Here is a 144,179-nt window from a genome sequence, read left to right as displayed (position 1 = left end):
TATTTGCTCACATATCTGAAAACTCCATGGACTTACTGATACCAGACATGGCTGGATTCAGGTGCTTAACATCCTCAGGCACTATCTCTCTCTCCATCCCTGGTGTCCTTGGTGTTGGCTTTATTTTCAAACAGGATGCTCCCAACTGGTGGCAAGGATGATTACCAGCAGTCCCAGGGTTACCAGCTTGGCTAACTGATTTTACATATATAATCTTCCATTCCGGTGCAAGCTTGCTAGGGACATGTTATTATCCCCATTCTACAGATGAAGAAACCAAGGCTCGGGGAAGTCGAGTGAAGGTTGTCCAACAAGGAAGGACAGAGCCTGTTGTGGGTTGAATTGTGTCTCCCCACCCCCAAATTCATATGGTGGAGTCCTAACCACGGGTACCTCAAGAGTGTGACCTTATTTGGAGATAGTCTTTTTTTGATTTTTTAAAGATTTTATTTATTTATTTGAGTGAGAGAGAGAAAGAGCACATGAGCAGGGGGAGGGGCAGAGGGAGAGGGAGAAGCAGACTCTCTGCTGAGCAGGGAGCCCAACATGGGGCTTGATCCCAGGACCCCGAGATCGTGACCTGAGCCGAAGGCAGACTCTTAACCGACTGAGCCACCCAGGTGCCCCATGGAGATACGGTCTTTACAGAGGTATTCAAATTAAAATGAAGTCAGTAGGATGGTCTCTAATCCAAACCTTATAAAGAGGGAACTTTTGGGTACAGACATGTACACAGAGGAAAGACAGTGTAAAGGGATAAGGTGAAGTTGGTTATCTTTGTGCCCAGGACAGAGACCCGGGACAAACAGATCCTTCCCTCACAGCCCTCAGAAGGATCCAACCCTGCTGATACCTTGATTTTGGACTTCTATCCTCTAGAACTATGAGACCGTAAATTTCTGTTAAATCACCCAATTTATAGTACTTTGCTACAGAGTCCTAGGAAACTAATACAGGGCCCAAATTTGAATTTGGCTCTGTCTGACCCTAAAGCCAGTGTTCTTCTTCCTTTATTTGCTCCACATCAGATGTAGCGATGTGTGAGGTATCTGTGAGTTTTATGAGATGAATTCATTTCCTGAACTAAAAAAATAAAATATTTTTCTGGATAGGATTTTGCAAGTCCTTTCTCCTTTCACAGACCTCTATAGGAAAGGGGAGCATTTTCTACAGGCAGCTGTGCTTGAAAAACTCCAAACAACTCAGCCCAAGAAGCAAGCACATCCTCTTCGTGCTGGGTAATTGCTGATTATAATTGAGAGAACATTTTAATTTGTTAAATTAAAGTTACACATGTGTACCCATGATGACAGCCATCGGTGGCCCTGACAAGGAGGGGAGTTATTTTCTGCTTTCATGCTTTCAACCTAAAGAGGCCATTTAAACAGGCTAACTCTTTTTTTTTTTTTGAAAGATTTTATTTATTTATTTGACAGAGACAGCGAGAGAGGGAACACAAGCAGGGGGAGTGGGAGAGGGAGAAGCAGGCTTCCCGTGGAGCAGGGAGCCCAGTGCAGGGCTCCATCCCAGGACCCTGGGATTATGACCTGAGCCGAAGGCAGACGCTTAACGACTGAGCCACCCAGGTGCCCCTAAATAGGCTAACTCTTCTCCTCCATGTTCTTGTCATATATTATGAGATTTTCACAGGATATTCATTCACTCATTCCCTTAACAAACATGCATGAAGCCTCTCCAATGTATGCATCCAAAACTTCATGCCCTAGAGCAGCATCATTATCTGATAGAAATAATAGTGTGAGACCCAAATGCAAGCCACGTGGGCAATTTTAAGTTTTCTAGTAGGAGTATTAAAAAAAAAAGAAAAAGAAACAGGTGGAATTCATTTAAATAATGTATCTTATTCCATACAACCTATCAAAAATATTTTTACTTCGGGTGCCTGGGTGGCTCAGTCGGTTAAGCGACTGCCTTCGGCTCAGGTCATGATCCCGGAGTCCCGGGATCGAGTCCCGCGTCGGGCTCCCTGCTCGGCGGGAAGCCTGCTTCTCCCTCTGACCCTATCCCCTCTCATGCTGTTTCTCTCTCTCTCTCTCTCAAATAAATAAATAAAATCTTTAAAAAAAAATATTTTTACTTCAACATGTAATCAATATAAAAATTCTTAATGTGATATTTTACAGTCTTTTCTTCTAAGTCTTTGAAGTCTGGTGTGGATTTCACCCTGACAGCACATCTCCATTTGGATCAGCCTCATTTCAGATGCTTAATAGCTGCATGTGTCCCGTGGCTCCTATGTTGGATAGTGCAGATCTAGAGGATAATGCTAGAATCATGATGATAGTAGTAATAAGAACCATAATCACTTCTGTTGTTTTTGTACCGTGTGCCATGAATGTTCTCACTACACACATTGTCTTTTTCAACGCTTATGTTTTGAATACATTCATACAATTCAAAATAAAAACATATGAAATTATACACAAAATGTCTTGACCTTTGTCACTATGTCCCTAGTTCCCACTTCTTCAAAAAAAAAATCCTCCCCCAAAACAAGAACCCATTTTAACACCTGATTGCATGTCCTTACATTTTCTTTAAATAAATATGAATATATATTCCTACTTTCCCTTCTTTCTTTTAACCCATAGGTAGAAAATTATATACATGTCCTGTATTCTATGTTTCTCACTGAACAATTTTTAAAAAACTTTTTATTTAAATTCAATTTAATTAACATATATTATTAGTTGCAGAGGTAGAATTTAAAGATTCATCAGTCTTTTTTTTTTTTTTAAGATTTTATTTATTTATTTGAGAGAGAGAGAATGAGAGACAGAGAGCACAAGAGGGAAGAGGGCAGAGGGAGAAGCAGACCCCCTGCTGAGCAGGGAGCCCGATGTGGGACTCGATCCTGGGACTCCAGGATCATGACCTGAGCTGAAGGCAGTTGCTTAACCAACTGAGCCACCCAGGTGCCCTAAAGATTCATCAGTCTTATGTAACACCCAGTGCTCATTACACGTGCCCTCTAATGCCCATCACCCAGTTACCCCATCCCCCCCATTCCCCTCCCCTCCCCTCCAGAAACCCTCAGTTTGTTTCCTAGAGTTCAGTGTCTCTTATGGTTTGTCTCCCTCTCTGTTTCTGTCTTATTTTTTTTCCTTCCCTTCCCCTATGTTCATCTGTTTTGTTTCTTAAATTCCACATATGAGTGAAATCATGATATTTTTCTTTCTCTGACTGACTTATTTCGCTTAGCATAATACCCTTAAGTTCCAACCATGTCATTGCGAATGGCAAGATTTCATTCTTTTTGATGGCTGAGTAATATTCTATTGTATATATACACCACATCTTCTTTACCCATTCATCTGTTGATGGACATCTGGCTCTTTCCATAGTTTGGCTATTGTGGACATTGCTGCTATAAACATTGGGGTGCACGTGCCCCTTTGAATCATTATGTTTGTATCCTTTGGCTAAATACCTAGTAGTGCAATTTCTGGGTCCTAGGGTAGCTCTATTTTTAACTTTTTGAGGAACCTCTGTACTGTTTCCCAGAGTGGCTGCACCAGTTTGCATTCCCACCAACAGTGTGGGAGGGTTCCCCTTTCTCTGCATCCTCACCAACATCTGTTTTTCCCGAATTGTTAATTTTAGCCATTCTGACTGGTGTGAGGTGATAGCTCATTGTCTCACTGAACAATATATATTGAATGTCTTTTCATACATAACTTCCTAGTTCTTTCTCACAGCTGCATTGTGTGAAGGTACCAACCTTTAATTAATCTCCTATTGATGAACCTTGGGTTGTCTCCAGGGTTCGTAATTAAAAGCAGTATCACAATGACTATTGTGTACATGGCTCATTTCATATGTATGCAAGGGTTGTTGTAGGATAAATTCCCGGAAGTAGGATTGCTAGGCCATAAGGTAAGGGCATGTAAAATTTGAGAAGATATTGCAAAATTGTCCTCTACCAGGGTTGTGCCAATTCATGTTTTTACTACCACTGTGTAAGCAGCACACATTGAAGTACATGTTATTATACCTGTTTTTCAGGTAGAAAAACTGAAGTCTCAGTCAGGCTATGTGACATACATAGTAATGTGCATGTACTATGGGCAAAACCCCAGATGTAACTCTAGTTCTCTTACACACACACACATACACACGCACACACACACATACACCATAGACTTGCAAGAAATTGGGAAATACAATTCAAAAAAGTCATTTGCAAGTAAGCTGTCACCCCGACCTCATTCCCACATAGGCGGTGCCTGGACAGCTTGGGATGAATTTCACTGATGGACAGCGAAACAGCAATAAGAAAAATAAGCACAGTATAGTGAGTTTTTCATAAGACTAAATTTATTTATTTATTTTTAGGGAGATTTTATTTATTTGTTTATTTAGAGATCGAGTGGGGGAGGGGCAGAAGGATAGGGAGAGAGAGAATCTCAAGCAGATTCCGCACTGAGCTCGGAGCCCGATGTGGGGCTCGATCCCATGACGCTGAGGTCACGACCTGAGCTGAAATCAAGAGTCTGATGCCTAACCGACTGAACCACTCAGATTAAGTTTATTAAATGTACAGGATGGTATTTTATGGCATCCCAACTTCTGGAGTGCTCATAAGTCCTTTCTCTTATGGAATTATGAGTAACTTAGAGCTGGCTAATTTTTACGCCTTTTTAATGAAAATTACTAGCATTTACAAATTTAGACTAGTGTGATGAACTCCCATGTACCCAGCACCCAACTTCAACAAATACCATCTAATGACCAATCTTGTTTTATCTAACCCCACTCACTCCCCCATACCCTGTTGTATAAGTTTAAAGCAAAGTACACATGTTATATAATTTGATCCATGAAGACTTAAGTAGGTTTCTGTGTAAGAAGATTTTTTTTTTTTAAAGCATAATCACAATAGATATGGCTGTTTTAAATGCTTCTTTATATGGCTTTTTATTTTTAAAGTTGGGAATCAAATATTGGTCCCCTAAAATGTCTTAGAAATATTATTGGTCCATGAATCCCCAAATCTGGGAATCACTACTGAACTTTCTGGAATGAGCTTTGTAAACCTCAGTTGGGATTCTGCTGCACCGTGACTCAGAAGCTTTCCACATACAACCAAGCTGGGTTTTCTGATGCAATTTCAGGGCTCTCTTTGAGATAAAGAATACAAAATAGCATATGAAAGTGAATATATTTTTAGGGTGAGAAAAGAACTCACCACAAACTACAAGTCAAAAAGCTGACACAGGGATGCCTTGGTGGCGGAGTCAGTTGAGCATCCGACTCTTGATTTTGGCTCAGGTCATGATCTCAGGGTCGAGCCCTGTGTCAGGCTTCATGCTCAGCAGGGAGTCTGCTTGAGACTCTTTCTCTCTCTGCCCCCCCTCCTGCTTGAGCTCTAAATAAATAAATAAATAAATAAATAAATAAATAAATAAATAAATAAAATCTAAAAAAAAAAAGCTGACACATACCCCAAACATCACAAAATCTAGCAAAATTACAGAATATTTGTATTAATGAATGGATTGAACCACCTCTGTCCTATTTTTTTCCCCTAAATTCTTTGTCTGCATACACTTTGATTGCCTCTCCATTCAACAAAGATACTATAATATCATGTTTGACAGAAAGAATAGAAAGATAATTCAGTTTTTCCTCTAGGATGATTGTTTGAAATTTGCTTTATATAATTGATGGTGGGTGACTTTACACAGAGATAGACTTGCTGTTTATTGTACTGCTTTGGATTTGTGCCCTTGTCTGATAAACTCTGCTTCTCAAGATTCCGTCAACAAAGGTGCATTAATCACTGTAATTTCTGCACTTTTGAATAGATTCCTTAAGGGGGAGCACTTCCACTGTGATTAGGTATCAGTGAGGACTGAAACTTCTGCTTATGAGTTTACACATTGTGAGAATTTTCCAAAGACTAGCTTCCTGTTCTGTATATTTATACCTCATTGCTTCTCACTACTCACAGAGTTCCAGACCTGGGCTTCGTATGACATATCCGTATGCCCACTGGACCTCTGGCTCTGCATCTTTGGGTGAGGAGTATTCCTCGAAGCCACTCCTGCTCAGGGATAGCTAGTCATGGAAGTGACTATGATCCACATAAATATATCTTACTAACCCCAGACTAGATGTATCTCTAAGATAATTTCCTCTTAGCCAGCTCCCTGAAATATCTGAAGCCTCTCTAAAGACCCAGGCTGGAGGGAACTGTGACTGAGAAGTCAGAGTGGAAAGAGATAGCAGTCCTAACTGATTGTGCCTGAAATACCTTACTTTTCCAGATTATACCAAAATCTATGACTTTCTGAGCACATTGCCAGAGCTTTAGTAAATTCATAGTAAATCTGGCTCTGCTCCTGACTACCTCTCAGTTCTCACCTTCCACAGCTTTCCCATCATTCATTCTGTTTCAGGCACACGGACCTGTTTCTTATTCTTCAAGTATGCCAGGCCTTTGCACTTGCTGTTCTTTCTGCTTCTAATACTTCTAATACTTTTTCAAGATATCCACACAGAGCTCACTCCCTAGCTTCCTTCAGCTTTCTTCTCAAATGTCATCCTCTCACCATTCTATATAAACCAGCACCTTGAAACTCCAGTACTCCTACCCTCTGTACTTTATTTTTCTTGGTAACAGCACTTCTGACAGAGAATATATTTAGTCACTTGTTTATTGTTCTCCCTTTAATTAGAATGTAAGGTCATTAGAGAGTAGGGACCTTATTTTGCTCACTGCTGTGTCCCATCACCTAGAATGGTGCTGGCCCAGAGTAATTGCTCAATAAATATTTGTTGAATAAATGAAGTGCACCTGGAAACCACTGAAGAATTTTAAGCGGGAGAGACATGAGGCTTTCCTGGGCCTGCCAGAAGAAATTAATCTCTCATTTACCTTTCCACCAAAGCAACTTTTCACAATATTCCTTGAATTATAATCACCTATCAGTCTAATATTCTCTACTGGATTGTAGAAGACAGGGAGTATGTCTAATTCATCAACAGACCTCTACTACTTGTATTTCAGAATTAATGCTGGCAGAATTAAATGGAATTTACTGTTTCTTTGCACAAGAATTCTTGAGCTGGCTCTGTTTGGTTTTCTCAACGAACTAGATTATAAGCTGTCTCTGAGTAGGGGAAATTTCCTTGGTCATTTATATCCTCTCAGCATCTCTTAGCCACCAATATGTTGTGCTTCTTAAATAGGGTTCAACCTCTGTGTTTTCTGTCTGTATAATTTCTGTACTTAGTGTCTCCCAGTTCTCCATTATAATGGGTTCCCAAGCAAAACTCCTGTATCTGTTAGGATACTTCCAGTTTCTACTTATTAAAAGCAGCTTAGGGCGCCTGGGTGGCTCAGTTGGTTAAGCGACTGCCTTCGGCTCAGGTCATGATCCTGGAGTCCCAGGATCGAGTCCCACATCGGGCTCCCTGCTCGGCAGGGGGTCTGCTTCTCCCTCTGCCCTCTTCCCTCTCGTGCTCTCTGTCTTTCATTCTCTCTCTCTCAAATAAATAAAAATAAAATCTTTAAAAAAAAATAAATAAAAGCAGCTTAAAAAACTAGGGGCTTATTATCTCAAGTGGCAAAGGGCTACAGCGAGGGTGGCTTTAGGAGTGTTTGATTCTGTGCCTAAGTGACAGCATTCAACTTTGCTATTCCAGTTTTGTTTCCCTATGGTCACAAGATGGCTGCAGTGGTTCCAGCTATCACGTTCTTACACACTGACAACCAGAGGCAGGAGAAGGAACTTACTCTTCTCAGACATCTCTTCAAAGAGTCTTTTCCCTGGAGCTTTGCAGTATATTTCCTTCATTTCTCATTGGCTAGAATAACAACACATGCCCTTGCCTAAACCAGTTTGATCAGGAAAATGGAATTGTTTTGATTGGATTAGATCAATAGAGATTCATCTCCTGGCACAGCGGAGGGGTCCTGTCCTCAATGCAGAGCCACACGGAAGGTTGGCACTCTAACGGCCGGGATGAAGGGGGGTAGGAATGAATTTGGGTTAGCACCAATAATGCCTGCCGCATTTTTTTACATGCTCGCCCCCCAACATGGCCTGGTGGAAAGGCTTGAACCATTGGAGGTCCACAGATACTTCTTTTCATCCAAAATCTAGGGCCATACTATTTTTTGGAATTGATCTCCTAAAAAGAAAAAAACCTAAATACTAAGCATACGACTTATTTCATTATTTATTTATTTATTTTTAAAGATTTTATTTATTTATTTGACAGAGAGAGAGAGAGAGCATGCACAAGCAGGGGGAAGGGGCAGAGGGAGACGGAGAAGCAGACTCCCAGCTGAACAGGGACCCTGATGTTGGCTCAATCCCAGGACCCTGGGATCATGACCTGAGCCGAAGGCAAACGCTTAACCGACTGAGCCACCCAGGGGTCCTCTGACTTATTTCATTTTAAAAAGAAAACCAAGTCAAGTAATTTGAATTGAAATTGAACAATGAGCAGGTTGCTTCTTATCCCTGTGCCTCAGTTTCCTAATCTATTATGTGAAGATGATAATAGTACCTAACTTACGGGGTTGATGTAGAGATTAAATAAACTATGACACAGTGGATTCTCACCTATTCAGTGCCACGTTTTTAACAAGCTTGTTCTTTTTGCTGGTGATTTCATTGCTTAACATGGCCCTCAAGCATAGTGCTGAAGTGTTGTCTTGTGTTCCTAAGTATAAAAGGGCTGCAGTGGGCCTTATGGAGAAAATACATGTGTTAGATAAGCTTCATTCAGGCACGCATTATAGTGTTGTGGGCTATGAGTTCGATGTGAATGAGTCAACCATATACGTTAAATAAGGTGTCTTTAAACACAAACACACAGAAAACAGGGTTCTCTATACCAGTCTGTTGACAAAAGTGTGTCCAGAGGCTCATAGGAACCTAACCCCGTATTTCTCCTAGGAGCAGCAGCTCTGTATGCACTGACTCAGTGTTCGTGATGACATTACAGAACATGACTACCATGAATAACCAGAATCAGAAGTATCTGACATGTTTAGGATAACTTCCATCATGGAATAAGAACTCTACAATTGTTAGTTTTAAAGTCAACTAATGTGGGGTGCCTGGGTGGCTCAGTCAGTGAAGCGTCTGCCTTTGGCTCAGGTCATGATTCTGGGGTCCTGGGATCGAGTCCTGCATCAGGCTTCTTGCTCAGCGCGGAGCCTGCTTCTCCCTCTCCCTCTCCCTCTGCAGCTCCACCCATCTGCTTGCGCGCTCTCTCTCTCTCAAATAAATAAATAAAATCTTAAAAAAAGAAATTAAAAAAGGTCAACTAATGTAATAATAATAGTCTCTAAAGTAGAATATTAGAACCTTGAGGTAAATATGGATTGAGTCTATATTTCACTAGATTTAGCTTATGTCCCTGGTCAGAGTAAATGAGTAAACACAAACCAACCACACACAAAGCTATTCTCGTATCCAGAAAGCTGGGAGCCAAGGATTCAAGTCCACACAAAGCCCACAAAGGTGGTCACTGCAAAGCCACAAGGCACGAGAGACAAAAGATGCTAAAGGTCAGAAGAAGCAGAATTCCAATTCCATAGCATGACCACCTGTGAAGGGGCGAGAATTCTGACCCCTTGGCTCAGGTCTGGCTTTCTTTCTTTCTTTCTTTCTTTTTTTTTTTTAAGATTTTATTTATTTGAGAGCGAGAGAGAGCGCAAGCGGGGGGAGGGAGAGGAACAAACAGATTGCACCGAGTGAAGAACCTGATGTGGGGCTTGATTCCCAAGACTCCAAGATCATGACCTGAGCTGAAATCATGAGTCAGACGCTTGACCAACTGAGCCATCCAGGCGCCCCTCAGGTCTGGTTTCTATATCTCAGGTCAACATGTCCCAGCCTCAGCTGAGAGCAGAGGAACGCTCAGGCCCTGCGTTTGTCAAAGGAGAGTGGCTGAGTTGGCTCTAGCCTCATCTGAGAGCAGTATTTCTAGGTACTCACCAGCATCCTCTCAGTCTCTTGCCTTTTGCCTGCAAGACTGGGTAGAGGGAGTTACAACTGAAGCTCTGTTTGAACTTGACCTTTATGGGAAATGAAAAGAGAGAAGAAATTCCAAGTTGGGCTTTGGGGGAAAGGAGTGGATGATTCCATTGTCCATGCTCTTAGCTTATAATAGCCCTATGACACAACAGTTTCAAATCTATGTATAGAGCAGCCTGTTCAAAGCCATTTAGAATATAGGATAACAATGCCAAAATAATTTCAGTGTAAGTCTTTGATCTCCTCATTATAATGCCATTACCATACCATTATTAGCTAAGATTACAATGACAAATCAATTTTAATTGAAGTCTTTGGAGATGCCATTTATAATGCTATTATCATGTGAATTTGCAATAGAAAAGTTACTTGAGCAAGCTTGTTGAAACAGAGCTATAATGCCAGTATAATGGAAAATTTTGATGGTGAAATTATTCCAAGTCCCTAGGGACTGGTGATTATCATATAAAACCACTAACCATGAAAATATCCCTCCTCCCCCCAATCATAAATCATGCTATGGATAGTATCTACTGATCAAAGACTATCTTTCTCATAGAATGAGTTCCCCCAAATCATACAATCTTAAAGCAGATAAAAGGCTTTCACTTTACAAACGAGAAAACCAGGCATAGAGGGAGGAGACATGAGGTGCCCAAGGTCAAGCAGTGAGTGTCAGAGCCTGGACTCCACTGCAGGCCTTTGCCTTCTAGTCTTCAAGCCTTTGACTCCTGGACTAGATTGCCCAGTTGTTGGCCACAGAGATTTTATTCTGGTTTCCTATGAGAGAATACTTCTTTCCTGGAAGAGAAATTTGTTTTTTCCCCCCAGAAGAGAAATTTAAACTCTTCTGGCTTTGAGTAGAAAAAGACAGAAAAGAAAAGTGATCATATTGCACCAAGGAGTTGCAAAATTCAGCCAACTAGGGACTTGGTAAACAGAAAAAATCAGTTACACTAGTTGTTTGACTGAAGGGAGTGTTTAATTTAATCACCCCGGGAAGATACTGCCTCAAACTAGTTCCTTGTTAGAGTATCTTTCTTCCTGAGAGCATGTCTTGTGTGGGCTCCCTTCTTTATCTTAATTTGTCCAAAGCACAGCCAGCCTCCTCTCACTTGAAAAAGCTTCCCCTGTTCCCTGGTCATGGCATCCCTCTGCTCTCATTTTTCTCCTTCTGTCTTGCTCACTCTTTTTTTTAGGATTTTATTTATTTATTTGACAGAGAGAGACACAGCAAGAGAGGGAACAGAAGCAGGGGGAGTGGGAGAGGGACAAACAGGCTTCCTCGGAGCAGGGAGCCTGATATGGGGCTCGATCCCAGGACCCTGGGATCATGACCTGAGCCGAAGGCAGACATTTAATGACTGAGCCACCCAGGCGCCTCTGTCTTGCTCACTCTTTAGTGGAGGGGGCTGGACCGTGTATAGGGAATGGATTCTTTTCCCCACATGCCTTGGTCTACTCTAATGTGGGCCAGAACTCTTGACCCCTTTGGTCTGAACTTGTTCCTTCCATAGAATGAGCAGCTAACATATTTGGAGGGCTCTCTATGTGCCAGGCATGGTGCCAAAGACTTCATTTAGCAAAATCTAGCAGTAATTATTACAACATATCAACCTGGAGCCTAGTGGAGTAATCTATCCAAGATTGCATAGGTAGCAGGAATACAAACCTTGGTCTGTTGGATTCCAGAGCTTTAAACTCTTAGCAACTTTGTGTCACAGAGACAGTTTAGCATAGTAGGGGAGAAAACATCTCTGGACTCAAGCAACCATATTCACATCTTGGCTCTGTTACTTCCTAGCTGTGTTACATGGGGCAAACTACTTAACCTCAGCATGTCTCTGTTTTTTCATTGTAGACATAAGGCTAATAATAATAATAGCTTAGTTCAGTGGGTTATTATAAAGCTATTATGTGCAAAACATTTCAAGTAGCTCCTGATGCAGGGACACAGTCTGTAAATGACAGCTTTTTTCTGCTTTTCCTTTCAACGACATGACTAGATTTGTCAGAATCTGTCAATTTTGGGTTAAGGATGAGAGGGGAAATGCAATAAACTGGTGACTTTACATGAATGCAGGTGTAGATGTAGACATTTGACTTGGGTGCATAATTTAAGGAGGAAAGCTTCACCTTAGGGGAGGTGACTAGCTGCTTTTGGTGGGCAGATGCCAGTTTTCCAGGGGGCAGTATTCGAAAGGATGAAATCAGTGACCATTCTGATGGATAAGAAACTGATAAAGGTCATTTTCATAAAATCAAGGCCAAAATGTTAGTGTGCATTACCAGCTGTGGGAAAAGCTGTGTAACTAATTATCCTTGGAGGAGTGGCAGTCAGTTAAGCTTTAGGTAATCTTGGTATAAAATTCCTTAGGCCCACGTCCAGCAGGCCACAGGCTGAACAATGGCTCAGGAATGTCAGAATTCTGGGTTCTCATCCTCACTCCGCTACTGATCTGTTCTGCCATCACCGTCCCTTAATCCCCCCCCCATGCCTCCACTTCCCTTCTGCCAAATGCCAGCAGTCTCCCTGGGAGATTTTGAGGGATAACCAATGAAAAGGATTAGGGGCAAGAACCACAGCCCAAATTGTTAATAAAAGTGGCATTTTGTACTCAATTATTTGCATCAAAACCCTTTATATTCTTTCTCTGGCATCCCCCACCCTCCATCTTTCTTATTCGTGACTTTCCTCCCCACCCCCATAGAGAAGCAAAAACATGATATATATCGTACAGTATCTTGCAGTAAAATGGCAATCTGGATGAAGGAGAGAATTAGCCATGCTGTGACATTTCGAGCAGTTGCAGTCCAAGGGAGAAATTCACCTAAGGGATGCCCCCAGCCCAGCAAACAAAGACATAATAGAAAAAATGCTACAGGAGCTCTGGGTCTCACGATGGGACTTGGATGTTGCTGTCTGTGTAGCTTGGCCAGTGCCTGAGCAAAGGTAATGTGAAGATTCTGAATGCTGAGAAAAATAATAAAATTGCCAGTGTGTTGGAAATTAAAGTAATTCCACGAGCATAAATAATGAACACAACATTGATTGGAATAAATGATGTACTTTGCTTTAGAAATGTTATTTGAATAACTGATATTGTACTTTGTCGGGCTATGGTTTCAAATGCATTTGATTATACATTTTAATGTTTCCCCCCAAACAGTCTTTCAAATCAGTATAAATTGCTGTATGTAGCGGGCATGTCTTGATCTTTAGCTGCCATGACAACGGGATACAGAGAAATGCATTTTCATAACAATTGCTAGCAATGTTTAGTATCACTGTTACTTTGTGTCAGGGAAAGGCAGGCTTTGGGAAGAAAGCGGTATTGTTTTCTTTAACTTGAAAGCTTTTGTTGTAATAATTGAAAAAATAGGTAGAAAAATTGCTGTTTACGGGGAGAAGTAGGTAGATGGAAATAAAGCCTGGGGTGGGAGGTGGGGAGAAGGGGAGAGACAGAAAGAGAGAGAGAGAGAGAGAGAGAGAGAAAGATCCCTGCCTGGAGAGACGGCTACATCCGTGGGTGCATAGTGTAAAGCTACCTAGCAAGTAATTGGGTAATCAGATCAGCAAATGGAGTCAAATGATGTGATTTTCTGTGGTTTCACCAACTTGGAGAAATATACATGCATTTCCTTCCCCTGCACGTGTGTTTTAACCCAAATCTTCTCAAATAGCTCAGAGAGAGTGAATCTGAGGAATTGCAGAAAATAATACAGTTGTTTGGACAATAGACATTAAAAAAAATTCCAGGCGCACATGTGTTTTCCACAAAAAAGGCGGTGGAGGCGTTCTTTCTCCTAGTCGTCTGAAATCCATGCGGTCTCCTGCCTAGTGACACCTTCTCACTTCCAGCGGAAGGGAGGCTGCGTAGCCCAATGGGGGAGGTTATTTAACCCCTCCCTATCTCTTTATTTATTTTAAAATTACAGTTATTAAACTCCTTGGGTTTGGGGAGGGTAAAGAAGATGAGGCAGGAAGAGGGCTTAGCAAAGCACCTGTCACAGAATGAACCTTCAAAACGTTATTGCTACAAGATAGTTTGACAGATAAAGAAAGTCTGGATCATTCTATCGTTTTCTACATCAAGTTCTTAATGTTCCTTAAAGTCGCTTTTAGGGGTATTAGAGGAATTAGATAATTCTCAGGTGACTGGTGTCTTATAGCTCTTGGATCAGTCATGGCTCTGGCAGGAAACAGAATTTCCTCCAAAGGATTTAACGGGAGAGAGTTCAGTGAAGGGACTATTTACAGAGGCATGAGCAGAGGTAAGGGGCCAGTAAAGGACACTGAGACCTCTAGAGACCAGCAGCAGCTGGGAGCCGGAAGTGGCAAAGGGAAAGCAAGTGGCCAGAGGCAGGGGGCTCCAGAGTCATAGAGGGGAGGCAGCTACTTCTGGAAGCAGGTGCAGCAGGGCAGGTGGGGAAGTCCCCTGGCTTTTCTCTCCTCTCACTTGCTGACCTCCTGCTGGTGCGTCCTCTTGGCTGCCTCTCACTAGAAGCCAGAGAGCAAGGGCTTGGGGTGAGGCCAACCCCAGTGATCAGCTCCTTGAGGGCACAGAGCATGGACAGAGAGGGGCAAAGAATGGATTCTCGGAGGTAAACGGAAATGAGAGCACCCAGCCAGGGTTTATCTGCACTTAGTGTGATTTTTAGTTACTAGGGTAAGCTTTTTAAAAATTGCTATAGAACTGTTTCTTTTTATTGTTTTATGTGCTAGTCACCCACCTCTCTGGTGAAATTATAAGTGCATTGAAGGCAAAGACTATGGCTTATTCCTCTTCTAGTCCCCACAAAGCTTAGCAAAAGGCAAAACAACACAAACAAACAAACAAAAAACAACCAATGCTGGCAATAAATAACCATAAACCTAACTGACAGGAATGTAATAGTAACAACTATTCTTATTATAGCAGATACTTACATAATACCTATTATGTCCCAGCTGTTAATCTAAATATGTACTTTATATATTTTAACTGAGTTAATCCCCACAACAACCCTGTGGAAGGCACTATTATTACTGTCATTTTGTAGATGAAGAGACTGAGGTCCAGAGTGGTTAAGTAGGCAGTGAATAACTCTTCTCAGCAATGTCTGTGTCTACAGAGTTCAAAGACACCCAAGATGGAGGATACAACAGAAACTCAAGGGAGGTGAGGTGGGTAGATTTTTGGAGCCTGCTTTTTGCCAGGGGCAGGGATTCCTAGTCTTCCGTGTGAGTATTTTTTAAACAAGATTTATTTATTTATTTATTTTGTGGGGGGAAGGGGCAGAGGAAGAGAGAGAATCTCAAGACTCCCCGCTGAGCATGGAGTCCAACATGGGGCTCGATCCCAGGACCCTGAGATCATGACCTGAGCTGAGACCAAGATTAGGACGCTTAACTGACTGAGCCACTCAGTCGTCCCCCACCCCCCACCCAAATTTTAAAAGTGCTGTGTGAATGCTAGAGTTTGGGAAACATTTGCTTTAGGGAAGAGACTGAATGGATGAACTGTATCATAAGCTCTGGGCCCCTCCAGCCTGATGAACACTGCTTGGGGATAATATGCAAGTTTCTTTCTTTTCACCATATTGTGTTGTCGTTCTTCCTTTCTTCCTAGATGGTTTAAAGGAGGTAGGAATGAATAAATTCCTTCTGTCTTGAATACTGAGGGCCACATCAGATCAATTCACAGACATCTCAAAAACTTTTGTCAAAGGCTGTTGTAGGCTGGATAATGGCCCCAAAGCTATCGGGTACCTGGAACCTGTAAACGTTACCCTATATGGCAAAGACTTCGAAGATATGATTAAATTGGAGACTTTGAGATGGGTAGATGATCCTGGATTATCTGTGTGGGCCCTAAATACAGGCACAGTGTTCTTTTTTTTAAAAAAATTAATACATTTATTTTAGAGAGAGAGAGAGTGAGAACACATGAGCAGGAGTGGCAGAGGGAGAGGGAGAGAGAATCTCAAGCAGATTCCGTGTTGAGCACAGAACCTGATGTGGGGCTCAATCTCACAACCCTGGGATCATGACCTGAGGTGAAACCAAGAGTCAGACACTTAACGGACTGCCCTACCCAGGCACCCTTAGGTGCAGTGTTCTTATGAGAGAGAGGCAGAGGGAGATTTGCTACACACAGGGGAGAATGTGAGGTGGCAATGTGACAGAGAGAGAGTTGAAGATGCTGGCCTTGAAGACTAGAATGAGGCTGGCCTCAAGCCAAGGACTGCCGGTCATCACCAGGAGCTGGAAGAAGCAAGAAACAGATTCTCCCCCGCAGCCCCTGGAGCGAGCACAGCTCTGCGGACACCTTGATTTTGGCCCAGCGATACAAATTTCAGTGCTTCTGGCCTCCAGAACTGTGAAGGAATAAACTTCTGTTGTTTTAAGCCCCCCAGTTTGTGTAATCTGTTATCCTAGGAAACTACACCTGTTGCCCTAGGAAACGAATACAAATCTTGCTGCAGGAGCAGAATGATCAAGATACCTTGGGTATGGTGGTAAATGACCCTTCTCCCACCTTTCCATCCTTCCTGATGCTCGTAAGACTCTAAGTCCCAGGTGTGAGTGATGGGCAGGGCTGAACTTAGGTCATATGCCCGCCCTACTCCCTCATCCCCACTGTCCTGGGATGAGGGAGGAAGGAACTGGACATTTTTGTTTAAGCAATCACCCAGAATTACACTCTCATGAAGACTGTATCCAACAGCGGAGAGGTCTATCCCCCAAGGAAATTACAAAGCTTTGAAAAAGAGGAAAAGGACATTGAGCCGCCTGCAAATGACAAATATCTATTACAGGGATTATTACTATTATTATAAAACAATTCTTACATAAACTATAAATTCTGTAGAGAAACAGAAGATGGTGGGGAGTGGGAGGGACAACGTCAGGATTAGAACAGGTAAGAAAAGCTTCACAAAGATGCTATTTGAGGTCCGGGTCCTGACCATGAGCTGGGTTTATAGGGCAGAGACAGGAGATGAAATTACGTCAGTCAAAAAAAGGTGATCAAGAACTTGGAAGACAGGTGCTTGTGTGTCTTAAGAATTTCAGCCAGAATACACATCCATGGGTCTCTATATTTTCCCCAGAGGTGGTAAAAATAACACTGAATGTTTAAAGTGTATTTTTTCCCTCTCTTCTTTTGCATATCTCCCTCATGGCATTCAGAAGGGGACCGAAAAATGAAAAGATATAAGGATTAAGGGAGAAACTTCTTTGCTGTTAGGGTTTTCAAAAATCAAGATGATAAAAGGAAGAGAAAATTTGAAAGATTGATATGTCAGTCCTGATATTTTGGTTTCTAGTTCCTCTGCAAAAGAGATGATTTAAGATTGCATGATGTCCAGTGTTAAGTGACAAACAGAATTAGGAGTCAAACAGACACATACTTGCTAATCTGGAGGGCTTTTACAAAAGAAATGGAGCATTGTTGTGTTTTGGGACCATCTGCACCATTAAGGGGAAAATTCTAGAAAGGCAGTGTTATATTAGGCTCAAGTTTGCCTAACTTTAGTTATTTAGGGACGGCCACCAAGAGTTTTACAATATCCCCATACCACTAATGCAATTCTTTTCTTAAAATATTAAAAAATAATCAACTTTTCTTCTTTGGCATTGAAACCCATCATGGTTTTGATATTACTGCATATTTTCTGTGCCTTAAAAGAAATCTTTCACATTTATTTTATTTATTGATAAATACATTTTATTGAAATATAACATGGATATTTAAAAATGTATACAAATCTTCTATGTAGAGCTTGATGACTTTTTACCAAGTAAATGCATCCATGTAACCAGCGCCGGACACCAGGTAATAGAACAGGACTAGCACCCCGGAAGCCTTCTCCCCCATCCGTCTCCGGTCAATATGCTCCTCTAAAAGAAAATGCTTTTCTTCTTTTTTTTTTTTTTAAGATTTTTAAAATTTATTTTGACAGAGAGAGAGACAGCAAGAGAGGGAACACAAGCAGGGGGAGTGGGAGAGGGAGAAGCAGGCTTCCCGCTGGGCAGAGAGCCCGACATGGGGCTCGATCCCAGGACCCTGGGATCATGACCCGAGCCGAAGGCAGACGCTTAACGACTGAGCCACCCATGTGCCCCAAGAAAATGCTTTTCTAATTCTATCCTATCAATCCGTTTTGACTATATTCTGAACTTTATATAAATGAGATCCTACAGCATGTACTCATTTGGGTTTGGCTTCTTCCATTCGGTATTATGTTGAACTTCATTACAATCTTTCTTTGCTGCCTGATGTTTGTGATGCATATGGAGGTACACCAGTCACATCTCTCTTGAAGGAAGAACTTTTCTCTAGGAATGCTGTCTGTGAACAGCTTTCCATCCTCAGATTCTTCAGGATTTGCCTCAGCTGCAGAAAACTTCTTCATCCAGTGGCATGCTATTCCCAAGGGGGCCAACATTCCATGACTGGTCATGGCAGGATATAAAGGTCAAGTCACTTTGGCCCACCATGGGACAATTCTGACACATGTGCTATATATTGGCTGGGCTTCAGTGAGCCTGTATTGTGGTTCAACCTCTCCCTCTACTTCCTCACCCTTCCTTCCACACGGCTCCTTCCTAGTGAACACTCCGCATGTCAAACTCCATTTCTGTGTCTGCTTCCAGAGAACCCAACCTGCGCCAGCTGGTCCTGGGAGTAGTCTGAGAAAGCAGGCAATATGATGGGGTCTGGGAGTTGGGTCACTTGCCATTTGGCTGGCAGTGAGGACTTTGTCACTGGTGGTCCTGGAGCCCAGGTAGCCTGTGGCACAAGGTGGTAGATCCTACTGTTAAAACTCTTATCAGTGATGAATTAGGAAGGATGGCAAAAGAATGTACTACCTCGTGCCATGCATCAGGTGTTTGGAAAGTATGGGGGAAATCAAAACTATAAAAACAGTGCAGTTAGATGACTATTTCCTAGTGCCAAGTGGATACAATTGTCATAGTGAGTAGCAGGTTTGGAGTGCTGGCAGAGAATGGAGTATGGGAGTTAGGGAGATGGTTAGTAAAACATGGCATTCCTAGAGACAGAATAGATATGCAGCCAGCACAAGTACCACTCAGCTTGTACCTGCCACCAGAAGAAATCATAGATGGATGACCAGAAGAAGGTGAAGGGTAGACTTCAATAAAAAAAATAATGATTTCTTGCCTTGTTTCCAGATCTGAGCCAGTTTTTTGACTCCGAATTCACTGATGAAGAATATGTCAGGTCTCCAAGAAGAAGGACCCTGAAACACTAGGACAAATATATATAGTAATGGTTCTTCTAGTCTTCCTCCAAATGGATCTACAGCCACTAACTAGGGTGACTGCACATTGGGGCAAAGGGAACACCCAAACATTTTGATTAATGCTGGACATAGGATCTAAGTTGACCTTGTTATCCAGAGACCTATAGCATCATCTTGGTCCTCCTTTTAGAGTGAGGGCATGTGAGGACCTGGTAAATGAAATCCACTGCATCTGCAGACCCACCTAGTGGTTATTTTTCTGGTCCCTGGGTATATAACTGAGACTGACATAGTTGGTAGTTGGGTCCTTAATCTGTGGGGTATGTGGGGAAGGCCAAGTGGAAACTGCTCCCCTTTCCATCCTCAGCCAAGATGGCAAATAAACAATATGATATCTCAGGATGGGGAGATGGTGGAAATTAGTGTCACCCTTCAAGATCGAAAGATTGGTGATTCTATAATATTTCCATTCAATTCATCAGTCTGGCCCCTGTAGAAACAAGATGCATCGCAGGGGTTAACAGTAGACTTCCACAAAAATAACCAAGTACTAGTCCCAGTTGCAGTCACCATGTCAGAGGTTTATCTTTGCTAAAGCCAAATATTATGGTTTCAGATATACATTTTGCGGCCATTAATTTGGGTGAATGTGTTCTGTTTCTGATTAGAAATACATTGCATTCATAGACAACAGGCAATGATACACATTTAGAGTTTTGCCCCAGGGCTATTTAAACTCTCATGTCCTCTGTCATAATATAGTCTGAAAAGATCTGACCATTTGGACATCCTTTAGAATATTACATTGATCCACTCTATTGATGATACTATGCTAATCAGGCTGGATGCACAAGAATGGGCTAGAATGCTGGAGGATGTGTTCCACAGCATCAGAGACAAAACTTATGAAGATTCAATAGGGCCCGGCCTGTAAAGTTTCTAGGGACTCACGAATAAGGGGAATGCCAGGAAGTCCCACCAAAATAAAAAGACAAATTTTTGCATCCTATCATGAAGGAGGAAGCCCAGTGCCTGGTAAACCCGTTTAAATCTGGAGGAAGCTTATTCCACACCTGGGAATCCTGTGGTGGCCCATATGACAGGTGTCACAAAAGGCTGCCGGCTCTGAGGGGTGCCCAGAGCAGGCAAGGGCTCTGTAGCCAAGTCCAGGCAGTGGTGCGATCAGCCATGTGACCATACAACCTGGCAGCCCCTATCAGTGATGGTAGAAAAAAATGACACAGCAAGAGTCCCATTGAACTGTAAGCTATAGCCCCTGCCTGAGCACTTTAAGGCTCCTTGTGTTCAGAGAATATTGAGGCAAGGAAAAGAGTCACCGTTTTGGGGAGGAGCAATTGACCTCAATTTCAGGCGGAGGTAGGGCTGCTTTTTCCACACCTGTCAGGAAGGAGTAAGGGTGGCATCCAGGCGATCCACTTGGATGTCTCTTGCTACTCCCTTGCTCAGCTGTGACATTAAATGGTCAAGTCCAACAGTCCTGGCCTGAGAAGGGCATGGTGACCAGGAGCTCAGACCCCTTGGCATTGAGGATCTGCGTCCTGCCACCAGGTGGGTCACAGAGACCGGCACAGGTGCTAGTTGAGGGTGAGGGCGATCTAGAATGGATAGTGGAGGAAGGAGAGGATGAGTATCAGTGTGGCTCTGAGACCAGCTGCCATGGAGGGTCTGTATTCCATCCCACTGATCTTCATCTCTGAGTTTCCCCCAGGGAGGCCCATTGGAATCCTGGAGGAGCAGCATCTTGAACAAAATTGAAGGAATGGAATGGAGCAGTGCCACATGCTGAGGGACCATATACTCTCCAGGTTTCCCTATGCCCTTGGCCCAGACTTTGATGGGCCTGCCTTGCTGTGTGACTCTCCCTCTCTCCTCAGTCCTTAAGGATGTTGATCCCTGAGGCTCTTTGCAAGACATGGAAAGTTTCCAGGGGAGCCCTCTTGATTTCTCCTCAGTGACCGAACCTCATTTCAGACAAAATGTGGGGGACAAGGTCCGCTGGTCAGGATTGGCGTCCCAGCTGGGATTTGTTCTCAGCAAGATGATGATATAGGAGACATTTATCTTTAGTGCTCAGTAGCCAATTTGACTGCATTTAACATTCTGTGAACACATAGCCAGTGCAGAGGAAAGACAATGGAGCCGGGCTCCGGTTCAAATCTTGACTCCTGGGCCGGTGACTGGAATTTTCTACTTCATTTCCTCATTTGTAAAATGAGAAAATAAAACTTTCTTCAGACAGTTGTAGGAATTAGAGGATGCATAAAGCTCCTAGTGTATCTGGTAAGGAATTAGCTGTCAAAAAATGATCATTTTCAAAATTTTATTTATTTTTAACCCCTTCCTTCCATTTTTATGTGTCCAGACTATCATTTCAGGCAAGAAAGCAGTTTTTTCTCTGTTTCTGTTTTTGTGTGTGTATGTTTAAATTTTTGTTTAAATTCAATCAGGTAACATAGTGTAGTATTAATTTCAGGGGTAGAATTTGGTGATTCATTAGTTGCATCTAACACCTAGTGCTCATTACATCACGTGCCCTCCTTAATGCCCATCACCCAGTTACCCCATCCCCCCACCAGCATCCCTCAGTTTGATTAATGCTTGTTCATTAAGATTTTAGGGATTTAATGCATCCTGTCTTCCCTGGGAAATTGCACTTCTCCTGGGAAATTGCACTATATAAAGGAATGACATGCCGATGGGTCGGGCATTTGTGGGGACAGGGGCCCTTCATTCAGTCCTGCAAAGGAGAACGCTCTTCATGTCTGCGCAAGGTGGACTCTCCCCACTTGCAATGAAGAAGAAAGAGAAAACTTTCCACTTCGGGAGGACCGCCCCCTCCCCTGCCACGATCCATGTGGAGAAGGGTTTGCCTACATCTTGCTTTTTCAAGTGGGACAACTAAAATATCTTCTAGCTATTTGTTCCAGTAGTTCAATATATATTCTTGGTTATATCAAATATTTGATATTTTAGGAAATCAGCCTTGTTAAATTAAAGTGGATAAGATGGCATTTTAAGGTCACCTTGCTATGATCAAACATGATGCTGACATTTACAATCCATTTCCATTCCTCCTCTCATGTTTCCTTGTCAGTTAAATCCAGACTCTTCAAACTTAGAGTTTCAAATCTAATAATGCAATTATAAATACTGTACCAGAGTCGCTAACTGCCCACCGATTTCCAGGCAAGTTAGAAAATCTTCATATGTCCTTTCTCTTCATTTAAAAAATTGTCAAACTGAAAGTGGTTTTACTATGTTACCTGCCCAAATATAAACGAGTATAAATATGAAATGTTTATAGACTCCTTCAGTGAATGACTTTTGTTCATACAAAAATCAAAATAAATTTGCATGTTAATTAGAAAGAAAACCGCAAATTAAACGACATGTCATTGACCACATGAATTTAAGGTGGAAGAGAACACAGTTTTACAGAAAACACATTGCCACACATAGAATGAATTTGGGCCACACTGCTGTGGGCAGGTTTTTTTTTTTTTTCACCATTTGCCCTCATGCTGACAGTGTCTTTTAGGAATGAAGTCTGCCTCTACCCTTTCTTTGATAGATCACCGTTATCATAGTGCCCAAATGTCAACTTAGGCACATAAATAGTGTGGGAATAGGTAGGTCAAATGTGGTTATCCTGGTGATCGAGACAGAACATGCTTACAAAACATAACTTAAAACATCGTAGAGATATTTAAGGGCTGAGAATATATCCACAGTCCTCTTCAGGAATCCATACACCCTGTTTAAGAAATACTCATGTATAATGCAGAGGAAACAAAATATAATAATATGACTCTCAATGGGATATGCAGTGAGAAAAATATGGGAATAGCCACTGTGATTAGGAAAGTAATCTTCTGTGTGAACTGCTGGAAATGTTTTCAGAATTTAATCACTAAATATTCTTTTTACTGTGGTAAAATATATAATGTAGAATTTATAATTTTAACCATGTTAAGTGTTCACTCTATGGCACTAAGTAGGTTGACACGGTTGTGGAACGATTATAGCATCGTCGCCATCCATCTCCAGAACATTTTCATTTTTCCCAAATGGAATTCTGTCCCCGTGAAACACTAACTCCTCCTTCCCCCTTTCTCCCAGCCCCTGGCAGCCATCATGCCACTTCCTGTCTCTATGAAGTTGACTACTCTAAGAAAATCAGAGAGGAGGAATGAAAGTATTTGTCCTTTTGTGACTAACTTACTTTATAATGTCTTCAAGGTTTACCCATGTTGTATCTTAGATCAGAATTTCCTTCCTTTTTAAGGCTGAATAATATTCCATGGGATGTATATACCACATTTTGTTGGTTCATTCATTCACTGATGGACATTTGGGTGGCTTCCACATTTTGGCTCTTGTGAATGATGCTGCTATAAACATGGGTGTTCAGAGATCTGTTCCAGTCCCTGCTTTTACTTCTCTTGGATGTATATCCAGAAGCAGAACTACCAGATCCTATGGTAATTCTCTGTTTAATTTTTTTGAGGAATCACCATACTCTTTTCCACAGCAACTGTATCATTTTGCATTCCCACCCACAATGTGCAGGGTTTCCAATTTCCTACATCCTTGCCAACACTTGTTATTTTCTTATTTTTAATTTTCTTACTTTTTAATAACAGCCTCTTAATGGGTGTGAGGTGGTATCCCATGATTTTGATGTGCATTTCAAATGATATTGACCATCTTTTCATATGTTTATTGGCCGTTCATATATGTTCTTGGAGAAACATCTATTTAGTCCAGATTCATTTTTGAATTGAGTCTTTATTGTTGCATTGTGGGAGTTCTTATATGTTCTGGATATCAATCCCTTATCAAATATATGATTTGCAATTATTTTCTCTCATCCCGTGGGTTTCTTTTTTCCTTTGTTGATACTGCACACAGAAGTGTTTATTTGGATGAAGTCCAACTTATCTATTCTATCTTTTGTGGTTTGTACTTTTGGTGTCAGATCCAAGAAATCTGTGCCAAAGCCAATGTTATGAAGCTTTTCTCCTGTTTTCTTCTAAGAGGTTTATTGTTTTAGTTCCTACGTTTGGGTGTTCATACATTTTGAATCACTTTTTTGTGTCGTGTAAGGTAAGGATCTGGCTTTAACTTCTGCATGTGGATGTCCAGTGTTCTCAACACAATTTGTTGAAAAGACTGTCCATTCCCCATTGAATGGTCTTGGCACTCTCGTCAAAAGTTATCTGACTGTATATGTGAGAGCTTATTTCTGGGCTTTCTATTCTCTCTTATTAGTGTATAAGTCTGTATTAATGTCAGTACCATACTCTTTCAATTACCACGGCTTTGTAGTAAGTTTTAAAATCAAGAAGTGTGATTTCTGACTTTGCTTTTTTTGTCCCAAGATCGTTTGGGCTATTCAAGGTCCCTTTAGATTCCATATGAATTTTAGGATGAGATTTTCTACTTCTGCAAAAAAAAAAGAATGTTGTTGGGATTTTGATAGAGATTGTATTGAATCTGTAGATTGTATTAGGTAGTATTGACATCTTAATGATATTAAGTCTTCTGATCCATGAACATGGGGTGTCTTGATGTCTTTCAATTTCTCTGTGTGTTCTTTAATTTCTTTGAGCAAAATTTTGTTGTTTTCAGTGTACAACCCGTTTGCCTCTTTGGTTAAGTTCGTTCCTAAGTATTTTATTTTTGTTGCTATTGTAAATGAAATTTTAAAAATTAATTTTTCTTTTTTTTTTTTAAAGATTTTATTTATTTATTTATTAGAGAGAGAGAGAGAGCATGAGCCGGGGGGAGGGGCAGAAGGAGAAGGAGAAGCAGACTCCCCACTGAGCAGGGAGCCTGATACAGGGCTTGATCCCAGGATCCTAGGATCATGACCTGAGCCAAAGGCAGACACTTAACCGACTGAGCCACCCAGGTGCCCCAATTTTATTTTCCAATTGCTCATTTTTAGTGTATAGAAATGCACCTGATTTTTGTGGTTGATTTTATAGCCTGGAACTCTGCTGGATTAGTTTTTTAGTTCTAATAAATTTTTGTTGTTTTAGCTATTGTTGTGGAATCTTCAGAGTTTTCCACATAAAAGATCATGTTGTCTGTGAACAATTGTTCTTCTGTTCCAATTTGGATGCCTTTTGTTTTTCTTTTTTTTTTTTTTTAAAGATTTTATTTATTTATTTGAGAGAGAGAATGAGAGAGAGAGAGCATGAGAGGGGGGAGGGTCAGAGGGAGAAGCAGACTCCCTGCCGAGCAGGGAGCTCGATGCGGGACTCGATCCTGGGACTCCAGGATCATGACCTGAGCTGAAGGCAGTCGCTTAACCAACTGAGCCACCCAGGCGCCCCTTTATTTGTTTTTCTTGCCTAGTTGCTCTGGTTGGGACTTTTAGTACTATGTTAAATAGACGTGGTAGGGGCGCCTGGGTGGCTCAGTCGGTTAAGCATCTGCCTTCAGCTCAGGTCATGATCCCAGGGTCTTGGGATTGAGCCCCGCATTGGGCTCCTTGCTCAGTGGGGAGCCTGCTTCGCCCTCTCCCTCTACCTGTCAGTTTGTGCTCTCTCTGTTAAGTAAATAAATAAAATCTTTAAAAAAATAAATAGAAGTGGTAAAGGTGGATATAATTGTCCTATCACTATCTTAGAAGTAAAATTTCAGTCTTTCATTATTTAGAATGATGTTGGCTGTGGTTTTTATATATGGTCTTTATTATGTGAGGTAATTTCCTTATAATTCCAGTCTGCTGAATGTTTGATCATGAAAATGTATTGAATTTTTTCAAATGCTTTTTCTGCATCAATTGAGATGATCATTTTTTTCTCCTTCATTCTGTTAAGGTGATGTATTATATTGATTGATTTTTGAATATTGAAACATCCTTGCCTTCCAGGAATATATTCACTTGGTCATGGTGTATAATCCTTTTTAAGTGCTGCTGAATTTTGTTTGCTAGTATTTAGTGAGCATTTTTGCATTATTATTCATAAGGGATATTGTTTTTCAGTTTTCTTTTCTTATAGTGTCTTTGGCTTAGTATCAGGGTAATTCTGGCCTCACAGAACGAGTTAGGAAGTGTTCTCTCCTCTTAAACTTTTGGAAGAGTTTGAGCAGGATTACTGTTAATTGTCCTTTACATGTTTGGTCGAGTTTACCAGTGAAGCCTATGATTTTATTTGTTGGAAAGTTTTTGATTACTGATTCAATTTCTCTCCTAGTTAGAGATCTATTCAGATTTTCTATTACCTCATGATTCAGTCTTGGTACACAGCATGTTTCTAGAAATTTGTCCATTTCATATGAATTATCCAGTCTGTTTGCAATATAATTATTCATAAGACTCTCTTATAATACTTTTTATAAAATTTTTTATTGTTATGTTAATCACCATACATTACATCATTAGTTTTTGATGTAGTGTTCCATGATTCATTGTTTGTGCATAACACCCAGGGCTCCATGCAGAACGTGCCCTCTTTGATACCCATCACCAGGCTAACCCATCCTCCCACCCCCCTCCCCTCTAGAACCCTCAGTTTGTTTTTCAGAGTCCATCGTCTCTCATGGTTCGTCTCCCCCTCCGATTCCCCCCTTCATCCTTCCCCTCCTGCTATCTTCTTCTTTTTTTTTCTTAACATATATTGCATTATTTGTTTCAGAGGTACAGATCTGAGATTCAACAGTCTTGCACAATTCACAGAACTCACCATAGCACATGCCCTCCCCAGTGTCTATCACCCAGTGACCCCATCCCTCCCACCCCACCCCCCACTCCAGCAATCCTCAGTTTGTTTCCTGAGATTAAGAATTCCTCATATCAGTGAGGTCATATGATACATGTCTTTCTCTGTTTGACTTATTTCGCTCAGCATAACACCCTCCAGTTCCATCCACGTCGTTGCAAATGGCAAGATCTCATTCCTTTTGATGGCTGCATAATATTCCATTGTATATATATACCACCTCTTCTTTATCCATTCATCTGTCAATGGACATCTTGGCTCTTTCCACAGTTTGGCTATTGTGGACATTGCTGATATAAACATTGGGGTGCACGTACCCCTTCGGATCCCTACATTTGTATCTTTGGGGTAAATACCCAGTAGTGCAATTGCTGGATCATATGGTAGCTCTATTTTCAACTTTTTGAGGAACCTCCATACTGTTTTCCAGAGTGGCTGCACCAGCTTGCATTCCCACCAACAGTGTAGGAGGGTTCCCCTTTCTCCGCATCCCCGCCAACATCTGTCGTTTCCTGACTTGTTAATTTTACTCATTCTGACTGGTGTGAGGTGATATCTCATTGAGGTTTTGATTTGGATTTCCTTGATGCTGAGCGATGTTGAGCACTTTTTCATGTGTCTGTTGGCCATTTGGATGTCTTCTTTGGAAAAATGTCTGTTCATGTCTTCTGCCCATTTCTTGATTGGATTCTTTGTTCTTTGGGTGTTGAGTTTGATGAGTTCTTTATAGATTTTGGATACTAGCCCTTTATCTGATATGTCATTTGCAAATATCTTCTCCCATTCTGTCGGTTGTCTTGGTTTTGTTGACTGTTTCTTTTGCTGTGCAAAAGCTTTTTATCTTGATGAAGTCCCAATAGTTCATTTTTGCCCTTGCTTCCCTTGCCTTTGGCGATGTTTCTAGGAAGAAGTTGCTGTGGCTGAGGTCGAAGAGGTTGCTGCCTGTGTTCTCCTCTAGGATTTTGATGGACTCTTGTCTCACATTGAGGTCTTTCAACCATTTGGAGTCTCTTTTTGTGTGTGGTGTAAGGAAATGGTCCAGTTTCATTCTTCTGCATGTGGCTGTCCCATTTTCCCAACACCATTTGTTGAAGAGACTGTCTTTTTCCATTGGACATTCTTTCCTGCTTTGTCAAAGATGAGTTGACCATAGAGTTGAGGGTCCATTTCTGGGCTCTCCATTCTGTTCCATTGATCTATGTGTCTGTTTTTGTGCCAGTACCACACTGTCTTGATGATGACAGCTTTGTAATAGAGCTGGAAGTCCGGAATTGTGATGCCGCCAGCTTTGCTTTTCTTTTTCAACATTCCTCTGGCTATTTGGGATCTTTTCTGGTTCCATATAAATTTTAGGATTATTTGTTCCATTTCTTTGAAAAAAGTGGATGGTATTTTGATGGGGATTGCTTTGAATGTGTAGATTGCTCTAGGTAGCATTGACATCTTCACAATATTTGTTCTTCCAATTCATGAGCATGGAATGTTTTTCCATTTCTTTGTGTCTTCCTCAATTTCTTTCATGAGTATTCTATAGTTTTCTGAGTACAGATCCTTTGCCTCTTTGGTTAGATATATTCCTGGTATCTTATGGTTTTGGGTGCAACTGTAAATGGGATTGACTCCTTAATTTCTCTTTCTTCTGTCTTGTTGTGGGTGTATAGGAATGCCACTGACTTCTGTGCATTGATTTTATATCCTGCCACTTGACTGAATTCCTGTATGAGTTCTAGCAGTTTTGGGGTGGAGTCTTTTGGGTTTTCCACATAAAGTATCATATCATCTGCAAAGAGTGAGACTTTGACTTCTTCTTTGCCGATTTGGATGCCTTTGATTTCCTTTTGTTGTCTGATTGCTGTGGCTAGGACTTCTAATACTATGTTGAATAGCAGTGGTGATAGTGGACATCCCTGCCGCGTTCCTGACCTTAGGGGGAAAGCTCTCAGTTTTTCCCCATTGAGAATGATATTCGCTGTGGGTTTTTCATAGATGGCTTTTATGATATTGAGGTATGTACCCCCATCCCTATATTCTGAAGAGTTTTGATCAAGAAAGGATGCTGTACTTTGTCAAATGCTTTTTCTGCATCTATTGAGAGGATCATATGATTCTTGTTCTTTCTTTTGTTAATGTATTGTATCACATTGATTGATTTGCAGATGTTCAACCAACCTTGCAGCCCAGGGATAAATCCCACTTGGTCGTGGTGAATAATCCTTTTAATGTACTGTTGGATCCTATTGGCTAGTATTTTGGTGAGAATTTTTGCATCTGTGTTCATCAGGGATATTGGTCTGTAATTCTCCTTTTTGATGGGGTCTTTGGCTTTGGGATCAAGGTAATGGTGGCCTCATAAAATGAGTTTGGAAGTTTTCCTTCCATTTCTATTTTTTGGAACAGTTTCAGAAGAATAGGTATTAATTCTTCTTTCAATGTTTGGTAGAATTCCCCTGGGAAGCCATCTGGCCCTGCGCTTTTGTTTGTTGAGAGATTTTTGATGACTGCTTCAATTTCCTTAGTGGTTATAGGTCTGTTCAGGTTTTCTATTTCTTCCTGGTTCAGTTTTGGTAGTTGATACATCTCTAGGAATGCCTCCATTTCTTCCAGGTTATCTCATTTGCTGGCATAGAGTTGCTCATAATATGTTCTTAGAATTGTTTGTATTTCTTTGGTGTTGGTTGTGATCTCTCCTCTTTCATTCATGATTTTATTGATTTGGGTCCTTTCTCTTTTCTTTTTGATAAGTCTGGCTAGGGGTTTATCAATCTTGTTAATTCTTTCAAAGAACCAGCTCCTAGTTTTGTTGATCTGTTCTACTGTTCTTTTGGTTTCTATTTCATTGATTTCTGCTCTGATCTTTATTATTTCTCTTCTCCTGCTGGGTTTAGGCTTTATTTGCTGTTTTTTCTCTAGCTCCTTTAGGTGTAGGGTTAGGTTGTATATTTGAGACCTTTCTTGTTTCTTGAGAAAGCCTTGTATTGCTATATATTTTCCTCTTAGGACCACCTTTGCTGTATCCCAAAGATTTTGAACAGTTGTGTTTTCATTTTCATTTGTTTCCATGAATTTTTAAAAATTCTTCTTTAATTTCCTGGTTGACCCATTCATTCTTTAGTACCGATGCTCTTTAGCCTCCATGTATTTGAGTTCTTTCCAACTTTCCTCTTGTGATTGAGTTCTAGTTTCCAAGCATTGTGGTCTGAAAATATGCAGGGAATGATCCCAATCTTTTGGTACCATATGAGACCTGATTTGTGACCTAGGACGTGATCTATTCTGGAGAGGGTCCATGGGCACTAGAGAAGAATTTGTATTCCATTGCTTTGGGATGGAATGTTCTGAATATGTCTGTGAAGTCCATTTGGTGCAGTGTGTCATTTAGTCTTTATTTCCTTGTTGATCTTTTGCTTAGATGATCTGTCCATTTCAGTGAGGGGGTGTTAAAGTCCCCCACTATTATTGTATTGTTGTCAATGTGTTTCTTTGCTTTTGTTATTAATTGCCTTATATAATTGGCTGCTCCCATGTTAGGGGCATAGATATTTACAATTGTTAGAGCTTCTTGTTGGATAGACCCTTTAAGTAGGGTATAGTGTCCTTCCTCATCTATAATTACAGTCTTTGGTTTAAAATCTAAGTTGTCTGATATAAGGATTGCCACCCCAGCTTTCTTTTGGTGTCCATTAGCATGGTAAATGGTTTTCTACCCCCTCACTTTCAATTTGGGAGTGTCTTTGGGTCTAAAATGAGTCTCTTGCAGACAGCATATCGATGGGTCTTGTTTTTTAATCCAATCTGATAGCCTGTGTCTTTTGATTGGGGCATTTAGCCCATTCACATTCAGGATAACTATTGAAAGATAGGAATTTAGTACCATTGTATTGCCTGTAAGGTGACTGTTACCATATATTGTCTGTGTTCCTTTCTGGTCTATGTTGCTTTTGGCCTCTCTCTTTGCCTAGAGGACCCCTTTCAATATTTCTTGTAAGGCTGGTTTCGTGTTTGCAAATTCCTTTAGTTTTTGTTTGTCCTGGAAGCTTTTTAGCTCTCCTTCTATTTTCAGTGACAGACTAGCTGGATATAATATTCTTGGCTGCATATTTTTCTCATTTAGTGCTCTGAATATATCCTGCCAGTCCTTTCTGACCTGCCAGGTCTCTGGATAGGTCTGTTGCCAATCTAATGTTTCTACCATTGTAGGTTATGTATCTCTTCTCCCAAGCTGCTTTCAGGATTTTCTCTTTGTCTCTGAGATTCGTAAGTTTTACTATTAGATGTCAGGGTGTTGACCTATTTTTATTGATTTTGAGAGGGGTTCTCTGTTCCTCCTGGATTTTGATGCCTGTTTCCTTCCCCAAATTAGGGAAGTTCTCTGCCATAATTTGCTCCAATATACCTTCTGCCCCTCTCTCTTTCTTCTTCTTCTTCTGGGATCCCAATTATTCTAATGTTGTTTCATCTTATGGTATTGCTTATCTCTCGAATTCTGCCCTCATGACCCAGTAGTTGTTTATCTCTCTTTTTCTCAGCTTCTTTATTTTCCATCATTTGGTCTTCTATATAACTGATTCTCTCTTCTGCCTCATTTATCCTAGCAGTTAGAGCCTTCATTTTTGATTGCACCTCATTAATAGCCTTTTTGATTTTGACTTGGTTAGATTTTAGTTCTTTTACTTCTCCAGAAATGATTTCTCTAATAACTTCCATTCTTTTTTCAAGCCCAGCTAGTATCTTTAAAATCATCATTCTGAACTCTAGGTCCGACATCATACTAATGTCCATATTGAGTAGGTCCCAGCCAGTCAGTACTGCCTCTTGTTCTTTTTGTTGTGGTGATTTTTTCCGTTTTGCCATTTTGTCCAGAGGAGAATAGATGAATGAGAGAACAAAATGCTAACAGGGTAACAACATCCCCAGAAAATATACTCTAAACAAATCAGAAGAGATCCATAATGGGGGGAAAAGAAAGGGAAAGAAAGAAAAAAGAAAAAGAAAAAAAAAAAAAGATAAAAAGAAACAAAAACAGAACAAAACAACAAAAAAAACAGAATATGATCAAATATGATCAGGCTGGTGCATAGGTCAGTGCCACACACTAGATTTTGGGTGTATTTTGGTCTGTTAGAAGAAAGTGCCTCCCAAAATTTTAAAGAAAGAAAAACTTATATATGTACAAAAATAAGGGTTAATACGATGAAGGGATGGAATATGACTGTAGAGATGAAAATTATAAAAAATTTTATAAAAGGAATTGATAAGAAGTTGTTTGAAAAAAGAAAGGATTTAAAAAAAAAAGAAAAAAAAAGGGAGAGAATGTGATCAGGCAGGAGACTAAAACAAAGCCATACACTAGAGATTTAGGGTATATTTTGGTCTGTTAGAAGAAATTGTATCTCAAAATTTTAAAGAGAGTACAACTTTTATATATATATGCCAAAAATAAGGGTAACTACTATGAAGGGATAGAATATGACTCTAAAAATGAAAAATAAAAATGTTTTTTTTTAAAAGGGATTGATAAGATGTTGGTTGAAAAAGGGAAAAAGAAAAATTCAAAGAAAAAAAACAGTTAAAAAAATTTAACTTTGAAAGACTAAAGAATCATGGTAAAAAAGCCATGGATTCTATGTGCAGTATTCCCCTAGTGCTGGAGTTCTGCCGTTCTCATTGATCAGTAAACTTGGTCTTGGCTGGCTGTTCTGGCTGATCTTCTGGGGGAGGGTCCTGTTGCTGTGGTTCCCAGATGTCTTTGCCAGAGGCGGAATTGCCCTGCCCTTGCTGGTCCAGCTAAGTAATCTGCTTGGGTTTGCTCTCGGGAGCTTTTGTTCCCTGCGAGCTTTCCGTACAGCTTTGGAGGAGGAGGGTGAAAATGGGGGCCTCCCAATCTCCGCCCCGGAGGAGCCGAGAACTTGGGGCCCCGCTTCTCAGTGAGCCCCCAGAGAAAAGCCGTCAGTCACTCACGTCTCCCCGGTCTCCGGCCACACTCCGTGCTCAACCGGCCTGTGACCGCGCATTTCTATCTCTGGCACCTGACCCCGTGCGGAGTCTCCAAACCCAGCAGATCCCTGCGGTGCACTCCCGCGCGGCTCCTCCTGGGGGAGGAAGGTGAGTCTCCCTGGATCTGCTGCTTGTTGGGTCCCTGCTGGAGGAGCAGGGGCCCGACTGTGCCGCGGATCACGGTTTATGGCAACCCTGAGCTGGGAGCCCACGCCTCGGCTCCGTCTCTGCAGCTGGCTTCCCCAATCCGATACCTGGAAGCTCTTCCGCACTCAGGCACCCCCGGTCTTTCTGTGACCCCGAGGGTCCTGAGACCACACTGTCCCGCGAGGGTTCCACCCCCTGCTTAGCCACTGGAGTGACGTCCCTGAGCGGAGCCAACTTCTTTTTTTTTTTTTTAAAGTTTTATTTATTTATTTGAGACAGAGAGAATGAGATACAGAGAGCATGAGATGGGGGAGGGTCAGAGGGAGAAGCAGACTCCCTGCCGAGCAGGGAGCCCGATGCGGGACTCGATCCCAGGACTCCAGGATCATGACCTGAGCCGAAGGCAGTCGCTTAACCAACTGAGCCACCCAGGCGCCCCGAGCGGAGCCGACTTCTAAAAGTTCTGATTTTGTGCTCCGCGGCTCTATCACTTGCCAGAAGCGGCCGATGGAGGCCCCTCCCCCGCTGTCTATCCTCCCGAATATCACCTCGGATTCACTTCTCTGCACGTCCTACCTTCCAGAAAGTGGTCGCTTTTCTGATGAGAGAGTTGTTGCTCTTCTTTTCTTCGATCTCCTGTTGAGTTTGTAGGTGTTCTGAATGGTTTGATCCCTATCCAGTTGAATTCCTGGGAGCAGACGAAATCCAGGTGTCCTACTCTTCTGCCATCTTGCTCCGTCCCCCTTGACATCTCTATATTTTCTTTGGTGAGGTTGTGTTCCTATCTTTTGCCCAATTTTTTCTAATTAATTTTTAAAATTCTAGTATAACTAATGTACAGTGTTATATGAGCTTCAGGTGTGCAATATAGTGATTCAACAATTCTATACATTCCTCAGGGCTCACCACAAGTGTACTCTTAATCCACTCTTTCCCAATTTTTAATCAGGTTGTTTGTTTTCTTAATGTTGAGTTTTAAGGCTTCTTTATAAATCTTGGATAAATCCTTTACCAGATGTCTTTACAAATATTTTCTCCCAGCTTGTGGCTTGTCTTCTCATTCTCCTTCTATATATAGGTTATATATGTATACGTGTGATTTCTTGAAAGAGTTGCCCAAAGCAGGAAAAAAAATAAAAGTTGGCATATGACCTTAGCCTGTGTTTCCTTACCTGTAAAGTTCAGACAACGATATAGATAATTTGCATATGGTATTTAGCTTTTCCCCTTCCTACATCCCTATCCTCATACTGGAATTTCACATAGGCATAGTAAGACCTAACTTTTTTCGACAGCTATTACAGTGCTAGGTTTAGGTAAAAAAGATTCTTTGGCCCCAAGAATAATCTGAATATATATGGAAAGGGACATGTTAATACACATTTCAATGAGATAAATGGGCCCAAAGGAGAAACTAGGCTAAGATCTGGGAGAAATAATTTCAAGGTCAACCTGACATTTCGCTTTTTGTGTTGATCTGTTAAAAAAAGAGCAAAATATCTACTTTCCTGGGCACTTAGCTAACATACTGATGACTCAAGTACATTTGTAAGGTGCTTTGAACTCTTTGGAGGTTAGATAGGTCCCAAGTAATAGATCTGGAGTAAGGCTTCCTGAAGATGAGCACTTGGAACAGTTGTGGTTTCTGCTAGTTTTAACATCAGTTGTTCTTTTGCTTTTCTGTAATTCTTCCCCTTACAGCAGGGCCTTTTGTATCTCAAACATGTAATGTGCTGTTTATTGCATTTTCTGTATGTATTTAACATAGTTGACCCTCGAACAATATTGGTTTGAACTGTGAGGTCTGCCTATATGTGAATTTTTTTTTATAATACATGACTATAAATGTATTTTCTCTTCCTTGTGATTTTTTAAAAAAGATTTATTTGAGAGAGAGAGAGGATGGGGGGGGGTGGTCAGAGGGAGAAGCAGACTCCCTGCTGAGCAGGGAGCCCGATGCAGGACTGCATCCTGGGACTCCAGAATCATGACCTGAGCTGAAGGCAGTTGCTTAACCAACTGAGCCAGCCGGGCACCCCCTTGTGATTTTCTTAATAATGTTTTCTTTTCTCTAGCTTACTTTATTGTAAGAATACAGTACATAATACCTATAACATACAAAATATGTGTTAATCAACTGTTTATGTTATCAGTAAGACTTCTAGCCAACAGTAGGCTATTAATAGTTAAGTTTTGGTGGGGCGCCTGGGTGGCTCAGTTGTTAAGCATCTGCCTTCGGCTCAGGTCATGACCCAGGGGTCCTGGGATCGAGCCCCACATTGGGCTCCCTGCTCCGTGGGGAGCCTGCTTCTCCTTCTCCCACCCCCCCGCTTGTGTTCCCTCTCTTGCTGTGTCTCTGTCAAATAAATAAATAAAATCTTTAAAAAAAAATAGTTAAGTTTTGGGGAGTCAAAAGTTGTATGTGAATTTTCAACTGTGTAGGGGGGCAGTGTCCCTAACACACATGTTGTTCAAGACCTATCTATTTATCTCTCTATATATATATATTTAAATTTCTTTCATATTATACCTATGAATAAATATACCAGTTAGGACCTTCATTATAATGTTAAGTATAAGGAAGTAACAGGCATCTTTGTTTTTTCCTTTAAAGAGACCACATGTGTATAATGCTTTACTTTAGATACGATGTTTACTATAGGTTTTTGACAGATACCTTTTGCAACTTAAGGAAGTTCTCTTTCTATTCCAAATTTGCTAAGAAGTTTTTTCCCCTGCATATATTGAGATTATCATACATTTTTGTCTGTAAATATGATGAATTATGTTAGTAGATTTTCTAATGTTAAACCAACCTTGCATTCCTGGAAAAAGCCTTACTTCGTTATCATATTAAGTATTTTATGCATTTTTGATTTGGTTTGTTGATCTCATTTAAGATATTTGTATCTTTATAAGTGAACTTGATGTATAATTTTCTTTTCTTGCACTGCTCTTGTCTGGTTTTCATATCAAAGTTGTATTAATCTCATGAAATGTGAGTCTCATGAAAGGAGAATGCTTACTCCTTTCGAAAGGATTATTCTTGGGGACAAAGAATCTTTTTTACCTAAATCTAGCACTGTAATAGCTGTCGAAAAAAGTTAGGTCTTACTATGCATGTGAAATTCCAGTATGAGGATAGGGATGTAGGAAGGGGAAAAGCTAAATACCATATACTTTTTTTATTCTAGTGGCTTCATAATTTGGGAAATGGAAATACTGAGATCATAGGGATATTTTGAGAGTTAAAACAGTTAAAATAAACAAAGCACTTAGAACAGTGCTTTTAGTTTTAGCTATTATTGTTATTGTCTTACTCCCTAAAAGTTTATATGAGAGGGATGATGTGCTCCTAAAGGCTGTGTAACACTCACCTACAAATCATCTAACAGTTTTCTTTTTTGTGGGTATATTTTAACTTATTCATTTGCAGCTTTATTTTTTCTTCTTCTTGAATTGTTTTTGGCAAACTATATTTTTCTAGCAGTTTGTCCATTTCATCTAAATTTTCAAGTGCATTGGCTTAATGTCTATAGCATACTGTTATTAATGTTTAGTTATTGCTACATCTATATTTCTGGCTCCTTTTCCATAACTTCACTTTTTGGGGGTTGCTGAATGCTTAACTCATTACATTTTAGATTTCTTTTCCCATATATATATATATTTGCTTTTTATTACACTCCACAGGTCCTGGTTGGTAATGTTTTTCATTGTTACTAAGTTTTAAATGCTTTCCAATTTCCACTGTAATTTCTTACTTTGACCCATGAATTCATTATATTTATAAACATTTCCAAAACAAGGTTTCTATGGTTTCCTTTCTATTATTGAATTTTACTTGTATTGTCATCAGAGACTGTACTATGTATAAAATAACTCTGTTTCAATATCCCCAATACATTTATTTATTCCTTATAGTCCCCCTCTGGAATGTGATCCCCTGTGAAGAAAGGAATTTACTCTGTTTAATTAGCTATCATGTCCCCAATGTATAGGATGGTGTTTGGCATATAGCTGTAACTCAGAATTTGTTGAATGAAAGATTGGTGCTGATAGTAATGCTTGCTGATCAGGTTCTATTTCCTCCAGGTGGTCTTTCTTGGCCACTTAGAAGAAGATGCAAATTTCCATCGGTTCCAGTCTACAGTCATAGACTTGGCTCCATGACTCATATCCATATGTGTCTGAAAAACATCAAAATTTCCTGAGTGACAAAATTCTGGAGACCTAATGCAAAGCATGGTGATTATAGTTAATGATACTGTATTATACACTTGGAATTTGAGATCTTAAGTGTTCTGACCACACACACACAAAATGATGACTGATATGTTAATTAGCTTGATTGTGGTAATCATTTCAAAACGTATATATATATCAAAACCACATTGTATAACTTAAATATATACAACTTTTAGTTGTTAAAAAAAAAAAGTAGAACTTAGAGGACTATGTCTACTTCCAAATTAATGTAATTCTGATCTGCCCATTCTCAGCACCCAGGCATTGATGTGACCTCTGCTGCCCACAGATGGGAAAGGTTGACTGTAGCAGAACTGGGAATCCTCATAAAAAAATTTGTATTTTCTGTATTTAATGTTCTCCACAAAACAATATTCATACATTCTGTTATGCAGTTATAGAGTGGAGACAGCTGGCCATTACTCAGCTTGGTGTATCAAATAGATATTTTTGAAAATATACAAGCTCTGAAAATTTTTATTCTTCAGACAATTTTGGCTTTGAAAACTCTGTATATCTTAAAAGTAGTTTCATAATGTCAGTAGTTTTCTGTGATTGATAGTCACAGCACACTGAGCTCATGGAGACATTAAAAATGTGGCACAGGAAAAGGGAAACAAGTACTTTCCAATATTGGATTCTGTAGCAGTAAGTAATCTGCTCTTGGCTTTCCTTCCCTTAACTGAAAGGTTTTTTTCCCCTCCTCTTCTGAAAGGTCTGTGCTTTATTACATTCTAGTTTTGGACATCCTAATAAAAATATATATTTTTTTGATGCTTGCCAGAATCCTATTTCTCAATATAGAGGGAATTATTGCCTAAGTGCTGTAATTCTGTTTCTCCTTGGAATGCTGAGACCCTAAATTAAAAAACAAAACCAAAAAATTGCCAATAAGCAGGGATGCCAGGTAGAACAGTGACATTGGTGGGTCTCTCTTGGGGGTGATGGGGATGCTTGTGTACTACATTCTCACAAAGGGCGAGGTGCTTCCATAATTGAGTGTGGTGGCTGAATGCAAGGGTTAAGTGATATGGAGAAACAGTGAGACAATGTGTGGATAATTCTGAGAAGCCCAGGGAGGTTGTTCTTTCTGAATGTGGAAGGATGTTATTATTTTCCCTAACTAGAGTGTCCTATGAATAAATTATAGTGGGATAGCTGCTATAACAAATAGGTCTGCAAATGTAATGGCTCATCACAGAAGCTTATTTCTTGCTCAGTAATTAGTTGTCTGGAATTGGTGTTCATGTTGGCAGGGTGGCCTCCTTTGACCAACTCACTTAGGAACACAGACTCCTTCCATCTTGTGGCTCTGCCATTCCTTAGAACAGGGGTTAGCAATTTTTTTAAACTTTTATTTTATTTATTTATTTTTTTTGCCAAGAACCAGATAGTAAATATTTTAGGCTCTGCATACTCTACAGTCTCTGTCACAGTTATTCAATGCTGCCATTGTACCATGAAAGCAGCCATAGTCAATAAATAAGTAAATGGGGTGGCTGGTTCCAATAAAACATCATTATTTAGAAAAAAAGGTGGTAAATTGGATTTGGCTCTGGGGCATAGTTTGCTGACTCCTGCAACAGAATCTGGTCACTCTCTTCTGTATCTAGTAGACAAAGGGTGGGAGCATAGAGAAGCAAATATGGGAGGTTTCCACAGGGCACGCCTGGAAGTAAAACACATCATTTCCCCTCATGTTCATTGGCTAGAAATCAGACTTTTGATAACACTCAATTACCAGCGAGGTTGGAAAATAACATCTAGTCATGTGCCCAGAAAGAAGAAACACATCGGTGAACAGGTGGCAATCTTTCCTACATCTAGCATAAGAGAAAATCTGACAATGGAATCCACGGTCCATCCTCAAAGTATTCTACCATGTTCTCAAACATGGGGATCACAGAGCATGGTTTTGCAATCAGACAGACCTGGGCTTGAATCCTAGCTAGGCTGGTTTCTTGCTGTGTACACTTGGGTAATTTGCTTAACCAATCTGTGTCTCAGTCCTCACGTGGAAAACAGTAGTAAGGATGACTCCAGGGGTCATTGTGAATGTTAAATAAAAATGATGACTATCACCTCATATGTGTTCAATAAATAGTAGCTATTATCATTATTATTTGAACAAGGACCCTTATTCCTGGTAAAGTGTAATTCAATTCTTTGCTGCTGGGCTTACACAAGATTATACTGCTTATTAGCTGTGTAATCTTGGACAAATTATTCAACCTCTCTGTGCCTCAGTTTCTTCATTTATAAAATTATGATAATAATTGCACCCATCTCCTAGGATTGGTGTGATGCTTAAGTGATTGAACACATATGAAATCATAGATGCCTAGACTTAATAATGCTATATTACCTTGATACACTGATCCCTGACATCCAAAGGGGATACTAATGATAAAAATCATCACCATCACATCCATATACTAATTTATTCAGCAAATATTGAACACCTAAGGGCCAAATTTTGTGCTAATCCCTGAGGATCTAGATGGTGACTGAGCCTGACATGGTTCTGGTCTTCATGGAGCTTACAATGAATTTGCTAATAGGTATTTCCCTTTTTTTGAGCAGTCCCTGCAGTGATCCCTTTTAGCATGTTATTTAATTTTATCCTTTGCCATCAATCTGTGAAATTAGATATTATTGTCTTTATTTTACAGATAAGGTAGTAGGTTTAGAGAACTTAAATAATTTGAGCAAGTTCGCAAAGCTGGTAAATGGAGGAGATGGTATTTGAAACTATGTCCCTCAAATTCAAATGCCAGTGGTCCTAACAATCATGCTGGGCAGTCAGGTCTGGCTACATAAAAAGATTTGCTTGGCAAAGTATATACTGTTTAATGGGAAAGGGGGTAGGAGGTGGGGGGGGTGTTTGGTGAGGGTGGCCTCTTGGCCTGTCTGGGAATTCAGTTCCATCTCCAGACCATTTATGACAGCAAATGCTCTCTCTCCTTGGATGACTTCAAACATCCCCCAGGATTAGAAACATGTAATCTTATCAACCAGGTTTGGTTCCCATCTGCAGGAGAGCTGGGCTTTTCAATTTAACCACTGGCTTAAAAAATGGAAAAAAAAATAACACAAAGAAATCTACTGTCTCTACCCTTCTTTAAAATGATGAATGCTTTTTTAAGGCAAATCCATCATTGGTCACTTGAGGGAGGAAATGTCAAGAAAAGTTATGGTTTGTTAGCTTTTACTTCTTGACATTATACAAGAAAGTAATTGAAGTACAACAAATGCCATGTTGTTTTACCTCATCTATTTATACAGCAACCTGACAAGATGAATATATATGTTACTGTGGATTTGGAAAAAAAAAGTGACAGAGGCTCTATGATTCGTTCTATTGTCTTATCAGTGCTGATCAAATGTGCTTTCCCTCAAGAAACCACATGGCAGAGGATTTGGTATTCTTTCATGTAGATTCCTGGATATTAAACCATTGAACTCATTTTACACTCTCAGCCCCATTAGGCTCTTATCTCAAGTTCTGAGAGCTTTAACACAGATGTATAATAAAACGTGCACAAATTCAATTCAATACAACAAATATTTATTTAGCACTCACGGTGCATGAGATACGATGCCAAACAGAGATGCCATTAATTCACAGTCTGTGATAATTCCAATGCAGCCTGGGCTAAATGTTACCATTATACCATTTATGAGGCAAAAAAAAAAAAAAAAGAAGGAGGTCTGCTAAGCAAATCAACAAGGTAGATCTCACTATATATTACGCAATGCTCCTGAAAACTGTATGTAAATCAGATTTTGAATGCACAAGGAGTGCTTGCTGTTCAAGGAATTTTATAATAATGTTTCTGGAGAATATATAATCACTGACAAATAAGGATTTTTAAGTTAGATATTTAAAAGGTGAGTGACCACTTTATTGAGGGATATTATGTGACTCGTATTATGAAAAATCCCAGGGCTTGTTTCTATGACAGCCCAATCTCTTTGTGGTTGGGTAGTCTGGTTGTCAAGGAACTTAAGTAGAAGAGACATGTTAAATTATTTTTTTTCTTCTGAAAGGTGTCAGCCACAAAACAAAGGTACAGAGCTGCTTATTCTGGGGTAAAGATCTCTTTAGTTTTCCACATAGATTGCCGGGGAAGAAAAGAGATACTAAAACTATACCTAATAGGAAGAGGCAGGGTGAGCTTTCAGTGTGTCTTAACCTTTTTATTTTGCTGAAATTGCCTTCGAAAACCAGCTGGGATCTCAAGTGAGTTACTCAGGGATATAACATTAAGAATCATGAAACAAAGCTCCTATGGAAAGAATATAGTAAGATGATATTACTTTGTATTTTGGTTACTCTGTTTTTTTATCGCCCCTTTATCAAAACTGGCCCCTTTTCCATTTGTTCCTGTCCATATATAAATGGGTTGATAGGTTGGACTCCAAGACTTTGAATTAAGAACCATCATTTATATGTCTGTACTGTGTAGTAAAGAATGTGGCCTTGCCCAAAGAGCTATTTGGCTTTGCCCTCAGCTTTGTCATACATGATTGGAGTGTCTTTGTTTAGGGTGGGGGCTGGCCACACTGGGTCTTAGCGTGGGACTAGCCACACCTGATAGTCTTAGGCTGGTCATGCTAGAAAGATTTATTTTGGGAATCCCTCAAACTTGTAATAGGTGTCAGAAGTGAAAGGAGTCTTGGGGACGATTTTCTCTTACCATTACAGTTTGGATAACTACAGTTAAGTACCAACTGATAGGGGTCTATGGACATGCAAATGTGTCCCATTATACATAGCAATGATATCTGGCCTCACAAGTCCCTCAAAAGAAGAAAATTCACTTGGAGGTACTTGTAAAATAGTCTAAATTTGGTAAATTGAGGAAAATCAGCATTAGGCAAACCTCTTTTTATGCATGCATTTGAAATTAGAACGATCTTAATGGGTTTGAATGATTTTTCAGGGGTTGCAAAAAAAAAAAAAAAAAAAAAGTACCTTATGGGCCCAGGCAGATAACCTAAGTAAAGCACTAGATAAGATCTGTGGTGAACTGAAGAACATATGCCTAGTCTAACGGCATTCAGGGTTAACAAAAAATGTAAAACACTATAAGGACTATAGAAAGCATCTGTAACAGAAGCTGGCCCAGAGATTACCAGTTTGACTTTTCTCTATAATCTGGGCGGAAAGCTCCAGTTGCAGATTGGTTATTTTTTATAAATGAATATTTTAAGATCATTCAACTTTTCTATTTCCCTCTCTTAAATTTTTGTTTTTAGAATCTGTTCATTCAACTCAATTTATTTCAAAGTTATTGGCATAAAGTTGTTTGTCATACCTTCTATGACTTTTTTAATGTTTATAGAATCTGTGGTAATGCTTCATTTTAAATTTCTGACTTTGGTTATTTGTGCCTTCTATCTACTTTTCTTGGTGTCTTATCATGGGTTTATTAATTTTGGTAGTTTCTCCAAAAATAAACTTTGTTGGTTTTCTTTATTGATGTTGACTATTTTGTTAATTTCTCTTCCTGTATTTCTTTTTTTTTTTTTTAAGCCCAGTGGGAAGACTAGACTTTTTTTTAAAGATTTTTTTTTTAAGATTTTATTTATTTATTTGAGAGAGAGAATGAGATAGAGAGAGAGAGCATGAGATGGGGGAGGGTCAGAGGGAGAAGCAGACTCCCTGCCAAGCAGGGAGCCTGATGCGGGACTCGACCCTGGGACTCCAGGATCATGACCTGAGCCGAAGGCAGTCGCTTAACCAACTGAGCCACCCAGGTGCCCTTTTTTAAAGATTTTATTTATTTCTTTGACAGAGAGAAAGAGAGAGGACCTGCACAGGCAGGGGGAGTGGGAGGGGGAGAAGCAGGCTCCCCACTGAGCAAGGAGTCCTATGCAGGACTCGATCCCAGGACCCTGGGATCATGACCTGAGCTGAAGGCAGACGCTTAACAGACTGAGCCACTCAGGAGGCCCATCTTCCTGTATTTCTTTATATGTCCTTTGTTTTTCTTTTTCTAGCTTATTGACATATATGTTTAGCTCTTTGTCCATCTTTTTCTAAAAAAGCTATGAATTTTTCTTAAAGTATGGGTTTATCTGCTGCTCGTAAGTATTTGTGTCCACACATAAGTAGTTTATCATCTTTTAGTTTTATTATCATTTGGTTAAAATACATGTGAATTGCCATAGTTTTTTGATCTATGGATTATTTAGAAGTGTATTTTAAATGTTCAAACTAATGAATTTTTTTAGCTTTTGTTTTGTAATTGATTCCTTGCTTCATTGTATTAGGGCCAGAAAAAAATTCTGATGGTTTAAATCATTAGAAATTTTTTGAGACTTGTTTTATGGGCCAGAAATATTTGTAAATATTACATATGTTCTTGGAAAGAATATGTGTTTTATGTAGTCGCTAGTTATGGTATTCTATAGCCGTCCATTAAGACAATATTGTAATTGTATTATTCAAATATTCTAGATCATTACTGATTTTTGTTTGTTTGTTCTGTAAGCTATCACCGAAATCTCCCACTGTGATTGTGCTTTTGTCTCTTTTGTATCTTATCAATTTTTGCTCTACATATTTTGAGGCTATGTTATTAGGTACACATATCTCTTGATACTCTACCTCCAGGATGAGCTGAAAATTTCATCATTGGTATAAGGTTTTTGCTTTGTTTGATATTAATACAGTTATACCAACTTTTAAAAACTTAATGCTTATCGGGCGCCTGGGTGGCTCTGTCATTAGGGTCTGCCTTCAGCTCAGGTCATGATCCCAGGGTCCTGGGATCGAGCCCCACATCAGGCTCCCTGCTCCAGGGGAAGTCTTCTCCCTCTCCCACTCCCCCCGCTTGTATTCCCTCTCTTGCTGGGTCCCTCTTTGTCAAATAAATAAATAAAATCTTTCAAAAACAATTTAATGCTTATGTGGTATTTTTTCTGCCCTTTTATTTATAACTTTTGTATTCTTATGTTTTAGATATCTTCTTGTAAACAACTTGTAATTTAAAAATATCTGGTTGAAATTATTTGTCTTTTAATTGGAATGATTGGTCCATCTACATTACTGATATATTTGAGTTTAAATCTAAAATCTTACTATGTGACTTCTATTTGTTCTACATGTTTTATGTTTATTTATATCTTTCTCCTTTCTTATATTCTTTTGGATTGATAGTTTATTATTTTCTCTCCTATTAGTTTGGAAGTTACACATTATTATGTTATAGGATATAGAGCTAATATTTGCAATGTCAATATCTAGAATATACAAGGAGTCTTTTTAATGAACAAGAAAATGATGGGGAACACAAAAGAAGAATAGGCAAAGATTATGAACAGGCAATTTCCAGATGGGAAAGTATGTGAGCTGATACACAGCTTCATTTGAAATCAGAGAAACTCAGATCAAGACAACAAGGAGATATCACTTTACACTCCTAAAATTTGTAGACATTAAAACATGTATTTGGATAATAGCAAATGTTGGCAAGGCTGTGGAGAATTGGCAAATTATATGTTCTACTTGTGAATAATTAAACATATTCAGCTGTTCTTAAGCACGAACTAGCAGTATTTAGTAAAATTAAGCATTGTACAATCCAGCAATCCCACTATTGGGTAAAAGCCTTAGAAATACTGGTATATGAGTGTACCAGGAGACAGGCATCAGGAACCTCAACATAGTGTTGTTCAGAGGTGAGAAGGAAATGGAAGCACCATAGATGTCCATCAACATGGGACTAGGTTAAAAAAAAACATGGTCGATGCATACTGCAGAATATCATGCAGCAGTTAGAGGACATGAAAGTAAATAAATCATAAGAGCAGCATTGAGTGAAGAAAGTAAAAACCAGAATTGAATCTAGCAAAACAAATTTGCTATACAAAACCATGCTATTTATTTTTCAGAGACACAAACAAATCTGAGCATATTTAACAAAAACATCATAAAGTGGTTGTCCTCATGGGGTGGAAGGAAACAAGAGAGGGATTTGCATTAAGAGGCAAGATATCCAGAGGGTGCCTGGGGTGCCTCAGTAGTTTGAGCATCCAGCTCTTGGTTTTGGCTCAGGTCATGATCTCAGGGTTGAGCCCGCATTGGCCCTGCATCGGGCCCCAAGCTCAGCACAGAATCTGCTGAAGATTCTTTCTCTCTCCCTCCCCCTCTGTTCTTCCCACTGCTCACTTGCACACATGCACATGCTCTCTCTCTCTCATTTTCAAATAAATAAATGAAATCTTAAAAAAAAAAAAAAAAGAGGCAAGATATCCAGAAGTAAAATTTAACAAGATGAGGATCTGTATGGGCTTATGATGACAGAGTGATAACAAAGAGCAGGATTAACTCAATTCAAAGGGAGAGTTGCTTTACATCAGTGATTCCAAAGCCCAAATTATGTATATTAGAATCTTTGCCCTATTTGGAGAACATTTAGACAGTGCACTTACTATCTTTTTTAAATAGCCTCATTTAAAACACAAAGGAAGCTTTATATCATGACCATAAATGGAAAACTAGTATATTTTCCTGGTAAATACAAGGGAGGTGTAAAAGTGATTACATGAAAACATGCTGCACGATATTCTGAAGTTCCAGCTGGATACTGTGACCAGCTGAAGGCTGAGTCTGGGGTTGGGGCTCTGTGGAAAAGTCTAGAAAGTCACTAAAAAAAACAACAACAAAAGAAAGCCACTAAAGATAGTAACACCAGCCTACAACATTCCTTTTCTTTAAAATCAGAAGAGAGAAAGAAAATTAAGAAAGAAATATAACTTTAAACAATGTGCTTTAGAAATATTTAATGCCATTAGCTGGCATTTAGTACAACCCCTGAAATTAATTTGAGACCCATCAGTGTTATGTGTCCCACACTTTGGGAAACCCAGGAGTGAACGGCTGCTAATGTATTTTCCAGCCCTTTAACTTTCTGAAATTGCACGAGATTAAGAAAGGCAAAATCTCGTGAATGAGGAAAGATTCCTGGTATGAATAACACGAAATAACAGGATGAATTTCCAGTTGAGGAATTAGGGCTAAAAGGCTGCTTGGAGGGTTGAATCAAATCTCCACGATTGTTTCAGAGCACTCTGCAAATGTTACTTAAGCTCTGGGGATGATCCAGGTGAAGCTCATTGGAACTGGGGGTTGGTTGATGAGTTTTTTTTTTAAGATTTATTTAGAGAACGTGAGTGGGGGGGAGGGGCAGAGGGAGAGAGAGAATCTCAAGCAGACTCCCTGCTGAGTGGGGAGCCGGACAAGGGCCTGGATCCCAGGACCCTGAGATCATGACCTGAGCCGAAATCAAGAGCCAGCTGCTTAACCCACCGAGCCACGCAGGTGCCCCTGCTTGATGAGTTCTAATGGGTTGTAACAATGCAGCTTCTGAGCCATCAGCAAGCTTTGGAGCTGTGCTGGGGATGGTGTACAAAGGTAAATATAAAGAAAAGAGCCCCCAGAACTTGTAGTTCCATTGGTCTATGACTTCTTTAGCAGTTTACAGGATTACAAATAATTTGATTGATGGAGGGAATAGATATTATTTACCATGATTTCTTCCAGACATTGTGAAGACTATTTAGGTTGCAAGTGACATAAACCTAATAAGCGAAAAGGTGACACAAACTTACCAGGACTGGTTTGCTTTCCTTCTTCAGATTGGTTATTTCCATATCACCAACCCCAGTGGCTTCAGGCTTCCTCCCTTCCAGCTTCCACTCCTGAGGGGAGGAGAGCAAGAGAGCTTCTTTCTCCCAACGGATTCCAAGAGTCTGTGAGCCTGTTATTGGCCAGAATGGAGCCCTGTACCCATTCCTGAACCATTACCACAGGTAAGGAGGATTTCTTTTTATTTTTTATTTTTAGACTTATTATTTAAATTTTTAAATCAGTAATACAAAATAAAGTGACATTAAAAGAGATTCAGAAGAAAATACAACTCTCATCTGTGAGTCTCTCCTCTCCATTTCTCAACCTTCAGATAAGCACTGTTTTTTTTTATTCTTATGTTAATCCCCATACATTACATCATTAGTTTTAGATGAAGTGTTCCATGATTCATTGTTTGTGCATAACACCCAGTGCTCCATGCAGAATGTGCCCTCCTCAATACCCACCGCCAGGCTAACCCATCCCCCCACGCCCCTCCCCTCTAGAACCCTCAGTTTGTTTTTCAGAGTCCATCGTCTCTCATGGTTTGTCTACCCCTCCAATTTCCCCCCCTTCATTCTTCCCCTCCCGCTACCTTCTTCTTCTTCTTCTTTTTTTTTCTTAACATATATTGCATTATTTGTTTCAGAGGTACAGATCTGAGATTCAACAGTCTTGCACAATTCACAGCGCTTACCAGAGCACATACCCTCCCCAGTGTCTATCACCCAGTCACCCCATCCCTCCCACCCCACCCCCCACTCCAGCAACCCTCAGTTTGTTTCCTGCAATTAAGAATTCCTCATATCAGTGAGATCATATGATACATGTCTTTCTCTGTTTGACTTATTTCACTCAACATAATACCCTCCAGTTCCATCCACGTTGTTGCAAATGGCAAGATCTCATTCCTTTTGATGGCTGCATAATATTGGTAAGGAGGATTTCTTAAAGTATAGATTCATCCTCTACACTGGAGATGGGAGTGGGGCCAGTCCCATCCAGAAGACACGTCTGAGAATGGGGAATGGAAATATATGCTGGGAAGGCAAAGTCAACAAATACTCATTGCTTCTTTGAAGTTAGAACCAGGGGTCAGCAAGCTTTTTCTTTAAAGGTTAAGAGAGTAAATATTTTATCCTTTTTGGGCCACTTAGGGTCTGTATCACACCTCTCTCTCTCTCTTTCTATTCCAACCCTTGATTTTTATTTATTTATTTATTTATTTATTTGAGAGGTGGGGGGAGAGGGAGAGAGAGAATCTTAAGCAGGCTTTATACCCTGCATGGAGCCCATGTGGGTCTCGATCTCATGACCCTGAGATCATGACCTGAGCCGAAACCAAGAGTCAGATGCTCAACTGAGCCACCCAGGTGCCCCTCTGTTACAACTCTTTAAAAAGGTCAAAACCTTCTTAGCTTGTGAGCTATACAAAATTGGCTGCAAGCTGGATTTGGTCCATAGGCACAGTTTGCTGATCCTTGAATTAGATTGACCCTTCTTTTCTGTGTTTCAGATTGACTTTTTATAAGGTTTATTTTCTGAAATGCTTCTATAGACAAAAAACCGCTAATCCAGAAGCTTCATTAGAGCTTGGGTCATATCTTTTCTTCTCCTTATTCTTTTCTTCTTTTCCCCCTCCTCCCCTCCCCCTCCTCTTCTCCTTGCTCCTCTTCCTTCTTTCTCTTCCTTCCCCTCCTCCTCCTCCTTCTTCTCTCTACTATTATCACTATTTGCCATGCCCTGTTTTTACCACCTTCTATCCAGTGTCCACAGCACAATGTCTGGTAATTGAAGTCACCCAATGAGTGTATATTGAGTAGATAAGAGCCCTTTCTTAAAGCCCCACCAACAAAGACCGGTCTGGAAAGAGGCTTGGAAGAAAAGCAAATCGTTCTCTTTGGTGTTTCACTGAGCTGCAATGCTGGATGATTTCAGGAAGGTGGGTCGTGGTTGGCAGAAAGCAAACTGCGTAAGGAAGCAGGAAACTGAAGTTTCAGTTCTGACTTTGTCACAGCTTTGTGACTTTGGACAAGTCGTTGATCTTCCTTGGCTCTTTTTGCTTCTTCACTTGTAAAATAAATGACTGGATTAGGGAATGGCTGAAGTTTTCTGTAGGTCAAGATTTCATGGCATAAAGGGAAACATTATACAATAGTGACAGGGGCCGACAAGAAGGGGGAACTGTGCCCTTATTGTGGGGTGATTTTGAAAAGTGGTTTTCAGTTTTGGCTTTCTGAAGAAATGCTAATGACCAAAACTGACATATAAATGCAGCTATAATTGAAGGAGGGTTTGTCAGGGGCGCCTGGGTGGCTCAGTCAGTTAAGCATCCAACTCTTGATTTCACCTCGGGTCATGACCTTAGGGCCATGGGATCAAGCCCTGCATTGGACTCTGGGCTTAGCAGGGAGTCTGCTTGTCCCTCTCCCTCTACCCCTCTCCCGCCTGATCACACACGTGCTCTCTCTCAAATAAAATCATTAAAAAGGAATTTAAAACTTTTTTTTCAATTGAAGGCAGGAATATTTCTAATTTTTTTTCCAAAGGATGAAGCTTCACAATATGTTCAGAAGCTTACCTTTCACTACACACATGGCAGACATTTGTAGCTGGATAAATTACCTCTATGTAAATATTGTCCAATAAATTAATCAAACTTCTACTGAGAACTGATTAAATATCAGGTGCTTAGTTAGATGCCTCAAAGATAGAGAACAGATGGTTCCTTCCCTAAGGGAGTTTTAAACTGGAGATGTTGAATGGAGAATCATTTAGGTCTAACCAGGAAAACAGAAACACCTCTAAGTACTTCGAATGAGGGAATTTATGCGGAAAGTAGTTACACAGATGATGGAATTGTTGAGAAGCCAACAGGGGATGAGGCAGTGACCCAGGAGACGATGCGGACCTGCTGCTAGGATGTTTTTAGAGGCATGGAAAAAGAAATGGCCCGTGATAAATGAGGTGGAAATGCCAGAATTTCCACAGAAGGTGATGGAAATGGATTGAAAGGCTCAGAATAAGGCCAGAGAACCTGCCAGGTGCTTGTGTGCCATGGAAAGTCTTGGAGAAGATATGTTTGTAAGGAAATGCAGAATGTGCGGGTGAGTGGGAGACCAGCATCCCTTGGAAGCCTGGTGGGGCTCCTTGGCAGGCCAAGGCTAACTCTAGGATACATGGGGACAGAACTGGGCTTACCGATAGCAACGGGGAAGCTCGCACTCTGGAGAAATAGAGGCCAGATGGTGACATTGAACGTCAGGTGGACAGAATTATTGTAATGAATTGAAAGGTCAGAGCAGCAACCAGGAAGGCCCTTCCTACGGAGCATTATGAAGATGCTTAAAGGAAAAGGATATCTCCGGGCGCGCAAGATGGGCAGCCAATAAGAGTACTACTAAATGTGTATAATCAAAAGAGATCAAGAGCGCATGATCGGGAGGCTGAGAGCAATCACTTATAATAAAAAGATACAACACGTTGCTCATTTTTGCCAGACCTGAGCCAGTTTTGGAACCTGAAACCCAGTGAGAGGCCAGTTCTGCACAAGGAAGAGCCTTGCCAGGGTCAGCAAGGATTCTGATGTCACAGCATCAGAATATAGAAAAGGCATGGCTGGGCGCCTGGGTGGCTCAGTCGTTAAGCGTCTGCCTTCGGCTGGGGTCATGATCCCGGGGTCCTGGGATCGAGCCCCGCGTCGGGCTCCCTGCTCTGCGGGAAGCCTGCTTCTCCCTCTCCCACTCCCCCTGCTTGTGTTCCTGCTCTCACTATCTCTCTCTCTGTCAAATAAATAAATAAAATCTTTAAAAAAAAAAAAAGAAAAGAAAAGACATGGCTAATACACACAGGTTCATAGTATATGGTCACTGATCTGGCAAATGGGCCCTTTTCATTCCCTATCAGATGAGAAACTGCCCGCTATTTACATGGAATGGTCAACAGTATGCATTTATAGTTTTGTTCCAGGATCATGCTAACTCGCTTCCTTCTATCATAATATACTCTGAGTAGTTCTGACATTCCACAGGATATCACACTGCTCCCCTAAATTAATAAAATCGTGATAATTTGCAAGAAGTGGCTGGCAGGTTAGAAGCCTTACTCTGACTCTTGAGGGTGAGAGAGAAGAATCTGTGAAGAACTAAGGGCCTGTCCATATCAACAGCATTTCTCATGGGTCAACTTGTCTGGGGGTGTGACTATTGAAAAGATGGAGGTAAAAAGTCTTTCTTGCCCCAAGTAGGGAGAGTTTTGTAGGGTATGCCCATCTTTAAGACTCCCTACAGAGTTGCCAAGTTTCTTTTGAGATCTCGTCACAGCTTGACCTCTCCCTGGACCAAACTTGTTTCCTTCCTTTCTTTTCTCTGACGTTGACCCCCAAGAATACTTCCTAATCAGCCCCCCACACCCTAACCTCCATCTTAGAATCCACTTCTTAGGAAATCCAACCTGTGACAAACGTCTTTTCCATTACCATTCAAGCATCAAACACAGAAGAGGTCTAAGAGGATAGGAAGGAAACCTGGCAAAAACAAATGGAAACAAGTGAGTGCTGTTCTAGAAATGTCAATCACTGCTTTCTCTGCCCATAACCTTACCTCTAGTCCCAGATAGATGCATGCATTGGCATATTTGTACCACACGTGACCCAATTCCTCTTACCAAGTCAATTTTATAACTACCTGACCCAAGGGTAGTTCTTCCACTAGCTGGCCAGTGCTAAGTGATTTGGGTGGTGTAGTGTGGAAACATGATGGGTTTGGGTCCATGCAATTGTCCACTCAGGAATTTGAAATGAGACAGAAACTGAGCAGTTTAGCTATTGTGCGCAGGGGGGAAAGGACGTGGGGCCGGAGTAGTTTGGGAGTGGATATCACAAGCTCTGTGCAAGAAAACCCAGCTTGGTAAGAGAGTAGGGTGTAGAATAGAGAGAGGGTGAAGTAAGGAGAGGGAGGGGAGCCTCGATTCTTCCTGGCTTCCCATTTTAAGTTCCTACGGGGCCCAGCTGTGCTTTGGTTCTTACCTTTGGGTTCCATGAGATACTGCTGAGAATATTCCTCAGCTGAGTTAGATTGAGTGACTCTCTCTTTCTTACAACCGAAAGAACCTTCCTAGGATTGAAGCTTAAGGTGCATCACTTCCTGTGTGATTTATCATGTCACTTTCTTTCTTATATTATTAGTTACCCTCTATGTATTATTTTTCTCTCTCCATTTAAACTGTGAGTTTTTTTTTTTTTTAAAGATTGATTGATTGATTTGAGAGAGAGAATGAGAGAGAGAGCATGAGAGGGGGGAGGGTCAGAGGGAGAAGCAGACTCCCTGCCGAACAGGGAGCCCGATGCGGGACTCGATCCTGGGACTCCAGGATCATGACCTGAGCTGAAGGCAGTTGCTTAACCAACTGAGCCACCCAGGTGCCCGAAACTGTGAGCTTTTTGAGGTCAGTGTTCCATATATTTTAGGGAAGGCTCATCATGATACTATTAATATTAATAATATTAGCTCACATTAACTCAGCTTTTACTATGTGTCAGATGCTGAGCTAGGTGCTTTCCACGCACTACCTTTTGTAGTAAATGCTCAACTGTGAGTTCTTATCATTATTATTAATAATTACCTTCATCTACTTACTGTGAGGGTAAAACCAGAGGAAATGAACTTGCAATACAGCCAGAGGGAGGAAAGGAGGAATTTATTTCTGGGGTCGTATTATTTTTCTTAAGATTTCTTTTCTTTCTTAACAAAAGTGAGACGTGTCCATGAAAGAAAATCTGGAAAACCCAGAAGACCACAAGGAAGAAAAATTTTAAAAATCACCCCATTCTCACCATGAGAGATAACCATTGCTAATATTTTGATGCATATCCTTTCGTTCATACGCACACATGCAAATACGTGCACATGCTATTTTGTCAATTTTCCCCATACAATCTGCGTGAATGCTTCTCATGCCATTCCATATGCTACCAGGACATTATTTTTAAAGATCGGTGCAATAATCCTCTATTTGAGAAGTGTCAGGGAACAAATGGAACAAGGGACCCTGGGAGATTGTACCCTGTGTTGGGGCTGTGAACTCTCCCGCCTATCCTGCCGGTTCCAGGTACATTTTTGCCTGGAGCAGGGGGAAGGGTTGTATGACCTCTGGAGGGCACTATGTTTCCAAAATTCTTCTGAAACCAATAAGCTCATGCCTCTCTTTCATATCCTTCTTCCTTTTGCTTCCTTCATCTTACGTTGCTTTTGGAAATTTTTTTGCTCTTCGATGCCTTGAGGCTCCGCAGAATTGGTGCCTTAGGGTTGGTTTGCACAGGGTCTGGGTTCTGGGGCCAGCGCGGATGGTCTGGGTCTCCTGGACCGGCTTGAATTTTCCGTGGCATTCTCGCCACCAATTCACTTCCCTGCACTACACCAGTAGCTGCCAGCAGATGGCGCTGTGAGCAAGTGCGTCTGCCTAGGTGTGATTTACACAAGGCCTTGAAGGCTTTAAATATTTATCCACAAAATTCAATAAAGCTGTTCATCAAATCTAATGCTTGGAATTTGGGCAGCCCATGAAAATATTATAATATTTTGCCCGAGGTTCCAGAATCCTCCTCTGTAGGGTGTGTTTGTATATTCAGACTCCTGATAATTTGTTTATCACCAGCAGGAAGGAATTCATGTTTTCATATTGGAGATTTTGCATGAGATCAGGCCTGGGAAACCTTCCTGATTTTTTTCTCTAGGTATTGCAGGGAGCACGAGCTCCTTACCTGGCCGAAAAGTCGTCCAGGTGAGGTACAACTTTGAGCCATCTATGTATTCTCCGTATCCAGCAAGTGTGTCAGAAAGGGAGCACCCCGTACACAACTTAATTAGGGAGGGGGAAGATGGATAAGGTTTTTATTTTTTATTTTTGAAGGTGTGTGCGTGTTGTGTTTGTATGCACACGTGTAGAGGGGAGGGGGTTAACTGTTAACGATAATCATCAATTAACCTGATGTGTGCCAGGTGCTCTCCCCAGGAGAATCTGGAAATGCATCTGGCCGGCAGGAGGATTGGGTTGGGTGGATGTGGGTGAGAGGGGGACCCCACTGGCCTTTCGTGGGCAGGAGCCAAGGATGCTGAACATGCAGGGAACAGTTCAGCACAAAGAACTGTCCAAAATTCCACTTGATCCCCCTTTAAAAAGCCCTGTATGGCTTCTTTCTAGCTGGCGGTGTTATGCAAACTGCATAACTTCTCTGAGCATCAATTTTCCTCATCCTATAAAATGGAGTTATAAACATTCATTTGGATTACCTCATAGAAATGTGGGTTTCAAATAAGTTATGTATGTTAATGCACTTTCCACAAATTATAAAGCACTATAGGACATAGCAACCTTTCTGGGTCCACAGGAAAAGTTCATCCATAGCCTGGCCTCATTGATCTCCGAGTGTGACCATCCAAGGCCCGAGTCACACAGGTGGGCCTCAAACCGGTTTCCACCTGAATTCCCAGTGTATCAGTCACCAGCTCCTCTCGATTGCTCAGGCCCCAAATCAGAGCCATCTTTGATTCCTTGTTGTCTGTCACCCCCAAAGTCCAATCTCTCAGCATTCATATCCATTCCACATAAAACCTTTGCTCAAACCTGTGTCTTCTCTTCATCTTTCCTACCTTCACCTCAGGCCAGCTGTGGCCTTTGACCTCCTGGGGTTGCCGCTGAGGCTCATGGGTCTCCGGGCTCCCAGGCTGGCCCCTCCCTCGATGCTCTTCTACATAGCAGCCAGAGTGATCTTCCAAAGCTGTACATCAGACTGTCACTCCCCAGCTTCAAACCCTCCGTCGGCTTCCCACTTCCCTTGGAATCACAGCCACTCCTTCCACTGCCTTCCAAGGCCTACAAGCTCTGGTGTCTTCTAGCGCCTGTTTGAACCCCAACTCCACGTTCCACACAGCGCCCCAACATTCTGATTCCCAAGCTCCCAAACTCTTTCCTCCCTCAGCCATTTAGCTGTTTCCTCTATCCAGAACATTCTTTTCTGAGTCTTTTCTTTCTTCAAATCTCAGTTCAGATGTCACCCCTCAGAGAAGGTTCTGCCGGCCTCGCCAGGTAGACCAGTCCTACTAGGCATTTTTCTACCCTATTACTCTGTTTCATTTCTTTTGCAACGCTTATCACCCTCTGAAATGACCCCAGGTGTTTTTATCCGTTCCTTGGTTTACTCTGTTAGAATGCCGTTGTCATGAAAGCAGGCGCGCTCTCTGACTCATCCCTGCTGCATTCCTAGAACCTAGAACACTGCCTGGCACATAGTCAGTGCTTGCTGATGAATGAAAGGCGGTGGCTCTGGCTCAGGGTTTCCCATAGGTTAGCAGTTGAGCTGTTGGCCAGGCTGTCATCTGAAGGCTGGTTGGAAGCTGGAGGATCCACCTTGAGAGAGGTGGCTCACCCCTGGGGCTGTTGGTAGGAGGCTTCAGAGCCTGGCCACGGGGGCCTCTCTGTAGAGTTGCCCACGACATTGAAACTAACTTCACCCAGAACAAGGGATCTAAGAGAGAGCAAGGGGAGAGCTCAAGGTCTTCTCTGATCTCATCACCCACTGTCACTTTGGCCATATTGTACGTGTTCAGAGAGTCACTTAGCCCCGCCCACGCTCTGGAGGGAGGTGTTTGAAGAACCAGTGGACATCTTTTAAAACCACTACACCCAAGTCATCAGGCACAGCCTGGTGCTCATTCACTGGGCCGTCTATCTCCCCACCAGGCTTCATCTGCCCCTTTAAAGTACGTCATTGGTGGCAAGAGGTGAAAATGTGGGCAGTTAAACACAGCTAGCCCCAGCTTCTGAACCAAAAGAGATTCCGCCTCTTGCCATGTGACCAGCAGCATCCTCTGTGTGTGCGAAGGAGGGCCTGGGAAAAGCTTGCACGGGCAATGTTATGCTTCCTCCCTCTTCCCCCTGCACTTCTTTAATGCTGGTGTTTGGTGGTAGGTGGCATAAATACGAGCTTGGCCCTTAAGCTACAAAAAATGAAGCCCCAGTGATAACAGAGAAAATCCAAAGCTAAGGGAAACTAGTCTTGGAGAAGCCTTGTTAATTGAAGTAATTAAATCAGCAGGAAGCCATCTGAACAATTATCACACTACAAGGAAAAACTCATTTTAAGGCCTTAGAATAAACATTCTAATAAATAGCTATTAGTTTATATTTGTAAATACCATCGGCCTATCAGGAAATTTGCTAATAGATTTTTAATTAAGGGGAACATTTATAGTAGAGCTGTACAGCCTTGTGTTCAACATCCTTTCCCTGATTTGGGCGTGGAGCCTTGGACTCACTTTGAGAAATTGAGAAATTGGCTTGATCTCTCTTCGCCGAAGTTGCTGACTTTTTTTTTTTTGATCTTAGATGATTCCATCAGGAGCTAATTCAATGAAGTCTCTATGTCCCCACAGGTGGAGGAACCCAAAGACTTGTTCCCATGAGAGAAATAAGAAGGTCCTTATAGTATAGTTGATGCTGTGGTCAGAGGACCAAGTAGTGAATACAGGAGTCCTGATCATGGTGATGTGTGCAGGTGTCTACATGAATTTCTTCCCATTGAAAGCTGATGATCATTTTTAAAGGAAGTATGAATAGCTTACGTTTTTAAAAAATGGATTTCTCCTTTTTGAAGTTCCTTCCAATACATCATCTCATTAATCCTCACCCCCAAATCTCATGGAGTACATAACACAGATATGATTATTCCCATTACCTGGATGAAGTAACTGAGGCAGATGTGATTTAATGTTATGTAGCAAGTCAAGGACAGAGTTTGACTGGACCATGGGTTTTCCAGCTATTCCTTGTCTCTCTCCACCTTGATGTTTCAGTTGAAATCTTCCTTTAATGCAGCAGTGCCTACCTATTTGGGGCTCACCTTTAAGAATCTGCAGACCTTTTCCAAGAAAAAAAAAATCCATCTGCACACACAATTTTAGCCACATAGAGTGGAGGTTTAGACCTCATGTGAGAAGCAAAGATCCAACTCTTCTCATTCAGAGATTCCCTTGCCCATTGCTTCCCTTCAAGTCTGGTGTTTGTCAGTAATTAGGGGAAAGGAGCACCAGATTGAAGGTGTCCAATTCATGAGGGTTTTATCCTGTTACATTAATTATTATTTTTCTTTAATATCTATGGGATTAAAGGTTCTGGAATCAGCCATCCTAACATACTCTCTCACCCCTTTTTCCAAATCAAGGTCCAGCTAGAGGGTTTTGCTTGGATTTGGCATGAACTGGCTCTGTTTTATGGGCATGCCCGTGTTTCTCCCCTTCTTTGAAATATCAGTGGCAGAGTAATATGATAAAGTTCTTACTTGACACACTGAGTAGTCTGTAATATGCTAACATTTCTGTATCATGTTAGTATTGCATTAAGCTAATATGACACTAATTCAAGATGACAGGAAAAATGACTAATACAATAAAACCTTCGTCTACTTCTCTAGGGCTGCCGCATGAGTCCGATTTAATTCACCTGAAACCTCCCATGGCTAGGCAGGGTTAAGATGCAGGAGGACCATGAAAGGGAAAGTCCCCGAAAACCAAAAACCACTGGACAGTTCCTGGAGGCCTGTCTACCTCCACATCCCAATTCCCGGGAGGCAGAATAGAGAGGCGTGTCAAACAGATGGCATGGTTAGTTAAATGCATTAAGGTTGGGATTAAGACAGACTTGGACTCAGGTCTAAACTCCGCAAAATACTGATCTTGGGCAGGTTCCTTAACTCGTTTGAATTTCAGTTTCCTGTAAAATAACCTCCATCCAACGACCTCATGGGGCAATTTTGAGGATTAAATAAGGCAACGTATACTTAGTAAGTACTCAGAAATGATGAGGACTTTAATGATGACAAAAACGATATCTCACTGGACCTAGAAACAGAATTCCTTGGAAAATCCTTGGGTCTAGAGATTAACTTATTTTTTATTTTTTAAAGATTTTATTTTTAAGTAATTTCTGCGCCCAATGTGGGGCCCGAAACCACAACCCCAAGATCAAGAGCCACATGCTCCACCAACTGAGCCAGCCAGGTGCCCCAAGATCAACTTAAAAAAAAAAAATTTATTTATTTGAGAGAGAGAGTGTGAGTGCACGAGTGGGGGAGAGGGGCAGAGGGAGAGGGAGAGAGAACCTCAAGCAGACTCCCCACTGAGTGGGGAGCCTGATTTGAGGCTTGATTTCATGACCCTGAGATCATGACCTGAGCTGAAACCAAGAGTCAGATACTGAACGACTGAGCCACCCAGGCGTCCCCCCACCAAGATCAGCTTTTTAAAATATTTTTCACTGTGGTACAAAGTGCATACATAAAATTCACCATCTTTACCACCTCTGAGTGTACATTCAATAGTGTTAAGTATATTCACATTGTTGTGCAATGGCCCTCCAGAACATTTTCATCTTGTCCATCTGCGGCTCTACCTATGAAACAACTCCAATTTCCCCCTCCCCTCAGCTCCTGGTAACCACTGTTCTACTTTCTGTCCCTATGAATTTGGGACTAAGTGCCCTAAGTGCCTCAAAGAAGTGTTTGTCCTTTTGTAACTGGTGTTTTTACTTTGCATCATGTCCTCAAGGCTTACCCATGTTATAGCATGTGTCAGAATTTCCTTCTTTTTAAAGATTGATTTATAGCAGCATTAATCATAATAGCCAAATTGTGGGAACAGCCCAGGTGTCCATTGGCTGCCATGTAGAGTGGAGTACATATACACAATGGAATATTACTAAGCCATTAAAAGGAACGAAATCTTGCCATTGGCAATGACACGGATGGAGCTAGAGAGTGTAATGCTAAGTGAAATAAATCAGAGAAAGACAAATACCATATGATTTAACTCATATGTAGAATTTAAGACATTCAAAATGTCAAAACAACTGAACAAATGGGAGAAAAAAGAGAAAACCAAGAAATAGGCTCCTAACTATGGAGAACAAACTGGTGGTTACCAGAGGGGAGGTGAGTGGGGTGGGGGATTGGATAAAAAAAAAAAAAAAGAAGATTGAATAGTATTCCATTAAATTTGCATAGACCATATTTTGTTTATTCATCTGTTGATGGACATTTCGTTGGCTTCCACCTCGTTGCTATTGTGAACAGTGCTGCTATGAACAGGGGTGTGCAGATATGTCTTTGAGACTCTGCTTTCAATTCTTTTGGATAGATACCTGGAAGTGGAATTGCTGGGTCATATGATAATTCTATTTTAAATTTTTTGAGGAACGATTGCACTGTTTTTCAATGATTAGTGATGTTGAGCACCTTTCCAGATGCTTGCTGGCCATTTGTATGTCATCTTGGCAGGAATGTCCATTCAAATCCTCTGTCCATTTTTTAAATTGAGTTATTTGCTTTTTTGTTGAGTTGTAGGAGTTCACTATATATTCTAAATATTAACTCGTTACCAAATATATGACTTTCAAATACCTTCTCACATTCTGTAAGTTGCCTTATCACTCTGTTGATTATGTCCTTAAATGCACAGAAATCTTAATTTCTAGTCCAATTTGTCTATTTTTCCTTTTATTTCCTGTGCTTTTAATGTCATATCCAGGAAATCCTTGCCAAATCCAATGTCATGAAGCTTTTCCCCTATGTTTTCTTCTAAGAATTTTATAGCTAGTTCTTATACTTGGGTCTTTGATCCATTTTAGGAAATTTTTGTATATTGTGTGAGGTAAGGGTCCAACTTCAATATTTTGCATGTGGACATCCAGCTTTCTTAAGATGATCTGGTGAAAGACTCTTTTCCCATTTGATGGTCTTGGCACCCTTATCAAAAGTCATTTGACCGTATATGTGAGAGTTTGTTTCTGGGTTTTCAGTTCTTTCTCATTAGTCCATTAAGTCTGTCTTTATGTCAGTACCACACTGTTTTGATTACTGTAGCTTTGTAGTGAGTTTTGAAATCAGGAACTGTGAGGCCTCCACCTTTGTTCTTTTTTTTTCAAGATTGTTTTAGCTATGCAGGGTCTCTTTAAATTCTATGTGAATTTTAGGATGGAAATTTCTATTTCTGCAGAAAACGTCATTGAGGTTTTGATAGAGATTGTATTGAATCTGTAGATTAAATTGGATAGTACTGACATCTTCAGTTTTCAAATCCATAAACACAGAGGTCTTTTAATTTATTTGTATCTTCTTTAATTTAATTCAGCAATGCTTTATTTTCAGCGTACAAATCTCTTGCCTCTTTGGTTAAATTATTCCTAAGGTTTGTTGTTGTTTTTGGTGCTGTTGTAACTGGAATTATTTTCTTGATTTCTTTTTTGGATTTTCAAGGAGACTTATTTTTTTGTTATTTATTTTCTTGAAGTGTTTACTTTTTCCAAGTCACATGGTCATGCAGTAAAAAATTCACACAGCATAAGAACATGTGCGATGAAAAGTAAGTCTCCCTCCATACCTGACCTCTAGGTCCAAGCTCTCCTTCCCAGAATCCATCATCCTTGCTAGTTGCTTATGATGCCTTCAGGAGATATGCTGTATTGATACAGCCACTTTATGAACAGATGGGATGTACAATATACACTGTTCTGGACTTCACTTTTTTCTTTTAAACTCATATATGTTGGCAATAGTTTTATATTAGCACACTAGGAAATACTTTATTCTTTGTAAAAGCTACCTACACTTTACTTTTTTTTTACTTTACCTTTTTTTTTTTAAACCATCTCCATAGTGACAGACATTTAGATTGTTTGCAGTTTTTGCTATTAGAAAGAATGCTTTGATGGACATCTTTGTACATGAATCTTTGAGCACATATATGAATACACTGCTAGAATGAATTCTTGAATATGTTTCTAGAATGGCAACTGTGGGGCCAAGATTATGTACATGGGAATTTTTTGGAGATGGTATGGAATTTGTACTAATTAATACATGTTCCTGATAGTTTTTAAGGATGGAGGTTTTCACCATATCTATAGGAGAATTTTGTTTTTTGCCAATCTGATAAGTTAAAATAATGGCATATTTTTTAATGGTCTAATTTACATTTCCATAATTATGAGTCATGTTCAATATATATATATTTTTTAATTTTTAATTTTTAATTTTTTTGTATTCTTATGTTAATCCCCATACATTACATCATTAGTTTTAGATGAAGTGTTCCATGATTCATTGTTTGTGCATAACACCCAGTGCTCCATGTAGAATGTGCCCTCCTCAATACCCATCACCAGGCTAACCCATCCTCCCACCCCCCTCCCCTCTAGAACCCTCAGTTTGTTTTTCAGAGTCCATCGTCTCTCATGGTTCGTCTACCCCTCCAATTTCCCCCGCTTCATTCTTCCCCTCCCGCTACCTTCTTCTTCTTCTTTTTTTTTTCTTAACATATATTGCATTATTTGTTTCAGAGGTACAGATCTGAGATTCAACAGTCTTGCACAATTCACAGCGCTTACCAGAGCACATACCCTCCCCAGTGTCTATCACCCAGTCACCCCATCCCTCCCACCCCACCCCAACTCCAACAACCCTCAGTTTGTTTCCTGCGATTAAGAATTCCTCAAATCAGTGAGATCATATGATACATGTCTTTCTCTGTTTGACTTATTTCGCTCAACATAATACCCTCTAGTTCCATCCACGTCGTTGCAAATGGCAAGATCTCATTCCTTTTGATGGCTGCATAATATTCCATTGTGTATATATACCACCTCTTCTTTATCCATTCATCTGTTGATGGACATCTTGGCTCTTTCCACAGTTTGGCTGTTGTGGACATTGCTGCTATAAACATCGGGGTGCACGTACCCCTTCGGATCCCTACTTTTGTATCTTTGGGGTAAATACCCAGTAGTGCAATTGCTGGATCATATGGTAGCTCTATTTTCAACTTTTTGAGGAACCTCCATACTGTTTTCCAGAGTGGCTGCACCAGCTTGCATTCCCACCAACAGGGTAGGAGGGTTCCCCTTTCTCCGCATCCCCGCCAACATCTGTCGTTTCCTGACTTGTTAATTTTAGCCATTCTGACTGGTGTGAGGTGATATCTCATTGAGGTTTTGATTTGGATTTCCCTGATGCCGAGCGATATTGAGCACTTTTTCATGTGTCTGTTGGCCATTTGGATGTCTTCTTTGGAAAAATGTCTGTTCATGTCTTCTGCCCATTTCTTGATTGGATCATTTGTTCTTTGGGTGTTGAGTTTGATGAGTTCTTTATAGATTTTGGATACTAGCCCTTTATCGGATATGTCATTTGCAAATATCTTCTCCCATTCTGTCGGTTGTCTTTTGGTTTTGTTGACTGTTTCCTTTGCTTTGCAAAAGCTTTTTATTTTGATGAAGTCCCAATAGTTCATTTTTGCCCTTGCCTCCCTTGTCTTTGGCGATATTTCTAGGAAGAAGTTGCTTCGGCTGATGTCAAAGAGGTTGCTGCCTGTGTTCTCCTCTGGGATTTTGATGGACTCCTGTCTCACATTGAGGTCTTTCAACCATTTGGAGTCTCTTTTTGTGTGTGGTGTAAGGAAATGGTCCAGTTTCATTCTTCTGCATGTGGCTATCCAATTTTCCCAACACCATTTGTTGAAGAGACTGTCTTTTTTCCATTGGACATTCTTTCCTGCTTTGTCAAAGATGAGTTGACCATAGAGTTGAGGGTCCATTTCTGGGCTCTCTATTCTGTTCCATTAATCTACATGTCTGTTTTTGTGCCAGTACCATGCTGTCTTGATGATGACAGCTTTGTAATAGAGCTGGAAGTCCGGAATTGTGATGCCGCCGGCTTTGCTTTTCTTTTTCAACATTCCTCTGGCTATGTGGGGTCTTTTCTGGTTCCATACAAATTTTAGGATTATTTGTTCCATTTCTTTGAAAAAAGTGGATGGTATTTTGATGGGGAATGCCTTGAATGTGTAGATTGCTCTAGGTAGCATTGACATCTTCACAATATTTGTTCTTCCAATTCATGAGCATGGAATGTTTTTCCATTTCTTTGTGTCTTCCTCAATTTCTTTCATGAGTATTTTATAGTTTTCTGAGTACAGATCCTTTGTCTCTTTGGTTAGATTTATTCCTAGGTATCTTATGGTTTTGGGTGCAATTGTAAATGGGATCGACTCCTTAATTTCTCTTTCTTCTGTCTTGTTGTGGGTGTATAGGAATGCCACTGACTTCTGTGCATTGATTTTATATCCTGCCACTTGACTGAATTCCTGTATGAGTTCTAGCAGTTTTGGGGTGGAGTCTTTTGGGTTTTCCACATAAAGTATCATATCATCTGCACAGAGTGAGAGTTTCACTTCTTCTTTGCTGATTTGGATGCCTTTGATTTCTTTTTATTGTCTGATTGCTGTGGCTAGGACTTCCAATACTATGTTGAATAGCAGTGGTGATAGTGGACATCCCTGCCGCATTCCTGACCTCAGGGGGAAAGCTCTCAGTTTTTCCCCATTGAGAATGATATTCGCTGTAGGTTTTTCATAGATGGCTTTTATGATATTGAGGTATGTACCCTCTATGCCTATACTCTGAAGAGTTTTGATCAAGAAAGGATGCTGTACTTTGTCAAAAGCTTTTTCTGCATCTATTGAGAGGATCATATGATTCTTGTTCTTTCTTTTGTTAATGTATTGTATCACATTGATTGATTTGCGGATGTTGAACCAACCTTGCAATCCTGGGATAAATCCCACTTGGTCGTGGTGAATAATCCTTTTAATGTACTGTTGGATCCTATTGGCTAGTATTTTGGTGAGAATTTTTGCATCCATGTTCATCAGGGATATTGGTCTGTAATTCTCCTTTTTGATGGGGTCTTTGTCTGGTTTTTGGGATCAAGGTAATGCTGGTCTCATAAAATGAGTTGGGAAGTTTTCCTTCCATTTCTATTTTTTGGAACAGTTTCAGAAGAATAGGTATTAATTCTTCTTTCAATGTTTGGTAGAATTCCCCTGGGAAGCCATCTGGCCCTGCGCTTTTGTTTTTTGGGAGATTTTTGATGACTGCTTCAATTTCCTTAGTGGTTATAGGTCTGTTCAGGTTTTCTATTTCTTCCTGGTTCAGTTTTGGTAGTTGATACATCTCTAGGAATGCCTCCATTTCTTCCAGGTTATCTAATTTGCTGGCATAGAGTTGCTCATAATATGTTCTTAGAATTGTTTGTATTTCTTTGGTGTTGGTTGTGATCTCTCCTCTTTCATTCATGATTTTGTTGATTTGGGTCATTTCTCTTTTGTTTTTGATAAGTCTGGCCAGGGGTTTATCAATCTTGTTAATTCTTTCAAAGAACCAGATCCTAGTTTCGTTGATCTGTTCTACTGTTCTTTTAGTTTCTATTTCTTGATTTCTGCTCTGATCTTTATTATTTCTCTTCTCCTGCTGGGTTTAGGCTTTATTTGCTGTTCTTTCTCCAGCTCCTTTAGGTGGAGGGTTAGGTTGTGTACTCGAGACCTTTCTTGTTTCTTGAGAAAGGCTTGTATTGTTATATACTTTCCTCTTAGGACTGCTTTTGCTACATCCCAAAGATTTTGAATAGTTGTGTTTTCATTTTCATTTGTTTCCATTTATTTTTTTAATTCTTCTTTAATTTCCTGGTTGACCCATTCATTCTTCAGTAGAATGCTCTTTAGCCTCCATGTATTTGAGTTCTTTCCGATTTTCCTCTTGTAATTGAGTTCTAGTTTCCAAGCATTGTGGTCTGAAAATATGCAGGGAATGATCCCAATCTTTTGGTACTGGTTGAGACCTGATTTATGACCTAGGATGTGATCTATTCTGGAGAATGTTCCATGGGGACTAGAGAAGAATGTGTATTCTGTTGCTTTGGGATGGAATGTTCTGAATATGTCTGTGAAGTCCATTTGGTCCAGTGTGTCATTTAAAGTCTTTATTTCCTTGTTAATCTTTTGCTTAGATGATCTGTCCATTTCAGTGAGGGGGGCGTTAAAGTCCCCCACTATTATTGTATTGTTGTCGATGTGTTTCTTTGCTTTTGTTATTAATTGCCTTATATAATTGGCTGCTCCCATGTTAGGGGCATAGATATTTACAATTGTTAGAGCTTCTTGTTGGATAGACCCTTTAAGTAGGATATAATGTCCTTCCTCATCTCTTATTACAGTCTTTGGTTTAAAATCTAATTTGTCTGATATAAGGATTGCCACCCCAGCTTTCTTTTGGTGTCCATTTGCATGGTAAATGGTTTTCCACCCCCTCACTTTCAATCTGGGGGTGTCTTTGGGTCTAAAATGAGTCTCTTGCAGACAGCATATCGATGGGTCTTGTTTTTTAATCCAGTCTGATAGCCTGTGTCTTTTGATTGGGGCATTTAGCCCATTTACATTCAGGGTAACTATTGAAAGATAGGAATTTAGTACCATTGTATTGCCTGTAAGGTGACTGTTACCGTATATTGTCTGTGTTCCTTTCTGGTCTATGTTGCTTTTGGCCTCTCTCTTTACTTAGAGGACCCCTTTCAAGATTTCTTGTAGGGCTGGTTTTGTGTTTGCAAATTCCTTTAGTTTTTGTTTGTCCTGGAAGCTTTTTAGCGCTCCTTCAATTTTCAATGACAGCCTAGCTGGATATAGTATTCTTGGCTGCATATTTTTCTCATTTAGTGCTCTGAATATATCCTGCCAGTCCTTTCTGGCCTGCCAGGTCTCTGTGGATAGGTCTGTTGCCAATCTAATGTTTCTACCATTGTAGGTTATGTATCTCTTCTCCCGAGCTGCTTTCAGGATTTTCTCTTTGTCTATGAGACTCGTAAGTTTTACTATTAGATGTCGGGGTGTTGACCTATTTTTATTGATTTTGAGAGGGGTTCTCTGTGCTTCCTGGATTTTCATGCCTGTTTCCTTCCCCAAATTGGGGAAGTTCTCTGCTCTAATTTGCTCCATTATACTTTCTGCCCCCTCTCTCTTTCTTCTTCTTCTGGGATCCCAGTTATTCTAATGTTGTTTCGTCTTATGGTATCGCTTATCTCTCGAATTCTGCCCTCGTGATCCAGTAGTTGTTTATCTCTCTTTTTCTCAGCTTCTTTATTTTCCATCATTTGGTCTTCTATATCACTGATTCTCTCTTCTGCCTCATTTATCCTAGCACTTAGTGCCCCCATTTTTGATTGCACCTCATTAATAGCCTTTTTGATTTCTACTTGGTTAGATTTTAGTTCTTTTACTTCTTCAGAAAGGGTTTCTCTAATAACTTCCATATTTTTTTTCAAGCCCAGCTAGTATCTTTAAAGTGATGATTCTGAACTCTAGATCTGACATCGTACTAATGTCCGTATTGTGTAGGTCCATGGCAGTCGGTACTACCTCTTGTTCTTTTTGTTGAGGTGATTTTTTCCGTCTTGTCATTTTGTGCAGGGGAGAATAGATTAATGAGAGAACAAAATGCTAGCAGAGTAACAACGTCCCTGGAAAATATACTCTAAACAAATCAAAAAGACCTGAAGCAGTGGAAAAAGAAACGGAAAGAGAGAAAAAAGAAAAAGAAAAAAAAGAAAAAGAAAAAGATAAAGATAAAAACAAACAAAAACAAACAAAACAGAACAACAACAACAAAAAAAACCAGAATGTGATCAAATATGATCAGGCTGGTATATAGATCAGTGCCACACACTAGATTTGAGGTGTATTTTGGTCTTTTAGAAGAAAGTGCCTCTCAAAATTTTAAAGAAAGAAAAACTTATATATGTACAAAAATAAGGGTTGATTTGCTAAAGGGATGGAATATGACTGTAAAGATGGAAATTATAAAAAATTTTATAAAAGGAATTGATAAGAAGTTGTTTGAAAAAAGAAAGAAGAGGATTTAAAAAAAGAAAAAAGAAAAAAAGGGGAGAGAATGTGATCAGGCAGGGAGTAGAAAATACCATATACTAGAGATTTATGGTATATTTTAATCTTGTAGAAGAAACTATCTCAAAATTTTAAAGAGAGAACAACTTATATATATATGCCAAAAATACAGGTAACTACTATGAAGGGATAGAATATGACTCTAAAAATGAAAAATAAAAATGTTTTTTTAAAAAAAGGGATTGATAAGATGTTGGTTGAAAAAGGGAAAAAGAAAAACTCAAAAAAAAAAAAAGAAAAAAGACAGTTAAAAAAAAATTAACTTTGAAAGACTAAAGAATCATGGTAAAAAAGCCATGAATTCTATGTGCAGTATTCCCCTAGTGCTGGAGTTCTGCCGTTCTCATTGATTGGTAAACTTGGTCTTGGCCAGCTGTCCTCGTTGATCTTCTGTGGAGGGGCCTGTTGCCGTGGTTTCCAAATGTCTCTGCCGGAGGCGGAAGTGCCCCGCCCTTGCTAAGTAATCTGCTCGGGTTTGCTCTCAGGGGCTTTTGTTCCCTGCGAGCTTTCCGTACAGCTTTGGAGGTGGAGAGTGAAAATGGCGGCCTCCCAATCTCCGCCCCGGAGGAGCAGAGAACTCGGGGCCCCACTCCTCAGTGAGCCCCTGAAAAAAGCCGTCAGTCACTCCCGTCTCCCTGGTCTCCAGCCACACTCCGTGCTCACCCGGCCTGTGACCGCGCGTTTCTATCTCTGGCACCCGACCCCGTGTGGAGTCTCCAAACCCAGCAGATCCCTGCGGTGCACTCCCGTGCAGCTCCTCCCGGGGGAGGAAGGTGAGTCTCCCCGGGTCTGCCGCTTGTTGGGTCCCTGCTGGAGGAGCAGGGGCCCGACTGTGCGGCGGATCACGGTCTATGGCAACCCCGAGCTGAGAGCCCGCGCCTGGGCTCCGCCTCTGCAGCCGGCTTCCCTGCTCTGATACCTGGGAGCTCTGCCACACTCAGGCACCCCTGGTCTTTCTGTGACCCCGAGGGTCCTGAGACCACACTGTCCCGGAGGGTTCAACCCCCCGCTTAGCCACCAGAGTGACGTCCCTCGGCAGAGCAGACTTTTAAAAGTTCCGATTTTGTGCTCCGTGGTTCTATCAGTTGCCAGAAGCGGCCGCCGGAGGCCCCTCCCCCGCCGTCTATCCTCCCGAATATCGCCTCGGATTCCCTTCTCCGCACGTCCTACCTTCCAGAAGGTGGTCGCTTTTCTGATGAGAGAGTTGTTGCTCTTCTTTTCTTCGATCTCCTGTTGAGTTTGTAGGTGTTCAGAATGGTTTGATCCCTACCCAGCTGAATTCCTGAGAGGAGACGAAATCCAAGTCTCCTACTCCTCCGCCATCTTGCCCATGTTCAATATATTTTTAATGGGCATTTTTTGTAACCTTGTGAACCACATTGCATATTTCATGCCCATTTATTTATTGGGCTTTTGAACTTTTCTCATTAACTTGTTAAAACTTCTTAGATGAAACTGGCCCTCTGCCAGATGTGACCCAATTACTTCTTTACCAGTTTTTGTTTGTTTGTTTGTTTCCTTTGTTTATGGTGACTGTTTTATTGTGCAGACATCTTACTTTTTTAAGGAGTCAAATTATAAATTTAAAATGTAAAATTTTTCTCTGTGACTTTGGGTTTTATGTCATGATTCAAGTGGCCTTTTCTATTCCAAAATTCAAAAAAAATTCTCTTGTGTTTCTCTTACTGTTTTTACTTATTTTTCATGCTTAAATGTTTGATCTATTTATCATTTATTTTGGGGTAAGATGTGAATTGGGAAATCTGGCTTCCCCCCCCCCGCCCCAGACGGCTATCTAGTTGTCATTATACCTTTTATTGAAAAGGTTCTATTTTTTCTCCACTGATTGAAATGCCACCTTTGGCACATAATACATTTCTGTAGGTATTTAGATTTATTTCTAGACTCACCGTTCTCTTCTGTTGGTTTTATATACCTTCACCGTATTATTTTAATTACTGCATCTTTCTAGTGACCTAGAAAGAGCTTTACTCATTCAAGAAATACTCTATTGATAGGGTATTGAGATTATATAAAATTTATGGGTTGATTTAGGGTGAAGGGACATCTTTACAAACAATACTCAACCTTCCTTCCAAGAACAGGGTTGTCTTTCCGTTCATTTGAGTTTTGTTTTGTGTTCCTCAGGAGACCTTCATGTTTTCTTTTTACAAGGATTCTGCACATTTTACAAGGATGCCTACATTTTAAAGTGTATTCCTGAATATTTTATCTTTTAAAATTTCTATTTATAAATGAGACTTTTCCTTCCATGATGGGTTCTCATTGGGATATCTATATAGAGAAAGCTATTGTTATCTGTATATAAAATTTAAATACTACTTGTCTGAGTTCTTTTTTTTCCCCTAATGGCTTTTTAGTTGATCCTCTTGAGTTTCCTAGGTACTGTATAAAATCCCATAACGTACAAATAATCCTTATTTTGCCTTCCCCTATCCAATTTTAACTACCACATTTTCATGGCTTGCTAAGCATCCAGAACAATGCTAAATAGTTTTGTTGTGTTATCTAATTTCATTCCAGACTTGAGTGGGAATGATTTGGTAATTCACTGTTATACACGATGATGACTTTTTCTTTATATATATGTTTAAAAAATCATATTAAAGATGTATCTATTTCCTTATATTTTCATAAGGAGTTTATTTTTTTCAACCAAGACTGCATGCTATTTTTTATCCAATACTTTTACCAGTATCTTTGAAGATGATTATATCATTTTCCTTCGTTGACATGTGACTGTAGTGAGTCCCTAACGTTGGACTATCTTTGCATTTTAAATCTTGGTATATTATTCTTTTAGTGTGCTGCCAGATCCTAAGTGCTGATATTTTATTCAAGATTTTTGCATTACTATTCATAAGGGCGATTTACTCTGTATTTTTTTTTTTTATTATTATGCTATCTTTGTCCTATTTTGGTATCAAAGTTTCGCTGGTGTTGTAAAAGGAGGTTGGAAATAATCTTTGAAGACTCTGAAGAGTTTTGAAGTGACATTAGATGTTGTCCGTTCTGTGAGGTTTTGGTAATTTTCCCTTGTGAAACCATCTGGGTCTTCTACATTTTGGGTGGCTAGTTAGTTCTTTGATTCCTTTCTAAATTTCTTCTAAAATTAGTGTATCTAAAAAAGGGCAAAACTGTAGCCACATGTGTTTACATTTGTGATGTAAAAGAGTTACAATAAATTAATAAGTCCCTACAAAATTAGTGTATTTGGGCTCTTACCTCTTCCTGGGTCAACTGTGATGATGTTTTCCTAGGAAATTACCTATTTATCACAGTCTTCAACTTCACATGAAATTAAAGACTTCTTTCTGATTCTTTGAATGAGCTCTTTTATTCTTTCCTCCTCATCCCTTGATATTTTGTACCTATTCTGCTTTCTTGTTCCTTTTTTTAAAAAAAGATTTTATTTATTTGAGAGAGAGAGCAGGTACAAGCAGGGGGAGTGGCAGGCAGAGGGAGAGGAAGAAGCTCCCTGCTCAGTGGGGAGCCCTTATGTGGGGCTCGATTCCAGGACCCTGGGATCGTGATCTGAGCCACCCAGGCACCCTTGTTTCTCTATTAGATTAGTTAATGGTATATGCATTTTGTTATATTTTTCCCCCTGAAAAGCCAGCTCTTGGATTTATTCACTAGTCATAACTTTTTATGTTTTTAAATCACTAACTTCTGCTTTTATATTGACTGGCTCTTTATCTTTGTTTTCCTTAGGCTTATTTGATTATTTTTAGTAAAACTTTTGGAAGTTTTTCTAACTTATTTTTATTCATTTTTGTTTAATAATATACATATTTTCAGCTTTGATTTCCTCCCCCTGTAGTGTTGCTTTTGTTTTATTCTATAGGTTCTGATGTCTTCTTGTCACTGCAGATGGTCTACAATTTTAATCTGGATTTCTTCTTTCATCCTCAAATTATTTAAGATGAGGTTTAATACTTTCTCAGGTGCAGTGTATTTATTATGCATTCTTCTTAATAATAAGTGCATTCTTCTTAATTTCTAGCTCTATTGCTTCATAATTAGAGTACGCTATCAGAGGTGTTTCTCCCCCCTGTGGTGAAATATACAGGTATACAGCAGAATAGGTACAAAATATACCATTTTAACAATTTTCAGTGTATACTCGGTGGCATTGTACACACTCACACTGTTCACACTGTTTGCAACCAGCACCACCATCCATCTACAGAACATTCTCATCTTCCCCAATGGAAACTGCATCCCCATGAAACACTAACTCTCTTTACCCACCTTCCCCTCTGAGGTGTTTCCACTGTCGAGACTTTGTTGAAGTTTTATTTGTGGCCTCACTCACATATGGTCAGGTTTTGTTTGTTTTAACCTGGAATGTCTTGTTCATCTTTTGCTTCCAATTCTTTTGAGGAATTTTGGTTTAGATGCATCTTCTGCATCCCAGATAGTTGGAATTTCCATGGTGATCCAATCTGGGAGTCTTAAAAAAAAAAAAATAGCTGTCTTAGAGTGGGGATTCTTTGGGAAGTGATTCCAGAAGATACCAGAAGGGGAATGTGGAAATGAGACAGAAGAGGGAAGACAGCCAAAATGAGGGAAGGATTTAGCAGGTTACTGCTCAGTTTCACTGGGGACCTCTGGAAGATGGCATGGCACCCACCTCTGAAGGACCTGGGGTATTGACCCCTCCAATCCCTCTCCTGCAGCCAGAGAAAGCTAGTCACAGGTGCTTGCAGTGGAAACCATTGGCAGGTACAGGAATGATGAGCGCTGAGGGGTTACATATGAGCAGGGTACTGACGTACGAGCAGGATACTGACAGCATCCGCTAGGAGAACTGAAGTTAACTTTGCAGGGTGGAGGGGTTTCTGGGATGCTGGACCAGGAATATTGTTCATAGACACCTAGGCAGGCACCAACTTGAGTTTAAAATTTTTTTTTTTACTGTATTAGAGTACGGCTTTGCCAAGGCTGAGTTTGGCTCAAGAGTTGGGAAGCCTAGGATGTCGGTAAATATTTTCTATCAAGTGCATTGATGGTTTATGCACATTCTTCCTCGAGGTCCCATGTGGAGCAGCAGAAATTGAGCTTCTTGGTTCTGGCTGGGACTCAGGCTCATGGGCGGCATCACTGGAAGCTGCAGCCCCACTGGGGTCTCTGGGAGCCAAGGGAAGCCAGTCACAGTCTCTATGGCCGTTCTCCATCCTGTTAATTTTCTGTGTTTTTGGCTAAACCCACCAGGAATTCATCTTACAGTGAGCCCAAGTATCTTTCAACTTAAAGTTTACCTGAAATATGGCCATCCCATTTATACTACCGGGGAGACAGCTATGTCTTAGCTTGACCTTACTTTATGTTATGTTTTTGGTTTTTAATTCTGTCATTTGTCACCACCTGTTTTCTTTTCCTTCTTTCTTCCTCTTCTCCCTCCACCTCCTTCTTCCACAGTTTGCTTTACGGTGTTTTGTTTGTTTGCTGTTTGTGTATGTATGTGTGTTGTGTTTCTTTGGTAATTTGGAAAGCTTACACTCTTTTAAAAATTATTTTAGGGGTGCCTGCATGGCTCAGTCGTTAAGCATCTGCCTTCAGCTCAGGTCATGATCCCAGGGTCCTGGGATCAAGCCCCGCATTGGGCTCCCTGCTCCGCGGGAAGCCTGCTTCTCCCTCTCCCATTCCACCTGCTTGTATTCCCTCTCTCGCTGTGTCTCTCTCTGTCAAATAAATAAATAAAATCTTAAAAAAAATTATTTTAAAATAATAATTTACCTATCACAAGATGAACTCATTTTAAGTGTAGAATTTGGTGCATTTTGACAGATGTATACACCTGTGTGACCACTGCTCGAATAAGGTAAAGACCATTTTATTGCTATCACAAAGTTATCTTATGCCCCCCCTTTTTAATAAAGATTTTATTTATTTATTTGACAGAGAGAGAGAGAGCACAAGCAAGGGGAGCAGCAGGCAGAGGGAGAAGCAGGCTTCCTACTGAGCAGGGAGCCCGCTGTGGGGCTCAATCCCAGAACCCTGGGATCGTGGCAGACACTTAACGAACTGAGCTACCCATGTGCCCCTGTCTTATGCCCCTTGATGATCAATCTCTGTTCCAGCCTCAGGCAGCTGCTGATCTGCTTTCTGTAATCAGTTTTCCTTGTTTTAGGAATTTATACAAATAGACTCTGACTCTCTCATATCTGCTTCTTTCACTCAGCTTAATATTTGAGATTCATTCATGTTGTTGTGTGCCTATTTTATTTCTGAGTAGCATTCCATTGGCTGGATATACCCAAAAATGTTATTATCCACTTAATCTGCTGGGGGACAGTTGGGTTATTTCTAGTTTGGAGCTATTATAAAGAAAACTGCCACAGATATTAATGTACAAATCTTTTTGTGGACGTACATTTCCATTATTCTAAGTTAAATACCCAGGAATAGAATGAGTGGGTCCTAGAGTAGATAGATATGCTTAATTTTTTAATGGAACTGTTTTCGAAAGTGGTTGTACCATTTTACACTCCCACTAACAAGGTATGAGAGTTCCAGTTGCTCCACATCCTCATTAATGCTTGATACTGTTTGTCTTTTTTTTTTTTTTTATATGACAGAGAGAGACACAGCGAGAGAGGGAACACAAGCAGGGGGAGTGGAGGAGGGAGAAGCAGGCTTCCTGCGGAGCAGGGAGCCCGATGCGGGGCTCGATCCCAGGACCCTGGGATCATGACCTGAGCCGAAGGCAGACGCTTAACCATCTGAGCCACCCAGGTGCCCCGATACTGTTTGTCTTTTTAACTTTAGCCATTGTAGTGGGTATGTAGTGGTATCTCTCTATGATCTCAGTTTTGCCATATCCCAATGATTAATGATGATGAACACCTTTTCATGGGTTTATATGGGCCATTGGTTTATCTCTTTCAAATCTTCTGCCTGAGTTTTTGTTTTTTCTCGCAGATCATTACAACTTGGTAAAGCATACTTAGCCCTCTTTAAACACCATTCCCCAAGAGATTGGTAACTATGTTACTATTCATAATTTTTCTATGGGGCCAATTAAAAATTGGTTTTTAAAAATTAATAGATTTTATTATGTTCTTTGAGCTGTTTTAGGTTTACAGAAAAAAAAATTGAGTGAAAAGTCCAGAGAGTTTCCATATCCTGCAACACCCCCCATTTTCCCTATACTATTCATTTCCCTAATATTATTCATATTGCTCTGTATTTAGATTTTCCTCAGTAACTATAAAGAACGTCATCTCATGCAAATAATTTTTTTGTGTGTATTTTGTTCAAAGTTTATATTTGTTGAATACCAGAGGGTTAATCTGATACAAGTTACTCCAACAGATCCCAAATTGGAAATTCAGTGTGAATTAAATTAAATTAAATGTGATCTCAATTTGGGGTTTTGTAGTTCAAAAGTTACTTCTGTTATAAGCCAGACATTATCTGAGTAAAAACTCATTAAATTCTTTTGATTCTACCTCATAAGTATATCTCACATTTATGTATTTCTTTGTATCATAATTCCTGTCCTCTTTCACCAAGCAGCATCAATCAATGCTTGGCTGGACTGCTGCAGTAGCTCCTAAGTGGTTGCTCCATATTCATTCACTCTTGCTCTTTTGGGGTGGACATTCATTCCTATTTTCTTGGTTATAACACCACGATTTTTGTGTGTGTGTGTGTGTGTGGGGGGGTGGTCATCCAGTTCCATTCGGTATAGCCTTAGTGCTCTCCACTGCCTCCAGCCCACTCATCTGGCCCAAGGGTGGGCATGTGACCTATCCTAGGCACACAGATCCTCTGTCCTCTGTCCTTGGAATTTGGATTTTGAGCATAATGTGATAAACATTGATAGTGACTGCAGTTATTCATCCTGTTGACCATGCCAAAAGGCACTATCCATGAACTTTTGCTTCCAAGCCAGAGTCTTTAGATTTTCCAGTAATTCCGGGCCCTGGCCCATAGCCTTCTAGTAAATTGCTTTTCTTTTCTTTCTTTCTTTTTTTTTTTTTTTTGCTTACATTAATCTGAGTGAGTTTCTGTTGCTTACAACCAAAGAATTTTACCTACAATTCATCAGATTAAATAAGATACAGGCTAAGCTGCTATAACTAAGACTCCAAAATACAGTGCCTCAAGCGAGATCTAAGTTTGCTTCTCTTTCTTTTTTTTAAAGATTTATTTATTTGAATAAAGATTATTTATTTGAGAGAGAGAGGGCATGTGTGCCCACGCACAGGGGGAGGGGTAGAGGGAGAGAGAATCCTGAAGTGGACTCCATGCTGAGTGTAGAGTCTGATGTGGGGCTTGATCCCATGACTCTGAGATCATGACCTGAGCCCAAATCAAGAGTTGGACACTTAACCGACTGAGCCACCCAGGCGCCTCTTGTGCAGGAGTCCAGAGTGGGTGAGTGGGTCTGTGCTGTGAGATCACCTGGGCCCAGGTAGCTTTCCCCTCTTGCTCTGCCAGTACCGAGAATGTCATCCTTGTCCACTTGGTTGATGCTGGGTTACTGCCACATCCACCATCCACATTCCAGCCCATAGGAAAGATGCTCACATGGTATGACAAATCTTTCTTTTTTCATACCACACCTGGCTGAAGCAGGTTGGGGTATGGAGGCTCTCACTGGATGAAATGTGCCCAGGAAGAAGGGAAGAAGGATTTGGGGACAACTGGCAATTTGCCACATGACATCACACACACACACACACCACACATGTAAACATGTCATCCTCCTGCTAAAAAGCCTTCCATGGCCTCCCCTGTGGTTTGATTAAGACCAAGACCCTCACATGGCCTGAGGCCTGCATGCTGGGGCTCTGCCCACCTCTCTAATCTCCTGGCCCTCTCTCTCACCCTGGCATTATCTTAATTTGTTGTACAAATTGCATTTTAATTTTAATTTTTTTAAAATTTTTTATTTTTTTTAAAGATTTTATTTATTTATTTGACAGAGAGGGAGATAGCGAGAGAGGGAACACAAGCAGGGGGAGCGGGAGAGGGAGAAGCAGACCTCCTGCTGAGCAGGAAGCCTGATGCGGGGCTCAATCCCAGGACCCTGGGATTATGACCTGAGCCGAAGGCAGACGCTTAACGACTGAGCCACCCAGGCGCCCCTAATTTTTATTGTTTTTATAAGTTTTTATTTAAATTCCAGTTAGTTAACATACAGTGTAATATTAGTTTCAGGTGTACAATATAGTGATTCTACACTTCCATACAACACCCAATGCTCATCACAAGTACACTCCTTAATCCCTATCTCCTATTTCCCCCGTCCCCCCACCTACCTCCCCTCTGGTAACCATTGGTTTGTTCTCTAGAGTTAAGAATGCATAATGGCCTGTTTTCTTTGCTTGGAACATTCTTCCCTTCCTTTCCTGACTTACCCTTCCTTTCTCAGATCACAATGATTGTTTTCAAGGAGGCTTTCATAGACTCCAAGATCAGGTCAAAATCCCTGGATGTACCCTCTTGTAGCACCCTGTACTTTATTTTCCTATCATTTAATGAGCTTAAGTAATTATGTGAGTGATTAATATTATTCTCCCCTGCCAGAACCTCAGGCCCATGAGGACAGGAAACATACCCACCCTGCCATCTTGGGATACCTAGCTCGCAGCATAGAGTTTGGCATAGAGAAGACCCTTAAAAAATCCCAAATGCATCCTTGAATGAAAGAAGGATGTGAGAAGGTGGTGTGATAGCAGAGGTGGGATGAAACTTTTTTGGTTTTAAGAAACTGGAGTAGATCCTAGGTGTGTTCATGAATATCCTGATGCTGGATTCTCAGACAGGCAGGGTTCAGGCAGAGGAGGCAGAGAAACCCCATAGACATTGACCACTATTTGAGATTTTAACAGGGAGCCCTCTCTGCCTGGATGTTCTTCAGCTTTGAATCCCAGCTGGGCCAACCAAGACCTTTGGAAACTCTGTTTTCTTTGGCCAAGTCGTCGGCAAAGAGAAAGGGAGGAAGAATGGGGAGAAAGAAAGGAAAAAGAAGAGGGGAGAAGAAATGAACAATGTATTTGATGAAGTTCCATGGGTCGCAGCTCAGGTGTTCATGCTCATTAACAAGGACGTCCACCATTCTTTACGTGTGTCTGGGCTTCCTTGTTCATGAAGCGTGTTCACGGATGTGATTCATTTTCTTCTTCCTCCAGCCCTTTGAGTGGGCAAGATGGTACTTACTATCCTTACTTCAAAATAATGCTTTGATGATTTTCCTTTCTTCTTGCAAAAATGATACCTATTTCCAATAGAAATGTTCTGAAACACAGATAAACAAAAAGAATTTTAAAAAGTCTTATCACTCAGGGATAGAAACTGTTAACCCCTTGATGTATATCTTTCTTGATCTTTCCCCATGCATATTTTGTATTCTCATGTTACTAAAACGAGAATTTGACTAAAGGGGAAGACGAGGCTCAGGGAGGGAGTTCAAGTATCTCTTTCTTCATGTAATGATTTCTTTCTAACAAGCTCTGTACAAAGAGAGTCGGAGGTGTGTGATGGTCACAGCCAGTGAGGAACCAACTGATACCAGGGCCCCCATCTTGAGACTCTTATTTTGAATTCATGTGGCTCTTTTCACTTCTCCAGCCAATGGAACCTCATGAATAAGAATTTGTTTTCTCCACTTGGAGAGGGTTGGCGTAAGCGCCAAGAGACATGGGGGTTGGCTCTGGAGAGAATGGTAAGAAGGCAGGTTGTGGATGGGAAGCATAAGGAAGTCTGGTAGAGCCCAGGACAGATGGACAGACTTTCTGATGCCATGTTCTGATGCCCAACCTAACAGATGACAATTAGCAGCCACCAGCTGTAAAGTGACTGTAAATGCTGCTTTGAGTAAAATGAGTCTTTTATTTTTGATGCATTTAGCAAAACATTTTAAAATCCAACAATGAATGTTTGTTGGCAGCCCAGAGGCTATGTGGCATGGGGGAGGGCCTGGTTATTTGCCACGGATGAGGGCTCCTGTGGGTATCCTCTCTCCAGCTAGAGCAGGAGGCTCTCCTCTGAAAGGAGAGAAGCGGGCTCATTCAGAGTGGTCGTTTTCTCGCCACCTGACCTTGAGCAAGTTCCTTCTCTCTCCTTCGTCATCAGTTTTCCATCTGTAACTGGTCTCCCTGTTTCCCTTCTTGTCCCCTCCAGCTGCTACCCTGTGCCTCTTCTCTACATTGTCTCTAGGAGTGGTTTTTAAATATTTGAGGGATGCCTGGGTGGCTCAGTCAGTTGAGCAACAGACTCTTGGTTTTGGCTTAGGTCATGATCTCCCGGTAGGGAGACCGAGCCCCATGTCAGGCTCTGTGCTCAGTAGGGAGTCTGCTTCCCCTCTCCCTCTGCCCCTCCCCCTACTAAATAAATAAATCTTAAAAAATTAAAAAAAATTAAAAATGTACATTCATTTGAATCAATCTCCTGTTTACAAATCCGATGTCACCCGTAACATTGGTAATAAACTCTATGGGATCCTTAGAGATCTTATGGGATAGAAAACCATGCAACAAGGTTCTGTGCCATCTGGCTCCCATCTACCTCTCCAGCTTCATCTTTTTTTTTTTTTAAGATTTTATTTATTTATTTATTTATTTATTTGAGAGAGAGAGAAAGAGAGTGGGGTGGGGAGGGGCAGAGGGAGAGGGAGAGAGAATCTTAAGCAGACTCCCAGATGATGCTGGGCTCCATCCCATGACCCTGAGATCATGACCTGAGCTGAAATCAAGAGTCCAACGCTTAACTGAGCCATCCAGGTGCCCCTCCAGCTGCATCTTTTACCCCCTCTCCCCTGATCTCTAAGGTGCAGCCACACCTCCAATGAGCCAAGCTGGTTTCCTGACTTAGAGTCTTTGAGTCTCCCTAAAGAATATGGCAGGGTTTTCATCATCCAGGCCACAGCTCACATGTGACCTTCTTTCCTGTCCAACCCAGCTCAAGGGACCTCCTCAGTCTGAGTTCATTCTCCACTACCTAACTCTGTTCTATTTCTTTTACTTACCACTATTGACTTTATGGTCTTTCCCCTCCCACCTTCTTTCCACCCATGCCCGTCCACACACCTAGAAAGAGGTGCTCAACAAGAGCAGGAGCTTTCTGATGAGGCAATCAGCTTTATGATTAATCAGTATTAGTTCATGTCACACATCCTAAAAGTTAAGAATTGCAACTAACAAAAAGATCTTTTTTAAAAAAAGATTTTATTTATTTATTTATTTTAGGGAGAGAGGGAGAGAGAGAGAGAGCAAGAGCAGGGGGAGGAGCTTCAGAGGGGGAGGGAGAAAAAAATCTCAAGCAGCATGGAGCCCTGTGCAGGTCTCGATCCCATGACCCTGAGCTCATGACCTGAGCTGAAATCAAGAGTCAGACACTTAATGAACTGAGTCACCAGGGCGACCCATAGTCACCCCTATAATAAAGACAGTGGTTCAGTCACAGCAGATGCTACCTTTGTCCCCTCATCCTTCCCCTTCAGTTCATACCTACCTGACTCCCAGCTGTCAGCATTCACATTTCTTTGCCTGAGCTCTGAGTTTAGACTTTCATTGGCCACTGAAGCCCATGTGGCACATTGAAGCTTAGAGAATTAATGCCTCCCCCTCCCATCCCTGGAGCTGTTGGGAATTGGTGGATAGATACCTCAGCTCCCTCACCCTTCAGGTGGACTAACTCTGACGTGTGTGTCCTACTCTGCCTTTCTGAGTCTCCAACAGGAGTGCGCTTCATTTTCCCACAGTGGTAACTGATTCAGGAACATATCCCATATTGGCTGCCTTCACTCCCCTCTCTCACTTCCCAAATTCCTACCTCTGCTTCCTGAGATCATCTCCCAGAAACAACTTGAACTTGAATCCTTGTCTCAGGGCTTGTTTCTGGGGGCACTCAAATAAGATAGCATTGTAAGTATTGCCCATTACCAAAAAGGCGTTATACCATAAATGCTATTTGGTGTGTCCTTTGCTTTTTTCCCAGCTGTCAGTAACCGTACCAATACATACTGATCTACTTCATTTCTTTTCACAATGAGATCACCTTACTTTTAATTAGTATGGGGTTTTAAAATGATATAATAGTCTTCTGTTTCTCTTGGCACCCACAATGACTATAGGCAGTCAAGTACTCCTTCCTCTGTGTTTGGGTTTCTCAGGCTCAGCACTATTGACATCTTGTTCTGCCTATTTCTTTGTTGTAAGTGGCTGTCCTGAGCATTGTGGGATGTTCAGCAGCATCTCTGGTCTCTACATCCTAGATACCTGTAGCACGCTTCTATTTGTGATGCCCAAAAATGTTTTCAGAATTGCTAAATGCCACCCTCCCCAGGGGAGGGGAATGGTCCTCAGTTAAGACCATTGCTGAGTGCATACCCCAGTTCCACCCAAATCTAGGGCTGTGTCTAATTCCAATCACACTGTCTTGGTTAGGGTATACCCTAACTGAAAGGTTACCCATTCAAAGATTAGTCAAAAGAGCTTTGATGAAACACGCTTTTGGTGTTCTGCTAATTATTGTCCCCTGGGGATTTGTATCACATTTGGCTAAGCTGGAGCTACATTTCCCAGGATTCCTTTCCTCGCGTGGTCCTGGATTAGGCTTGGCCTTGAGAGAAGCCTGTGTGGGATTTGGAAGATGGAGTGAAAGGGCCGCCTTGTTTTGAAGGAAGGCAGCATACGGTCAGGTGCTATTGCACTCATGCTGGATGTTGGGTCTGCCAGTCACATGGTTGGCATGGACCAGCAGCAGGGCCCATGGCTTCCTCCCTCGCACTGGCTCTTCTCTCAGCTTCTCTGAACCCTGAGTCAGGCTCATGTGTGGATCCCTAGGAGGTCACACTTACCAATGGTGTTGTAGGCAGGGAGGTGGCTAGAGACAGTGTGGGTTCCTATGAGAGCCAGACACCACTTCTAGTTCCTCCTCACAGTTGCAGAATGTTCTTCTGGATCCATTCTGGTCTTATCTTCCTCATATCATGTCCATCTTCCTTTTGCAATGGCTGAGCCTGCTGACTTCAGGATCAGACACAGGCCAATAGACCTCACATACTGCTAACCAGCTCCTGTGATCACCAATGACCTAAACCCTATAACAGACCTGGCCTGTCACTCATGGTGGCTCTGCTCCTCTGAATTCTAGACACACACCCGCCCTGGGTCATCAGGTACATCCTGATTGAGAAATTGCATATTCAAGGATTGCTCAAAAGGGCTCTGATGAAAGCATTTTAATGCAGCCATTGGTGTTTTGCTCTTTATTTTTCCCTGGGAGCCATCCGAGGAAGAAAAACTGATCCTTTGCCCCCCACCTCTCCTTTTTTTAAAAAATCCACTGTAGCTGTTACCCTAGGGTACCAGGAGCCCTTAATATTGACTCAACAGAATTGTGGAAGAATCAAGAGAGGATTCAGCACCTGGCAGGATTTTTTTCCCACACAAAACTCAGGCCGAGTCTCTGAAAACTCAACATTTGGAAGTGTCCATTTCAGTTCAGGGTGTGTGCCCTCTTCTCCCCAAAATTTACTCAGTGCCATGTCCTTCTCCTTGTGCAGATGACTTGTAGCCCGGCATGCAAGGGGTTAATTTACCCAACTGCCTGTGGACTCTATGGGCTATTCCATATTTATTTCAATTATATAAGTATACTGGGCCAGTGTATTTATTTTAAATCACATTATCTACAGCTTCCCAAGCATGTGTCAACAAAAAGAACGGTTTCAATTTAGTAGACTTTGAAATGGTGTGCAGTTTATCCTCACTTCAATTATACTCTCTACAGTAAGTCATGGGCAGCTTCAGGATTATTCAGGGCAAGGTAATGCTATCTGAAAGCATTGATTTTTCCCTTCTCTTCAAGAAGAGTTCACTGAAGGATGCACTGGAGTCTCCTTTAAGGAAACTTAAAAATACATTTCTCAGCTGTAACTTCTGAGAAATCTTAATCTTAGGGGCTCTGGATGAGGCTGCTGGAGAAGTTTCTAACCTTTAAAGGAAGCTGTGCAAAGTTGGTTGCCAAGGCGTGACCATAGCAGGACCCATGTTTCTTGGCTTGAAGTGATGGGAAATGGGTGGGCAAAGGAAAAAAAGGATGCCAGAGAGTTCCTGCACTCTGTCTACTCATAAATAAACACATATTGATGGGGCACCTACTATGTACCAAGCCCTGTGCTGGGAGCTGGAGATACAGTGATGAACGATAAAGGTTTGAGCTTCATGGGCATGTGACTCATGGAATTCCCCCAAGGCCACAGGCTTCGGAAGGTTCCATACTTGGCTCAAGGTTCTATTGTTGCTGTCTTGAAGTTCTTACTAACTTTCAAACAAAAGGCCCCATGGTTTCATTTTGCACTGGGCCCTGCAAAATATGTAGCCTATCCTGATAAATACACAATCATTTCTGCCCTCATGGAGCTTAGAGTCTAGTGGGGGAGACAGATATGACCTAATTACAGAAACTAATTACAGAAGCTAATTCCACTTGTGATGAGGGTTACTTAAGAGCAGGTACAGGTGTGCTTAGAGGGTATGAAACAGAGGGACCTAGTAGTTTGCAGGGAGTGAAACCACCCAGAAGAAGAACCACTGAAGTAGACAGTGAAAGAGATAGTTCATGCCAACATGCAGAGTTCTTCAGGGAGATCATTCTGGGTGGAAGGATGTGCAAAGGGCCCCAGGTAGGAAGGAGCCTGGCCTTTCAGAATCAGAGACGAGGCCAGTGGGAGTAGGGCATAGCGAACATGAGGGCAGGATAGGATTCTCTCTTTGACAAGGCTACCAAGACCTGGATGCACCATGGTCAGATTTGTAGATTTTCCCAGTTGGCAACCGGAGGTGACCCATAGATTTCCTTCTGTTGCTGTCCATTATTGCTGTGTGATCCATGAATTAACATAGCCTTCCTTAAATATTGCAGTTCTTTGGAAGGGGGTGAATGTCCCACAAATACCTCAGTCTCTCAAAATATTATTCATTCTAAGTTACTTAAATTTAAGTGATATATACTTAATAATTACTGAGTATCTATTGAAGAATCCAGAATGAAGATGTCATTTACAAATTTACCGGAAGCCTTGGCAGTATTTACACATAGAGTCTGAACAACATTTGTAAATTCATTATACCACTGCATGTTGAGTAATCTATTTTATTCCTGTGCGTTCTTTGCCTCCTTCTTTGTCACATAAAAGCATGAGTTCCCTTGACCTTGGCTTTCCAGAATTTGGTGAATATCCCTCTGTAGACTCATACAGGTTGTGATTTTATTACTTTTTTCATCTCTCCTCTTTCAAAGCTGAAGAGAACTGTTCTACTGAAGTCTCTTTACAGGTGAGTGGGGAACTCCACACTATGTGCAATGGGAACAAAATTGAAATCGTTGTACATTAGAAAGTTTACTTGTCTGAAACATTTGCAATTTGAAGTCTTGGGGAATAGTGAGAAGGAGGGGCTAGGGAAAGAAAAAGAGCCTCCAGTGATGAGTACTTCAATAGCCCCATAAATCACATTTGAAAAGACAGTTCATATGTTTACTGAATTGATTTGCCTGGACAAACAGAAGAAAAATGTAAAAGAGAAGAATAGAAGACTCTACAAATGACCCTTATCTGGTGCCATTTTTATAATGGTGTCCTGTTGACAACTCACTTTATGACCGGGTTAAAAATTTCAAGCAGACTTGACTGGGAACCATTAGCATAGGAAATAACTCTGGGGTCAGTGACAGTAGCAGGACTTAAAAAATGTTTTATCTCTTTTTGTCTATTAAAGTGAGTTACATTTATGGATTTTTCTAATATGAAACCGTTCCTTTACTTCTGGGATTAATCCAGTTGGGTCGTGGCTGTGTGTGCGCATGTGCGTGAGTGTTCTAACCATGTGAACCATATTCAAGGGTGAAAGGCAGTGGCATTTGGTATATTCACAATGTTGTGCAACCGTTTCCAGAACTTTTTTAATCATCCCAAGCAGAAACTCTGGGTCTATTAGATAATAACTCTCCATTCAGCTCCCTTGTAACTTAGGTTCTTCTTTCTGGCTCTCTCTAAATTTGTCTATTCTAGGAACCCAACTCCTGCAAGATGTGTCTGGCTTACTTCACTCAGCATGATGGTTTCAGAGTTTTACTCTTGTCATAGCCTGTGCCAGAACTTTTATTTTCATTGCTTCATCTTCGTTTAATGACTGTGGGGGCTGTGGTAGGAGTCATAGAAAGCCATAGTTTTTGGAAAAGGAAACTTTCCTCTCAAAAAGTAATTATGGAAATGTTATAAAAAGGTGAAAGATTTTCGAGGAGAGTCAGACATAAAAATTACATTTTGCAAATTGTACTTGAAAAGAATTATTTTAATTGAAGTAGCTATTCCCAAGCCCAAATCCCCTCTGCTCCTGTAACCTCAGAATGTTCAACTACTTGCTCCTCCGATATGGCCTTAATATGCCACTTAAGGAAGAACTCCTCGATGGGAGCTACTTGGGGACTATGTATGGGAACCCTGAGAAATGAATCTGTCTGGAGAATTTGGTAACCATGGCAGGCCAGCAGGCAGGTAATTTTCAGACCCATGAAGTCTTTTGCACTTCCTTCTTTGTCTCTCCAAAGAGGACAATATCTCTCTAGCATGCTTGAAGGTGGTCCTAGGAGTTGGCTTTATTCATTCATTCAACCATTCATTCCACAAATATCTATGAAATGCCTGTGGTGTGCCAGACACTGTGGGACTAGGGACATTTTGGTGATCGTGCCGACACAGTCCCTACAAAGTGAGAGCATATATTATTGCAGGGAAAGACAGACTTTGAATGGGTAACTACAACGGTGAATCGCATCATTAAAGGAGAAGTGGGGGGCACAGTGGAAACATGACCGAACACCGTAAGAAGTGAGGGTGACCAGAAACTTCTACCCGGGTTGTTTGGAGGGATGAGTCGTGGACATTTGGTTCCTGGTGTTATCAAATTGGAACAGATGAAGAATTAATGCAGGCTGTGTCTGGGATACTAACATTCTCAGGTGGAGAATATTCTCTGTCTGATGAGAAATAACTGATGTGTCCATTTTGACATTCATTAAATATGACCATTGTGTGAGTAGAGTTGATGGGACTTTTGGACATGTAAAAAATCCATTTTACTCCTGGGAGGCCATGATGGGATGCTTGGTTAAGAGGCTGCTGTAACAGGCGTCAGGCCGTGGGCCTAGAAGAGCGACAGTGGCCATGGAGGAAAACACACGATGGTTTAACATTTTTAAAGTATTAGCCGCGTGTTTGTGGTTTCTTGCTGGTCTCTCCAGCTCTTGCTACCCCTGTGTTCCACCAACCAGACTCTCCATCTTTACTGGCTTAGCAGAAATTCAGAAGAACAATGTCTCTTCTTGGATTTGAGTTTCAAAAGCCTAAGGCCTCAGAGGAACAAGGAGGGTTTGAGCTGCGTTAGAGGAAAACTTCTGGCTTCTCATGCTAGAATGGAGTTCCCAGGTGTGTGGGTCATTGCCTGCTTGCTCTGAGACCCCATTCTCACCCTTCTGCTGCTCTGCTTTGCATCTTGGCATTGGCCTCCGTAGACTCCACTCCCAGGCTCTTTGGTGCACGTGGCCTCTGGGTAGGTTTGTCTATGGCGGCCTGGCCCAGACCTTGTGTCCAAGGTCTCTCAAGGTGAGAGAAAGGAGACGTCAGAGATTTCTCCCTCTTTTGTCTCTGCTTCTGGTGGCATCTCTGAGGGCAGCTGTATCACTTCTCTTGGTTCTGGCCTGTGGGGAGCTTCTGGGCTCTGTGAATACTACTTCCTCCCTTTGTCCCTTTGTTTCCCCAACTCTCCAGGTTACCACAGCATTTCCCGATGACCCCGTTGGCCTTTCTAACAACTTTGTAACTGGTTCTCCACAGTGCATGCCCTCAGTGTGGCCTAAATTCTGCTTCCCTGACTGAATGCTGATCAACATCCTGAAGTTGTCAGCAGGGCCCACAAAAAAGAGGAGACATGGATGAGTCCTGGGCTGAAGGCAGCAGATTTGAAACACCTATATGGACCACACAGACGTTTCTCTTACACATTTCCTGGCCTCTATGTGAGCTCCTATTTGAGTGAGCACCATGGATCCCAGCACCCACTTGCTGTGGGAATTAGCATCCTAAGCCCATAGTTGTCCTTACCTTTCGCAACTGGCAAAGACTTTTCTTGGCTAGTAGCTGCAGTGCCCTTGTTTGGGCCCCTGAAACTTAGCTCTAGGTAGATAACCCCCCTTCTAGACCTTGAGGACATGCTGAAGTCCCAGGACAGAGGATGGGGTCCTAGCTTCTAGAATATCTCATAACCCAACCCCCTTAAAGAAAGAACATTTGTATCTCATTTTGCTTTCTACTCAAGAACTGAGCAAGTTAGAGCTGGAAATTACCTTAGAGATCATCTTATTCAAATTTTTCATTTTGCAGATAAGGATATTGAGGATCGGGGAAGGGATTTTGGCTGTGCAAGAACTTCTAGCTCATCCTGTATCTACTATATTTGGTGAATATTAGCACCTTTAATGGAGAACCTCCACTGGCACTTTCTACACCCTACAGAATCACATATATTCTAAATTTTTGACTCTTTTGTGTTTGAGAGCAGAGAGCAGCTACTGAAAAGAAATCCGCACATACCTATATCTGTACCCATTCATGCATGTTTGGTAATATAAAAATGTCAACCTTAGGGTTCTGCAAAAGAGAGCTCTTTCTGGAATGACACTTGAACTGTTCAATATCATCTCAAATCTCATTTTGGTGGCTCTAGCCTTCTAAAAGCCTGGCACAAGACGAAGTGGATTAAGGTTGAAATTTTCCAGAGGCTTTGTCTCACATCAGTGAAGTACTTCTAATCACTTCCCATCATTGTCAAAACCAGAACAGCTTCTGAATCTCATGGACCACCGTCATGGTTCAGAAGAACTGCACACCATGGCTGAGAGAAGAACTGTTGACCAGAATGCTGGTTGGCCAAACAAATCTAGAAGGGGGAAAAAAATAAGATATCTGCATCCTTGACTTTAGTAGACCGCCAGATCATCTTTTTCAGGAGGATAGTGGCTCCTAATTTCTTTGTGCTTCCTCCCTCCAGTTTTCTAAAAGGGAAGAATAAATTCCAGGAACTTGGTGTTGAAGGCTTCAACTGTTTTGTATTTAGGATCCTAAGCACTAGTGTCTGAATGGTTGGAAGACACACGTATTTTGCAATCCTCCCCACCCCCAGGAATAAATTCTTCATCTTTAATAAGGTGATCTGTCCAGGCCCAGGTAGATTCTCTGTGAGATAATTTGGCAGGTAAGTGCAAAACCAAGACCATCTCTATTCCATTCCTTGTAAACTTCCAGGCGGCATTACTGAGGACTCAGGCATAAAAGTTTAGAATCTGTGTCTTTGCCTGAATTTAATCATCTCCATCAGAATCCTTAAGGAATTACAATAACAGTGATTCATTCATAATTCACAATTTCCATTATCTTCTTTCTCCATCTAGTGTGGGGGGGTAAAATTTATGGCTTCATTTACATTGTGTTCTATGAATAATAGAAGAAATATAGTAAAGACCCATGGAAATGTTCTCGCTACAGACACACTTTGGAACACATCTGCATTACAATAGCCTTCGTACAGTGCAAGATCCACAGAGCCTGCAGCTGCGAAGGAAGCATTTCAAAGGGGCCATTCTCATTATACAGAGTCTTCTCTTTCTTTGAACTTCAAAGTAGAATGAGGAGACCTTAAATGATACAGGGTAGGTAAGTGATGAAATTGTAACTTCAAGTATAAAATATCTTCAGTTATGTGTATGGGGAAACACAGCCATTCAATGGAGCAAATATGTTTGCTCAGAATGATATCTGGCAGGCAGGCAGGAACAAATTTAATCTCAATATTTCTTTGAGCTGTGGGGCCTTAACGATAGTCTAGCCCAGAGCCCTCCTTTTGTGAATGGGCAAACGAAGGCATAGAGAAAGAAAATGACTTGCTCAGGGTCACATGGTAAAAGGATGGTCGGGACACAGGTGAACTCCTCCCTCTCTGTCTGAGGCTCCTTCCCGTGCACCACCTTTACCTTTGTTTTAAACACAAAGCACCTGGCTTTGCGACACAACCATAAAGCTAGAAGTAATCCTCTTGGAGAGGGATTTTTCAAACATGGAGCAGAGATGTTTTCAAGGATTTCCCCCTAAATAATAATCTCTCTCAATGGAAAATCTTCACTGAAAAACATTTTGAGACTTGAAGAAAGAAATTTGCCATACTTCTGCGATTAAGGAAATCTCATTTTTCTTCTCCCAAGGAATGACAATAAAGCTGATGAAAGACCATGTGCCGTTCAGATTTCTCCCCCTGGTGTCTAGCTGTAGCCCAGTGCAATACTTTATTACAAATCCAACCACAGAAGAATAAAAACCAACCCAAATAGTATTTAAAGAATGGTCTGTCCTTTGAATCAATAGCTTTCCAGAGACCATATGGAGCATGACCTAGCCAAACCAACCCCCTTTTACATAGTAGAGGTTCAATGCATTTTTGTTGAAAAGATTAAATTCAAAAATGTACTTTTACTTGTAGTTTGTTGTAGGCTATAAAGAGTCGTTTCTAAAACCCACTATGTTCATCAACCCCCCCTCCCCCCGTGCTGTGGTTCCTATTTCCCTATCTCTTTCTATTTTGTGTTTGAAGAAAACACAAATCACAGAAAATCGTTATAGAGAAAGGCTTTGGGAAGGATCTCTTGTCTCTTACGAAGGCTCAACATAGCATGCCCTGTCTCTAATTTTATTAAAGTAATTCAGATATCATGTTCGTAGGGAGGCCTTTTGTAGCAGGAAAGGGCAACTGATATTAGTAGGCAAAACACATACAAATTCCACAGCACTGTGATTCACGGATGCATATTCTCTGATCCAACATGTCTAATACATTTAGTCATGCACAATAAAAACCAAACAAAAGAAGCAAGCACCGGCCTTTCACTACCCGCTTCCCACCCCAAGCTTTAAGGAATTCCTCTAGTTCTGCACACCCACAACAAACTAATGTGTCTCCCCCATCCTCCCAAGTATGTAGGAAAGCTCAGAGCGCATTCCCTCTAGGCAGGAAGACAAAGAAAAAATCACTTGGTTTACCTTCTTGGGCTAAGTGCTGACACCACCCTATTCTGGAAGTGATCTCAAATAGGATTCCTGTATGTACCAACAGAGAAGTGTCAAGCTAACAACAGTAACAAACTTAAATTTCTACAGCTTACCAAGTAACTGAGATCCAGTCTATTGCCCGTTTCAAATTCCACCCCCTAAACTAAATTCAGCCTGATTAAGATACATTTTTGGTAGAACCACACCACCTGCCTTATTTCTCAGTGTCTGATTTTTACGCACTGGACTGTTCTTCATTCAGTTAAGAATAAGAATAATGGGGTGCCTGGGTGGCTCAGTCGTTAAGCGTCTGCCTTCGGCTCGGGTCATGGTCCCAGGGTCCTGGGATCGAGCCCCACATCGGGCTCCCTGCTTGGCGGGAAGCCTGCTTCTCCCTCTCCCACTCCTTCTACTTGTGTTCCCTCTCTCCCTGTGTGTCTCCCTGTCAAATGAATAAAATCTTAAAAAAAAAAAAAAAAGAATAAGAATAATATCTGCTTATGAAGCAGAGGACAAAGACCAGATTTTTGCTTTTGACTTTTAGGACTCTTGAAGATTCTAAGAACCTGAAAGTCTGCCAGATGGCTTCCCTTCCCATAAACTTTTTTTTTTTTTTCCTCCTACCCCACCATAATGGCATGGGGGATGTGGTCAGTGGGGAATTAAACTTATACCTGCTTTTATTTCTGGACCCTGGTTCTTTTGTATCTGGTCATAGAGACTCAAGTTTTGTCTGTTTAATTCTACTCTGACAGTTCTCTTCTGAAAGAGACATGGAGGCAAGATAAAGCTATTAACTTTATTTTATAGGAGCAAAGAGAGTGAGAGAGTTTCTGTTTTGTGGGGGCCCAATACAATCTTTGCTGAGTCATATTCTATTGTGTGACTATACTGCAAGTTATTTACCCATTCATTGGTGATGGACATTTGAGTTGTTGGTGATGGGCATTTGAGTAGTTTCCAGTTTTGGACCATTTTATTTTAGGTATGTATTTATTTGGGGCAATGTAGTTAAGAGCAAGCAAGAGCAACCTTGTAGCTGGTGCCTGAGAAGTCCGGGCAAGATTGGCAACTTGGTGGCAGAAGGGTAGACATAGAACACCCAGCTTGCAAACCCGGGAATCATGCTGTTCTAGGTCAATGGTTTTCAAATGAGGTTGATTGCCCTCAACCAAATGTAGGGAACATTTGGCAATGTCTGGAGACATATTTGATTGTCACATCCAGAAGCCAGGGATGCTGCTACACATTCTACTCTGCGCAGGACAGCCCCCACAATGAAGAATTATCTTACCCCAAACACCAATGGTGCTGCAGTGGAGAAAGCCAGCTCCAGATCAAGTCTTACTGGGAATATTGTGTCTGATTCTGAGTCTAACACTTGAGTAAAAATCTTGCCAATTTGGGGCTTGTCCCATGAGGGTGGCCAGGAAGTGGGGGTACTTGAAACAGTATCAAACAAGATACGGGGAATGGGACAAAAGCTGTTTAATCCAGAGAAAAGGAGGCTCAGGAGACATGGAAGTTCATTCTGCTACATCAGAGACTGAACTGCAAGTCACAGGGAGAGAGATTTGGGCTTAAATAAGGAGGCCATTTCATTCATTCATTCATTCATTCATTCACTCATTTATTTATTTATTTGAGAGAGAGAGAGTGCACGAGCAGGGATAGGAGCAGAGGGGGAGGAACAGGAGGAGTGGGGAGGAATCTTCAAGCAGACTCCCTGCTGAGCATGAAGCCCCACTCCAGTCTCAATCCCTTGACCCTGAGATCATGACCTGAGCCGAAACCAAGAGTTCAACGATTAACTGACAGAGCCAGCCAAGCGCCCCAAGGAAGCCTTTTTTAACAAAGTTACTGGGAGTAGAATGGGCTTCCTTGTGAAGTAATGAGTTCCCTGCTATTGGTTAAGTTGAAGTAGACCCCGCTAGAACATAATTTCCCTGAGAGTAGCCACTGTATCCCCCAGGGACTGGCACAGAACTCAAGATGTAGTTGGATACCTAGTGAATGGCTATTGCATGAACAGTATTTTGATTCTTTATCAAAGATATTATGGAGGACATTCAAGGTTAGAAAGACTCCAGTTTTTACTTTTGGTTTCACCTTGTATTTCCTTAGGAAATATTTTATCTAAATTTTAAGGCAAGGTAAATAGAACTGAGAGCTAGCAGAACTCAACATAATAATTTTAAGCTACATTTGGCAAATTCATTTTTGAAGAGTCTGAATTCGTGTATAATGATGCATTGACACAAAAGGTGTGTCCCACTTTCAACAACCCAAATATTATAGATAATCTACAAAATATATATTTTTATCATTTTATTAAAGTATTACATATAAACAGAGAGGTGCCTCTGAGACAAGTCTACAATTTGTTGAACTTATTATTTTAATTTTATTTTTTCCAGCTTTATTGAGGTATAATTGATACATACACATTGTATAAATCTAAGGTGTACAGAGTGATCATTTGATACACATGTATATTGCAAAATGATGGCCATTATAAGGGTAGTTAACATGTCTATTACCTCATATAATTACACATTTTTTTCTGTGATTATAACATTTAAGATTTATTCTCTAAGCAACTTCCAAGTATATAATACAGTATTATTAACCATAGTCATCATGCTGAATAGTAGATCTGAAACCTTATTCATCTTATAACCGGAAGTGTATACCCTTTGATTATATAGTTTGTTGAACTTTTACAAACTGAATATACCCATGCCTCTGCTACCCAGATTGAGAAACTGAACATTTCTTGCACCCCAAACTTCCATTTGTGTTCCCTTCCGGTCACCCAAGGGAAGCCACTATTCTGATTTCTAACAGCATTGAATCTTTTCACCTATTTTTGTACTTTATATGAAAGCATCAGTGTGTGTTCCCTTTGTTTCTGTCTTCTTTTATTCAACTCTATGTTTGTGAGATCCATCCAAATTCTTCTATGTCCTTGTAGATTAGATTGTTCACGGTCATTACTGAATCATATTCTATTTGTGATTATACTGCAAGTTATTTACCCATTCATTGGTGATGGACATTTGAGTTGTTGGTGATGGGCATTTGAGTAGTTTCCAGTTTGGGACTATTATGAAGAGGGCTGCTATTCTAGAACATGCTTGTATCTACTACATATTGCTGTGTACAGAACCACAACAAACCAATAATGCTGTGTTATTTCAGATGGTTCTATGGGTCGGCTTGGTGGTTCCTCTAGAGGTTCTTTCTGGACTCACCATGCCACCTGTATTCAGTTGGACCAGAAAGTTCAAGACTGCCTCCCCCCATGTGGCAGCTGGTGTTGGCTGCCAGCTGAGGCATCTCACATCTCTTTCATGTGGCTCTCCTTCCCCAGCAGGCTGGGCTGGCTTTCTCACATGGCAGTCTCAGGGCAGTGTTCCAAGAGGGTGAAAGGAAAAACTGCAGGACATCTTGAGGTCTCAGCTATGGAACTGGCACACTGTTATGTCTACTGTGTGACTGACCCAAATTCAAGAGGTTGGGACATAGACACCACCTTTTGGAGGAGCTGCTGAATATTGTGGCCATGCTACGAAATTGATCACAATATCTTCCAGTGACTATGTTCCACATTTCTCTTGTTGCTGAGTTACAGGTTGGTAGTTATCACCAAACACTTTTCTAAAGTTGCCCAAGTTCTATTTCCACCAGCATGTACCTGTTTGCCAATACTTGGTGTCGTAGGAGCCCATTTTATTTTATAAAGATTCTTTGCTAATCAAATCAATGTGAAAGAACATCCAAATAGTCAACTAATACACAAATTTAAACTTCATTTTTGAAATGCATTTTGGATGCAGCTAAAAATTAAAAAACATCCCCAAAACCTTCCATCCTCTTCTGGTTAAAGCAAAGGACCCACATGCTTCTCTGCGGAGGTAAAGGACACATCCACTCAAAGTTTTTTCCTCTTCTAATAATAAGCATTATTGTCTCTTCCATCCCTGGCAAGATCCTAGACACCTTGGGCCACTCTTTTAGCCTAGGTGTAATCTGTGAAACATTCCGTAGTCTCTATCTTGCAGTCAATCAATCAATCAATCAGAAAGGCAGGCAGGGAGGAAAGAAAAAGGGCTTTCAGACTAAAGTACCTGTGGTCCACACCACCAGTCTCTGTGTGTAGCCAGGCATGAATATTGGTCCACAACTCTGATAAATGGGAAATGTAAAATCACTTTTTTTCATAATCAAATTTAATTTGCCTCTTGAACTTCCATTCTGAGAAGGAAGGTTGGGGTGGGAGAAGGTGGGACATAATCCAAATCAATTCAGGGTCGATTCCACTCATCCCTAAACATTTCTCTTGGAGCTGTCTAGTTTGTGGGGCCCCTACTCATGTCACAGCTCTGTAGAGAAGGATATTGAGTCCTGGACCCTCAAAGCTCACTGTTGGCATCTGCTGAGAGGGTCCCATCTGGCCTGGGTCATTGATCCAGGCTGCTGTGTTGTCCTTCACTTCTAGAAGACCAGCCTTTCCTGCTTTGAACTTCATCAGCTCTTTCTGCACCCTATTTGGGAACATGAACAACATTTGATTGCTCTCGGGTTCCTTACGGCAAGGGCAACTTGCTGGGTTTGTTCAAGGCCTTCTTCAGGTAGAAGCTTCTTTTATTCTCACATTTCTTTGAGCTGCATGCAGCCCCACTTGGGATGCTTCTTTGTCACATGGGACACTTTTCTACTTGTTGACCACCTCTCTTGGCATCCGTCCTTCCTTGAACCCATTAGATTCAGCCTCAGAAGTGGGGGAAAGTCAGGGTGTGTTTGAATGATTGTAATAGACTCTGTCCTTTCTTGCATCCTGAGTTCCAAACACATTGAGAAGGGTAAGCAGTTGGAGAACATCACTCATGCATTTATTCAAATAAGTGCTTCTTGAGCAACTACTACATGCCAAGGAAAGCTGGTATTTGAGAATGGGACTTAAGTCTGAGTGAACAATGAGCTTACAACACAGTGATGGTCAGCTTTATGCATCCACCCAGGTAGGCACAAAGAACACAGTTATTCAGTCAAACACTAATCTAGGTGTTGCTGTGAAGGTATTTTGCAGGTGTGATTAACGTCTACAATCAGGGGACTTTATGTAAAGGAGATGAACTGGGATAATCTGGGTAGGTCTGATCTGATCAGTTGAAAGGACTTAAGAGCAAAACTGAGGTTTCTCTGAGGAAGAAGCAATTAAGCCTGTGGACTGCAGCATCAGCCCCTGCCTTCGAGTTCCCAGTGTGCCCAGACAGCCTGCCCTATGAATGCTGGACTTTCCTAGTTAGCTCCCACAACTGCATAAGCCAAGTCCTTGCAATAGATCTCTGTCAGGTGGAACCCTGACTGATTCACATACTTACACACTAGTCACAGGCAGTCCTGGTCCCTAGAGCAATGAGGAAAGATGTTTCCAGTAGAGGAAGGATGGGAACTAGGGATTAACCATCTCTTCTTTTCCCACCTCCCCCTCATCTGGGGCCAGTGACAGAGAGGCAGGGAGCCAGGTGTGTTATGCAAAGTAGATCCCTCCTTCTAGAAGAAAGGGAGTCTTCTCTCACTTCCTCAAACACTTGAGGAAAAGCAAGGATGGTTAGGGACTATGAGAGAAAATTTTACATACTCAAATTAGAAAAAGTTTGAATATTAGATCTGCCTTATTTTATCAGCTGAAGTACCTCTGATGAAATTATTGCTTTTGATCAAAATGCTCACTGAAAGAGCTCAAATTTCAGTCTTCTTTCCTCTATAGTGTCTTATGTAGAATGTTAGCCATGATATTACAATCTAATAAGATGCCAATTATAATCCAAACTTTCAAACAATTGTTTAACTAAGTCCATGACATCATACTATAAATACTTGTGCGATGCATTTTAATTCAAATCCAGTCGAGTCTTCATATAATGTGTGCTGACCAGAGGAAACCAGATTATCGGGTCAAGAGTCACAACCATATGCTTTTCTCCTTAAGTCTATATTATTTCTGTGTGTTGAATATCAACATGGAAATTAAAATTGAGGCTCTGGAGTCACACAGACCTGATTTTAAATCCCAATTATGTCTCCTATTGGTTGTGGGTCCTTGGGTAAATTAATCTCTCTGAGCTTTGGTTTGCACATCTGTGAAATGGGGATGATAACTGTACCTTACTTAAAGGGGGGTTGTGAGGAGTAAATGAATAATATATGCAAAGAGCTTAGTGGGACATCTGAGTAAGACGGTATTTGGAATTCATGCATTTTACTTACCTACTTTCATCTTCTCAACATCACTGAGATTATACTACAAAGAAATGTTTTGTTTTGTTTTGAATAAATGAATGGGAGGGGAGACAGTGGCACCAAATGTTTGGAAGCCATTAACAGAGAAATAGAATGGTAAGTGACTTAGCATGCCTGAGAGAACAGAATCCCAAGCCTTGTAGTGTGGAAAGCTAAAAATCAACCTGATTTAAACCACAGACACAAAGGCTTGAGATCAGGAACACAGGATGGGGTGAGGCAGAGGATCAGAGTCCAGGAGGATTAGTTGAAAACCTGTTTAAGAACTGTTCGAGCCTCAAATCCAGTCCCCACTGGCATCCAGACAGAACATTGTCCCTCTTTCATCCCAATAGAAGACCAGAAGTTTATTCTTTGGAGAGGCTAAAACAGAAAGTCTCTGGATTGGGAGACCCCAGTCATACCTGAAGATGGGGTTACCATACTGAAAAAAAAAAACAGGGTTTAAGTGAATGAATGCATTCTGGTTGCTAAGACCCCCAGCGCTCCCTTCCCTCAGCTTCCAGAAGTGATATTCAGGCCTTGTTCCTTCCTAGGAGATGAAAGGAGTCTCTTGGGGGAATCTGACATGGTCTGTGGAAGTTTTGCTGGGGAGCAGCCTAGACAGATCACCTGATGAAGTTCACAGTCATTGTCTTGCTCAGAACTAATTTGCTTTTTCTTCCCTCACTCTTAAATACAGCAGAGGACTGGGCTACCAGACACAAGAGAAAACTTAAACATTGAAAGATAACAATAAAAATAGGCAATGACACTAACAAAACAGTCTGGTAAAAAAATGGTAACCATGCAGGGAAAAGAAACAAAGAAAAAAAATCCTCCTATTATTGTTTACATAAATCAAGAACAGGATGCTTTAAAAAAGGAACATTTAGAAAACAAAATGGAACCCTTGATAATTAAAAATGAGAGCAGAAATGAGAAAATCAATAGGAAAGCTTGAAGATGAAATGGAGGAAAAATTAAGTCAAGAAAATTTCCTGGAAGGTAGAGTAAAAAGATGATAGAGAGTAAGAAAATTTAGATAACTAGTCCAGGAAGTACAATATCTGAGAATAGGGGTTCCAGAAAGAGAACGAGGAGGGTTTGTTTAATTGAAGAACATTTCTCAGAAGTGAAGGGTGAATTCTCAGATAAGAGCCACTGAGTTATCAGCACAGTGGTTGGAAATAGCCCTACACCAGACCCACATGTCTCAGAACACTGGGGCCAAACAGAGAGAGAGAGAGAGAGAGAGAGAGAGAACTAGTCACACACCAAGGGCCAGGAATCAGAATTGTTTCAAGCTTCCTAACAGCCATACTGAATGTTAGAAGACAATAAAGAAATGCCTTTAGAATTTAAAGAAACTTTTTTCCTACTTGGAATTTTACACATAGCCAATCTATCAATCAAGTATGAGAGTGGAATACAGATGTTTTTTGGTAAGCAATGTTTAAACAATTTTATCTCCCACATTGCCTTTCTCAGGAAGCTGCTAGAAGGTATGCTCCACCTAAATGAGGGAATAAACCAATAGGGAGGAAGGCACGGGATTCAGGAAGGAGGTGGGGGTCCAACACACAAGAGAGGCAAAGGGAATCCACAGGAAGATGTTGAAGGGGGATCCCAGGATAGGAGCTGTGTACCAGGTTTGGAGGGAAACCGATTCTGGTGGAAACATATCAGAGGCCCCTGGGGAAGTTTCCTCCAAGAATAGCAAATTGATAGAATATCTGATCATCTAAATATTTTGAAAAGAGATTTAGACAAAAGACAGAGAGCTTGGAGTTGAATTAGTGGTAAGTTCACAGAAAACAAAACAAATAAGGAAACAAGACAATTATCTGCAAGGAAACTAAAATCTGTATGGGAAAGAAACACAATTATTTGCTCACGACTCAGCTGTGAACAGTGTTTGTGTTGTCTTAATGTCAACACCGAATATTGATTTAGCGAAATTACAAAATAGTTCTATTGGGAAGTTGGGGGAAGGGAAAGTTGTACTGGGAAGTGTGTGGTGAGGGGCCAGGGAAGGAATCAATTGTTATCACCCAAAGGAGGCCAATAGATAATATCAAACACTGAGAAATAAAGATGTGATCCTAGGTGTGTTGTTTAGAGATGTGAAGATAAATACCAAAATAATCTCTTCAGAGAGCTGGAAGTGGTGGCCTCTGGGAAAGACAAGTGGGACAAAAAGTAGGGAGTTGCTGAGTTTTGCATAAACTGGTACAACACTTTGGATCTTTCAATATGTGCATTTACATCTTTGATAAACATGAAGTTTTAAGAAGTCTCAGCGCAGTGCTGGTGCTGTAATGAGTCTTCAATAATTAGCTCTTATCATTAATTTTATTACCCCTAGTGTATCAACCCTGAGCAGATGTGAAAGGAAGCAAGGAGGAACTTCCTTGATGCAGAACAATTCAATCTCCGTGTGAGGTCTCAGCAGTTTTCTTCATGCTGATCTCATTATTGAATTTTGGGGGAGATGTGGAACACTACAGTACCTCAGAAAGTTAAAGGGAAGACGTAAAATCAGACTCACTGAGTGTCAACTCTGTGTGGAATTGTGCTCCTCATGTAGGTGATGTCATTTACCCTGAAGGCCACCCTATAGGTATATCAAGTTCTAAGTACTATCATGTCCATTTGACAGTTGAGGGTGGTCAGTCAGGAAGGAGGTGGGGGTCCTCTTCCAGAAAATTGAAGAATTGCTGCTCACCACACAGTAAAGGTTGGAGTGGATCTGGAAGTTGAGCCCAACTTTGGAGCCTAAATCCATGCTGTTCCCTCGTCATTGCCATTCATGGCCTCTAGGAGTATACAGGCAAAATCTTGGGTGACAGTTTCATAATAGATTCATGAAGGGAGTCCGGATGTTTGGAGGACAGGTGTAACTGGCAAGGTCTAACTACGTCAGTGTTCTCTTGCCAAAAGCAGACCTCTGGGCGCGAAGCCCTGGAAACTGACCCAGCAGGCTGTCCTTCTGTTCTTGCGGCTTGCAGAGTGCCCCATCTTGCCAACTCTAGACCCACAGAACCGGTCTGCTGTTTGCTTAATCTTTTAGATCCCTCCTGACAGAACAACTTGTTCTCCCCTCCTCCTGAGGAGATAGGTGAAGGCTGAACGTAAACAGAGCCTTTCTTTTTCCTGTTCAGAATGCAGATGCAGTCCAAGCCAAGGGCTTGAGTTACAAAGGTGGTGGTGGGCTAACTACATTCCTGGGGCACAGGACAGTGAGGTGAGACCCTGAAAACAGGGTCCCACGTTGTCATTCTTTGGCTTGAACTCCAGTCAGTCCAAGTGGTCAGTGCTGGTGGAATTGAAGTTTGGGACTACCAGTAACCTTAGGTAAACTTGGAATTGGACAGGGATAGATGCTTATTGTTGAAAATTTAGGGGATGCCGGCGCCTGGGTGGCTCAGTCGTTAAGCGTCTGCCTTCGGCTCAGGTCATGATCCCAGGATTCTGGGATCGAGTCCCACATCGGGCTCCCCGCTTGGCGGGAAGCCTGCTTCTCCCTCTCCCACTCCCCCTGCTTATGTTCCCTCTCTCGCTGTGTCTCTCTCTGTCAAATAAATAAATAAAATCTTTAAAAAAAAAAAAGAAAGAAAATTTAGGGGATGCCTGGGTGGCTCCACCAGTTAAGCGTCTGCCTTTGGCTCAGGTAATGATCCCGGGGTCCTGGGATCAAGTCCCGCATCGGGCTCTTTGCTCAGTGCAGAGCCTGCTTCTCCTTCTGCCTGCTGCTTCCCTGGCTTGTGGTCTCTCTCTCTGAGAAATAAATAAGTAAGTAAGTAAGTAAGTAAATAAATAAAATCTTTAAAAAAAGAAAATTTAGAAGATATGGCAAAATACTGAATGAGTGAGAGTACATGTGGGAAAGAAGAGGCACACTCAGAGAGGCTCAGAGGGTGCATTTACTGCATGGACTTCTTACAAAGGTGTGGGTAGGATTAAGGAACCCCGACAAAGAATGTTGAAGCTCCCAGGCTAGTAACAGAAAGGAGTTCTGAACGGGCTTTGGAAGGGAGAATTCACTAGACCCTAGAGAGTTATAGGTAGAGGAGACAGCTATCCCACAGTTCTAAGATTATAGGTTGAGAGATACAATCCCTTCCAACCTATACTGGCAAGAAGTAAGCCCTGGGAATAAATACTCCAATGTTACTCCTCCCAGCCTCAGATTTCCTGCTCGTGTCTTCCCTTGATTGAACCCAATTAGAAGCCAGAGGGCAAGGGAAAGTGTTAACACAGTCCCTAAAAGTCAGCCTCCCAGGACACAGCAAGGTGAAGATGGGTGGAGAATGGGTTTGGAAGGCGCAGAAAGAGACAATCCAACACAGATATAAAAAATAACACAGAGTCGCCCATGATCCCTGGCTTGTATAACATCAGTGCCTCTTTCTTAAATGTGTCTTGGGAATTGCTTTGGTTTTCCTCCTCCCTTCGTGCATCTTTGCCACACTGTAGATCCAGCGCTCCAAATGGTGCCAACTCTTTTCAAGGAGACAAGCACTCATAGCAAGTATATTTTTATTGTGAAGACATCTGCACCTTCTTGCCAGCCAAAAATAACATATGGAAACGTTTCCCACATTTTCACCAGGGGGCACTCACTCCTTTCCCATGGATGGCTAGAAATGTTTTTTTGGAAATATTGGCTGGCCAAAATAGAATCGTTTTTGTAGCCACAGTGAATGTTGGAATCAGCTCTGTCCCCAAGTAATTTCTGGCCAAACAATGTTTCTGTTTAAAATAATATGACTGGACTCAAAGTATGCCTTCTTGGTAAATGTTTAAAATCCAGCTTGCATGTTCCATTTGGAAAATGCTTTGGGTCTAAACACCGCCTTACTCTTCTGCCACTGAAATGAACAAAACGAAGACGACTTTGAGAAAGAAGATAATCTAAGTGCTTCATTTGTAGGTATATTTTCAGAGCTGAGAGCCCAACCAATCAAAGCAGAGGAGCAAATCGTCTCTTTGGGGGCTGCCTTGTAACCCATCCCCATGATTCATTCTGATGGATAAATGGAGCTTCCTAGGGGAAACATGTTTTCTCAAGTATAAATTCTCCCGAACAGAAAGGCATTTGTTTGGTATCGTATCAATCCTATTTAGCTATTAGGTATGAAACTGACACACTCTGTCAAAGGAACCGTGCAAACAGTTGAGTAATAAAGCAATGTATGGGGAGTGAGTGGGAGGCCTCAGACGCATATTTATAAGCATCCTCTTAAAAGTGTGGATTGTGTTTGAGACTTGATGAAAATATAGATCTCTGATTCCTTTTACATGAGCATTATACCTACAGGGAAATAGAAATATATATATTAAAATATTCAAAGTGGGCAATGATGGGGAAAATTGGCTCCTATTACCCTATTGGAGCCTGGTTACAGAGACTCGTTGGTCTACCAGTAAACTGATCAATCAAAGGGATAGAATCAAATTTGTTTGTTTTGATAAAAGTCCTTATCCTTAAGTCTGGAGACTACATGGTGTAATGAATAAGAGCAAAAGTTTTGGCATGAGGTCAATCTGGATTTGAATCCCAGTTCCATCATTTTTAACTTTGTGATCTTGGGAACAACATTCAACCCCTTGAGCCTTAGTTTTCTGGTATTTAAAATGGGGGAAATTATAGCATCTACTTAAATGAAGTTGACATCAAGATTGAGAATACCACCCAAGTGTCTGGCAAATAAAAACACTCAATACTTAACGGATATTGTCATTATTTTTAAAATAAAACAATTGCATCAAAAATTTACAGATAATACGTATATCTAAAGTAGGTATATTTTCAGAGCCGAGAAGAAATTATAAAGAAATCATCACATGCATTGAAATAATTCATTGCTGTGTTTTTTTTTTTCTCCCAATTAACTTTAGTAGCCAGCTATGGTGGTGCTAATTAGTTATTTAAAAAACAACAGCTGTTTGAGTGAATTTACTGTCATAAAACATAGGATCCCAGAGCTGGGAGAACTAACAGATTCATCTCAACCAAACCTCTTTTAAGATGAAGGGAATGCTTTGAAAAATCTTTTTAAGTCAAGCTGGTTTGTCTATATAGCCACAAATTGGAAGTACAGGTAAATGATTGCCATTCCTCATTGACTCAAAAATTATAATTTATACATTACCTCTTTCCTTATAAATCAGTGAGTGAGGAAGGGCAATTTCTTTTTATTTTCTGTATTCCAGCTGACTGTTGCTTTTACTGTCACTGCTTTCTGCAGAATTTAGAAACATGCCAGCGAGTCTCTTCTTTTCAGGTTTTCATGGGCAATTAAAAATGAAATTTGATTACAGAATTCTTTCATGACATGTGGGGCAAAGTTATCTTGTAGAGAATAAGCAAAGAAGATCAAAGTGATAAGGGCCATCAATTGTGGCAGGTCGATCTGCTTAAATGGTGTTTATTCATTTGAACATACTCCTCTCCAATGGCATGGAGAGCATTGAGAAGAATGAGGTTTTTTGGGGTCTGCCTGGTTGATGGTCATGAATTTTCATGCCTCTCTGTGGGGTAGGGAAGAGCCCAACTAGCCCAGATGGTCCCATCTTAAATAGATATGAAGCCTGGTCTAGCTTATTTTTTGTGTTGGTAAAAGCAGAAAGACTTTTGCTAATAGACTAATAGAGTAATTAGACTTTTGTTTAATAGAGTGGGGCGAGGTGGATTTTTTTTCTTTCAATATGATCTACTATGTCCAGCGTTTCCTATATTCTAGTCTTGTTTGACCTTCTAATTTGGCCACTTGGCCATATACATTTCAGGGATTCTACTCACAGAAAATATGTTGACTATTCCCATGCAGCATCTATTGTGCTAAATGCCAAGTAATGGACAGAGTTGAGGTTCCAGCATAATGTATTTGTAATTATAATTTCCTTTTTTAAAAAAGACAATAAAAACAATAAACATTGTTTTATAACATTAGAGTAATAAAACATGAATATACTCTCATTCTAAAACCTTCCAAAATATGGATGTCAATGAGAAAACAGACAGTGCCTTCCAATTCTATGACTCTTTGCATAGGCAATCACTCTTCAAATATGGGGCATATCCCTCATGCCATTTTTCTATGTGTTCATGCTAAAGGCTGCTACCCCAACTGTCTCCTGGGGCCTGGCAGATAACACAAATGAGTGAGGGAGGCTGGATGTAAGGCAGTGGGGCAGGGTAGAGACTGTGGACTGCCCCCCCCCCCCCGCCCCAAGTTATGGTCATGAGGGAAGACAGGTCCAGTGTGGTACACACTTCTTATTTTCAAGAGAAGACTGAAATGTTGATTTTGAAGTAAAAGTTCCTAATGTTTAAATGCTGGCAGCTAGGGGCACCTGGGTGGCTCAGTCGTTAAGCATCTGCCTTCGGCTCAGGTCATGATCCCAGGGTCCTGGGATCGAGCTCCGCATCGGGCTCCCTGCTCCGCGGGAACCCTCTCCCACTCCCCCTGCTTGTGTTCCCTCTCTCGCTGTGTTTCTCTCTGTCAAATAAATAAATAAAATTAAAATAAATAAATAAATAAATGCTGGCAGCTAATGAAAATATTTTACAGTCACCATTCAAGTTAAACCAAACCTATCCACAGGCAGAGTGTCCGGATGACAGCTGATTTGTGCCCTTTGATTTACCTTCTTCCCTGCTATTTGCATGCTATTTGCTTATCTGTACTATTGCATGTACTATTTGCATTATCTTTCTAGGCTAATTACTTTTTTTTTTTTAGATAGAGAGAGAGCACGTGTGGAGGGGGGTAGGCAGAGAAAGAGAGAGAGAGAGAATCTTAAGCAGGCTCCATGCCTAGCATGGAGCCAGATGCGGGGTTCGATCCCACGACCCTGAGATCATGACCTGAGCCAAAATCAAGAGTCGGACACTTAGCTGACTGAGCCACCCAGGCGCCCTGGCTAATTACTTTTTTTTTTTTTAAAGATATTATTTATTTATTTGAGAGAGAGAATGAGATAGCATGAGAGGGGGGAGGGTCAGAGAGAGAGGCAGGGGGGGAGGGTCAGAGAGAGAGGCAGACTCCCCGCTGAGCAGGGAGCCCGACGTGGGACTCGATCCCGGGACTCCAGGATCATGACCTGAGCCGAAGGCAGTCGCTTAACCAACTGAGCCACCCAGGCGCCCCACTAATTACTTTTTTTTAAGACAAGCTACTTTCCTTACTCATTTTGTATTCATTCCATTGGACCCCAGTAGAAAAATAATACGGCTAACTCCAAACCTCAGTTTCTATCTACAAAATGTTCCTAAGATGATCCCAAGATGGAAACTAATGAAAAAGATAAGAATAAAACCCAAATCCAAATAACAGGAATAAGAAAACAATAAGAATAAACAATAGCAACAAAGTCAACCTAGAAAAAAAGTATAATTGAGGCCTTGGTGGTTAAAATCAGCCCCAAAAGATGTCACTAACCATGGCCAATGTTGGGACATTGACAGAGTTGTATTTTTCCGGTTCTTTCTCCACCTCCATGCCCCCATCTGGTCTATCTGATTGGCTGACAGCAGGATCCCTCACTGGTCACTCAACTGGCTAGTGGCTGGAACTGATGGACAGGGTTGGGAAGGTACAGTCAATGCTTCTGCTCTGATCTCTGAGGTAAATGGAAGATTGAAAAATTGCATTGCAACAGAAATTGATTTAATTGTCCTTCTGAGATCACTTCACTTTGATATACACAGGGCCAAGGAAAACAGAATCTGTAATTAGCTTTGAATTTCATCCAGTACATCCAGGAATGACCTTATCTCTAATTACTTAAGCTTGGAAATTGAGCTACAGAGACAAGATTTTTAGATTTTTTTTTTTAATACAGTTTCCAAGTATGCTCTGAGCCCGCCCTGATGCCCTCCCATGCTTGAACAGTTTGCATCAGGGTGAATGTAAGGAATTGAGTTTGGGGTACATGGAAAGATATTTAGCCCGGAAATACTTCAACGACTCCTAACTTGTCTCCTCTACTCCACTGTTGCTCCTGATTGACCAGAGGGATCCTCTTTGCTGAAAATCCATCATGTCATTCCCCTGGGTAAAATATTCAGTAGTTCTATTGCCCTCAGATTAAAGTTTACACTGCAACCTACACTCTCAACCTAACCTAACTCAAGCTAATGCTGCATTTTGGGCTCTTTGCTTCTCCATTCTCCACTCTGGGCCTTACCAAATGTCGGCCCTTCTCTCTGTTTGCCTGTTAACTTATCCCACACATCTCGGTTTAAAGAACATTTTCCCTGGGAAGTCATTCCTGACCCTCTAGCACAGCACTGTCCAATAGAAATATAATGTGAGCCACGTGTGTCATTTTAAATTTCCCAGTAGACATTTACAAAGAATAGGAGAACTGAATTTGATTTCATTAATTTAAGAAATGTATTTCATTGAACTCAACATGTCCAAAATATTTTCTCTTCAACATGAACACAATATAAAAATTATTGAGATACTTTCTTCTTTTTATATATATATTTTTGGCAATAAGTCTTTGAAATTTGACGCAGATTTTGCGCTTACAGCACATTTCAGTGAAGCCTAGCCACATGTGCCTGGCGCTTCTGTATTGGACAGTGTGGCTATGGACTCAGTTGATGGTGCTCCTGTGTGCGGCTCGTCTCTCATCTCCAGCCACAGGCCTTCTGTCTGTCCTTTAGGTGAATCCTGCTCTTTCTCACCTCTGGGTCTTAGCACAGGTTATCACATCTTCCCACCCCTCCTGTATCTGGCTAGCTCTGACATAATTTTCAGGTCTGAGCTTTCTCCAGAAAACCTGTGACTTTCCAAACCCAGGTTAGATGTCTATCCTGTGTCTTCCCACATTTCTTAAGAATTATCACAGCATTGGGGCGCCTGGGTGGCTCAGTCAGTTAAATGTCTGCCTTTGGCTCGGGTCATGATATCAGGGTCCTGGGATCGAGCCCTACATTGGGCTCCATGCTCAGTGGGGAGTCTGCTTGTTCCTCTCCCTCTGTCCCTCCCCCTGCTCATGCACATTCTCTCTCTCAAATAAACAAATAAATAAATAAAATCTTTTTTAAAAATAATTATCACAGTGTGTTTCCTGCTGTGTTAGCAATGCCCATTTCCTGGTTTGTACTTCCCTCTGGACTATGAGCTGGAGGAAGGGACTGTTGGTTTCTCTGACTCACTAGTCCAGTGCCTAATACATACTAGATGCTCAATAAGGTATTGTTTTCCAATTTTCAGGCATCAGAAACAAACTTTTATATTCACTTTTGCTGACTGAGTTAATATTTGGAGTCAAATGCCTCAAATTTTTCAGTTAAAAACTCAACATTGACTTGATTTATTTCATAAAACCTGTGGACCCACATTCTGTAGACCACCCGAATACTCAGAGAATACTATTTACAAATAAACAGTACAACCTGAGTCAATAGTGTTGTACTGAGGTCAGTTTTCTGGTTTTGACAGCATACTGTGGTTATTTATAAAATATAATCATTGGGGGAAACTGGGTGAAGGGTACATGGGAACACTACTATTTTTGTGACCTCACGTGAGTTTTAAATTATTTCAAAATAAAATGTTATTTTGAAAAAGTATATTCTCAACTTAAATAATTGTAGGTAATCACGAAATTCCAAAGTGCTTTTGCTTAGTATTATGAAAATGCTATGTCCTAAAGGCAAAACTGTAAAAGGAGGCAAAATGCAGGAGTGGGAGAGGAGGGAAATCAGTAGTTCCCAGACTTTGTGGATTCATGGCACACTTTTGCATATCAGAATTTTGGCAGACCTCTTGTAGTGTTTAGGAGACTAGAAACAACATTTAAACAAATTAAGAATAATTACAATGTAATCATTACCACAGTGGAACAATGTCTTCCAGTGTTTACAAAGCAGTTAGTGGTCACCCTTTCGCACCACTCTGCTACTGGAGTAGAATTGTTTACTGCTTTGACTGTAGTCTCTTAAATACTCAAAAGCTCTTGCCCATTTGACCTCACACTGTAATCCTGTTCACAGCAGGTTGGACCATGTTTTATGTCTCCCTGCCTGCTCAACTAAACTGTCCATCAGGCAGATACAGCTGCAATGCAATGTATTTTCAATTGTGCACCCATTCAAAAAAAATGTCACATTGAGCAAAATTGGGCTGTGCCCCTGTGCCAGGCTGAGGGTTCAATAGTATGTGACAATTCTGTGGTTGGGAGCCACAGATCCAGGCCAGGTATTCTAGATGGAAATTCTACTTACATTCTTGGCCAATGAAAATTATTTTTAAAGACTGCAATTAAAACCCTATGTTTTTTTGTTCGTTTGTTTGTTTTCTTTTTGCCATTTCATACTCTGCTGAACTTCTTCCTCTTCCTTTAATTCAGTCTACACCATGTATGCCAACGTGAGATTTACGAACTCTTGTGTCATTTTGTGATTCTTCTTTAAATGTATGTTTTCTCATTCTAGTGAGAACCTGTAAGCTCCATGAAGATAGGAGAACCATCTGCCACCTCTTCTGTGTCACCTGTCCCGTGGCTCCTGAGTGAGTTCAATTCCATTCTATCTGTAGCTTCTAAAAATAACCATTAGATTGATTTATCGAGATGAGATGATTTAAACAAAGACAAGGACACTTTAATCATGCCTATGTCAAAGTTGTGATTGAAAAATTTTGCCAACTGCTGTGCAAAAGACACTGTCAAAAGAATAAAAAGACAAGCCACAGACTGGGGAAAAAAAATATTTGCAAAAGACACATCCGAAAAAGGACTGTTCTCCAAAATGCACAGAGAACACTTAAAACTCAGCAAGAAGAAAACAGACAGCCCAACTAAAAAATGGGCAGAAGATCTTGAAAGACACCTCACCAAAGAAGATAAACAGATGGCAAATGAGCATATGAAAATACGTTTCACATTGTATGTCATCAGGGAAATGCAAATTAAAACAACAATGAGATACCACTACACACCTATTAGAATGGCCAAAATTGGGCGCCTGGGTGGCTCAGTTGGTTGAGCGACTGCCTTCGGCTCAGGTCATGGTCCTGGAGTCCCTGGATCGAGTCCCGCATCGGGCTCCCTGCTCGGTGGGGAGTCTGCTTCTCCCTCTGACCCTCCCCCTTCTCATGTGCTCTCTCTCATTCTCTCTCTCTCAAATAAATAAATAATCTTTAAAAAAAAAAAAATGGCCAAAATCCAGAACACCCTCAACACCAAATGCTGGTGGGCATGTAGAGCAATAGGAACTCTCATTCATTGCTGCTGGAAAGGCAAAATGGTGCAGCCACTTTGGAAGACAATTTGGTGGTTTTTTTCAAAACTTAAGAAACTCTTAACATACAATCTAGCAATCATGCTTCTTGGTTTTACCCAAAGGAGTTGAAAACTTAGGTTCACACGAAAACCTAGACATGGGTGTTTATAGCGGCATTATTCATAGTTGCCAAAACTTGGAAGCAGCCAAGATGTCTTTCAGTAGGTGAATGGATCAACTGTATGTGGCACATCCAGACAATGGAATATTTTTCAGTGCTCAAAAGCAATAAGGTATCAGATCATGAAGAGGCATGGAGGGAAGTAAAATGCATGTTTCGTGAAAGAAGCTAATTTGAAAAGGACACCTACTGTATGATTCCAACTATATGACATTCTAGAAAAGATATGGAGACAGTAAAAACTATGGAGACAGAAGAAAGATGAGTGGTTGCCAGGGGTTAGGGAGGAGGGAGGGATGAATAGTCCGAATATAGAGGATTTTTTTTTAGGGCAGTGAAATTACTTGTATGATGCTATGATGGTGGATACATGTCGTTATACATTTGTCCAAACCCTGAATGCACAACACCAAGAGTGAACTGGTGGGAATGTTGTGAATCGGGGAATGCTCTGCCGGTGTGGGGCTGCTGTACCTTGTTCTTAATTTTGCTGTGAATCTAAAACTGCTCCAAAAAAGTCTTAAAATGCAAAACAAAACAAAACAAAACAAAAACCCACAAAAAACAAAAACAACCCACCCTATATTCTTCAAAATACCCATTCTATATTTATAATACTCACTCACTCATTTCAATAGCTATCTACAGATCATGTATTATGTGCCCACCGTTGAATAGGCTCTGAGGACACAAAAGAATTCAGACTCTGGTGTCCTTGTATGCATGGAGCTTACACAGGATCCCCCTCCTCAGTGGTACCCTAACACCAACACATCTCGGTCTTGAAAATGTGAGCTGATCATACACAAATGTCTCCAGTACATATAGGCTCCTAAAGGGCAACCCACCCCTGCAGATCTTGAGGCAGGGGCATAATAATGCCTGGGACAATAGACGATACCAAATTCAGAATCTTTAGGACACACTCTCCAGCTGGCTTATCCATGCTTCTCATTTTCTTCATTTTGGATATTGCTTCACTTTTTCCCCCTGTACATAAATGTAATACATCCATTCCTTCCTGTGAATATATAATGAAATGGTGTTTAGTTTCACATGCTGTTTATTAACCTGCTTTTGAAAAACCTGATGTATTGTGGACCTGTTTCCAAGTCAACAGATACATAGGTTTGCATACACGTTGGAGTCAGAAAGCAGAATGTTCAGGCTCTAAAATCCCACTGCCTAGGTTCACATCACAGCTCCAGAATCACTAGTTCTGTTGATCTTGAGGAATTCGCTCACCTTCTTTGCTCCTCTATTTAGTAATTTTCCAAATGACGAATAATAATAATATGACCTACTTCATTTCGTTGCCACAAGAAATAAATGAGAATGACCACAAAGCACAGTTTGAGCACTCAATCATGTTAGTGATCTTGGAATACCAATTGTTCTCAAACTAGTTTAAGGCAGTATGACCCTGTTAAAAAAGTATTTTGTAGAGCCCTAAGTAAAGAACACACACACACACACACAGAGTGAAGCTTCTCTGGATGAGGCTAGGATGGGGATCCTGATTCGTTGATGCCTTACCTAGAAAACTTGATGAAAATACAGAGGTCCAGGCCTTATTCTATCTCAATGAGCCTGGGGCCTCCACGTACTTCATTAGCCCCCCAAGTGATTCTGGTGCACACAGGAAATTGACAACCACAGCTCCGCAGTTCCCTGCAACACTTCCAAAGCCATTGATCCACGTCATACTCTTTAATGGCCAAATAAACTTCATAGAACGAATACACACTGATGTATTTAAGCACTCTGCTATTGATGGATATTTAGGTGATTTCTTTCTCTTTTTTTCCCCAATTGCAACAGTTGCTGCAGGACACGTTTGTAGGCACAAATATTCTTCTGTGGGTGTGTGAATGTCTGCAGGATAGATTTTTTTAGAAATGAAATTGCCAGGCCCAGAGTATGCATGCTTTAAATTCTGATAAATATTGCCAAATTGCCCTCTGAAAGGTTATATCAATTTACTCTCCAACCAACGGTGTTGTAGAGGGGTACCCCTCTCCCCACTCTGTCATTTATCTCTTGACTCAGGTTTTAACACTGTTTATTTTAGGGCATTGATGAAATCCACCTCTGTGATAGATGGGTCCGTAAGCACCTAACTGATTACCTTTCAGAAACAAATTCAGCAACCCCATTGATACTTCAGGAATCATTTTCTTATCAGTGACCTCCTCTGCCACACAGCCCAGGTTGCCACTAATACGTACACTCATCTTTGTATCTCTGGCATCTTTAAAAAATATAAGAAATGTTGCTGCTTCTCTTGATTTCAGGCTGAGTTTTCTATTCTTTATGAAAGAGGTTATTATTTATAGTCAAGAAATTCTGAAGTCAAAAAATATAACTCTCCCATTGTTGAGTTCCTGGATGCCTTTCTCCGATCAGAGCCGTATCTCTGAGTAACACATCACGGGAGTGACAGCTCTCTGGTGATTTAGGAGCCTGCCAGATCATTAGAGCATTACCAATGTAAGGATGTATTAGTGTAACACATCATCAGTGTGTTATCGCTCTGTGATGAATTGCTCCAAATCAGAACAATGGCCTCAAGAAACTATGAATTCTTTTAGAGTTAGAAATGAAATCCTGTTTTTTTTGAATAAGGAATAAATAAACATGAATGTTCTTCTTTCACAGTGGAGAGAGGTTTAAATCATATATTTTTGATCTTTTGATTATCCCTTGGTTGTTGTCTAGTTTGAGCTAGAGATGAGGTCTTCAGTCTGGATAGGTTGGAGGTTTTCTAGCTATAAAATTAATTACTTGTGCCAAGGGAAGATTAACATTCAGGTAAAAGAGGTCTTCTTCACTTGGATCCTGGTGGCATGTTTCTCTCTAAGTTGGGGGGCATTTGTAAATGGGGGACTTTTTCATTTGTGCATTTGTTTTGAAATAGGAACTCCCTGAGAGCAGAGACCAGTGTTTTAATAACTTGGTCTATCACCGCAGTGCCTGAACCACGTGTGTTGGATTCTTGGTGATGGAAAAGAGAATGTGTTCCTCCAAAGCTGGAAGTCCCCACCCTTGGAGTCATTCCTGCTCATAATGATAGTGTCTTTCGAATAGGCTCCTTAAAAGGGGAATTGTGCCACCCTGAGTGGTGAGAGGTGCTGCATTAACTCCCCACCACCAGTAGGAACAACAAGGACCTATGGGGAAGGAACAGAACGTGGGGACTGCCATCTTAGATTTTCCCTAACCACTGCTTAAAACCTTGGGCTGTGGAATGAGACTGACTTGGCTTTCAACTTGTGCTCAGTCACCTCCTAGTTTGGGCAGTTTGCTTGACATCTCTGAGTTGGTTTCTACATCTGTAAAATGGGGATGTAGCTAATAATGGCTGTACAAGAATGTTCTGGTGGTTAGGTGAGCTGCCTCATGGAAAAGCCTTAGTACAGTGCCTGGCACACAGTGAGTGCCTTATAAATGTTACTAATGGTGGTTGTTTTGAAAAGCAAATGTTCAGATTTGCTGCCTGTAAGACGAAAAGCCTTGATGTTTTGCCAGCTCTGGGGGACCTTGGGGGCACACTTGTATTTTTAGGTCTAGAGCATTTACATTCCGTGTTTCCTCACCAAGTGTTTTATTGTCTCTGAATTAAGATACTGTGGTACTCACTTCAAAAGATATACTTTCAAACAGGACATTCTAAGAAACTCTGGGTACCTGCAGAGAATTCTCTTATAATCAAGACCCAGACCTGATGAGACCATTTGGAATTGGCCATTGGATTAGCAAGCAGCAGGTGACAGTTAAAAACTTGTATTTGTAGGAAATAACCCCTGGGAGCTTCTGCTGTTGTTAGTGTGAACCAGTGTATTGCATTTGATCCCCTCAATGATGGTATGTGGTAGGCTTGCCTGTCCCCACTTAACAGGTGAGGAAAGCCATGGCTCAAAGAGCTCAGTGTACCTGTTCAAGGACACATTGCAAGATACAGGTAGAACCAATGTCCATTCAAATTTTTCTGATACTGGAGCCCAAGATCTTACTACTACACATTTTTGGAAAACACACATTGCACATTCACAGGGTAGTTCTACATGTTTTGAGGTGTGTGGCATTCCTTGAAATAGATACAAGTGGAAAAATACACCAGAAAAATCACCAACAGCATCTCAGTGGACAGCGGAACATTGAGGAGCTCTGGTTACCCCATGGCCTGACATTCAGCACAGGCTGAGTTCACCTAATCCAGCGAAGCCTTGCAGGAGAGGCGTTCCAAGGCTGGACTTGACTTCCACCCAACCTCTGCAGTCACTTCTCATTGTCCTCAGCCCATGCAGGGATGGCATGCTTGCTGTAGATAAGCAAAGATGGAATGTAAAAACCCTCCTCCCATTCCTGCCCCCTCCCTCCTCATTCTCCCTTCAAAGCAAATTGCAAAGAACAGTTCTGTTCTGATCAGGCATTAAAATGTCATCATAGCACAGAGTTCTGATCAACTTAATCCTGCAGCTTGCTGCCGAAGGCTGCATCAGCATGTCAAACTTTGGGTTATGGGAGAACAATGATCTTCTGTGGCTACCGATTTTTTTTTAAAAGCACATTCAAATGAAATAAACACATCAATGCCAGAGACAATATTATAAATTATATCAGTGAACTTTTAATTTCAGTGGGTAGATGGAAAGTAAGTTTGTTGAAATGAGTTTTTCTTGGTCTGCAGGAGTCCTGTTTTCTTTGGAATGGCTTTGGGAGGCTAAGGAGGCCACTATTTCCCTTGATTTTTTATTTTATTTTATTTTTTTTGCAGTTGTTTTGGAGAACAATTTTCTCTGACATGTAGCTGGTTGTTTTATGGCTTTAAGAAATATATTGGTTTATTCATCTGTTGCAACTATAATAATATTGCCATTGGAGTCCGACTCAGTAATAAATCAGGCCATTCTTTTCCACTCTATACAAATAATTAAAATAAAAATTGACTGTGCCAGTGAATTTGTTCTACAAGCTGAATAGAATTGTGTGCTATAAGTCTAGATATTTTGGTTGACACAGGACTGTATATCTTAAAAATAAGAAACCAAAAGGTGGGAAAATAAGACCTTATTTCATTACATGCAATTTATAACATTTATCTTGAAGATAAAGTTGCCTTCCTCTGCTGCCTATTAACTAGGAGCCAGAATTCAAAGACTGTGGAGTGTTCATGGCATTACATCCCTCCCAACCCCCTCTCCCTTCTCTTCCCTCTTTTTCCTTTCCTCCTGTCCTTGCATCATTAAAAAGCAAGTTGAGGTTCATTATTGTTGCTCTGGAAATAAGGGCCTGTTATTTATGCATGCATGCTTGCATGTCATATATATTTTTATTCACGTGCTCCCTTTCTCCTGAAAAGAATTAAGGCAGCTTGCAAAAATACGTAATTCAAAATAAAATAAAAGTGAATGAGTCAGAAAAATTGGTGGGAAGGGGGAGATCATTCCGAAAAATAAATGAGGGCATGAGGTTGACTCACAAGCGAATGCTGAGAGGTCTGGCACATGGTAAGAGGAAGGCCAGGCATTTGGCTTGGAGGCTCCTTGTAGGATTAATGCCATACTTCTCAGTAGCCATTAGATTAGAGACACATTAATGACTTAGGAGAAGCCAAACTGCACTTGGTAATGACACCAGAGAGAATTCCCCCTCTGGGTCCTCAGCAAGAGGACACTATAACTGAGGGACAAAGGTCTTTGGCAACATTCTTAAGAAATATAGTCAATTAGTTGGGCTTTTCCTTATATTTGTACTCCCCTGAAGGCCAATGGCACAGCATCAAGCAGCAAAAGCATTTCTAAGGAGCCAAATGTGTAGCCTAGGCAGTCCTCTCTTGGCCTTACCTAAGCCAAGAAGAGATGATAGCACACCCAATGCAGTGGTTCTCAAACTTCACTGTGCATAAGATTCACCCAACAGTTTGTTGAAAGTCAAAGCTGTCATCCTGCTTCCACCACATGTGAGGATAAGCCAGGTTATGCTGCAGAAACAAATAGCTCCAATATCTCAGGGGCTTAAAACAACAAAGGTGTATTTCTTGCTCACGTTTCATAAGTGCTGTGGGTCAGCTGGAGAAGAGGTTGGGGTTTGGGGGTGAAGGTGTCTCTGCTCTTGGGCTTCTGCACCAGGGATCCAGGCTAAGGGAGGCTCCATCTTCATGCCTCCACAATTGCCAAGGCAGAAAATAGATTGGGAAAAATTGCATATTTGCTTCTAAAGTTTCCACCTGGTAGACAGGCGTGTTACTTCCCAAGCCCATTTCATTGTCAAAGCAAGTCACCTGGTCATGCTAAACTTCAGAGGAGACAGAAAAATGCACCCCACCTGAAGCCTGGAAGAAGAGAATCTGTAGTTGTATGGGAACCCCAGCTGCTTCCAATACAGATAGCCTCTGGACCATATTCTGAGAAGCACTGGTTTAGAGAAAGGGCCAGATTCTGTATCCCTCAGGAAATCTTCCATAAATATTTCCCTGAATTGTGGTTTAGATATGTGCTGAGTGATGGTACATTTGATGTAACAACCGTGACAAAGAACTGCTTTGTAGCTGTGCTGTAGAAATGGCAAGTCCTAAGCCATAATATGTCTAACAGTCATGAATTCTCACGGGCAGAGCCGAGTAGTTTAATAAGGACACACCTGATTTTAAGATGGCGCCTGTTTCAAGGGAAAGTGGACGTGTTACCTCTAGGATACCTCTATGATATCTATAGGTTGGGCCAAGATTTTTCTCAATAAATTGTTTTGGCTCTGTTTTAACACTTGCCATGAGGTCTCACCTGAAGTTCTTCACTAGATGTGAGACAGAATCACCATGAATTTGGGGGGAAAAAAATAACATGCTTAACACATCTAGGCTGGTTTCTGGGCTTAAGCATTGATACTAAAGCTCCACAGGTGGTTCTGAAGCATCCTCCTGGTTAAGAAGCACAGCACTAAATTGAAAAAAAAAAAAGAAGCAACTGTAAACAACTCCATCTCTAAAATGTCTCAATGAAGTCTCCCTGGCATGCTTAATTATTACTTTGCTGTCTCCTAGATTTTAAAAATTAAAGTGATGAATGAACATAGTTAAAGATAATTTAGATTGTACTGAAAAGGCATAACATGAAAATTGTCATCCCTGCTTCTAGAGGCACTCACATGTAACTGTTTCAACCATTTCTTCAGGTATTTGCCCCCATATCTGTAAAGTACTCATACTATTATTTATTTGCATGCACAGAGGTGACCTAGATTGGTGATATCCAATAGAAATATAATGCAGCCTATGTATGTAATTTAATTTTTCTAGTAGCCCATTGTTAAAAAGTAAAAAGAAACAGGTGAAATTAATGTTAATGTATTTGATATAATTTAATATCTTTTGTTTAACCCAATATATCCCAAATACTATCATTTCAACATGTCATCAATATCCAAATTATTAGTAAGACATTTTTACTTTCTTTATACTAAGTCTTTGGAATCTCTTATGTGTTTTACTCCTCGAACATTTCTCAATCCTCACTGGCCACATTTCAAGTGCTTCACAGCCCACATGTGGCTGGTGGCCACTCTGAAAGCCCTGACACAGAGGTTTCCTATTAGGCGGATGGAGATTTAGCTTTTATGCAGGTCAAGAACGGGATAACCTGGGGCGCTGAGTGGCTCAGTCGACTGAGCATTCAACACTTGATTTTGGCTCAGATCATGGTCTTGGGCTCGTGAGAGCCCTGAGTTGGGCTCCCTGTTCTGCAGGGTCTCTGCTGGAGATTCTCTCTTTCCCTCTGCCCCTCCCCCTGTTCTCTCTCTCTCAGATAAATAAATCTTAAAAAAAAATAACATGATAACCTGTTATTTTGAGTGGTTTTTGCAATGCAGTGCTAAAATGTATAATAGTGAACAAGAGGGAAATCACTGTGGTGAAATCAGACACTCTTCATTGTAGATTACAGGACCGGGACACTTAGTCTGGGAATTTGTCAAGAAGGAAATGGGTATATATTTGGCTTTCTGAGCCTGATTATTCTTTTTTTTTTTTTTATTCTATGTTAATCCCCATACATTACATCATTAGTTTTAGATGAAGTGTTCCATGATTCATTGTTTGTGCATAACACCCAGTGCTCCATGCAGAACGTGCCCTCCTCAATACCCACCACCAGGCTAACCCATCCTCCCACCCCCCTCCCCTCCAGAACCTTGTTTGTTTTTCAGAGTCCATCATCTCTCATGGTTCGTCTACCCCTCCAATTTCCCCCGCTTCATTCTTCCCCTCCTGCTACCTTCTTCTTCTTCTTCTTCTTCTTTTTTTTTTCTTAACATATATTGCACTATTTGTTTCAAAGGTACAGATCTGAGATTCAACAGTCTTGCACAATTCACAGCGCTTACCAGAGCACATACCCTCCCCAGTGTCTATCACCCAGTCACCCCATCCCTCCCACCCCACCCCCCACTCCAGCAACCCTCAGTTTGTTTCCTGCAGTTAAGAATTCCTCATATCAGTGAGATCATATGATACATGTCTTTCTCTGTTTGACTTATTTCACTCAACATAATACCCTCCAGTTCCATTCACGTCGTTGCAAATGGCAAGATCTCATTCCTTTTGATGGCTGCATAATATTCCATTGTATATATATACCACATCTTCTTTATCCATTCATCTGTCAATGGACATCTTGTGAGCCTGATTATTCTTTTGTTTTGGGGAATAGAGATTAACATTTAGAAGGAAAATCGGAAGCCGATGGTACTCTGCTGTCCTTTTTGATAAGACTATAGCCACAAAAATGACAAAGAGCAAGTTCTGGAGACTTTATCTTCTCTTCAGATTCTGTGTTACCTGAGGATTTTTAGTCAACTGTTAATATGAGAGGACATTACCCAAACCAGTCAGAAAGCTACTTGCATCTTAGAAATCCTGGGGAATTCCTCTTTTGTCCTGGGGACTTGTCACTTCAGCCTCCCAACATCCATTTTCCCTGCTAGTAAGAGTACCCCAAACTCCAATCTCAGCCCTGTGCTTTGGGAAGTATATATTATTCTATGCTGAATTGCAGTGGTAGGGTGCCTGACTTGGCCTGGCCACTCAGAGAATTTTGGTCCTCCAGCCACATTGATTGGGTCAGGGGTTGGGAGGTGGGCACACGTAAGTCAAGCTTATTAGGCTCAGTCAGAGACATCTTGGGGTCTTTGCTTGAGCAAGTGAGAAGAGGCACTTACTTCCCTGGTCTATAACCTAGAAGGATGTGGCTCTAGAGCGGCAAGGGCCACCCTGTGAAGCCTGGGAATGCAGCCCACATGGTGGCTAGACATGTGCAGACGTGAGAGGAGCTGAATCATGATCGCCGTGTTTCAGTTCCAGAACTTGGCTGTGCTTGAAACCAGAGATCCATTCCCGATGAGAGTAAATCTCCCAGGTTTCTCTCTTTGGCACCACTGGTTTGTGTTAATAAGTTTATAGTATTTTCCCCCCATTTTGATAAATTCATCTTTCCCTATAACAACATTTTCCAGTGTGCATTTCTCAGGTTCGTAGTCCTGTAAGATTTCTTGAAGAAGAAGTGTTTCTGTGGTCAGATGAATTTGTTAAATTCTCTGGACTAGATCCTTCCACTTGGTGATTCTTAATGCATTTTAGCACATTAACATCTCTCATAATTTCTGGAGTTAAGAAATTTGATTTGCTTTGCTTTTCCAACACTTACTTGGCCATGGCATTGGTTTTTTGGCTAACACTAGGAACATACTTTGTCAGCTTCTGCTCTAGGAAGGAAGTAATGCTCTCATATTTCAGGTGATCAGGCTGGGGCCATCTCCAATTATGGTACCCTTGGAGATGTTTATGTACTGCCATATTGTAAAGGACCATCCATGGGGAGCCATCTGTGAAATAGACATTATGTATCTGGCAGGAAAAATATAAGTATTTTAGACACACATTTAGATTGCTAGGCAACCAAATTAAGATAAACCGGATACTTAAGCCAGGCAGATTGGTTTAACTATCTATTCATGCATTCCATTATTTATTCATGAACTCAACAAATGTTTATTGAGTTGCTACTTTGTGATAGCTCTTAACCTTAAGGAGATAAGAATACAGAGATCATCACATGTGAATCCAACTTGCAATACTTCAGTGATTGCTCTTTTGGCCTTTTTCTAACCGTAATGACCATTTCTTCTGATCTGGCTTGGGCTGACACTCACATGCACCTGCAGAGCTAAGCATGAAAAGTAGGTAGCATGATCACAGGATCTTAACATTGACACAGCATTTGAAAACTTGACTCCTTTCAAAGATACCACCTTACCTAACTCTAGCAAAAACTGTAGGAGAGAGATAGAAGAGTGATTTTTACTCAAGGAGTAAGAGCAATCTAGAGAAGTTAAATGTCCTGCCCAAGACCATACAATTTTGAACATTCAAAATCAGACTTGGGGCCCAGTCTCTTTTTTTCCCTTTTGCCACTCACCAGTGCCATTGATCACTTGCTCAAATTACTCCAGTACCTAGGATGTGAAAGGTAGGATATAGACTTGTGTCATCAATATACAGTAGTCACTAGCCACATGTGAAATGTGGCTACAGCAGCTAAGGAACTGAAATCGCAATTTATTTAATTTTGATTAATTTAAGCAAAATTTTAATACTCAGTTTAAGTATTGGAAACCTCTTAAGCATGTTTGAAGTAACACGAACCTACTTTTTCCAACTATAAATTTTATGATACTAAGTATAGATCATGTATTTTTTGATGAAATCTTAGTGTCTGAATGGAGATGGGCTCCAAGGGTAAAATACTCATCTGATTTAAAAGATGTGGCATGACAAGAAAATGTAAAGTACCTCAGTAATATTTTCATATTAGGTATGTGTCGAACATATAATATGGGTATATTGGCTTAAGTAAAACTATATTATTAAAATTAATTTCACCTATCTCTCTTCTCCTTTTTGGATGGGGCTACTTAGAAAATGCAAAGTCATAGGACGCCTGTGTGGCTCAGTCAGTTAAGCGTCTTACTTTTGATTTCGGCTCAGGTCATGATCTCATGAGTCATGGGATGGAGCCCCACGTTGGGCTCCATGCTCAGCAGGGAGTTTGCTTGAGATTTTCTCTCTCCCTCTCTCTCTGCCCCTCCCCCTGCTGTCTTTCTCTCAGATAAATAAATCTTAAAAAAAAACAAAGTCACAATATATGGTTTGCTCTATATTTCTATTGGACAGCACTGATACAGACTGTGTTGGAGTGGACCAAATGTCGAAGCGCAAAATTCAAAACCTAAGCAAAATGGGTGGTGGAGAAGCATAGAACCAGAATTCAGAGCATGGCCTCAGGAGTCGCTCAGGTTTGGGTGTGTATTCTGGCTCTAGGACCTTCTAACTGGGCAAGTTATTTGACCTCTTGAAGGCTGTCTCTTTACCTGCAGATTAGGGATAATGTTGACATCCATTTCGTTGAATTTCTCGAGGGCTCAACAAGCTAATGCGTGCATAACGCATAGACTAGTATTAGGCAATGTTTAAGTGCTCATTACTTTGTTAGTAATAACACTAATTATAATAATACCTTGGTACAAAATGCAAATAGAATCCCTAGGCTTAGTAAATGATGGTATTTTTTTTCCTGAACTTCATTTTTTTTTTTTGAGGTGTCATCCTCTGTTGCAATTCATTGCACTGGACTGCATTAATCATACCCTGTTTTGTTCTTCCTGACAGTAATGAATAGTAACTGATACAAACCAGCCTGGTAGGTCACTGATGAGGTGGCTACAAATGCTCTTTTCCAAGGCAGTTCTTAATTACCTTTTGTGTGTGAAATGCCATATGCTAGAGTTCCTCTAGCTGGAAAGCTGCTCTGGGTTACAATGCCATGTTGGTTTTTAAACTGTGTCTCTGATTGATTTCTCTTCTAAATCTCCGGGAAAAGTTTGATGCAGTTGTTGTTCCTTATAATTTTATTTTTTTAATTGAGCAACTTCCTGATTCTTTCTTTTCCACCTCATTTTGCCGTTACTATTAAAGTCAGTGAGTCCAGCTGTGCTTTGAGGGTCTAGTTCTTTCTGAAGGAATCAGAACTCTGAATTACAGTGATGTTCATATACCTGGCTTGAAGCCTATAGATATGGTGCTATTATACACAAATGCTCTTTTTAGGACACTGTAAATTACCATCAAACATTATGGGGTGTGTGTGTGTATATGTATATATATATATAAACATAAAAGTTTTATAACTTTTAAAAGTCTGGGAACTGCTTCTGTATTTGAAGGTCAGGTTTTTTTGCCTCCTCAACCACCCAAGGCACATCTGGAAACATGGTTGTAAGTGAAAAAGGTCTTTCAGCTGCTAAGAACACAGTTGTTGGCAAGCACAGCATTTTATCGAGAAGGAAAGGGTGAGATTTTTTCCAAAAGACACCGACTTATCCATGAATCTAAAACAGGGGCTGGCAAGCTTTTTTTTTTTTTGTAAAAAGCAGATCATAAATATTTTAGGCTTTGCAGGCTATGTGGTCTCAAATCACAGCTACTTAACTTGGCCTGTTGTAGAATGAAAGCAGCCATAGACAATGCAGAAAGGAATGAGCATGGCTGTCTTCCAGCAAAACTTTATTTACAAAACAAGCTCTTTGAATTTGGCCCACCCCTGGTCTAAAATACAGCGACCAATTGAAAGTAGCTGGGCAGAGAGGATAGCGGGAAGGACTATCTTTTGAACAGAAGCAAGGGTAAAACAATTGCTTCAAGGCAGACAGAACCTTATAGAAAGTGCATCCATCCAGGGCCCTTCCATGTGGGGAGAAAGGGTTCTGTGAACATAATAACATGGTTGATGATATGATTTCAGATGTGGGAACTGAGATTTGCAGTGATGACCCCACATCCTCCAGGAATGATTACACTGTCTTCTGTATATTCTGATTACAAAGACAGAGAGCTATCCCAAACAGATGAAAATAAAAAAGGAATTTTGGTATTTAAGGTGGTAAGTGTCAGGTATCTGAAAAAACTCTTATATTATTCTCCATTTTCCGAAATCTGTGGCTCTTGAAGGGCTACCAAACTTCTCTTCCCAGTTTTATTGAGAAATCATTGACATACAGCACTGTATAGGTTTAAGGCATGTGGCATGATGGCTTGATGTACACATATTGGGGAATGATGAGCACAGTGGGTTCAGCTAATGTCCATCTTTTCATATAGATACAATAAAAATAAAAGAAAGTAAAAAGGAAAATTATTTTTCTTTGTGTTGAGAACTCTTAGGATCTATGCCCTTAACAACTTTCCGGTGTATCATACAGGGGTGCTAGCTATGGGCATCACGCGGTACCTTACATCATTAGTACTTATTTATCATATAACCAGAAATCTGTACTTGTGACCACCTTCCTCCAATCCCCCTTTTCCCCACCTTCTGCCTCTGGTTACCACAAGTCTGATCTCTTTTCCTGAGTTTTTTTTGTTGTTGTTTTATTTTAGATTTCACATAGAAGTGAGATCATACAGTATTTATCCTTCTCTGACTTATTTCACTTAGCATAATGCCTTCAAGTTTCATCCATGTTGTCACAAATGGTAGGATATCCACATTTGTCATGGCTGAATAATATTCCATTATATATATCTCACAACTTCTTTAGTCATCCATCCATTGATGGACACCTAGGTTATTTCCGTGTCTTGGCTCTTGTAAATAATGCTCCTATGAACATGGGAGTGCAGATATCTTTTCAAGTTATCGTTTTCATTTTCACTTTCCCAGAAGTGGAATTGCTGAATCATATAGTAGTTCTATATCTGATAGTGGGTTAATATTCCAAATCTACAAATAACTCCTACAACCCAATAGCAGTAAAACAAATAACCCAATTAAAAAAAAAATGGGCAAAGGAACTGAATAGACATTCCTCCAAAGAAGATATACCAAAGGCCACCAGGTACAGGAAGAGATGTGCAATATCACTAGTCATGAGGGAAATGCAAATGAAAGCCACACGCCTGTTAGAATGACTGTCATCAGAAACGAACCATGAGAGACGATGGACTCTGAAAAACAAACTGAGGGTTCTAGAGGGGAGGGGTGGGGGAATGGGTTAGCCTGGTGATGGGTATTGAGGAGGGCACGTTCTGCATGGAGCACTGGGTGTTATGCGCAAACAATGAATCATGGAACACTACATCTAAAACTAATGATGTAATGTATGGGGATTAACATAACAATAAAAAAATTAAAAAAAAAAAGAATGACTGTCATCAGAAAGACAAGAGATAACAAATGCTTGTAGGGATGTGGAGAAGAGACCACCCTTCTGCACAGTTGGTGGGATTATAAATTGGTCCAAGCCACTGTGGAAGATGTATGAAGGATCTTCAAAAAATTAAAAATAGTGCTGCTATATTTTTTATCTTTTGCTCTTTAAACTTGAGACCAGCTGACAAAACTAACTTTCTACATGGAGCTTTGAACAGAGTCTATGGGGCTTATGAGAACATTCAAAATCTACATAACCCCCTGTTTTTAAAGCAATCTATGTGGAATGATAAGATGTACTTTGTGTACTCACAATTCATGCTAATGGCCGAAAACAGTGTTCTCCTAGGGAAAAAAGAAAGTATATCTTGGACCGTTCTTGCTAAACTTGGGGGGGAAATTGGTTGTTTCCAGCTTGGGGCCCTGGGAATACATCACTCTCAGCAGTCAGGCTGCTGCTGAGTTGATGCCTTTGAATGATTTTTTCCAATACATTCTCCAGGACCTTTTTAAAGGAAGGAAGTTCTATGACTTGCCATTCAACAGATTCTAGCTCTTTCTCCCCTTTGTTCTGAATCATTCTATATTTATCATTATTGATAAGGAACATCAATAATGGCTGGGATTTATTCTATTTTTCTCTCAGATATAGTTTATGTTAATGTCATAAAATATGAATTTGTACAGACAGCTTTGAAATTTTCCCAGGTTATTTATAAGACCTCTCAGGTCTTAACCATTAGGGGTTGACCATCAAGGAAAAATAAGGATAAAAAATGATTTAAAAAGATATCCTGGCTTTACCCTCTGCAAAAGTGTTTCCTTCCTACCTATGAGTGTTTTTTTTTTTTTAAATAACTTTACAATAATAGTGCAAAATATTACATGAAGTTAATACTGGGAGTCTCAGAGCCAGACTCCACAGGTGCAAATCCTGGTTTCATAGGTCATGGCTGTGTGATGTGGAGCAAATCACTTAACACCTCTAGACCTGTTTCTTTATTTGTGATATGAAACCAGTAATTCTATATTTTTCAGAGTCTTTGGGAGGGGATTAAATGAGATAACACACATGGAGTGCTTAGCACAATGTAGGGCTGCCAAGTACAGCCAAGGAGGTTGTGGACTGTACTATTCCAGGGGGTGCTGGTCACATAGACTGAGATGCAATGTGGCAGCTCTGGCACAAAGTCAGTGCTTGATAGATGAAGCTATTATTTTTATTATTATTATTATTGTTGTTGTTGTTGTTGATGAGGAACCCAAGGCACACAAATGCTATGAAACCTGTCTATGTTATATACTTTCTGTGAAAAACCCATCGTCATGTGGTTACTACTAGGCATACATTGTTATCAGCAATTCTGGTGTACTTATTAGATTTCAATTATTGGAGTAAGATAACCAATAAAAGCTTGGGCTGGAGTTTTGTTTTTCTGTGGGTTTGATTCATTTTATCATTCTAGAATTTTCTTCAGGATGACTCTTTAACCAGTTTATCCTATGCCTAGTGCCATAGTATTCCCAGGAAAATGAAGTTCTGCCCGTTCATTTGTTCAGGAAATGCTACTAAGTCCCAACTTGTATGTGACACTGTTCTGGGCACAGAGCTTTGAAGATGACTAACATGGTTTCTTGAGGGACCCAAAGACTCATGGGGAGTGATGGCTGGCAGGTAAGCAGTTCCTCAGAGCAGGATGAGAATGCCCTGAAAGAGTGAGTTGTTAATTCATTGATTGACTGAATGTTCATTAAGGAACAGATGCATAATACTGATTATGAACTAGGCACTGAGGTTGTGGTAGTAACAGGATACTAGGAGTAGTAAGACTTGGTGTCTTCCCTATAAGAGTTCAGGGCAGGCTTCCTGGAGTGGATGAGGCTGGAACCAACTCTTGCAGGACAAATAGGAGGGAGGGTGCTGGGCAGACAAGGAAGGGAATGGTGTTGCAGTCAGTCTGAGGAAAATCCAAGTGCACTGGGCGAGGCTGAGAACTTGGTGTTAGCCCTACGTTGGTGATGCTGTCCAAACATACCATTTATGACCCCTGTAATCTTGGCCAATCCTTTTTCTACCTCTGAATTTCAACCTCTTCAAATGCCCAGGTGAGCAAAATAACCTTCTCTCCATTAACAACTCTGAAGGTTTTGGAGAGATCCAAATGATGTGAGTTTGTGATATTCTTTGGAAATTGGGAGGAGTCAAGTATTATATAAAATAGAAGAAGAATTTTAAGTCCTGTAGGTAAACCCCAGTGAATGGTGTCTAGATTGGGTTACTGTGAGAGACCCGAGATAAAGCTCTAGGGACATGTTCTCCCAGGAAGGTGGGGTAGGTCAACAAGGAAGGAGGAAAAGTCATCATACATGTGTTATTGAGGTTGCTGCCTGGCCAATGGAGATTTGCTTCCACCAGGATCACCCAGAATAGTCCACCCAAAGGATGGAAGTTGAGGGGTATTTATCCATGTATTCCCATCCTACTGAAGAGCTGGATTACAATGGCCAAAAGACACAGTTACTCAGGGAATGTCCACAGTGTTCAGATATCTGGTTCAAGTCCCAGTTTTTAGCTCTATTATGCCTGATAGTTATAGGGACATAGTCTCCTTGCTCATTTTTTTCTCCTCTAACTCTTATTAATAGAATACATGCTGGGTAAGATCCACAGAAATTAGTACTATGAATTTGTTAAAAGTGCTACGAATTTGTTAAAAACCTTCTTTCTCCCCCGAGTTTTGATGTTGCTTCTTTTGAGATAATCTTTCTCATCCCCGAACATTCCCACAGAGCGTTGGTCTGGCCAAGAAGTACATCCATAATCAAAATCGAATCTCCTGTAACCAAACTATGATTAGATATCCAAACAATTTTTTGAGATCAAGTAATTCCCTTATTAAATAGGAAACAATACGATGGCTTTAGGTGGACTGTGCCTGGAATTCTAAATTCTGAAAGTCCTTTGAGGGTTTGATAAATGTGCACTTTGTCATAGTAAAACATGCCAAAAGCAATATAGGATTTTATAAATATATATATGCCTCCTACTGGGCCTTGAACATCCGGCAAGCCTAACCTATCAAAAGGATGCTAAAAATAGTCTCATCCACAAAGAGGTTCTGAAGTGTGACTTCTGATAAAACCACTGTCATAACACCCTGCTGTAATTTGGTATCTTCCACATCAATGAAATCTCATTTTTCATCATCTCTGATGAAGTTTGTCTCTGTAGCAAAAGGACAATATGTTTGCATTTTTAGGATTTCAGTGAGAATGCTTCCGTTCACAGTTCTGTGCGAGATGCCTTTTTATCAACCAAGGTCCTGCTATTGCCAAGTTTAGTAGCTTTGAAGGTGAATATAGGAAGGTAGGAAATTTAGGCCAAATGTGTGACCTAATTATTTGAGTTTCTGGATGTGGCAGCTGTTCGACTTGAGCTGTTTCAACTGAAACAATTAGCCACAAGTCCTCATTCCTGACTCTTCAGCATCCCTGAGTAGCTGCTATCCCCACTAATTAGCTGAGTGATCTTCGGCAAGCTACTTTATAGATGGGAAATTGAAGGTCAGAGTGGAAAAAGTGGAAAGCAATGCTGCAAAGCACCTAGCATGATGCTTCCCATGTAGTGTGCACTCATTCAGGAAGTATTTTGAGCATCTGCTTTGTGCCTGGCGCTGTTCCAGAGGCCGAGGTTACCGTGGTGCCCTGGCAGACAAAAGCTTATATTCTGATGGAGGAAGGCAGACAAAAGCAAGTCAAGAAATAAGGATTTCAGGCGGTGGGGACAGGGCATAACTTCTGAGACTGATGATCCAGGGATGTCTCTCTAAAAAGGGGACATTGGGAGCAGACTCCTAAAAGACAAGGTCTGTCCTGGAAATATCTGTGGGCAGAGGGAATGCCAACCCAAGATCCTCAGTTAGGTGTGAGCTTGGCATCTCTGGAGGAGGGCAAGAAGCCCTGGTATGTACTGACCAAGGGAGTGGTAAGCAGTGAATTGTGGCAGGGCCTGGATGGTGAAGGGCCTAGAAGCTGGGAAAAATCTTAATATTCAAACCATCTTGAGCTGGGAGACCAGCATAACGTCTTAAGCAAGGGAGTGACTGGATCTGATCTAAGGTTTCATAAGACCACTGTGGATGCCTTGTGGAGAATAGAACCTGGGTGGGGAGGAGAAGCAGGGAGGCCAGTTGGAAGGCTGTTACCATAGGTGGGACAAATGTGATGGGTGGTAGGACTAGAGAAGGAAATGGAAAAAATGGGGAGGCGGATGAAAAGAAGCTCTGAGCTAAGGATTGGAGCATCATTCAATTATTATGGAGGTGATCCCAAGAAACACTGGTGCTAGAGGAGTGGGGTGAGGCAGGAGGGGAAGGCAGCCAATGGGGGACACATGGTCAAGTAAGTTACCGGCCTGAGCAAGTCCCCTTGGAGAACTCTGGTGGTCAGTGTAGAACTTATACCTCATTGTTATTCTACCAAGTGGTGAGGAAACTGGGTTTCTTAATCTGTCAACTCCCGGCAGCCATTGACTGAGGCCTGTTCCTGGGGCAGAAAGAGTTTCCTGGCACCTCCATGGCTATGTGTGCAGGTGGAGCCACCCCTAGCCACCAGAGAGAGCCCCGAGGTAAAGGGATGTAGGTGCTGGCAGCTGGCCGTGTGTCACGACAGGGATATGAGCAGCATCTGCCACAATACCAAATGGGCAGATGGGCGGGCATCTGTAGCTCAGGTGAGACATCAGGACTTCTCTGCATATAGAGAATACTTGAAAGCCATGGGACTGGATGGGGAGAATCACCTATGGAGAGTTTGTGGGTGGAGAACAGAAAGCCTCAGAGCTTAAAGTCCTCGACACACAAATGTTTAGAGATGGTCTTGAGGAAAAATTGAAAAGAATAGCCATTAAGATTGGAGGCAAATCAGCCAAATGTGGTGCCATGGGAGCCAAGAGGTTTCCAACACAGTGGGTGTGATGAACCATGTCAGATGCCTCTGAGGGTAGAGAAGCTGCACACAGAGAGAGAACATTGGATCCCATGACTTCCTGGTGCCATTTCTAGCAGACACTCAATTCCTAAGGTTATTATTATGATTGTTAGATTCTCCAAGATCACATTTAGATTCTTTTCTTATGAGCTGCCTTTTGGAACCTTTCGAAACAGGATTTCCACATATGTCCCTGGAAACTGTAGAATTCATTCCCTTGAATTCTTAGTAAGGGGCTCCATAAATCTTGGTTGAATGTATTTTGATGAGTCTTCCCTTCAGAATTTGGACTTTTCTTGTAGCAGGAAATTTCTGGACAGTGGGTAGACAAGATGTCTCAGTAAAACACCTACTTTGTATCTTTGAAATTCTAGCAGCAGCTTCGTTCTGGAAAACATGTCTTCCTGTGTAATACTTGTAACAGTGACTATTCTAGAATGTGTATTACTAAATTAGCTCTATGTAAAAGTCTCTCAGAGAATAAAGTGACTTGGGTTTCTTAAAGGCTTATCAAGGCAATGCTCCTCCTGAGAACTTCTATGCTCTTAGGTTTTAAAGGCACACAGTCAGAAATATCAGGCATTTGAGACTCCACAGTACCTAGGAATATACACTAGCTTGCCTTCCTTTAGATGTTTATTCACCTGCAAAATGAGATCTGAGGAAGGACTTCTTCCCTAAGCCTGAGAGTTTGTTTAGGTCATGTAGAAAAATGTTAATATTGTAGAAGTGAAGGGGTTCATTGAACAGGACCTGTCCCTAACTCCTCTCAAATTAGCCACTTTGGCTGTACAATAAATCCATATGACTTAATCTTAGAGACTGTTCCAGGCAGACCATCTGAGCCATTTTAATGTCTTCTCTTTATTGTAGTCTTTCAAGAAATGTCATAATCACATTCCTGTCTTAAGATGAGGAAGTGGAGCCAAACGGAGAGCTGATTGTTAAGACCAGTTTATCACTTTTGGGAAACAGTTGTTGAGGTAGCCAAAGTGAGTTACTAAACAATTATTTAATGCTAAGAACTGAAATCCCCCAACGCTATCCAGGATTTAATTTTTATCAGTTTAGATGAGAGGAATGTTTCAAATCATCTCTAAGCAGTGAGTTCTGACTGATGCTTTTGCTGTTTCTTTTAGCTTTCATATTTCCCAAGAATCCAACATCCTATCTCATGCTTCTGTAGCTGAGACTTTGCCCTTACCTTCATTGTGATAAAGATTTGGTAGGAAGAGATGTGTGTGTGTGTGTGTGTGTGTGCATATGTCTTCTAGCATGTATGTTACATGCATTTTTATATATTGGCCTTTATACTTTTTTTGTCTGTTTTACAAATTGTGTTGCAGTTTGATTTAAAAATTTCAAGAGTCACAGATCATTTTCAATATTTTGAGTAGTGTATGAAACCAAAATAACCCTCTCTCTAACACCTTCCATGACTCCCAGCCCTCTTTGCTCTCCATACCTGTTTCTGATGCTATTCTTGTGAAGACATCTGTCATGCTGTGTTATACATTGGTTTTTGATGTTTCTGAATGGATAGGGAGAGGGAAGGTGACAGAGACAAGGTTATAGCTCTAGTTTAGGAGTTATGGGGTGGAAAAATGAACAATTGCTTTTCTGTCAGTTCAACCCTTGGGTTATGCAGTTGGGCCGTAGATAGTGAAGGAGAATTCATTTTTCATAGCTTCTTTGGAGCTAACTCTCCTCTTTCGATTCAGAGAGTATGTATATATTTCTAAATCAGTCACACTTAGTGACATAGCAAGAGTCAATTCCCTCTGTCTTTGGGTCTGTAGTTTTCCCGCCCCCCAATCTTTGGTTTCCAATGTTATAGACACTCTAGGCCTTTTGTGTATCTTTGTGGGCATTTTACTGGGAGGTTTGGAGTATAAATATTGGTTAATTCCTATGTCAAACTGGAAGTCCACAGAGGGAAGGTAAAACCTTCTGAAAGGGTATACATGATGTTCCATTCTATCTCAGATGCATCTACAGAGAAAACTGTACTGGGAAATTGAAATTGAAATGAAATAAATATTGCATTTGTCCTACTTAGTGAGAAACTTTGCATGCTGAGACAAAGAACAATTTTCTTCTTGTGGTTCAATATTGTGTTAACTAAAAGGTTGAATTATAAATATCTATAACTTCTTTCAAATGTCTCTGATTTTTAAGGACTCTCCTGATTGTTCATTCAGATTTTTTTTTCTTTTTTGTATCTCTCTATCTGCAGTGTTCCTCATTAAAAATCAGGATATGAGAAATGATAGGAGAGCTTAAAAGTTTAAAGTACATTCAAAAGTGCTCAAATATTTCACATTCTGAGTCTTTATTTCTCCCCATTTCTAAAGGTGCCTCTCTAATTGTGGCCCTTTTTTCCCCCTGTGTTTTTTGTTCAAGGAATACCCCCCATATGCCAAGCCCTTGAGGCCTGCCCCTGGCTTGCACTGAAGAGGCTCTCCCATGCTGGCGATCTGCAGGCGCTCCGGGGGGAAGGCACGATACGAAATGATCAATCATGAAACCATTTTACTGTCATTAAAACCTCTTTGTGAGTGATCACTGTTCTTTCTTCACATGAGATAAAAATTAAAGACAAGTTGAATAAAAAATAATTGCTCTCATTTCCAAAGGGGAAATGTCTCTGAGGAAAAAGAGGGAAGAAAACTTTCTCAAAAAATTCAACCTTTCATTGAAAAGCACTTCAATTTTTCTCAGCTAGCCCAACATGTTATTTCCCCCCACAGGATGGGATGAGTTGAAGCAAGCACAAAATTTAGAGTCTTTCACTCAAGGCCTTGTTTTCCAGATAAGGCAGACTACTCTGTGTTTTTCCATCTGCCTGGAATGTGCACAGGCCACGTCACGGTGAGATGTGGCAAAGGCAGATTCCAGAATTTTCTCATCCAAACGGGGATACAAACGTGTGATACCATCACACAGCGCCTAGACCCAGGAGTGGGCCTCAAAATAAAAGGGCTTTGGAGGCCATGTTAGTTCTCTTATAAATTGAGAATTATGTAACATTGTCTCCTTAAATCTAATCTAGCCGCTGAGTCTGAGATTCTCTGGGAAACCAATGGCAAGGGATGGTGAAAAAATTTGATTATGCCTGATGAGTGAAGTCTAGATTTTATTTTTTTTCCTTTGAGAGTTTTACAGATTTCTACCATGAGTGAGGATTTGCCTTGAAAGGAATTATCTGGTTGAGAGATGAGGAAGCCCAAGGGAGGAATGTCTTTCTTGGCCTCAGGTAAGGAACTTTGGGACCTCAGTTTGTCCACCTGTGAAGTGGAAGGGTTGGAGCATATGACCCTTATTTTGACCAGTGTTGATGCTAAATGTGATTTCTCAATGTCATGCTAAAAACACCTTTAAGGCCATAAGGAAGGGAGCCTTCAATGAGATACGGTATTAAAATGTCCTCATTATGAATTTAAGTAGATGCATTGCGAATAAGACTGGAAAATAGGGAAAAAAAAAAGTGTGTGAGCACAGCTGTGCAATTTCACCACCAGAGAACTACTATTGGTGGTATCATAATGTATTTCTACTAGTACTTCTCCTATATATCAGATGTCTTATATAGTTGTATGCTCTTGTGTCTAGGTGTTTTATATCTTGGGCTTTCTCTTAGCATTGTAATGATTTCCTTTATTTCTGTTTGTGCATTTTCTTCCCCATCTCCCTTTTAATAGCTGAGCAAATATATTTCATTATTTTCCCATTGCTGGGAAATTCCTTCCTATTTGCACTCTTACAAATAATATTACAATAAATATCTTCATTCCTCTGAAAGCTGGTCTCCCTCCAAATCAATCTCACTTTGAAAAAGTCAAATAAAATTGTTCGGTTGGCTCATCATCCAGAACTCTGGCTGATCCTATGGTATACAAACTTTGTTTTATCTTCATGTTTGCAGTTACTCGCGATGATGCTTGTAAAATGCTTATGGATTTGTTTGTGCCATCAACCCCAAATTAGATCTGCTGGTCACTTGAAAGAGCTAATTGGGTACAGTTGGATTGGAGAGGCTTGTAGTAGAATCATGTTTGAAAAAAGGAACGTGGAATACGCCCTGTATCATAACCCTCATGTTGTAGGGAGGAAGACTGTTTCCCCCCAGCGAGGTAGGGCACTTGCTTTCTCTCATTCCCACGCTCCCCAGTGACAAACTGATTGTCACCCCCTTGGATGTGGGTCCCTAACTGGTGGTAGAGGAGATAACAAATGACCAGTCCACCAGCACTATCTTTCATGCTTCTCTCCAGCCTGCGACAGTTACTTGCCAATAATATAACCACTGAAGAGTGTTAAATTTCTTAGTGCTGTGAAAATTGGTATTAAAAGAAGTACTTTAAAAAAGAAATGGGAGCTTAAGTGCTATAATAAAAGAATAACCCTTAAAGCAAGTCAATTGGAAAGCATAATGAAGTTGATAGTGGTCTTTTTAGTTTAGTCATGAATTTGTTAGAGAAAAAATGACTTTTCTGAAAACCACCATCTGGGCCATAAGTAGATCCATTAACGCTGCTAAAGACACCAAGAAGGTTATGCTTGCTGCCACAGCAGGTCACCCCCATTGCATTTTAATTTTACTGCATTCACTGCTCAGATTTTCCCAAGTCTCGTCCACTTGGCCGAGCCAGAAAGCTCTCGTTACTCCCTAATGGATTGTAATCTTCAGGGTGAACTTGGCCTCTTGAAACACGAGTCCCCTGTGTTCCTCAGACCTCTAAGTGTTGACAGGCCTGGAGAGGGGCTGGAGGCTTTAACAATTTCATTTGCTTAATGTTGCTGCCTGTCAACTTCCATCACATGGGCATCTAAAGGGCAGAGCCAAGTTTTTGGGTGGAGTTATGTTTTGGTGTGTCAAGTTCAGGTTTATCCTCACTTACTGTAGACGTGATCTTCTCCTTTCACAGGAAGAAAAATCTATTTTTAAACATAGTTGACTCTGGAAGTCTTTTATTTCAAGTTAGGAATATTCACGTTTGAAACACAAATAATCACCCTGTGACTGATTCATTGGAGCAACATCTGCAGAATTGAAACCTATGTTAATCTTCTGCATATTAGAAATTCATAGTAGTTGCAAAATAAATATTCATCTTCTTTTCATCATTCTGAATTTTTCAGGTTTTAGTTTGTATAACAGTATGGACATGCATATTATCCCTCATTCAATCAACAGGTATTTATTAAGCCCCTACTTTATACGTGACACCTGCTCGGTGCTAGGTATGTGATTATAGCACTCTTGGACATACTGTCTAGGGATTTCAGGATTACTTTCTCAATTAAATTTCAAGTATCTTGAAGGACTATGTCTTGACTTCCTTTTTTAGCCCCTGAAGAAAGTAAAATCTGTGCAAGAGGGACTTGGCAGGTGCTAAATGAAAGAATGAAAAAATAATACAATCAGATTCAATTTATATTGCTTAACAAAATTGCCTTATCACATGGGAATTGGAATTCTTTTGATGAAGGCTATTGGGAAGAAATGGGATGTTATCTGTTCTTTCCTTTGCTTAGAGGCCTTTCAGCCCATTGGCTGAAGCCAGTACTAGCAGATGGCAGGGAATAAGGACTAAGGACTGTTTAAAGTACTTGAGATGTGGGAAAAACTATTTCTACGTAGGCTCTGGTTCAACCTCTGCTTTAGACGTGACAAATGAAGCTGGGTGAGCTTGAGGGACTTGCTCCAACTTGCCCAGGGTCTTAGTGGCAGCGGCAATGCTGGGAGTGGAACCCTGGTTTTGGAATTCTCAATTCTTGTCTGCCATGTCTTACTTTTTATTCAATACTGGTAATCCTACTTCTGCCTTGGTTGGGGTTTTTAGGTTGTAAGCAACAGAACCTGTTTCTGACCAAATTTAAGCAAAAAAGGAACATCTTGGAAAGATATGGGGTGGCTCACAAAAATAAAGGAAGACTTGAAGTACCAGATCTCTAGAACGGCTGGCCTCACAGTGGCTCCTTGCCTTTGGAGAGCAGAAATGAAGAGGCAGTGCCTTCTGGGAGCCACCATCAGAATGAATCAGCCCCAAGAGTGTTCAGGCTTTGTGTTACTGCACTCATGATTCAGATTCCAAGGAGGACCTCTGATGGGTCTAGCTTAGGTCACCTGCCCATGCCTTAGTGTGTGTGTGGGGGGGGTGGGTCACTCTGATTGACAGTCCCAATAAGACTGTATCCTCTGAGGGTTCCAAATCAAAACCAGGTGCTATTATCAGATGAGGGGGAATGGATGCACATTAGGCAAAACCTACAGAGCTCCAGGACACAAATGACTATCTGCTCATGAAAGCAAGTCCATAAGTACACAGGCCTTGCCTTCTCCCAATATTTACTTCTCAGTTCATGCCTCTAATTCTATCTCTGAGCCCCGTACTCCCCGCATACTTCTGCTTTACAGGGAGGATGAAGATGTCTAAAGGGAAATCCCTTATGACTCCTCTGCTCTCCCTGAACATTTCTCCTCCCTTTCAAGTGTCTTTCTCTTCTAAGGCTCTAACTCTTCCTATGCACCCCAGGTCCTACCATCATCCACCTCCTTTGGGGGCCTTGCTGCAAAAATTCCTTCTTTACCCTATATCCCCATGACTCTATGGTTTGGGTGGTGTTCCATGGTGTTTCATGCTGGAGTAGAGAATGAGACCCTCAGATCTCTCCTAAATTCTGGTGTCTATTTCCAGCATTGACCTAGGGATTTCTGTCTCAAAAAAAAGGAGAATCCAGTGATAACTGAGACCCAGGAGAGAAACCAAAAGATGGGCATGTGATGGTCAGATAGGAAAGCCAAGCAAGAAGGGATTGAAATTGCCAACTAGGGAAAGAAATGCAGAGTGATGTCATGTATCATGGAGAAAATAGTACTGGACTAGTTCCAGGACCTTTTGAAGAATCCTTACCAGATTGGTTTGGATTTATTAGATGTGGTGGCTTATGGCCTATGATGATTAATGGTGCCCCTTTGGGTCTGATGCCTCTACCTAGATGACCCACTTTTTTTTTTTTTAATTCTTACATTACATCATTAGTTTTAGATGTAGTGTTCCATGATTCGTTGTTTGTGCATAACACCCAGTGCTCCATGCAGAATGTGCCCTCCTCAATACCCACCACCAGGCTAACCCGTCGTCCCACCCCCCTCCCCTCTAGAACCCTCAGTTTGTTTTTCAGAGTCCATCGTCTCTCATGGTTCGCCTAGATGACCCACCTTAAACTCAGTATGACTACATATCATCTTCTCTAGTTGCCCCATACTTACATCAAACCTTTTTCTCATTCAGCTTCTCATCATTGCTTGTCCAACTACAACCAATGGACCTTTCTTCTCTTTTGTGGCTCAGCAAGGCCACAAAAGAAACAAAGCAGAGTAATGAAAAAGAGTCAACCATGGTCAACTCACGAACCTTTTATTCTGTTTTGAGTATTTACTCTCGAGCACCTTGACAAGAATTCCTCCATCCCGACTCACACCCCAGATGAACTACTTCCTCTTGAGCCCATGACTTAGCTACTGGGAGTAGCTTATGATCTTTCCTTTCCCTTTTGTCTGGATTTGGCATGTTAGTGTCTTAGTAGTCCCCATTTGCTTAAAGGAAAATTTTGAGTGAAACATCCAATTGGCAGGTGACTGATGACCTAGGCATTGGTATCCATGGCTCCTTCCTAGAGAAATTGGAATTTACCAGATGTGAGACCTTTGTGGAACTGCCATCATTCCAGTCATTATGATGAAGAATGTATTGATCAGAGGGCATTTGGTTGTAAGTAATAAGACACCCAGTAAATTGACTTATTGTAAAGATGCACAGAAGTCTCAAAGAAACAAAGAACTGGGCTTCTTGGGAACTGCTAGGTCTTCAGGTGACCTTCTCTCCATCTGCTTTTTCCTTTCTGGTTGCATGCTCTTTCATTGCTGAGGAGGGTCTGCTTCACTGATCTCTTCATACTTTTCCTAACAGCAAGCTTGTGTGTGGTTTGGGGCTGTTATGGCCTTGGAGACTCAGCCCTGATTCTATCTGAATTTTATATCTCCAACTTGACATCTCTCCTTCAAATGCTTGAGTGAGACAACTGGTGATCTCAGAGTAATTTGGTAAAACTGTGGTCCCATAGGCCCTCCTTGTCTGCAGGACTGGTTGAGGGGTTGGGGGGGCATCCAAGGGGAGGATTGTGATCAAGGATGCTCTAAACATGTGTACGCAAATCCTCCCTCATCAGGGCATCCCTCTTCCTTTATCCCTTATCTTGCCTCTGGTTACCTAGTACTGAACTCTAACAATTTACACAAAACCTTGACTGGACACCTCCATTGGGCCTAGCACACCTGGCCTTGTAGAGATGGAAGACTTAGCACCTACAAAAGAAGGGGAAGGGACTCTCAGGAAGTCTGTGTCTGTCTCTGTGAGAAATAGTACTGGAAACCAATGAAGATCCATTGCTGCAACCCGACAGCAAGATACTTAACATAGTTACTAGCTGTGCTAACTGATTTAATGAACAGGCAACATAACAAATGAGCATGTTTACCAAGTTAACTTGTGAAAATGAATATCTGTAATTAAAGCAGCTCACAACTGACAGGCAAACAGGAAATTATTGTTATTATTATACACAAATCATCTTAAAATACCAGAACTTAATAAATGGGGGAAAAAACAAACAATGGCTAAAACTGTCTGCTAAATAAAAAGTAATGACAAACACCTGTGGTCTTTTTATAGGACTCCAGTGGAGATTTTTTTTTTTTTTGAAGACCTAATTATGTTTTTGTAATGGTACCATTTCATTATTTCTCTGTAGCATTATTAAAAGAAAATGTCCATATTTTCTCTGTATAGAAGGTCTGGCACATAGATTCAGGCATGGAGTTTCCTTAAGGCTGCAGACATCCTGACAGTTCTAGCTACTTATTGGCAATGAAGATAGGCCTTGGCAAGGATGGATTTTTCTCTTTGGTAATATTGGAACCTGGCCAGGGAATAAGGGTGATGTAGACCCCTTCAGACAGATTCTGTCAGCAACTAACTGAGAACCAGTGTAGCCAAGTGGGTAAGAGAGCCAGCTCTCCAATTAGCCTCCCTAGTCTTGAATCCCAGCTTTGTCCTTTCCTAGCTGTGTATCCTCTGGCAAGATACTGAACCACTCTGTGCCTCAATTTTCCCACTTGTAAAATGGGGATAACCCTTATACACATCTAATAGGATTATTGTGTGCACTAAGACCTGAAAAGAGTGTATTGTGCTTGGCACATTAGCTACGATTATTACCTGCAAGTTGCCATTCTATGTGTTCTTTAACCAAGCAGCTTCTAGGAATGCAGCCCCAGGATGCTCCAGCCATGTCATTGGGGAGGAGTCCACAGTGAGTCAACGGCAACATGTGTGGTCCAGATCTATAGAGTTGGGAGTTTATTTTCTTTATAGTACAGAATGCCATTTGAAAGTATCTTGCTTGCCTATTGTCTGCCTCCTGTCACTAGAGTGTAAACTCGGAGGAGGGAGAATATTCCAGGACTGACAATTACATGATTCCAGCAGGTGCTCTTCACACTGTCACATTATGCTTCTGTGATACAGGACTGTGATTCACACCCAGGGTGCAGGGTACCCCTGGAATTGTGCAACATGGTGGTCTTGGATGTCCCAAAGGTGCCTCAAATTGAGTTCAAAGTTGGCCTCAATCCCTCCCAAAACTTCTCTCCCCCACGATTCACCATTCTGTTGGTGGCCGCACCACATGTCCCAAGTAGGAACCTTGGGGAGCCGATGATTGAATACAACAAGTATCTCAGCTTCCTTCTTCCACTTCTATTCCCTTGTGACCCTCTTTCCATGTAGAAGACAGAGTGCTCTGTTAAACCTAAATCAGGTCACAGCACTCCCCTGCTCATGTCCTCCAGGGGCTTCCCACTGCACACACCATAGCATGAAAACTCTTTATCATGGCCCAAAAGGCCTTATCCTAAGCCACACTCTCTTGATCACACAGGTACACAAGTTTCAAAAGTGTGTTCCCTGCACTATTAGGATCATTGAGAGCTTGTTAGAGATGCAATTCTTGGGCCCACACCAGATCGATCAAATAAGAAACTCTGGGTTGAGGCCCAGCAATCTGTGTTTTAACAAGCCTTCTAGGTGATTTTGACATGACATTGGCATCTTTCTCTTCCTCAGACACCGTTAACATCCTTCTGCCTGAAACGCTCTTACCCTGATCTCCATGCAATTTGTAAGACCAGCTCTGCTTCATTATTCATTGCAATTCAAAAGTCAACTCTTCAGAAAGGCCATTCCTGACCACTCTATCAAAGGTGACTATTCCCCTCACTCTCACTGTTGCTGACATTACCCTATCATATGCCTGGGTTTTATTTTCTTCACAGTCCTGGGCACAATTTGAAATGATCTTCCTTGTCTATTTGTCTCTGTTCTTCCACCAGAATTTTAGCTCTGTACAGATAGGCACCTTCTCTTATTTTGCTTCCTGCTGTATCCACAGAGCTTAGAGGAGTGCTTGGTGGACATAGTAGGTGCTCAGTTAGAAATGACAAAGTCAATGTCTATATGCACATTTTAATAGGTATGTGTGACAGATTGAGTCATTGACCTCAAATCTTCACCCATCCCTGATTCTACGTTCTTTGCCATTCGACTTTACACCTCTTTCCACTGGAGAAAGAGTTTACTTCTGTGGAGTCACTCCAAGCAGTGCTTACACGGAGCAGATTTGGACTCAACATGAAGTGTGGAGCTGAGCACAGCCTAGATCAGCTGGCTCCCAGCCAACTCCCCGATTTGTGAGCAAGAAAAAATTATTGTTGTTTGAAGTCACAGAGTTTTGGGTTGGACATTAATAGGTTGTTTTGCCAATAGCTCATAGTCTGCATGTATTCAGTATGTATTACTTACCATTAGAATCTAAAAGATGCAGTAATCAATTTTGTTTGCAGGACAAGGGTAAGAAAAAGTTTGAGAGGAAGTAATTACTGAGCAAGTCTTTTTGGAAATGAAACAAAAGATTGACTGATAGGTAAGATAGGGAAGAGTATTTAGGCCAAAGAAATTATATGAGCAAAGGCCTTCATTAAAGTACATGAAGTCTCTGGAAAGGGGCAACTAGGTTATTGAGCAAAAAGTATGTGGGAGAGCAATTTGAGATGAGTTCTTAAAAAAATAGTAATTATGGGGGAGGAGGAGCAAGATGGCGGAGGAGTAGGAGACCTAAATTCTGTCTGGTCCCAGGAATTCAGCTAGATAGGGATCAAACCATTCTGAACACCTACGAACTCAACAGATTGAAGAAAAGAACAGCAGCAACTCTCTGAACAGAAAAAAGACCACTTTCTGGAAGGTAGGACGTGCGGAGAAGTGAATCCAAGGCGATATTTGGGAGGATAGATGGTGGGGGAGGGAGCCTCTGTCAGCTGGCTACCGGCAAGTGATAGAGCCGTGGAGCATAAAATCGGAACTTTTAGACGTCTGCTCTGCTGAGGGACCTCGCTCCAGTGGCTAAGCAAGAGGTGGAACCTTCACTGGGACAGTGTGGTCTCAGGACCCTTGGGGTCACAGAAAGACCAGGGGTGCCTGAGTGCAGCAGAGCTCCCAGGTATCGGAGCAGGGAAGCCGGCTGCAGAGATGGAGCCGAGTCTCAGGCTCTCATCTCGGGGTTGCCATAAACCATGATCCACAGCACAGTCGGGCCACTGCTCCTCCAGCAGGGACCCAAGCGGCAGATCCGGGGAGAATCCCCTTCCTCCCCTGGGAGGAGTGGCACGGAAGTGCACCGCAGGGATCTACTGGGTTTGGAGACTCCACGTGGGCTCGGGTGCCAGAGATAGAAATGCTTGGTCACAGGCCGTGTGAGCATGGAGTGCGGCTGGAGACCGGGGAGACGAGAGTGACTGACTGCTTTTCTCTGGAGGTGCACTGAGGAGTGGGGCCCCGAGCTCTCAGCTCCTCCAGGGTGGAGATTGGGAGTCTGGCATTTCACTCTTGTCCTCCAAATCTGTACGGAAAGCTTGCAGGGAACAAAAGCTCCTGAGAGCAAACCCAAGCAGATTACTAAGCCCAGACTGGCAAGGGCGGGGCAATTCCGCCTCCAGCAAAGACATTTGAGAACCACGGCAACAGGCCCCTCCCCCAGAAGATCAACAGGAACCGCCAGCCAAGACCAAGTTTACTGATCAATGAGAATGGCAGAATGCCAGCACTAGGGGAATGCAGCACAGAGAATTCATGGCTTTTTTCCCATGATTCTTTAGTCTTTCAAAATTAATTTTTTTAATTTTCTTTTTTCTTTTTCTATTTTTAAAAAATTTTTCTTTTTTTCCTTTTTCAAACAACATCTTATCAATCCCTTTTTAAAAAATATATTTTATTTTTCATTTTTAGAGTCATATTCTATCCCTTCATTGTAGTTAACCTTATTTTTGGTATATATATAAGTTGTTCTCTAAAATTTTGGGATACAGTTTCTTCTAACAGACCAAAATATACCCTAAATCTCTAGTGTATGGCTTTGTTCTACTCTCCTGCCTGATCACATTCTTTCCCCCCCTTTTTTAAAATTTCCCTTCTTTCTTTTTTCAACCAACCTCTTATCTTATCCATTCCTTATATAAAATCTTTTATAATTTTCATCTTTACAGTCATATTCCATCCCTTCATCATATTTACCCTTATTTTTGTATATATATAAGTTTTTCTTTCTTTAAAATTTTGGGAGGCACTTTCTTCTAACAGACCAAAATATGCCCAAAATCTAGTGTGTGGCACTGATCTATGCACCAGCCCGATCATATTTGTTCATATCCTTTTTTCTTTTTCTTTTTCCTTTCTTTCTTTCCCTTTCTTTTCCCCCAGTTTTGGGTCTCTTCTGATTTGTTTAGTGTATATTTTCCTGGGGTCATTGTTACCCTGTTAGCATTTTGTTCTCTCATTCATCTCTTTTCCTCTGGACAAAATGACAAGATGGAAAAACTTACCTCAAAAAAAAAAAGAACAAGAGGCGTACCGACTGCCAGGGACCTAATCAATACAGACATTAGTAAGATGTCGGAACTAGGGTTCAGAATGACAATTATAAAGATACTAGCTGGGCTTGAAAAAAGCATGGAAGATACTAGAGAAATCCTTTCTGGAGAAATAAAAGAACTAAAATCTAACCAAGTTAAAATCAAAAAGGCTATTAATGAGGTGCAATCAAAAATGGAGGCTCTAACTGCTAGGATAAATGAGGCAGAGGAGAGAATTAGTGATATAGAAGACCAAGTGATGGAAAATAAAGAAGCTGAGAAAAAGAGAGATAAACAACTACTGGATCACGGGGCAGAATTCGAGAGATAAGTGATACCGTAAGATGAAACAATATTAGAATAATTGGGATCCCAGAAGAAGAAGAAAGAGAGAGGGGCAGAAGGAATATTGAAGCAAATTAGAGCAGAGAACTTGCCTAATCTGGGGAAGGAAACAGGCATCAAAATCCAGGAGGCACAGAGAACCCCTCTCAAAATGAATAAAAATAGATCAACACCCTGACATCTAATAGTAAAACTTACAAGTCTCAGAGACAAAGAGAAAATCCTGAAAGCAGCTCGGGACAAGAGGTCTGTAAACTACAGTGGTAGAAACATTAGATTGGCAACAGACCTATCCACAGAGACCTGGCAGGCCAGAAAGGACTGGCAGGATATATTCAGAGCACTAAATGAGAAAAATATGCAGCCAAGAATACTACATCCAGCTAGGCTGTCACTGAAAGTAGAAGGAGAGATAAAAAGCTTCCAGGACAAACAAAATCGAAAAGAAACCAGCCCTACAAGAAATATTGAAAGGGGTCCTCTAAGCAAAGAGAGAGCCTAAAAGTAACATAGACCAGAAAGGAACAGAGACAATATACAGTAACATTCACCTTACAGGCAGTATAATGGCCCTAAATTCATATCTTTCCATAGTTACCCTGAATGTAAATGGGCTAAATGCCCCAATCAAAAGACACAGGCTATCAGATTGGATTAAAAAGCAAGACCCATCAATATGCTGTCTGCAAGAGACTCATTTTAGACCCAAAGACACTCCCAGATTGAAAGTGAGGGGGTGGAAAACCATTTACCATGCTAATGGACACCAAAAGAAAGCTGGGGTGGCAATCCTTATATCAGACAAATTAGATTTTAAACCAAAGACTGTAATAAGAGATGAGGAAGGACACTATATCCTACTTAAAGGGTCTATCCAACAAGAAGCTCTAACAATTGTAAATATCTATGCCCCTAATACAGGAGCAGCCAATTATATAAACCAATTAATAACAAAAGCAAAGAAACACATTGCCAATAATACAGTAATAGTAGGGATTTAACACCCCCCTCACTGAAATGGACAGATCATCTCAGCAAAAGATCAACAAGGAAATAAAGACTTTAAATGACACATTGGACCAAATGGACTTCACAGATATATTCAGAACACTCCATCCCAAAGCAACAGAATACACATTCTTTACTAGTGCCTATGGAACACTCCCCAGAATAAATCCCATCCTAGGTCACAATCAGGTCTCAACCAGTACCAAAAGATTGGGATCATTCCCTGCATATTTTCAGACCACAATGCTTGGAAACTAGAACTCAGTCACAAGAGGAATGTCAGAAAGAACTCAAATACATGGGGGCTAAAGAGCATTCTACTGAAGAATGAATGGGTCAACCAGGAAATTAAAGAAGAATTAAAAAATTCATGGAAACAAATGAAAATGAAAACACAACTGTTCAAAATCTTTGGGATGCAGCAAAGGCAGTCCTAAGAGGAAAGTATATAGCAATACAAGCCTTTCTCAAGAAACAAGAAAGTACTCAAATACACAACCTAACCCTACACCTAAAGGAGCTGGAGAAAAAACAGCAAATAAAGCCTAAGCCCAGCAGGAGAAGAGAAATATTAAAGATCAGAGCAGAAATCAATGAAATAGAAACCAAAAGAACAGTAGAACAGATCAACGAAACTAGGAGCTGGTTCTTTGAAAGAATTAACAAGATTGATAAACCCCTGGCCAGACTTATCAAAAAGAAAAGAGAAATGACCTAAATAAATAAAATCATGAATGAAAGAGGAGAGATCACAACCAACACCAAAGAAATACAAACAATTATAAGAACATATTATGAGCAACTCTATGCCAGCAAATGAGATAATCTGGAAGAAATGGATGCATTCCTAGAGATGTATCAACTACCAAAACTGAACCAGGAAAAATAGAAAACCCGAACAGACCCATAACCACTAAGGAAATTGAAGCAGTAATAAAAAATCTCCCAACAAACAAAAGCCCAGGGCCAGATGGTTTCTGAGGGGAATTCTACCAAACATTTAAAGAAGATACAATACCTATTCTTCTGAAACTGTTCCAAAAAATAGAAATGGAAGGAAAACTTCCAAACTCATTTTATGAGGCCACCATTACCTTGATCCCAAAATTAGACAAAGACCCCATCAAAAAGGAGAATAACAGACCAATATCCCTGATGAACATGGATGCAAAAATTTTCACCAAAATGCTAGCAGTACATTAAAAGGATTATTCACCACGACCAAGTGGGATTTATTCCTGGGCTTTATTCCAGGGTTGGTTCAACATCCGCAGATCAATCAATGTGATACAATACATTAATAAAAGAAAGAACAAGAACCATATGATCCCCTCAATAGATGCAGAAAAAGCATTTGACAAAGTACAGCATCCTTTCTTGATTAAAACTCTTCCGAGTGTAGGGATAGAGGGTACATACCTCAATATCATAAAAACCATCTATGAAAAACCCACAGCAAATATCATTTTCAATGGGAAAAAACTGAGAGCTTTCCCCCTAAGGTCAGGAACACAGCAGGGATGTCCACTATCACCATTGCTATTCAACATGGTACTAGAAGTCCTAGCCACAGCAATCAGACAATAAAAAGAAATAAAAGGCATCTGAATTGGCAAAGAAGAAGTCAAAGTCTCACTCTTTGCAGATGATATGATACTTTATGGGGAAAACCCAAAAGACTCCACCCCAAACTGCTAGAACTCATACAGGAATTCAGTAAAGTGGCAGGATATAAAATCAATGCACAGAAATCAGTGGCATTCCTATACACCAACAACAAGACAGAAGAAAGAGAAATTAAGGAGTTGATCCCACTTACAATCGCACCCCAAACCATAAGATACCTAGGAATACATCTAACCAAAGAGGCAAAGAATCTGTACTCAGAAAACTATAAAATACTCATGAAAGAAACTGAGGAAGACACAAAGAAATGGAAAAACGTTCCATGCTCATGGATTGGAAGAACAGATATTGTGAAGATGTCAAGCTACCTAGAGCAATCTAAACATTCAATGCAATCCCCATCAAAATACCATCCACTTTTTTCAAAGAAATGGAACAAATAATCCTAAAATTTGTATGGAACCAGAAAAGACCCCGCATAGCCAGAGGAATGTTGAAAAAGAAAAGCAGAGCTAGTGGCATCACAATTCCGGACTTCCAGCTCTATTACAAAGCTGTCATCATCAAGGCAGTATGGTACTGGCACAAAAACAGACACGTAGATCAATGGAACAGAATAGAGAGCCCAGAAATGGACCTTCAACTCTATGGTCAACTCATCTTTGACAAAGCAGGAAAGAATGTCCAATGGAAAAAGACAGTCTCTTCAACAAATGGTTTTGGGAAAATTGGACAGCCACATGCAGAAGAATGAAACTGGACCATTTCCTTACACCACACACAAAAAGAGACTCCAAATGGTTGAAAGACCTCAATGTGAGACAGGAGTCCATCAAAATCCTAGAGGAGAACACAGGCAGCAACCTCTTTGACCTCAGCCGCAGCAACTTCTTCCTAGAAACATCGCCAAAGGCAAGGGAAGCAAGGGCAAAAATGAACTATTGGGACTTCATCAAGATAAAAAGCTTTTGCACAGCAAAAGAAACAGTCAACAAAACCAAAAGACAACCGACAGAATGGGAGAAGATATTTGCAAATGACATATCAGATAAAGGGCTAGTATCCAAAATCTATAAAGAACTTATCAAACTCAACACCCAAAGAACAAATGATCCAATCAAGAAATGGGCAGAAGACATGAACAGACATTTTTCCAAAGAAGACATCCAGATGG

The sequence above is a fragment of the Neomonachus schauinslandi genome, chromosome 16, assembly GCF_002201575.2.
Source record: "Neomonachus schauinslandi chromosome 16, ASM220157v2, whole genome shotgun sequence".
NCBI classification, from domain to species: domain Eukaryota; kingdom Metazoa; phylum Chordata; class Mammalia; order Carnivora; family Phocidae; genus Neomonachus; species Neomonachus schauinslandi.
Note: the sequence above shows the minus strand (reverse complement) of the source record.